General features: G+C 40.9%; 1 protein-coding gene across 1 annotated transcript; it reads right to left on the bottom strand.

The window, feature by feature from the left end:
- Positions 1-75,399: 75,399 nt before the first annotated feature.
- Positions 75,400-142,508, bottom strand: WAPL (WAPL cohesin release factor). The gene is made up of 19 exons (XM_060768971.2): positions 142,031-142,508; positions 130,866-131,386; positions 120,021-121,058; positions 112,631-112,749; positions 111,242-111,337; positions 109,303-109,455; positions 108,390-108,526; positions 104,254-104,365; positions 101,439-101,663; positions 100,803-100,914; positions 94,689-94,786; positions 92,812-92,888; positions 91,329-91,504; positions 89,643-89,758; positions 86,336-86,497; positions 83,927-84,134; positions 82,423-82,511; positions 81,957-82,052; positions 75,400-77,869 (listed from the first exon to the last, which is right to left on the bottom strand). Exons 2-19 carry the CDS (start codon positions 131,362-131,364, stop codon positions 77,804-77,806), a joined length of 3,579 nt encoding a protein of 1,192 aa, XP_060624954.2. The 5' UTR covers positions 131,365-131,386; positions 142,031-142,508; the 3' UTR covers positions 75,400-77,803.
- Between the last annotated feature and the right edge of the window lie 1,671 nt (positions 142,509-144,179).

The following is a 144,179-nucleotide window of genomic DNA, read 5'->3' as shown; positions in this document are numbered from 1 at the left end:
GGAGACTATTGATTTCTGATGGGAATTTCAAATGTGCAATTAATGAACACTAGGAAGCAGCATGCTTGGAAATAGGAAATTACTCACCATTACTAGTAAGTAATGGTGTTATCTTTATAATTATTACTTTTGAAAATATTAAGAACACAAGAACATATCTACGGCAAAATAACATAATGTGTTGTAATATGGCCAGAAGTTAAAGTGATCAATGAAAGTCTGATTCCCTGTTGCATGGGAGGCCGCCTTTCTATTCACCTTCCAGAAGTGATCGCCAGGGCCCTTCCACACAGCCCTATATCTCAGAATATTAAGGGGCAAAAGTATGATAGCTGGGACCCTACACATAGCTGGAACCATACACTGGTTGCACAACGCACATCAGAATTAATGAAGGGAGGTCTGCTTGGACTGCTCCCAGCTGCTGGGGCTGCTTTCTCCGAAGGGTGGAAAGTGTGCTGGCGGCTCAGGAAGGTTTTTGAAGGCCCTAGTGCAAATAGAGTAGAAGGAACCGGATTCCCCCCCCCCCCCCACCTCTTCTTGTGCTTTTCCCCACTCGCTTTCTGACAGTGGAGGAACCGGAGCTCTGGGAGGGTGGGACGTGTAATCCGTAGACCCCCTCCTCCCTCCTTCCTTTGCAGCTGCATCTCTCACTCATTGTGCTGTCTTGTGCATGTGTTCCCTTCATGAATTCTGACCCTTGGTGCACAACCAGTGTAGGGTCCCAGCTATCATACTTTTTCCTATCAAGGCAGAAAATCCCGCAAAATCTGTTTGAATTGGGTTATCTGAGGGCCCTTCCATGCAGCTCTATATCCCAGAATATCAAGGCACAAAATCCCACATCTGCTTTGAACTTGGTTATCTGAGTCCACACTCAGATAATGTGCAAGGGCCCCCAGTTTGACATGCAGAATTAGGGTCCCAGTTTCAATTTCTCCTTGTGCCAGAGACAGCTTGTGAGATAAGCAGAGTTGAGAACATCAGTCAGACACTTCTTGGGCAACAGATACAGACCTCTGTCAATTCCTGCAGCTGTTGTCCAATTTGCAGAGATTGAGTGACTTGTAGCCCTTGTATAGGGATTGTGAATATGTAACAGTCACAAGTGTGTACCTCCAGGTTAATATGGGTTGAATATCCCTTCTTTGAAAGGCTTGAGACCTGGAAGTATTTGGGATACCCCCCCCCCCAGACTTTGGAATACCTGTATTTGAACATATGTTCATGTGCCCTGGTGGTACAGTGGGTTATATATTAAGGACAGTGGTTGTAAGAGTGTAGGCAGGAGTCACCACTACCATGATCACATATGTGTGCTCACTTACTCTGCCACCAAAGGGAAGGAAAGAGAAGGGAAGGGTGAAAAGGAAAGGGGAGGAATAGGGAAAGGAAAGGGAAGGGAAGGGGATGGAGCTTTTTGGGCTGTTTCCTTTCACACAAGGAGTGGTAACACCTCTCAGGCGATGACCTAGATGACAACTGAAATATGGGATAAGAAGGGGAAAGGAAAGAGGCCACCAACTAAACAACCTGCATCCCTCCCTCCTTCTTCCACCGACCTCTGGCCTGTGCCCCCCAGAGCCCCTCAGTCTTCTCCCAGGCATAGAGAAGGCAGGGGTGGGGAAAAGACCCAGGTGGAGAGGTCATACGGTACCTGTGTGCCCTCTTATCTTGGCCTGCCTTCCCCAACAACCATTGGAGCACTTCAGAGCATGCACATGTGATGAGAGAGGAAAGGAAAGGATGCAAACAAGGGAAGGTAATGAGAACTGTGTACTTGGGCAGCGTTAGTATCCAACCCCATGCTTGGTGCACATGCATATCTTCTAGCCACTCCCCCCCCCCCTTTATTTATTTATTTATTTATTTATTTATTTCGAGTTTTTATACCCCGGTCTTCTCACCTCCGGGGAGGGACTCAGGCCGGCTTAACTACATAAAAAGCAATACAATAAGAAAAACATTCTAGGTCATCAATATAAAAATACATTAAAATTCACTTCATACAATTCATACAAATTACAGTTCGTCCAAAAGAATCATAAATTCATCGCCATCCGCCAGAAAGGTCAGCATTTATTGATTCTATCATCATTCTGTGAATGCAGTATCCCAAAGCCATGTTTTTACCTGCTTTATAAACATCAGGAGGGAAGAGGCAGATCTAATCTCCATCGGGAGGGAGTTCCAAAGCCGAGGGGCCACCACCGAAAAGGCCCTGTCCCTCGTCCCCACCAAACGCGATTGCGAAGGCGGTGGGACCGAGAGCAGGGCCCTTCCAGAAGATCTTAACAACCTTGATGGTTCATACGGGAGAATCCATTCGGACAGGTAAATAGGGCCAGAGCTGTTTAGGGATTTATAGGTCAACACCAGCACTTTGAATTGTGCTCGGAAGCTGATTGGCAGCCAGTGGAGCTGGCGCAACAGAGGAGTAGTATGCTCCCTGTACCCCGCTCCCGTTAGTAATCTGGCTGCCGCTCGTTGTACTAGTTGTAGCTTCCAGGCAGTCTTCAGAGGCAACCCCACATAGAGAGCATTGCAGTAGTCTATATGGGATGTAACCAGAGCGTGGACTACTGTGGCCAAGTCAGACTTCCCAAGGTACGGGTGCAGCTGGCGCACAAGTTTTAATTGTGCAAAAGCTCCCTTGACCACCACCGAGACCTGGGGTTCCAGGCTCAGCAATGAATCCAGGATCACTCCCAAGCTGTGAACCTGCGCCTTCAGGGGGAGTGTAACCCCGTCAAGCACAGGCTGTAACCCTATGCCCTGTTCGGCCTTTTGACTGACCAGGAGGACCTCTGTCTTGTCTGGATTCAATTTCAATTTGTTCGCCCTCATCCAGACCATTACAGCGGCCAAGCACCGGTTCAGGACTTGAACAGCCTCCTTAGTAGCAGGTGGGAAGGAGTAACAGAGTTGGACATCATCTGCATACAGATGACACCGCACCCCGAAACTCCGGATGATCTCTCCCAACGGCTTCATGTATATGTTGAACAACATAAGGGACAGTACTGAGCCCTGCGGGACCCCACAGTACAATGGCCGCAGGGTCCTTTGTTTAGGAAAGAGCTTCCTGCTGGCACCATGAATAGGCAGAAGGGAAGTAATGAGAGGTGGGGAAGCAACCAACTGACTAGTGCCTCCCTCCTTGCCTTTGCTTGCTCTTGAAGCAGAAGGGGGGGGGGGGGAGGAAAGCATGGAGCCCTAAGGGCTCCATGGAGTGCAGTTTGAGAACCACTGGGTATGAGAATTGTACTAGGCTCTGGAAGAACAGGAATCAAATCATTGCTGAACCATGACATCTCACTGGGTGGCCTTGAGCAAGTCACATTCTCTCAAGCTTACAGGAAGGCAATGGCAGACTGCTTTGAATAAATCTTTCAAAGTACCCCTAGAATAAAGGCATTGTAAATTGCCTTGAATGCACACAATAGCAACAAATTCTCATAGTTACCATTTAGCAGATTTTCATTTAGCTATATACAAATGTGTGATATTTTCCCCTCCTGTTCTTGCATTTCATATAGGTTGATTCTCCCTTATCTGGAAATTTGAAACCTAAAATACTTCAAAAACTCAAACTTGTTGCCACAGCCACCCACTTTCCCATTTGGAGAAAGGAGGCTAGTCACACATCTAGCATTCACCAGTGGCAGTGTGCACCATGGAAACAGGTTTTGAGGGCAAGTGTGGAATGACTTCAGTTATTCCAAAATCTGTAATAATCCAAAATCCCAAATACTTCTGGTTCCTAAACATTTTGTATAAAGGAGACTTAACCTATATGCACATTTGTTATGTGTACTTTATATTTATTTATTTATTTATTTATTTATTTATTTATTTATTTCACAGTTTTCTATACAGAGCTTCTCAACCTCATTGAGGGACTCAGCCCGGTTTCCAGCCATAAAAAACATATACACTCATTAAAATATCATATATCACAATTACAAAAACAACTTTAAAAACACTATATATAAAACTACAGTGGTCAGTCGTCCTATTAAGATGGATCTACATCAACTTCCATCCAGGGTCCTATGGTGTTGTCTCATTCATCGAAGGCCTGACTCCACAGCCACGTCTTCACCCGTTTCCTAAATGTTAGGATGGATGGGGCGGTTCTGGCCTCCAGAGGGAGAGAGTTCCAGAGTCGCGGGGCCACCACCGAGAAGGCCCTGTCCCTCGTCCCCACCAGCCGTGCTTGTGAGGCCGGTGGGACCGAGAGCAGGGCCTCTCCAGATGATCTTAATAATCTTGATGGTTCGTAGGGGAGAATACGTTTGGAGAGGTAAACAGGGCCGGAGTCGTTTAGGGCTTTATAGGTCAACACTAGCACTTTGAATTGTGCTCGGAAGCTAATTGGCAGCCAGTGGAGCTGGCGTAACAGCGGAGTGGTGTGCTCCCTGTACCCAGCCCCCGTTAGTAATCTGGCTGCCGCGCGTTGGACTTGCTGCAGCTTCCGGGCAGTCTTCAAAGGCAACCCCACATAGAGAGCGTTGCAGTAGTCTAAGCGGGATGTAACCAAAGCGTGTACCACCATGGCCAAGTCAGCCCTCCCAAGGTATGGACGCAGCTGGCGCACAAGTTTTAATTGTGCGAATGCTCCCCTGACCACCGCTGAGACCTGGGGTTCCAGGCTCAGCGATAAATCCAGGAGAACTCCCAGACTGCATACCTGACCTTTCAGGGGGAGTGTGACCCCGTCCAGCACAGGCTGTAACCCCGTACCCTGTTCGGTCTTACGACTGACCAGGAGTACCTCTGTCTTGTCTGGATTTAGTTTCAATCTGTTATAGCATTTTTGCTGGTGGTTTATACAACCACTCCCTTCCAAGTGTGGTTTCTGACTTTCAGCATCATACATCACAGACTCACTATTATCTCTACTGTTATTTTGTGTGCATAATTACTCAGTGTGGCTTGACATCTCAGTTCAAGGTAAACTGCATAAAGTCGGAGCTTATATCTGTCAATATTTCATCGAGGAAGCTATTAAGTCTAAGCAGAAAATGGATAAATGAAGCATCCAGGAGTTTGCATTACTTCAAACTGTGCTGTTATCATAGAAAACAATCATATTAACCTAATTGATTCTATTAAGACAGAGCTAAGAGTGGGCACAACTGATCCTAAGGTAGCTCACGTGAATCCGCTCATGAAAAAACAGTTCTATTGCCAAAACTTCTGTTTGATTTTTAATCTATACTAATGACGATCCCCAGGAAATTAATTAAAAATTGGCAGATGCTGTTGAATGACTTCATAGGGAATAATAAGAGGTCTCAGATAGTATCAGATATGCTTCAAAGGCCTATTTGCCCTAGTCTTCCTAATCTCCATTTGTATAGCAATTGAACCCAGCTACAATTGTTTCTTAGAGAAATTGTGGGTTTTAGGGGGAAAATTACCTAGCGCAGTGCTTTTTGAGCTATATAATATGGGGGACTAGCAATTTCTCTCGTTATATATTGAGGAACAATACAGGGATGCAGTGAGAAAATTTTGTATATTTATTATTAATTTATTATTTTAAAGTTTTCTATACCAAGCTTCTCACCTCATAAGAGGGACTCAGCCCTGTTTCCAACCATAAAAACACATACAATTGGTAAAATATCAAAATACACATTACAATAAAACATTAAAAAAACACATATATTTAAAACTACAGTGGTCAGTCATCATACTAAAATCGAATATACACCTTCTTACATCCAGATCATTGTCTCATTCTTTGAAAGCCTGTCTCCATAACCACGACTTCACCTGTTTCCTGAATGTCAGGATTGTTGGGGCGGTTCTAACCTCTGGCGGGAGAGAGTTCCAGAGTCGCGGGGTCACTACCGAGAAGGCCCTGTCCCTCGTCCCCACCAGACGCGCTTGTGAGGCCAGCGGGACCGAGAGCAGGGCCCCTCCAGATGATCTTAGTAATCTTGATGGTTCGTAGGGGAGAATACATTCGGAGAGGTAAACCGGGCCCGAGTCGTTTAGGGCTTTATAGGTTAACACCAGCACTTTGAATTCTGCTCGGAAGCTAATTGGTAGCCAGTGGAGCTGGTGTAACAGCGGAGTGGTGTGCTCCCTGTACCCAGCACCCGTTACTAATCTGGCTGCCGCACGTTGTACTTGCTGCAGCTTCCGGGCAGTCTTCAGAGGCAACCCCACGTAGAGAGCGTTGCAGTAGTCTAAACGGGATATAACCAAAGCGTGGACTACCGTGGCCAAGTCAGCCTATATGAAGCTGAAATAAAAGTTAGGGAAACAGATAGTTTGGGCACCAGTCAGTATAAAAAGTTTTCTGTGTAATAATAAAAAATAATCCACAATGAAAGCATCAGAAAGTATGTTGTGAGACTTTGGACATGAAGTTGGCAAATCGACATTGAAACCTATCACATGACATTGCATACACTTGATGCTGTGATGCCACCTCCACACAATAAACTGGTTCCCTGTTATTGATGGAAAAACCTGTCCATTGTCTCATTTTGTCTCATAGTTCTATCACTTAACCTCGTGTGATGAGCCATATCCATTTCTGTGCCGGCATACTGACACAGGAGTGATATCAGCCAAATAGGATGTTTAGCCTCACAACTCTGTGTGTTTTATGAGTTCCATATAAATGCCCGGAGTGTCAGCTGCATTAAGATAACTCTGATCAAAAAGGTCATGAGTTCGAAGTCAGCCCGGGTTGGAGTGGGTCAAGTAGGAAAATAAGGTACCACGTTAAAGTGTGGGGAGGCTAAATTAACTGATTTATGAGGCCATAAAGAAGACTCCAGCAAAGCATTCCAGCGGGGAAGCATGCGGGGAATGCGGAAGTGCTTCATCAACGTCGCATATGGACGATGAAAGCGACAGCTCCCCTGGCGGCCAGAAAAAAGTTAAATAGCCTCTGTGTATGTCTGTATATGTTTGTATGTCAAAAATTGGCATGGAATGTTTGCCATATTTGTGTACACTGTAATCCGCCCTGAGTCTCCTGCGGGGTGAGAAAGGCAGAATATAAAAGCTGTAAATAAATAATTAAATAAACTGTTTTTATCCTGAATATGTGGCCCGCCCATTGTCATCCTTACTGTGATTGTGTTTACTGGAATGTTTATTTTATGGTTTTTTCTTTCTCTTTTAATGTTATTTTGATAATGTTGTTGTTGTTTGCTGTATATGTTTTGATTTTATTGCTGTATTATGTTGTCCCCATGTAAGCCACTCCGAGTCCCCATCAGGGAGATGGTGGCAGGGTAGAAATTAAGATTATTATTATTATTATTATTATTATTATTATTATTATTATTTCCAAGCAATAAGAGTTAATCCAAACAGCAACCTTGATATCTTGAGGGGCGGGAGAGAGAGAGAGAGAACAAGCAGCAAACCTCACAGTGAATTCAGATGATGTAAGTGTGAGAAGAAATAACCACAGAGCCTGGGTGCAATCAATCAGTTTATATCAACATACAGAAACACTTTTAAGTGAATTCAGCTGGGGAATGGATGCTCATAATTTAAAACGGTGACAACCACAATGTGTGCGCATATTATCCTCCTGACAGTGGGATATTAATAGTGTTTGAGATGTAGTCAATATGTCATAAGGAGTGGAAGACTATTGTCCTATTAATTGTAAAATCAGTGATGCAAAATGTTTACTAATTGGGACAGGCTGGATGTTGGGCTCAATGTGTCCTCAGAGAAGGACTTTCATTACTTAGGATGAGCATAAACAGGAGGGAAGGTGAGATTCAGGGCAGGTGAATAGCTTGATGTTAGAATACCTTCTGCTCAAGAAAGCTCTGGTGTATAAGATGCCATAACAAATGAATGCTTTACAGCTAATGTGATTAAACAGTAGGCCTGGGTAACAACGGAAAAATTTGTTTCTAAAATTGATTTGTATTTGGGTTTTTTTTTTGTTTCGATATTTAAAATGATTACAAAATTTTCCTTTTAAAAAGTTCGATATTTACGAAATTTCGTAAATGGTAAAAAATTAACGAATCGATTTCCGAAACAATAACGAATCGATTCATTAATGGCGGACGTGACCGTGAAATACACTAAAAAACCTCCAAAAACTTCTGAAGCTTCCCTCTCCCTCTGTTGTTGACTGTTGGTGTGATATTACAATTTGTTTTCACTAATTAAACCATAAAACTGGCCCAGACATGCGGAAATAATAACGAAACGACCTCAGAACAATAACGAAACGAATTCAATAACGAAATACGAAGCATTTACAAAACGTGTTTAAAAATTCGTTTTTTTAAATAATTGCTCCAGAATGGTTCGTTATCGTTTTGTAATTGGAAAAATTAACGAATTATTAACGAATTACGAATTAACGAAACGAAACCGCCCAGGCCTATTAAACAGTTCTTCTTGCTTCTTCAGTAGTCCAAATCCAGGCTCTTTGCAAAACAAGGTTCTTAAGTTATCATTACCTGCTTTAAATATAAGTCTTCTTCTCTTCTCTTGGGGGGTGGAGTGGAGGCATTTTTTGAAGCAATGTTCACATTATTGCTCCCCCACCCCCCGCCCCATGTATGTGTCTTCAGCATTGAGATACAGGTCAGAATGCTATCCTTTTGCCCCTGCCAGTTTCACAGGCTTGTCTTGTGGGTACTAGGGTTGGGCGGTTTCGTTCGTTAATTTCGTAATTCGTTATTAATTCGTATTTAAATTAGCTTATGATCCGATATTGAGCCATGCAGGAGTAATTAAAAATCGAAACAATTTTTTTCAATTTATTTCATAATTGTTTCAAAATCGTTTCGTAATTGTTTCGTAATTATTTCCATATGTCTGGCGCAAGTTTTAGGGTTGTTGTTTGTTTTATCAGTGATAAAAAAATAAATTATCACACCAACAGTCAACAACAGAGGGAGAGGGAAGCTTCAGGAGTTCCCCCTGTCCCATTTGGAGGGTTTTTTAGCATATTGCGCAATCGCATCCGCCATTAACGAATCGATTCGTAATTGTTTCGAAATCGTTTCGTAATTGTTTCGTAATTTTATGAAATTTCGTATATTTCGAACTTTTTTAAAGGAAAATTTCGGAATTCTTTTAAAAAACGAAACACAAACCCCTAAAAATGAATCGAGTTTAGAAACAAATTTTTCCGTGGTTACCCAGCCATAGTGGGTACAAGGGAGAGAGCCTTCTCCTCTGTGGCCCCCCGACTCTGGAACTAATTGCCCAGAGAGATTAGGAAAGCCCCTACCTTAGAAAGCTTTAAAAATAATCTCAAGACCTGGCTCTGCCGTTGAGCTTTTGGAGAGTAGCCATACAACCTTATGCTATTGCTCCCCTCAACGCTTTTGTCCTTATAGAATCATATAATCAAAGAGTTGGAAGAGACCTCATGGGCCATCCAGTCCAACCCCCTGTCAAGAAGCAGGAATATTGCATTCAAATCAACCCTGACAGATGGCCATCCAGCCTTAAAAGCTTCCAAAGAAGGAGCCTCCACCACACTCTGGGGCAGAGAGTTCCACTGCTGAATGGCTCTCACAGTCAGGAAGTTCTTCCTCATGTTCAGATGGAATCTCCTCTCTTGTAGTTTGAAGCCATTGTTTTGCATCCTAGTCTCCAGGGAAGCAGAAAACAAGCTTGCTCCCTCCTCCCTGTGGCTTCCTCTCACATATTTATACATGGCTATCACATCTCCTCTCAGCCTTCTCTTCTTCAGGCTAAACATGCCCAGCTCCTTAAGCCACTCCTCATAGGGCTTGTTCTAATCTCTCTGGGCAATGAGTTCCAGAGTTGGGGGGCCACAGAGGAGAAGGCTCTCTCCCTTGTACCCACAAGACGAGCCTGTGAAACTGGCAGGAGCGAAAGGATAGCATTCTGACCTGTATCTCAATGCTGAAGACACATAATAATAATAAACCTTTATTTGTACCCCGCTACCATCTCCCGAAGGACTCGGTGCGGCTTACAAGAGCCTGTGCCCAAAATACAACAATAAACAACGATAATACAGCAAAATAAAACAAAAACAAGCAATAACATTAACAACACGCAGTGACACAGTTAAAAACAATAGCCGGCCCAAATGTAATAATTAAAATTAAAATTAAAGGTGATGGGCATGACAGGTGGGGTGTTTGGAGGAGGGTGGGCATGCAGATATCCTAAATCTCTGATAAAGTGCGTTGGGAGTTTCCATATTCTGGAAAGGCACACTGGAACATCCATGTTTTCGAGCTCCTCCTAAAGAGTGCTAGCGACGGGGCCTGCCTGATGTCCTTAGGGAGAGAGTTCTAGAGTTGAGGGGCCACTACCGAGAAAGCCCTATCCCTCGTCCCCACCAATCGCGCTTGTGATGCCGGTGGGATTGTAAGCAGGGCCTCTCCAGATGAATGGGACAAATGCAAGATACTCCACTTAGGCAAGAGATCAAACTTTCACAAAAAGTGTGTGGAAGAAAGCCCTTAATGTGGCACAATGCTCTGTGATTTGTGTCATCTCCATCTGGGATTGGAACTGGTTCCAGGGTTTCATTTATAATAATCTGCACTGTAAAACTCATTTCTTCTATACCAGTTTGACACTGCATTTCATGATCATGATGGCCCCTAAGCCAGTTATAGTCATTCCAATCTATCCTTAAACTCTACTTTCAAAATCATTCCATGTTCCAAGTGATAGTAGCATTCCTCCTATTAACCAAAAGCTCCACTGTTTACTATTCATAGCAGAGGAAACTTTTACTGAAAAAGCAGAATTCCCATCCAGACCAGCAGGTTTACAGCACATGGGGTTATATTTCATCCACAGCAATCTGATACTCTTGCTGCCACTATTATTACCAATCTATGACAAGTGCAGTGCAAATAGCTCTCCACATGAAGCAAACAATGGCTGCAATTATACCACTGAGAACTTGGTCATACTGATACACACATATACCCCATTTCTGAGCATTGAGAAGTTTCTGGGGTTCCTCTAATTCGCTCAGGGTTCAATTTCATGGCAGGAGATCACAGAAGGCTTATTTAATTATATATACAGACAGAGTGCAGAGATGATAGTTCACAGCACTGACTCCTTTTCAGACCCAGTTCTAGGAGAGAGACACAGATCTCCTTCCTTCCCCTATTGGAGGGGGGAGCTGTGATCTCTGACCTTCCCTTCTATAGCCCGAAAAAACCCACAAGAACCTAGTCACAGGAATTGTCTCTAATTCACTCCAATTTTCCTAATACTATGTAATACTATTTTATTTTATTACCTTTTCTTCAAGAAGATGGACCTGTGTTGCATATGCACAAGTATAATGTGTTGATTTCTTTCTCTGTGTATGGAGGAAGTGGGCTGATGCACTTCTACCCAGTGCATCAGAGCCTCCACTAGGGAAATCCAATAGTTAGGACCTTTGCTGTTGAAGATCCATGTTCCATATACACAGTAAATGTTCTGGTACAGCTGTACCAGGAGCTCCAATTTTGTTTGCTTTGCACTGAATGTTTGTTTGCAGTCCTAAGTTTCAGGGACTCTGCAGATAGGTGGCTTCTTTTGGTTGCAGTTATAGGGCAAGCCACCTGTCCATCATCATTAAGTTTTGGTCCCGCCTCTTGCTCAGGGCAATTGGGAAGGGAAGGGAGCCATTTTTTAGTTAGTCTCAGCAAGGTTAACCAATGTACAGGAGGTGTGTAAACTTCCCCTGTACAAACGCTTCAACTTTTAAGAATTTCCAGGGAAGCATCCCCACAGCTTTGAGAATTTCCAGGAAAACAGCCCTAAAGACTAAAAGAACTTCAGCTGGAGAACATCTACTGCCTTGCTGGTAGGTCCACTCGGTGTTCGAGACACAATTCGACCCGGTAGCGGAGCCCACATCAGTAAGGGCAGAGGTGGCCATAGGTAATTTTCAACGGTAAGCAAACAGTATTTTGCCCCCCCCCCAACCAATCATTGATATATATTTTCTGTTTGTCGTGGGAGTTCTGTGTGCCATATTGGGTTCAATTCCATCATTGGTGGAGTTCAGAATGCTCTTTGATTGTAGGTGAACTATACATCCCAGTAACTACACTTGTCGCACTTGCTCCCTTGCCTGGCCCGCTTTGGGTCCGGAGGCGTGCCTGAAGACCCCGGCGTGTGCTCCAAAAGTCACCGCTTCTCCTGACTTTCTCCTCAGCCATTGGGACCAAGAGAGAGAGAGAGAGAGAGGTGGAGATGCCCACCGTTCCTGAAGGTAGGCGCAAAAACAAAGGAGAGAGCGGAGGTGGGAGATACCTCCAGCTGGAAGGGCTCGCTCTCTCGCTCTCTCTCTCTTGGTCCAAATGGCTGAAGAGAAAGTCAGGAGAAGAGGCGACTTTTGGTGCGCACACTGAGGTCTTCAGACACGCCTCCGGACCCGAAGCGGGCCAGGCGCGGCAGCTCTGCCCCTTGGCCCACCCGCAGATTGGGGAGAGGAGAGGAGGCAGGTGGAGCACTGGGGGATCAGGAAAGGGAGCCGGTCATGGGGAAGGGATCGAACGCAGAGAACGATTGAGTGCCGGCTATGCTCGCACACCCGGTGGCCAGGTGGAGCAGGAAAGAGAGGGGCTAGGCGAGGCTCAAGGACCCGGCCCCTTTGGGAAGAGGATTGCCTGGCAGCAAGGCAAGAAAGCTGAGGCTCCCCCCGGACTGCTAGGGCTGTTGTGAGCTGAGGGGGCACTCTTCAAGTGGCAGTCGAGGGGCATTTACAGAGGCGCCTCTGCGCCCCTGGCAAAAAAAGTGTTCTGCGACCGCTTACTTCGCGTAATGGACGAGCTGCCCCTGAGTAAGGGTTAGGTTATAGTCAGCCTGAGAGAAGTTTAAAAGGGGATTTTCCTTTAAAGAAGTTATTGAAGACAGTTGCCTGTCCTTCATGGGCAAGATTAGGAATTCACCAGTTACCTAAAAGCTTGGAATCATTTGCTTAACTTTACTGAAGACAAGAGAAGTTTCTGTTTGATTGTTCACTAATAAAAGACTTTGTTGTACTTCTCAAGCCATCTAAAGACTGTTTGTGGTGGAAACCTCTGAAAACTTCTCTTTGGGCCCTCTGGCTTCCCGTTGGGCAAAGGTTGCATGTCCTGTTTTAAAGACAACTATTTACAGGCCCAGCGCGTGACAGAACAGTAAATAATGTGAGAGTTTGCTTCACATTGATAAGGCTATTGGCAAGGATTTTTATAAAACCTCATGACTGCTCTCCCTTTTCATCTCATCAACTGTCTGTTCTGGCCAACTGCCAACAGTTCTTAGTTCCAAGTGGGAACTTTCAGATTTGAATCAAACAACCGGAGTAGAATTGTCATATTCTAAGCCTTTGGGGCCAGGCTTATTGTGGTGTGTTTATTAAAGTTACAGAACAGCAAATTTCTATGGGAAAGAGACAGAAAAAGGAGACGTGCCAAGACACCATAATATAAATATGCAGCAAAGTCATGCAACTGAGTGTAAAATAGCTGCCAAGATCTTGAGCTCAGCCACTGCACAACGTTTAAGCAGCCAAGTGAAAGTGAGAGGGAAAGCAATATGTATGTCCTACCTGAATGACTGGCTGCTCTATAGAACTGCTCTTACCTATCTTCTGAGTAAGAGTAACTAGATTTTCAGCAAAATTGTTGCCTTCATCAGCTCTCATATTAGCAGAGGGGTAAACCATTTACCCACTCTCAAAGACGAATGAATTGTTCTCTAGACAGCCATGGAAGAGAAACTTGAATCGAACATATGAAAATTCAGTTTCCCCATTCTTTAGTTCCCCACTTTGAGGGACCTTCTTTGCAACTATTTCAAAGTATGGAGGGCCAACATCGGCAGGAAGAATGTTATTAATTTCACCTAATGTTATTATTTATAGTTAATTATGTTATTATTAGCTGTGGAAACATCATCTACATTCTCAATCCATTGGCACTGTACCACCCTTAAATATGAAGATTTTTACAAATACAATGTGTACTTAGAAGTTAGAAATGTACCAAGAAGGTGTGCATAGAATAGACTTCAGACAATATTTATTGAGGTCTCAATGACAATAGCTGTCCTACTATTTCTGAGTGCTTGAGCATTTAGTACACTTCTGCCTGATGCTTCAAGAGGAGGCTCAACAACACAAGAGTCTTTGTGGTCCAATTTTGCCAGATCATCTGAAAGGACTCTGACCTCCACCTCAATCTTAGTGGGAACTCAAGTCCTCTTACCCTCTGCCCTGAAGTCTACTTCCATTTTTTGAACCATTTGTTTGGTTGTTTGTAATCATTATCATTACCACCACTGCCCCCCTTATGAAGTAGGAGCATCCTTTCTTTACTGGACTGCAATTCTCCTAATCTCTTACATCACCTACTTTGCCCCAGAGCTGATATGAGTTACTGGTTAATATCTGGTCTGCCATACATTCACTGCCTGTTTTAAAAGCTAATGGACCCATATTTAGCTCATATTCCTGATAGCTACTCTGAGTCTTCAGGCTCTAAGCTGAAAATTCAAACTATTTGTTTATAAGAGCTGAAGAAGCCTTTGTATGCATTGTGTACTTTTGAAGAATGCAGGAAAGGCAAGCAAAAAAGGCAAGCTGCTAAATCCATGGCTAACTTTGGATTTAGCAGCACAGAATACTATGTCTAAGGCAGGAACTGAAATTTGGATAGTGCCCCAGATGTTTTCAAACTACAAATTCCTGCATTCTTTACCATTGGCTATGCCATCTAGCAGTGACAGTCTTTGTATTTCTAGGTGCAAAGATTACTGCAGACGCAGACTGCAGCCAGGAAAACAGGAGATGCTTACTTCTTGGGAGGAGAGCAATGTCCAATCTCGATAAAATAGTGAAGAGTCGAGACATCACATTGGCAACGAAGATCCGCATAGTAAAAGCAATGGTATTCCCTGTAGTCATCTACGGATGTAAGAGCCGGACAATAGGAAAGGCTGAGCGAAGGAAGATAGATGCTTTTGAACTGTGGTGTTGGAGGAAAGTGCCTTGGACTGCGAGAAGATCCAACCAGTCCATACTTCAGGAAATAAAGCCCGACTGCTCATTGGAGGGAAGAATAGTAGAGGCCAAGATGAAGTACTTTGGCCACAACATGAGAAGAAAGGAAAGCTTAGAGAAGAGTATGATGCTGGGGAAAATGGAAGGAAAAAGGAAGAGGGGTTGAGCAAGGGCAAGATGAATGGATGGCATCCTTGAAGTGACTGGATTGACCTTGAAGGAGCTGGGGGTGGTGATGGCCGACAGGGAGCTCGGGCGTGGGCTGGTCCATGAGGTCACGAAGAGTCAGAAATGACTGAATGAATGAACAACAACAACAGCAATGCTATCTAGGGTTATTACCTGCTGGAATCACCCTATATCATTTGGGGGCCTGGGGAACCTGGTGCCTCCAGTTTTTGGTGATCCCATGGGGGGAAGCATGGACCATGTGGTTTCCCCCATTGCTTCTAAAGACAAGATGGGAAGCCTCCCGTATTGCCACAATGGTGACATGTGCCAGCTCTACCCTACATCACCCACGAAGCCCCACCAGCATTGTTTGATGGGACCAGAGAGTTCCATGAGTGAAGTAGGGTAGAGCCAACATACACCGTCGAAATGTGCCCTATGTGATGAGATCTTAAGCTTGCAGTTCAACAACAGCTGGAATGTTGCATGATTCCCAGTCCTGGTTCAAGGTGTGCACTTGCTTTGCTAGACCAAATTTTGATTTGGTCTGGCCATCAGAAAGCCATAGGTCAGATACCATATCTCAGCTTTACATAATGCTGCGATCCTGAGCTACCAGAAGAATTTTTGTTAAATATGAGAAAGGGAACATATGAACTCTAGATGTTATTGGAATGCTACACTCATAATTCCCCAATATTAACTATCCTGAATACATATGATGGGGCTGTAGTCCAGCAATATCTGGAGACAGGCATGTAGCCGGGGGGGGGGGGGGGGGGGGTTGAGGGGCTTCAGCCTCCCCCCCCTGAAATTCTCATGGTGGTCCACGAGAAGGCCTTACTGGTGCATTATTTTAACTGTTCTGTTTATTCATATCATGATCTGATCACCATACTCAATATATCCCATATGCATGGGGGTATTGAGGTAACAATACAAAAGGTTTGCTAGTGTAGACCCTCTTTCACTCAGACTCAGTCCCGTCCCCGTGCCCCCGAATCATACTCATCCCCCCCCCCCCCCCCCGAATCAAAATCCTGGCTATGGGCCTGTCTGGAGAGATGTATTTTTTTTTTTTTGAAAACTCACTTAAAATGTGGTGGATATCTGGAGGGCTGTCATTGTCAGATGCATGTGAACTTTTGTGAATGCTCATAAACAGCTATATAAATATTACACAGTATTTTCTGGAGAGTCTCCAAAGGTAATCTATTTTCTAGAAGCAATCCAACACTTACAATAACCAGGCAGCTGTTGATTAATGAATTTTAAAAATAGCAGAATATTGCTTTAGTTACTACTCACCTAAACAGTAGGAAAAAGGCGAAAGTTGATTGAAATATAAAACCTGAAGTGCAGTCAGCGGAGTAGCAAGCCCCGCTGTTGAAGACCAGCGTTCAAATTCTTATTCAACCCTGAAATGAACTGGGAGAAGAGCTCAAGCCAGCATCGAGTTTACATGCCTCATAAGACCAGCATCACTGGGCATTATGATGTCATTAACTACTTTTCCACCATAGCAACTGCTTTCAACACAGGGAGAAAGCAGCAAAAGTAGACAAAACATACTCAGCCCACTAAACCATAACCAAGAATTTAATTATCTCCTCTTTATATCTTGGGCTTAATCTTCCCACCTATTAAGGAATCTTTTCAAAATAAAGTGTCTGAATTTCCACAACACAATTTCTTACTCTATTGAAGCACCTCAACTAAAAAGAGCACAAAGATGTTCACAAAATCAATGGGAAACTCTTGTTCAGCCCCACTGTCATTAATCTGTGGAGTATTCCAGGGTTTTATTGAGGGTTCTCATTGAGATTGAATTCCTCTGGCGGACCTAGAAAAAACCTAAAGAGTATGGTATATATTTTGTCAGACGTGGATAAATGAAATCATGGATATGGCGGTCACACTGTATTTCCAAATTTTCATATCTATATTTTTTGTTGTGTCAGGAGCGACTTGAGAAACTGCAAGTCACTTCTGGTGTGAGAGAATTGGCCGTCTGCAAGGACGTTGCCCAAGGAATGCCTGGATGTTTTGATGTTTTACCACCCTTGTGGGAGGCTTCTCTCATGTCCCCGCATGGAGAGCTGGAGCTGATAGAGGGAGCTCAACCGCGCTCTCCCCGGATTCAAACCTGCGACCTACACACACACTTGATCTTAGCCAAAAGGCTGAGAAGCTAAGATCAAGTGAACCTTTTGGCTAAGATCAAGTGAACCTGCGACCTGTCGGTCTTCAGTTCTGCCAGCACACGAGTTTAACCCACTGCGCCACCGGGGGCTCCTCAAATTTTCATTGATATAAATTGTTGTTGTTGTCATTCATTCAGTCGTCTCCGACTCTTCGTGACCTCATGGACCAGCCCACGCCAGAGCTCCCTGTCGGCCTTCGCCACCACCAGCTCCTTCAAGGTCAGTCCAGTCACTTCAAGGATGCCATCCATCCATCTTGCTCTTGGTCAGCCCCTCTTCCTTTTACCGTCCACTTTCCCCAGCATAATTGTCTTCTCTAGGCTTTGCTGTCTCCTCATGATGTGGCCAAAGTACTTCAACTTTGTCTCTAGTATCCTTCCCTCCAATGAGCAGTCGGGCTTTATTTCCCGGAGGATGGACTGGTTGGATCTTCTCGCAATTCAAGGCACTCTCAGAACTTTCCTCCAACACCACAGTTCAAAAGCATCTATCTTCCTTCGCTCAGCCTTCCCTAAGGTCCAGCTCTCACATCCATAGGTTACTACAGGGAATACCATGGCTTTGACTAGGCGGATCTTTGTTGCCAGTGTGATGTCTCTACTCTTTACTATTTTATCGAGACTGGACATTGCTCTCCTCCCAAGAAGTAAGCATCTTCTGATTTCCTGGCCACAGTCTGCATCTGCAGTAATCTTTGCACCAAGAAATACAAAGTCTGTCACAGCCTCCACGTTTTCTCCCTCTATTTTCCAGTTGTCAGTCATTCTTGTTGTCATGATCTTGGTTTTTTTGATGTTTAGCTGCAACCCAGCTTTTGCGCTTTCTTCTTTCACCTTGATTAGAAGGCTCCTCAGCTCCTCCTCGCTTTTGAGATATAAATTAGTATATGTAATTCTGGATATGCACACACACACCTACAAACACACACTTTTGTTCTCTTTTGGTAAAAACACACTGTCTGTCTTAGCCATAGTCCTCTATCCAGATTTCATAGAATATTGAAATGGCAATTAAAGTGGAACCATAGCACAATAATTGTGTAATATAAAAGGACCCATGCTTGTATCTAATGCTAAACTAAAACGGTATTATTTTATTTCTACCCTCCTTTTCCACCTCTTTAGCAAATACCCACTGACCCTATTTTTGTGTGAAAACAACAACAACAACAATAATAATAATAATAATAATAATAATAATACTTTATTTGTACCCCGCTACCATCTCCCCAAGGGACTCTGTGCGGCTTACATGAGGCCAAGCCCAACAACACATCAATAAACAAGAGCAATAACAATAGTCAATAGAAAACAGTTAAAATAAACTAAAAAAATACACAATAATTAATAAACAATAACAATATTGAAATATACAACATTTAAAACCTATGGCCGGGCCAAATGTAATAATTAAAATTTAAAATTTAAAATGCTGGGCATGAACAAGGTAGAGTAAACTAGGATGGGGTTTTCAGAGAAAGATGAGGGCGTGCAGAAAAACTTAAATCAATATTAAAGTGCATTTGAGGACATTAACAAATATGACAATAAATTTGAAAAGTGAATGTTTGTAGACTTGGAGCTCGAGAAACCCCGTCTGGATGAGGGCGAACAAACTGAAATTAAATCCAGACAAGACAGAGGTACTCCTGGTCAGTCGCAAGGCCGAACGGGGTATAGGGTTACAGCCTGTGCTGGACGGGGTCGCACTCCCCTTGAAGGCGCAGGTTCGCAGCTTGGGTGTGACCCTGGATTCATCGTTGAGCCTGGACCCCCAGGTTTCAGCGGTGACCAGGGGAGCATTTGCACAGCTTAGGCTCGTGCGCCAGCTGCGCCCGTATCTTGGGAAGTCTGACTTGGCCATGGTGGTACACGCTCTTGTCACATCCCGCCTGGATTACTGCAACGCTCTCTACATGGGGCTGCCCTTGAAGACGGCCCGGAAGCTTCAGCTGGTTCAGCGCGCGGCAGCCATGTTACTAACTGGAGCGGGTGGCAGGGAGCACACAACGCCCTTGTTGTCCCAGCTCCACTGGCTGCCGATTTGCTACCGGACCCAATTCAAGGTGCTGGTTTTGGCCTACAAAGCCCTAAACGGTTCCGGCCCAAAATACCTTTCCGACCGCATCTTGGCCTACGAGCCCACGAGGACCTTGAGATCGTCTGGGGAGGCCCTTCTCTCGATCCCGCCTGCATCACAGGCACGGCTGGCGGGGACGAGGGAGAGGGCCTTCTCGGTGGTGGCCCCCCGGCTGTGGAACACTCTCCCTGTTCACATCAGACAGGCGCCCTCCCTCATGTCCTTTCGAAAAAGCCTTAAGACATGGCTGTTCGAGAGGGCATTTAATTAAGTGCTAAACAACAAACAATACGGTAATGGGAACTGGAATGGAACAAGGAATATGAGACTGGCTATGATTCCACTAAGAGACGAAGCGGATTTTTAGTGTAGACTGTAAGTTGTTGTATTGTTTATATGTTGTTGAAAATGGCTTTTGTAATTGTCTTTTATGTGTACTGTACACCGCCATGAGTCGCCCTTATGGGCTGAGAATGGCGGTTAATAAGTGCATCAAATAAATAAATAAATAAATCTAGTAGGAACACTGTCCATGAAAGCTATGGGATTCTCAGAGTTGTAGTCCAAAATATCTTTTCCATGCTCTGAATATGGGAATTGGTAAAATAAGTTATAATGTAATTGATATCTATATAGATATCCTTTGTTTTTTATGACCTGCTATTTTGACTGTTTTGAATTACTGTATAGTGGAACATTTATTTATTTATTTATTTACAGCTTTTATATTCCCCCCTTCTCACTCCGCAGGGGACTCAGGGTACACATATATGGCAAACATTCAATGCCAATTTTTGACATACAACGTATACAGACATACACAGAGGCTATTTAACTTTTCTGGCCGCTGGGGAGCTGTCGCTTTCATTGTCCATCTGCGATGCTGATGAAGCACTTCCGCATTCCCCACATGCTTCCCCGCTGGAATGTTTGCTGGAGTCTTCTTTATGGCCTCATAAATCATCTACTTAAGAGCCTCCCAACTTAAGAGCATTTTTTTTTAAAAAAAGACATCTTTATTGAAAATTTTTGGTGTACATTAAAAAGGGGGGGGTTGGGCTAGGGGGGAGGGGTAGGAAGAAATGATGGTAAGGAGGAGTATGGGAAAGAGGTGTGAAGAGAGGTATGGGGATAAGATAAAAAAGGAAGATTATAGGGTAGAATGGGAAGGGATAAGTTGTTGGCTTCCCCTCTTCTCATTACTGGGTCCATTCACTTTGTTTTTGTCTCTTCTTTTTATATTTAGTCCTCTTTTCCTTCTTAAATTGAAGGAAAATTGAAGGTAGTTCTTATCAGGCCCATAGCCAGGATTTTGTTTCGGGGGGGGGGGGGGCTGAGTTTGGTTCGGGGAGGGGCTGAGTCTGAGTGAAAGAGGGTCTACCCCAGCAAACCTTTTGTATCGTTACCCCAATACCCCCATGCATATGGGATATATTGAGTATAGTGATCAGATCATGATATGAATAAACATAGCAGTTTAAATAATGCACCAGTAAGGCCTTCTCGCGGACCGCCATCAGAATTTCGGGGGAGGGGGGCTGAAGCCCCTCAAGCCCCCCCCCCCCCCCCAGGCTACATGCCTGGCTCTTATCTTCCGCATAGTCACCTACGGATGTGAGAGCTGGACCATAGGGAAGGCTGAGCGAAGGAAGATAGATGCTTTCGAACTGTGGTGTTGGAGGAAAGTTCTGAGAGTGCCTTGGACCACCAGAAGATCCAACCAGTCCATACTTCAGGAAATAAAGCCCGACAGCTCACTGGAGGAAGGATAGTAGAGGCAAAGATGAAGTACTTTGGCCACATCATGAGAAGAAAGGAAAGCTTGGAGAAGACAATGATGCTGGGGAAAATGGAAGAAAAAAGGAAGAGGGGCCGACCAAGGGCAAGATGGATGGATGGCATCCTTGAAGTGACTGGATTGACCTTGAAGGAGCTGGAGGTGGTGATGGCTGACAGGGAGCTCTGGCGTGGGCTGCTCCATGAGGTCACAAAGAGTCGGAAACGACTGAACGAATGAGCAACAAATCTTCTTAGTACTTATGTCCAAATTTCCATTTTTCCTTTTTCCATAAACCTTGCTAATAGACTCTGCTTTTGTTTTAGATTGTTTGTTTCGTAATTGATGGGTCAGATTATCTATGTTTCTAATTTCCGACAATTTCCGACATTCTTTAGTACTTGGGATTTACTTCCCTCTCCAAAAGCGGGCATAGACTATTCTGGCTGCAGATATTATATAGTTGAATAGGACATCCCTATTCCTATCTGAAGAGGGAGCCCCCGGTGACGCAGTGAGTTAAAGCACTGAGCTGCTGAGCTTGTTGATCGAAAGGTCGCAGGTTCGATTCTGGGGAGCGGCGTGAGCTTCCGCTGTCAGCCCTAGCTTCTGCCAACCTAGCAGTTCGAAAACATGCAAATGTGAGTAGATCAATAGGTACCCCTCCGGCGGGAAGGTCACGGCGCTCCATGCAGTCATGCTGGCCACATGACCTTGGAGGTGTCTACGGACAACACTGGCTCTTCGGCTTAGAAATGAAGATGAGCACCACACCCCAGAGTCAGACATGACTGGACTTAATGTCAGGGGACTACCTTTACCTTTACCTTTTTACTCCTATCTGAAGAGCATTTTGAGTTAAGAGCGGTCACTCGACCTAGGTTTCACTTTGGCATAAGACTAGCATTTTGAGTTAAGAGCTAGCACCAGAGGGAGCACCAGCGTGGGAGTATGGGGCTTTAGGCCTTCAAGGGAGCAGCCTCTGTGCCTCATTCGCTTTGAGAGAAGAGCATTTTGAATTAAGAGCTGTCTCACGGAATGAATTAAATTCTTAAGTCAAGGTATCACTATATATCCAGAACTCATATATTCAATGTATGGCCCATGCTTTTGTTGTTTATTAAAATAAAACCGAATTAAAATTCAGCTGATTTAAAGTAAAACCGAATGACAGTGAAAACAGACATACGGTTCCACAATTTGATGATTTCCAGTTTTGACAGAGCTCTGGTCCCTAACCTATCAAATAAATGAGGGACTATTGTATATGTATATGTTAATAAAAGATTTAAATAATTTGGAGTAACATTTTGTAAATATCCAGAGGCATTGAAAGGCCTCTGGAATTTTAAAGAAGTTAAAGGATTTTGACAGCAGAGTTCAAAAATAACATATTTGCTTTATGTATGTGAATCATCTTAGATATCTTTCTTGATGAACACTGATAAAATATTGTGTCACACCTGGAATATTGTGTCCAGTTCTGGGCACCACAATTCAAAAGAGATATTGACAAGCTGGAATGTGTCCAGAGGAAGGCGACTAAAATGATCAAGGGTCTGGAGAACAAGCCCTATGAGGAGCGGCTTAAGGAGCTGGACATGTTTAGCCTAAAGAAGAGAAGGCTGAGAGGAGATATGATAGCCATGTATAAATATGTGAGAGGAAGCCACGGGGAGGAGGGAGTAAGCTTGTTTTCTGCTTCCCTGGAGAGTAGGACGCGAAACAATGGCTTCAAACTACAAGAAAGAAGATTCCATCTGAACATGAGGAAGAACTTACTGACTGTGAGAGCCGTTCAGCAGTGGAACTCTCTGCCCCGGAGTGTGGTGGAGGCTCCTTCTTTGGAAGCTTTTAAACAGAGGCTGGATGGACATCTGTCAGGGTTGATTTGAATGCAATATTCCTGCTTCTTGGCAGGGGGTTGGACTGGATGGCCCATGAGGTCTCTTCCAACTCTTTGATTCTTTGATTCTATGAGTCTAAACACCTGACCTTTCTCGTCCATCAAAGCTTTTCTGATCTTCACACAAAAGTAGAGTTGGTTCTGGAGTCTGTCTTGCAGTTCACCGCTGGAACATTATACAGTGGATTATTATTTGTTTGGCACTGAATACCAATGGAAAACACTCCATGGAAAAATCATAGCTTTTACTTGTGGGACCTTGAGGAACAACTTTTAGATCAATGTCTGACAAGCATGCTGAAACAGATTGCTCCCGAGTATTTGACTTGTTAAATCGTGTAAGCATCAATTACTCACAGCAGCACAAGCCTCGTGATTTATCACTGCTCAAATGGCATCCTCCTTGAACTTCACTGAAGCACATACATAACACAAGAAGGGGAGAAATGCTCTTGCAGTATATTATTTCCCTGCTATAACAGCACTTCCAGAAACAAGTGACCTACAATGATCACAGTTTCCCTCCCTCCCCACATATCATTGGTAGTTTCACAGCAATGTCCTGAAATGACATTACGGTTGACCCTCCATATTTATCAGTCTAACATTTGTAGATTTGATTATTCATATTAATATTGTCTCTCAAAGAATCTCTAGGTTCTCCATTTCAATTCTAGGATCAACTTTTGGCCGTACCTTGGGAAGTCTGACTTGGCCACGGTAGTCCACGCTCTGGTTACATCCCGTTTAGACTACTTCAACGCTCTCTATGTGGGGTTGCCTTTGAAGACGGCCCAGAAGCTCCAACTGGTCCACGTGCGGCAGCCATGATACTAACAGGAGCGGGACGCAGGGAGCATACAACCCCCCTGTTGTACCAGCTCTACTGGCTGCCGATCTGCTACCGGGCTCAATTCAAGGTGCTGGCATTGGCCTATAAAGCCCTAAACGGTTCCGGCCCAAGATACCTAACTGACCGCCTCTCAGCCTATGAGCCCACGAGGACTTTGAGATCTTCCGGGGAGGCTCTGCTCTCGATCCCGCCTGCTTCACAGGCACGGCTGGCGGGGACGAGAGATAGGGCCTTCTCGGTGGTGGCTCCTCGGCTGTGGAACACCCTTCCCGTGGACATCAGACTGGCTCCTTCCCTGATGATATTCCGCAGGAAATTAAAGACCTGGCTGTTTAAGAAGGCGTTCGAACAAGAAGTGCAATGATTGGTAATTGACTATAGGAATGGAACAACGGATAATGATACTGGATTGTGGTTTTGGCGATGAGACGACGCGGAATGGCTTTTGTAGTAATGATGATGTTTTTTGATGATAATGTTTTTTGTTAATGATGGATTGTGGATTATTTTATATTGTGTCTTGTATTCTGAACCTTGTTCTTTCTATGTTGTGAGTCGCCCCTGGGCTGAGAACAGCGGTATATAAGCAAAGTAAATAAATAAATAAATAAATAAATAAATAAATAAATAAGTTCACTATAGAGTCATCTTTTCATTTTCCTGAGACCTTAACTCCAATTAATGTGGAGGGATGACTGTACTTAACCATTTTTACAAGAGAAAATAGGCATGTCAATACTCAACTATTTTCACAGCAGAGGTGAGGACTAATTTCCACAGGTTTTACCTCATTGTGAGAAAAAACAACTATTTCCACACAGTTCTGATCAAATAGATGCACATCTCAAAATATTTCATTAAATTATTGTGAACAGAAATACACACAGGGATGTTTTTCATCCAAAAATGACAGGCTTTGGTTCAACCCCCCACCCCCAATTCTTCTTGTCAGTCCCCCCCCCCCGCCCATATTTCTATATAGCCAGGGTTACCTCTGTTTACCTCTCCGAACGTATTCTCCCCTATGAACCATCAAGACAATTAAGATCGTCTGGAGGGGCCCTGCTCTCGGTCCCACCGCCTGCACAGTCACGGCTGGTGGGGACGAGGGACAGGGCCTTCTCGATGGTGGCTCCCCGGCTTTGGAACTCCCTCCCATTAGAGATCAGAACTGCCCCCTCCCTCATGACATTCAGGAAATTAACAAAGACCTGGTTGTGGAACGTGGTATTTGACAAATGATTTAATTCTTTGCCCACATGAAAGGAGGATGATGAACAGTAGTTTGGGATTGTGATTGTGTGGACGATTTGGCTCTTATAACTGTGATTATAATGTTTTTAATGTTTATGGTGCTTATATTTTAATCGTGTAATGATGTTGCATTGTGTTGTTATTGTATATTTTTGTATGTTAACACATGTTGTGAACCGGTCCGAATTCCTCTTTAAAGGTGAGAGGGTCGGTATATAAAACCTCGAAATAAATAAATAAATAATAAAACCTTGTGTCAGCAGGACTGAAGACCAACAGGTCGGAGGTTTGATTCTGGGGAGAGCGAGGACAAGCTCCCTCTTTTAGCTCAGGCTCCCCATATGTGGACATGAAAGAAGCCTCCCACAAGGATGGTAAAACATCAAAACATCTGGGCATCCCCTGCGCAGTGTCCTTGCAGATAGCCAATTCTCTCACACCAGAAGTGATCTGCAATTTTTCAAGTTGTTTGTGACATGAAAAAAACTCCAAAATTACCATTCATCTGACAAACACATTTTTCACATAAAATATGTATTTTCTAAAATTTCTCATGGATTTTTGGGCAAAAAATGCTCTGCCTGACTTACGGGGTGGAGATGTTGTGGCAGCAGAACACCCTCCCGGCCACCATGGTGCCAGAGGTGGCTTCTTCCCAGAAGCCCCCTTGGTGGAGGGAGATGTTCCTGCCGGCTGGGGTAGCCAGCCAATCAGCGATGGTCCCTGCTCACTCCCTGATTGTGAGCCCCAAGAGCTTCAGGCAGTCTTAAAAGACTGTGAAAGCATGCCTTCCTGTGTCCCAGCCCACCTGCCCTCTATAAATTTTGTTCAGTTTTATGGTTTTTGTTGAGCATTGTTACTTAGTCACAACTTTATGGCATGTGGCATGGGCCCTGGCTCTGGCTTGCTAACCACCACCATCCCCCCCCCCCCCCAATTGGAGGGGGGATATCCAGTGGTTCTCCAATTGGAGGGGGGATCCCAGGATTATGCCAGTCAGCAGCACCCCCTGGAGTATTAAGCAGTGTCGGACAGTAACGGGCTGCCCAATCCCCAGATCCAGGACCTATGCAGGGCTGCTAATCCTGGGTCTCTTCTAAAAGCAATAAACAAGTTGTTGCCGGGTTGTTGTAGGTTTTTTCGGGCTATATGGCCATGTTCTAGAGGCATTCTCTCCTGACGTTTCGCCTGCATCTATGGCAAGCATCGTCAGAGGTAGTGAGGTCTGTTGGAACTAGGAAAAAGGGTTTATATATCTGTGGAAAGTTGTGGCCATTTGTTAGCCCACCCCAGTGTGTCTCTGTTGACATTAACTTCACAATTCAGCAGCAGAGAAGTTGCACAACTTCAGTGCTTTCCAGTAGCTTCCTCCTGCACAGTTCTTTTCAGTCAACTGCTCCCACAGCCTGTAGTCACTCTGGAACCTTTTACAGACACTTGAGCACATGCCCGGCCATTGTCAGATTTACCATTGTCTTTCCCCCAGTCTAGATGATATTACAAACTTACCACAGCACACAGTTATATCTTGTCTTAGCAAACAGGTTTTTTAATTACATATAGCCTTCGACAAACAACATTACAGCACAAGGAGAAATATACATGTACATGACTTCCTTATATACAACTCTATACAATTACACATAGCAATCTCTGATTGGTTCCCAACTCACTAGCCCAACTCAGACCCAGGATTGCATCATTCACAATCACCTGGACTAGGCCAGAACACATTCCTCAAATGATTCCCTATATACAGTTAATGCATGACTCAGCATTTCCAATAGAAGCCCATTAGCAGTGCATGACTCAGCTATATTATATTACAATACATTGTAAAACCTGAAAGACTCATAATTGGATTTGCTTGCGGGAGGCTCTATTTACACATGACCGTGCAAAGGAAGGTGCAGAGGTTTTGTACCAAAACCCCAAAGAAATCATTCTTTTGAACTCTATGTGGAATGTTCTATCTTACAAGAAGTGTCCCCATGCAGAAAAAGTGTTGGCTATTGTTCAGTGTGAGTATATAGTACTTTGGACCTAGCATGATTTGACATAACTCCATGGAAAAGGCAATAATCCTGGTATAAGTGGAAAGCAGAAGGAAAAGAGAGAAACTATATTACATGGGGATAGACCTAATCAAGGAAGCCATGGCCTTGAGTTTATAAGACCTCAGTGAAACTGTTAGTTATAGGGCCCTTTGAAAGTGTCTCATTCATAGGGGCACCTTTAAATTGAAACTAACTTGATGGCACATAACAATTCTTTAACATTTATATCAGTACATTGGTATTATTGCATGCATATTTTATCTAAATCTATGCTCTCTTTTGAATGATGCATCCGTACCCTTTGAGAGTAGAATAAATGACATAATGGAAACATAACAGCTTGCTATTCACTACAATACTACTTTCTTACATGGCATGCTATGCATTGAAATATTCTGACATTCGGTAACGCCACAAAGTGAGATCACAAATGAGCACAGTGTTCCGTGTACCTTACAATAGTCCCAAGCTCATGACTTGATAGGCTATAGAAGTTACTATACTGAAATAAAAATACATATGTCTCAGTATTTGCAGCCAGTTTTTCTCTCTCTTTCAAATGTACGAAACATTCTCAAAAGGGAAATTTTAGATTAGGAATTAGTTTCCACCTAGGAGTCATCATCTATAAAACCTGTATAAATGAAGGCTTAATGCTTTGAACATCTGTGATTTTATTAGTTTGATTTGTTCTCTCCACTGATGAAGATTGCTTCTCTTTCAAACCACTGTTGTGTACTTGGTTCTGTGTCTGCAGAAGAAATAACAGCAAGATTTTTTTATTGAAAAAAGGGTAAACTATACCCAGTACAATTAAAAACAATACGATTTCAAAAACCCACATAGTAATCCAATTTTACATTTGTCACCAAAGTATTCAATTGTTGTTCATTGTGCCTATGTCAGAAAATCCAATGGACCCCAAAGCACCCCATAGCTTCCCTTTCTTGCAGTATTTTCTCAATTTCTTTTTACTGAGCATAAATAAGAGCTGGTCCTTCCCTTTGGCAGAGTGAGGCAGCTGTGTCGGATAGTGGTGAGAGAGTGTGGCTGCAAAATATAGGAAGACAAGCTATTCATGCCCCAACTTTATTTTCCATTTTCATCTCTATGAAACTTCACCTTGTCACAGCCTTTTTCAGAATGAAGCAGATTGAGGACCGGGACATCCGTAGGGATACCAAGGTGCTTGTTTATAAAGCTATTGTCCTCCCAACCCTGCTATATGCTTGTGAGACGCGGACAGTCTACAGGCGTCACATGCAACTCCTGGAATGATTCCATTAGCGCTGCCTCTGGAAAATCCTGTAAATCTCAGGAAGACAAGCAGACAAATGTCAGTGTGCTGGAAGAAGCAAAGACCACCAGCATTGAAGTGATGGTCCTCCGCCATCAACTCCACTGGACCGGCCATGTTGTCTGGATGCCTGACCACTGTCTCCCAAAGCAGTTGCTCTACTCCGAACTCAAAAATGGAAAACAGAATGTTGCTGGACAAGAAAAGAGATTTAAAGATGGGCTTAAAGCCAACCTTAAAAACTCTGGCATAGACACTGAGAACTGGGAAGCCCTGGCCCTTGAGCGCTCCAGCTGGAGGTCAGCTGTGACCAGCAGTGCTATAGAATTTGAAGAGGCATGAATGGAGGGCGAAAGAGAGAAATGGGCGAAGAGGAAGGAGTGTCAAGCCAACCCCAACCAGGTCTGCCTTCCACCTGGAAATCAAAACTGTGGGAGAAGATGCAGATCAAGAATAGGGCTCCACAGTCACCTACGGACCCACCGCCAGTACGCTGATCTTGGAAGATTATCCTACTTGGACAATGAGGGATCACCTAAGTGTATGAATATGGACAAACTATTGCAAATATTGAAGAACGCAAACAAAAAGAATCAAATTAACTGGGATCCACTTAGAAGATATTTGCAGAATGAAGTGAAACTCCAAAGTAAATAAAATAAGAAGAAGAGGGGGAAAATGAACCAGAAATATTTAGTGAAGGAATACAAAGAAGGAAAACTCAATTCAAAATTGTCCCTCTGCAGATCAAACTGGAAGAAATCTCAATCCTTTATCTCTTCCCTTTTCCCCTACTCCCCCACACTCTTCTCCCCAAAACCCCTCTTCGCCTCAACCTACCCATCCTTTCCCCCAGTTATTGCTTCCCCCAATTCTTCTCTAGATTTTCTTACTTCTTTCCCCCCAACCTTGTTCCCTCTCTTTCATTGTAATTTGAAAAAGTCTATAATAAAGATGATTAATATAAAAAAACATATATAAGGCAAACATTCAATGCTGGGACATAAAACCACAAATATTAAAATCACTTATATCGACTTTAAAATCTGTTGCTTAAAAACCATCTCAGAACATCATAACTTAAAAGTATAAATGTGGTTGCAATGAACATGTGCTTGCTAAATATCTATCACATATAAGTACCCTTTTATCCTATAGGTACTGTATTCATAGCACCATGATGGGCAGGATATGCTTGACTAGCTTCCGTGTAATGTATGATATTATTCTTATTTGTATCACAAAGCAAGGAAGCATATGCATGAAATTGTGGGAGTGAACCTTCATGTTTAGCTGCACTGCATTTTATACAAATGTCTAGATGTCACTAGAAACCAGAAAATAAAATAATAGAAAGTAAACATCACATTTAAATTATTATTTATTATTATTTCAATTACTTCTACCCCGCCCTTCTCACCCCCGAGGGGGGACTTAGGGCGGCTTACAAACGAAGGCACAAGTCTATGCCTAAATTAATAAACAAACAATACATAAAAGCAATTTAAATGATTAACAAGTTAAAAACATTAATACATAGTAAAATAGCAAAACAATCTCATGCTCAGTGTTCAGAGTCCGTTTATCCATTCCATTCCGTTCGCCCTTGTTTATCGTCAGATCTTTCCTTAGCTGCCAGAATATCCAAAAGCTTGGTCCCATATCCAGGTCTTCAATTTTTTTCTGAACGCCAAAAGGGAAGTCGCTGTTCTAATCTTCCCGGGGAGTGAGTTCCACAGGTGAGGGGCCACCACTGAGAAGGGGTGTGGCTTCTAAATGATACATTCCCTATAATATGTTTCATCTTCAGCTATTCATTGCAAAAGTCCCAGAAGCCTAAAGGTATCAGGATTATATAAATTTATACTGTAACGCAAGAAAAAAGATAATCATATAGCCTTTGCTCAAGGCAAAAGATGATAAACGACTGTAGCAAAATACTTTTGTGGCACAGTCTTTTTTAAAAAAAAATACTATTGAGGTTTAAATTCTGCAAGAAACACAAGAGATTGTCAGAATAGAAAGCCTAATGAATGACTGCACTTGAGGCAGCCTTACATGACATCGGAGTTTCCTTCCCATTTTGAAAACTACAGACACAGAACTTGCTTGTGGATTTCAATGTCTTCTCTGTGTAGTCTGACATGGTGATTGTTGGAGTGGTCCAGAATTTCTGTGAAATCCACAAGCATGTGGACAATTTCAACAGAAAGGAGGAAATCATGAAAATGAAGAAAATCTGGCTACCAGTATTAAAAAACTCTAAAATTAGAACAGCACAACAACAGAGAAGAAACAAACAAGGACATCTAATCACCTCTCAACAAAAGATTGCTCCAGGCACTGCCAGACAATCAAATGCTAATCAAGGTGGTCAGTTGAAACATTCACACCTAGCTCCAGCAGACAAGAGTCCTTTGTCCCATCCTGGTCATTCCACAGATATATAAACCCTTTTTCCTAGTTCCAACAGACCTCACTACCTCTGAGGATGCTTGCCATAGATGCAAGTGAAACATCAGGAAAAAATGCCTCTAGAACATGGCCATATAGCCCGAAAAAAACCTACAACAACCCACTGCTTTTGGAGTCTTGCAATTTCTCCAAATTTCTCTCCTGTCGTTCTTTTGAAGGAAAGGCCTGAACAATCTGACTTTCTTATCTCTAAGGGCAGTTTTTGCTATATCTTATTGAGCAGCACATGTGCAAAGAGGAGAAACTCTACTATTGAAAAAAATATCTTTGTACTAAATGTAATTTACTGTTAGTTCCAACTGTGTTCTTTTTATTTTAGCCTGAAACTATGCCGTAAGAGCTTCCTTTAGAACACTCATAATCTGATTTTAAAGAAGAGGTTTTTCATCCAAGACTTCAATGCCCACAGTAAGTATGGCATAATTATTTTTTAAAAGTATATATTTCATTTCAAAGGAGGATATTCTTGCCCGCTCCAGGCAAATGGATATAAGATAATGAGGCTAATAGAAAAGATGCAAGATAAAGACTGGCGAGATAATACAAAGTTTTGCAACAAACACCTTGATCCATCGGTGCTCACATATTTTTCACACCCACTACAATTGTAGTAACATTATATCAAAAATCATGGTTATCACAGAACAGTTTAAATGCACTTAAAATAACCACTCTAATTGTGATTCTTCTACTCTTAGTCTTACTTGATATACAGTTAGCCCTCTGTATTCATGGACTTCACATTTACAGATCCAACCACCCACAACTTGAAAATATATTTTAAATAGTTCAAAAAGCCAACCTTGATCTTGCCATTTTATACAAGGTATGCACATGTATATAATGGGACATGAGCATCAATACTCCAGAGGACAGGAGCAGGATTCAAAACGATCTTGACAAATTAGAGAGATGGGCCAAAACTAACAAAATGAAGTTCAACAGTGACAAATGCAAGATACTCCACTTTGGCAGGAAAAACGAAATGCAAAGATACAGAATAGGGGACAATGCCTGGCTCGAGAGCAGTACGTGTGAAAAAGATCTTGGAGTCTTCATGGACAACAAGTTAAACATGAGCCAACAATGTGATGTGGCAGCAAAAAAAGCCAATGGGATTTTGGCCTGCATCAATAGCAGCATAGTGTCTAGATCTAGGGAAGTCATGCTACCCCTCTATTCTGCTTTGGTTAGACCACACCTGGAATATTGTGTCCAATTCTGGGCACCACAATTCAAGAGAGATATTGACAAGCTGGAATGTGTCCAGAGGAGGGCGACTAAAATGATCAAGGGTCTGGAGAACAAGCCCTATGAGGAGCGGCTTAAGGAGCTGGGCATGTTTAGCCTGAAGAATAGAAGGCTGAGAGGAGATATGATAGCCATTAGGCCTGGGTAACAACGCAAAAATTTGTTTCTAAAATCGATTTGTAATTGGGGTTTTTTTTTTTTTTGTTTCGATATTTAAAATAATTACAAAATTTTCCAAAAAAAAAGTTCGGTATTTACGAAATTTCGTAAATATTTACAAAACATTTTGTAAAGATGGCGCCCTTTTTTTTTCAATATTTTTAAAATATTTTTTAAATTTAATTATTAATTTAGTAGAATAGGGAGGAGAAATTAAAATTATTATTAAGGAGGGAAGGCAGGCACTCACTCTGGCGGGCCCTCTCGCTCGCCGCTCGCTCACCGCTCGCTCGCCGCTCGCTCGCCCCTCTCGCTCGCCGCTCGCTTGCCCCTCTATGCTTAGGAGAGACGGAAAGCGTCCCAAATCCTCCTCCAGCCCCCTCTCCACCTCCCCTGACTTGGGACTGAACGGCTTCTGATCCCAGGACAAACTCCCTTCCAAGGAAAAGTAAAAGCTCACCCTCAGTCCATCCATCCAGCGTGCTTTTCTCCCACTCTTCCCCGGCTTGGAAGAGGGGGAGGAAAGAAGTCATTCAAACACCCCTGCCTGCCGTAGGTATGTGCTTTAAAGCTCTTTCTGTGTATTGGGGGGGGGGGGAGGAGATGAGAGATGAACAACACCAAAAGGACTCCTTCTCTACCACCAAAGATAGACTAATGCAATGAAAATGTCTCTGGTTAATCGCCCCTCTCGCTCGCCGCTCGCTCGCCCCTCTATGCTTAGGAGAGACGGAAAGCGTCCCAAATCCTCCTCCAGCCCCCTCTCCACCTCCCCTGACTTGGGACTGAACGGCTTCTGAACCCAAGGAAAAGTAAAAGCGCACCCTCAGTCCATCCATCCAGCGTGCTCGTCGCTCGCTCGCCCCTCTCGCTCGCCCTCTCGCTCGCTTGCTCAGCCGGCGCCGAGAGAGGAGAGCTCCCAGCAAGCATCGGCAGGCGGCCATCTTACGTATTTTCGAAATGGACGGAAATACAAAAAATTTTGGCGCCTGCCGTTTCGATATTTAAAAACACTTCCAGGTTAAAAAAAAGTTTTGTAATCATTTCGTAATTCAAAAATTAACGAATTTTTTAACGAATTACGAATTAACGAAACGAATTGCCCAGCCCTAATAGCCATGTATAAATATGTGAGAGGAAGACACAGGGAGGAGGGAGCAAGCTTGTTTTCTGCTTCCATGGAGATTAGGACAAGGAACAATGGGTTTAAACTATAAGAAAGGAGATTCCATCTGAACATGAGGAAGAACTTCCTGACTGTGAGAGCCGTTCAGCAGTGGAGCTCTCTGCCCTGGAGAGTGGTGGAGGCTCCTTCTTTGGAAGCTTTTAAACAGAGGCTGGACGGTCTTCTGTCAGGGGTGATTTGAATTTAATGTTCCTACTTCTTGGCAGGAGGTTGGACTGGATGGCCCATGAGGTGTCTTCCAACTCTTTGATTCTATGATTCTATGATTCTATGATCCATGTATTTTGACAATCTTGGGAGCTCCTGGATTCAATCCCCAGTGGATACTAAGGGTGCATTGTACTTTTTTTTTTGCCTTGCAAATGTCTCTTTCTGATACCTGTTGACTAGATTGCGAGTTGTATTAAACCTGAAGACTGAAAGTTCTGATCTGATACTGAATTTAGAAGCATATTCATCATGAAGTTGGAGGCTCCATCATGGCCAACAGTTCTCTTATCGTCGAAGGCTTTCATGGCTGGAATCACTAGGTTCTTGTGGGTTTTTTCGGGCTATAGGGCCATGTTCTAGAGGCATCTATGGCAAGCATCCTCAGAGGTAGTGAGGTCTGTTGGAATTAGAACAATGGGTTTATATATCTGTCTAATTCCAACAGACCTCACTACCTCTGAGGATGCTTGCCATAGATGCAGGCAAAACATCAGGATAAAATGCCTCTAGGACATGGCCATATAGCCCGAAAAAACCCACAAGAACCTAGTTCTCTTATCACCAGGTGTTTCAGCACTCTACCAACAGCAATATATTCTTCTGGCTCCATGAGATTTGAAAATATCTATCTACAAATGTTACCTAAATAATAGGGGAAAGGTGACATTTAGATGAAGGATAACACAATGATGATGATCCATCTTCATCTAAAATATCATTATACTCAGCAGGGATCCACTAAGTATTGCGCTTCACATTTCCAGAGCAGTTCCAAACAATCCTTGTTGCTTGAACTGGATGAAAAACTCCTTTTCCTTTCTCAACATTTTTTTAAAATAAAATAGCAATTGTTTTCCATCCAAAAGCAACTCTTGGATATCAATAGCTGGTTATATTTTTAATAAATTTGCACACATTATGTTGTTTGAGACCTGGAATCTAGGGAACGTTTTAAAATGAACCAACAAATTGTGGTTTATCCATTTCACATTCGATGACTAATAGCTTGCATGAATATAATTGCTGCAAACTAATACCGTAGCAACTGGGGAGAAATGGTAAATCATTGGTTTGACATTTCTGCCCATGAAACAACTTATCTATAATTAAGCCTCTGTGAGCTTCGGTTCCTCAGTCAGTAACTAAATATCCAGAGAGACCAGCACTTTCTCAGTAAAAGAACAAGAACCGATTAGAATTTTTCATCTACTGCAAATTGCAAATTATTACAGGGAGGAGGGGAGCGGGACTCAGAGCCAAGGAAGCATCATCAGTTGTTTGCTATCCTGTGATATACAGCTGAAACTTCCCACAAAATGTTACAGTGTAGTGTTCTAGTCAATGTTCCAGGCAGCCATACTTTCTTTCCAGATATTCCAACTCCACTCCCCATCATTCAGTATCATTCAGGGTTGCCATTAGTTGGAAATGGGTTGAAGGCACATGACAATACAATAGTGTATTGCACAGGCAGGGAACTTTGGGGGTTTAAACCAAATCCAGACTTCCTGGGCTCAAGGAAGCTGTTCTCTGAACCTTTGTGCCTCATCCAAAACCCTAGAAGCACCACATCTGGTGCTACTGCTTACTCGGGGGAGTGGATGGGAAGGTAATGTAGATGTTGAAAATGATGCTACTCTACCCTGGGCAATGAAGGAAAGAAAAAAAGTTTGCATCTATCTATGAGTGCACTTTGGTTACTTCTAGACTTGTGCATGTCATGAATGACTTTTCAATTACTTTAAGGCATATTTATTTTTATTATTATTATTATTATTATTATTATTATTATTATTATTAACTTTATTTATACCCCTCAAAATCTCCTGAAGGACGATGCAGCTTACAAAGGCCGAGGCTGCCGACAACAACAATATACAATACACAGTAAAACTCATAAGCAAATAATAAAACATCAAGCAAAACAATAGAACAGTAAAACAATGACACCGTGACGCAATTAAAAACCTAGGGGCCAGGCCAAATGGACAAAAATTAAAAGTACTGAATCTGACAGGTAATATATAGAGGTATTTGGCAGTAGGTGCAATGTGCAGATAATCCTGAATCTCTAACAAGGTGTGTTTGGGACTTGAAGCCAGGAGTTTCCTCTTCTGGGAAGGCACACTGGAACAGCCAGGTCTTCAGGCTCTTCCTAAAGACAGCCAATGTTGGGGCCTGTCTTATGTCCTTAGGGAGAGAGTTCCAGAGTCGGGGGGCCACTATAGAGAAGGCCCTGTCCCTCGTCCCCACCAAACGTGCCTGCGACGCAGGTGGGATCGTGAGCAGGACCTTTCCAGATGATCGGAGGGAGCATGCAGGTTCGTAGACGGAGATGCAGTCATGCAGGTAGGCAGGTCCCAAACCATTTAGGGCTTTGTAAGTGAGTACCGGCACCTTGAATTGGGACCGGAAAATGAACGGCAGCCAATGAAACTCCTTGAACAGGAGGGTTGACCTCTTGACTTGACATCTCTCTAGCACTTAACTTTTTTTTAATTCTTTTATTTTCCTTTATTTTCTTGATTATTTAGTGGGAATAGGAGTTGGAAAGTGCAGGTTGCACAGTGTTTGGAGACTTGTGGGTGGGTGTGCTTTTCTTTTAGGGTGCTTCTGAGCTTTGAGTCACCCTTTAGCCCAGTGGTTCTCAACCTTCCTAATGCCGTGACCCCTTAACACAGTTCCTTATGTTGTGCTAATCCACCACAACATTATTTGTGTTGCTACTTCATAAGTATAATTTTGCTACTGTTATGAATCGTAATGTAAATATCTGATTTGCAGGATGTATTTTCCTTCATTGGACCAAATTTGGCAAAAATACCCAGTACGCTCCAATTTGAATACTGGTGGGGTTGGGGTGGATTGATTTTGTCATTTGAGAGTTGTAGTTGCTGGGATTTATAGTTCACCTACACTCAAAGAGCATTCTGAACTCCACCAGCAATGGAATGGAACCCAATTTGGCACACACAACTGCCATGACCCACTGAAAATATTGCAAGGGTTTGGTGGGTATTGGCCTTCAGTTTTGGGGTTGTAGTTCAACTACATCCAGAGAGCAACAATGATGGATCTGAACCAAACTTGGCACGAATACTCAGGATGCCCAAATGTGGACACTGGTGGGGTTTGGGGAAAATAGACCTTCACATTTGGAGTTGGAGTTGCCCAGATTTATAGTTCACCTACAATCAAAGAGCATTTGGATACCAACAATAGAATTGGACCAAACTTTCCACACAGAACCCCCATAACCAACAGAAAATACTGTTTTTCTGATGGTCTTTGGAGACCCCTATGAGACCCCCTCGTGACCCACCCAGGGGTCCCGACCCCCAGGTTGAGAACCACTGCTTTAGCCTCTACTATAGCCTTTAGTTTCTTCTCTTATTTCTCCTCCTTCCTTTCTTTCAGAATGTACTTTCAAAAGATCATTGTTATTAATAATTACAGGAATTATTAATCACAGCAAACAGCAAAGCTTCATTCTCAAGAAAATTACCTACGTACCTACCTAAACTTACCACCAATACCTAATAATTTCTGGATCATACAGGAGTGTTTTCTAATAAAGGGACATGCTGTTTGCTTGTTTGCTTGCTTGTAGATGGTGGGCTGCTGGCCACTTCCAGTATATTGTGAGAACAAGAAATGAAAAAAGCTTTTAAAGAAGTTGCTGTTATTTTTTTATTTAGAAAAGGAAGTGTAATAGTGGGCTGTGTGATGTGGAAATGCATGTTTAACATTTGGCAGGAAGGAATTGTGTCCTGCAGCTGCTCCTGGAGAAGTTACAGGGCGAGGGCAGTGGAGGTTACCATTTTGGGATTTTTAAAGGAGATTTTATTTCTAGAAACCTGTTTGGGTTTTTTAAAATGAGATTTTATTTGTAGAAACTTTAAGAATTTCCTAAAATTCAAGGGATGATCCAAACATTATGAAACCTGCCAGAAGTGGAAGATGCGTCCTCCAAGTGTGGCCATTTTCATCCTGATAGCCCTAAAAATTATGGGAAGGGGAGCCCGTGAAGTCCCCCATTATCACCAATGGGTTGGAGCCCCCGGTGGCGCAATGGGTTAAAGCCCTGTGCCAGCAGGACTGAAGACTGACAGGTCGCAGGTTCGAATCCGGGGAGAGGCGGATGAGCTCGCTCTATTGATTCCAGCTCCTCATGCGGGGACATGAGAGAAGCCTCCCACAAGGATGATAAAACATCAAAAATCATCCGGGCATCCCCTGGGCAACGTCCTTGCAGACGGCCAATTCTCTCACAACAGGATGCTCCTGACACGACAAAAAAAAAAACAATGGGTTGTATCTAGCCACATTTTCTGATTGCTGACCAAATAGGTCCTTTTGGACACCTGCCCATTCTTGGGAGGTGTGTGATAATGGATATGCATGTCCACTGTAATCCAGATAGCAGCAATGGCTCAAGGTTCAGCCAAAACGCACAAGCTGAGTCCCCCCACCCCACCCCAAACTGAGACCAGCTGTTCCTACATTGTCTGAATTGCCATCCCAGGATGAAATAAAATAAGTGTCTCCTTCTCTCATAAAGCATGCCCAGTGAGAGTTCCTTCCAACCTGTTGCTACCATTTTGTTTTAACAAGAAAATAAAATGCATCCAGTGAACATCAGATTATGCTCTCAGTACCCAATAATGAGCATATTCGTATGTCATGCTAAGCCATGGTTTGTGTTCATCATGGTTTGTGGCTTAAGTCAGGGATTTTACTTGAACAACCAGACATGCTTTGCTTTGTCTTCCTCATTTCTTGTGTGTTTCTCTTTCACTCATTTTGATAATCAGAATGGGAGAACATTTTTTTTGTTTCACAGGTTCTCTTCTGGTACAGATGTATCAGGAGCTATTTGTTGAGTGTTGCATGTTTTTTAAAGTTCTGTGCATTTGCAGTTAGATGGCTTTCCTTACTTTGCAGTTAAACCCCTGTGCCGGCAGGACTGAAGACCTACAGGTCGCAGGTTCAAATCCGGAGAGAGGCGGATGAGCTCCCTCAATCAACTCCAGCTCCTCATGCGGGGACATGAGAGAAGCCTCCCACAAGGATGATAAAAACATCAAATCATCCTGGGCAACGTCCTTGCAGACGGCCAATTCTCTCACACCAGTTGCTCCTGACACAAAAAAAAAACTTTGCAGTTATTGGGTCAATGACCTGTCAATTATCATTAGGTCCCCTAGTTCCACCCCATTTTGGGGTTTTGGAGGGAATAGGAGCCATTTTAAGTCAGTCCACACAGAGAAGTCTTTCTTACAGGACTTAAACCAGGACCTCCTGTAAAAGGCTTCATCATTTACAGCTTGGCCGGGGAGAAATAGCCCCATAGCTTGGCCAGGGATGTACAGTCTCAGCACAGCTTTTGCTGGGGGCTTTACAGTTTGCTGAGGAACTTACAGCCTCTCAGCTCTCTTGCTAGGAATCCAGTCCCACAGTGCTTCAGCCAGCCATCACTGGCAAGTGAACATCTTCCTCCTCCTGGAAGTTCTGCAAAGGTCTCTGTTCGGTAAGGGCCCTTCGCGGCAACCATAAAGCAGATTGGACCGGGTGTAGGGGCCCCACTCCAAGAGAAGAGAAGACAGATTGCCCAGGGTAGAGGTCAGGGATTTTCCCAACAGTGAAGGAACAGTTGCCTGCCCTTGGGGACAAGATCGAGAAATCCAACAGTTTATTAAGAAAACTTTGAATCCAATTGTTGAAGCCTTGTTATTTGTTCAGTAATAAAGATTTTGTTGCATCTTTAAAGACTTTGAAGGCCATCTTTTCAGGAAAATCCCAAAAACCTCTCTCTGAGGCAACTCCAGCGTCCCGTTGGGCTCACAGAAATTCAGTCCTGGAAGGCTGAACGAAGGAAAATAGATGCTTTTGGACTGTGGTGTTGGAGGAAAGTTCTGAGAGTGCCTTGGACTGCGAGAAGATCCAACCAGTCCATCCTCCAGGAAATAAAGCCCGACTGCTCATTGGAGGGAAGGATACTAGAGACAAAGTTGAAGTACTTTGGCCACATCATGAGGAGACAGCAAAGCCTAGAGAAGACAGTTATGCTGGGGAAAGTGGAAGGTAAAAGGAAGAGGGGCCGACCAAGGGCAAGATGGATGGATGGCATCCTTGAAGTGACTGGATTGACCTTGAAGGAGCTGGGGGTGGTGACGGCCGACAGGGAGCTCTGGCGTGGGCTGGTCCATGAGGTCACGAAGAGTCGGAGATGACTGAACGAATGAACAACAACAACAATAGTCTTTTATAGAAGCCCAGCATGCGACATCACAGGTTCAGCCATTTCATTGTGCATATTTTTCAGTGTTTAGCATCTGGTAAATATGTGATTCATTTGTTCAACCACAGAATCATAGAATCATAGAATCAAAGAGTTGGAAGAGACCTCATGGGCCATCCAGTCCAACCCCCTGCCAAGAAGCAGGAATATTGCATTCAAATCACCCCTGACAGATGGCCATTCAGCCTCTGTTTAAAAGCTTCCAAAGAAGGAGCCTCCACCACACTCCGGGGCAGAGAGTTCCACTGCTGAACGGCTCTCACAGTCAGGAAGTTCTTCCTCATGTTCAGATGGAATCTCCTCTCTTGTAGTTTGAAGCCATTGTTCCGCGTCCTAGTCTCCAGGGAAGCAGAAAACAAGCTTGCTCCCTCCTCCCTGTGGCTTCCTCTCACATATTTACACATGCCTATCATATCCCCTGTCAGCCTTCTCTTCTTCAGGCTAAACATGCCCAGCTCCTTAAGCCGCTCCTCATAGGGCTTGTTCTCCAGACCTTTTATCATTTTAGTCGCTCTCCTCTGGACACATTCCAGCTTGTCAATATCTCTCTTGAATTGTGGTGCCCAGAACTGGACACAATATTCCAGATGTGGTCTAACCAAAACAGAATAGAGGGGTAGCATTACTTCCCTAGATCTAGACACTATGCTCCTATTGATGCAGGCCAAAATCCCATTGGCTTTTTTTGTCGCCACATCACATTGTTGGTTCATGTTTAACTTGTTGTCCACGAGGACTCCAAGATCTTTTTCACACGTACTGCTCTCGAGCAAGGCATCCCCCATTCTGTATCTTTGCATTTCAATTTTCCTGCCAAAGTGGAGTATCTTGCATTTGTCACTGTTGAACTTCATTTTGTTAGTTTTGGCCCATCTCTCTAATCTGTCAAGATGGGGGAAGAATTGGTGGCATCCTCTATTTTGCCACCTCTTTAAGCAAGGAGCCTGCTGGTTACTTTTCAACACTGTCTAAATACCTCAAAGATACAAGAATTAGTCTGATCTTGGAAGCAGGGTTAGCACTAGTTAGCATTTGAATGGGAGATCATCAATTCCAGAGGAAGTAACTGGCAAAATAATCTCTGAATAATCCTTGCCTAAGAAAACCCAATGAAAAATTCATGGGGTCGCCATAAGACCACAGGAAACTTATTTAAAATGTTGCCTGTGTTTCTTATGTGCCTTTTCATTACCAACAGTTTTAATTTAGCAAAATGCAAATGAAATTCAGCTGATTCAAATCTTTCAGGACTATTTGTGACAACAGTCTGCTTTGAAAAAGTGTCTGTTATTTTGTGTTGGGCTTTGTCATGCCTTTTATAGTCATCATAGGGTGGGGGAAGCTTTTCATCTCCTCCTCTTAATTGCCACAAAGAATTTGGGTGCAATTTGCCTTCTCTGATGTGCCAATTTATAAACCTCATCCATGGAAATGAGCAACAATCGACTCAAGGAAATTATATTTAACAATGGAAATCAACAAGTTAAGCATCTAAAATGAGTGTCAGCTTCTCTGCGGTCAGCTGGCCATGTTCAAAGAAGGATTAGATCAATTGTAAGGTCGTTAAAGGACAAGAGAAGACACAATGGATATATTGATGTCAAAGAAAACAAATCTAATTGGCAACAATGCACTTTAAATGAAAGAGCTGTTCAAGTGGGACATGGTCCACCTCATGCCCTTGGACACGGAAGTTGGCCAATACATAAGCATCCATGCCTGATTAACCACTTACTCGCCTGCCAGGTTTCAAATAGCTAACAGTTCACAATTGATCCCAGTGGGACCACTGACTTCGTTTAATTCTACACAATTACTGAACATTTCTGGTATTTCCTTATCTTTTTACAGCTAGCAGAATGTATGCTGTGCAATGGTGGCATGATTTCAGGAAGAGGGACAAAGGTCTCCTCTTGGATCTGTTCTGGATTAAAGTAACACATGAGATCCAAAGAGCTAATAAAAATGCTCCAATCATTCTGGACAATGTTGCTTTTGACACCCTAGCACCTATTTGAAAAACAGGCTTCTGTGATCTATTGCAAACTATCTTGGGAACTTTACTCTTTTTAAAAAGAGGATGGTCATTTGAGACAGACAAAAAATTTAAACTTCACTTGGACTTGTGCATCCATCTGAGAGTTAGGGGGAAAAACACTTTTGGACTTTTACTACCCGAATCCTTCAGCCCAGGCCCGTAGCCAGGATTTTGTTTTCTGTTTTTTTTTTTTTTTGGGGGGGGGGGTGAGTCTGAGTGAAAGAGGGTCTACCCTAGCAAACCTTTTGTATCGTTACCCCAATACCCCCATGCATATGGGATATATTGAGCAGGGTGATCAGATCATGATATGAATAAACATAACCGTTTAAATAATGTACCAGTAAGGCTTTCTCACGGACCACCATGAGAATTTGGGGGGGGGGGGGCTGAAGCCCCCAAAGCCCTCCCCCACCTGGCTACATGACTGCTTCAGCCAGTATGTCCACTGGAGCTATAGGTCACTCTTATGCTGAGTACTATTGATGTTTGCCAGAAATACAGCTAAATGGTGTAACATTAGAAAATGTTGATCATTTCCACTACCTTGGCAGCCACCTCTCCACAAAAGTCAACATTGACACTGAAATACCACCCTGCCTGAGCTCTGCAAGCACAGCTTTTTTCCAAATGAAGCAGAGAGTGTTTGAGGACTGGGACATCCGTAGGGATACTAAGGTGCTTGCTTAAAAAGCTATTGTCCTCCCAACCCTGCTATATGCCTGCGAGACAGGGACTATCTACACACATCACATGCAACTCCTGGAACGATTCCATCAGCGCTGCCTCTGGAAAATCCTGCAAATCGCTTGGGAAGACAAGCGGACAAATGTCAGTGTGCTGGAAGAAGCAAAGACCACCAGCATTGAAGCGATGGCCCTCCGCCATCAACTCCGCCGGACTGGCCATATTGTCCGGATGCCCGACCACCGTCTCCCAAAGCAGTTGCTCTACTCTGAACTCAAGAATGGAAAACAGAATGTTGGTGGGCAGGAAAAGAGATTTAAAGATGAGCTTAAAGCCAACCTTAAAAACTCTGGCATAGACACTGAGAATTGGGAAGCCCTGGTCCTTGAGCGCTCCAGCTGGAGGTCAGCTGTGACCAACAGTGCTATAGAATTTGAAGAAGGTAAAAGAGAGAAATGTGCCAAGAGGAAGGCGTGTCAAGCCAACCCCAAGCCCTTCGATGAATAGGAACCTCTAAGTTTGTTAAATATGCCATAGGGGAGGCAAGATATCTGCTGTCTTCATTGATAAGGAAGGTTGGAACGGAGGCCAGATCTAGTTGTCATTCTGTGTCTGTGATACATTGTTTAATAAGTGCTTTAGCTTGATTGTAATCCATAGAGAATATTAGACCTGGAGAAAATCCCAATGAGGAGATTTTTGATGCTACCGCCTGCTTCCATGTGGATTGGAAGTCATCCTTCATGGTTAGTGGGGCAAGACCAAAGGGTGCATGGGATAGTCTGAGCAGAGGTTGAGTATGGTCACCCACACCCTGGCCTCCACTCTCATAAAGCCCGTCTCTAGTCGCAGGGTGGCATTAGAAACGCAAACCTGCAAGGCCGATCTCAGAAACTTTGACTGAACCAGCTCTAATGGGGCAAAACTGGGGAAGGGGCCCAGCTGAACACCATACAAGCCATTCCTGCATGCTCCCAATTTGCCTTAATAGATATATACCATAGTTTTTCCCCAACCATACCTAAAGTCTTTCCTTTGGACCTTACCTTTTCCCCAAACACACATCCCTTCCCCAAGTTTTTATCTCTGTAAACACTGAAATGCATTCAATAGATATATATTTAATGCATTTCAGTGTGTGTGTGTGTGTGTGTGTGTGTGTGTGTGTATATATATATATATATATATATATATATATATATATATATAATAATTCCGGGGAATATTATAAATATGATAAACATAAAAAATCATTCAGGCAATCAATACAACAAACCTCTTTTTAAACCTGAGTTCAAAGGAGGCTGAATTTTAACTATTTCAATTGGTTGGTAGTCATTGTGAGCACAAAACTAACTTCACTAGGAGAACTCTTCCTCAATTCAGTTTTCAACATGTACAAGAGGGAAGCATGGGGAGAGAATACCAAAAGAAAATGTATTTGAAATTACTTTATTATTTACCTAATTGCTCTGTAAATGAGAAGGCCTGGAACAATTTGTCTTCAGCCAAATGTATCGTGTGGGAAATATATGAGACAATTTGTAACGGATCCATTTGTTCTGTAAAACTCTCCTTTTAATGCCTATGTCTCTCTCTTCGTACTATAGGCAGATGGAATTGATGGAGACTGTGAAATACAATTTACTAGTCAATTTATCAGATCGCGTTTGCTTTGTGATGTAAAGGTCTGTCTGAATAGCTTTCACTAGATACTTGGATGTTCAACACCCAGTAGTTTTTTATTTAAATTTTGCAATTTCTTAGATCAGAGGCTTAAACAGTGAAGCAAATGTTTCTTTGCAATGGGACTGGCAATGTAGGAAAGATGCATGAAGATTCAGTTTAGATATGCGTTAACATGCTTTTTGTAGGTTACTTTGTTGATACCAGTCTAAAAACGCCAATTTTAACCTTTGTGCTTGCAATCCAAATTATTTCAAAACTTTCTCTTCGCTAAGTGAAAGTTTGTGTGCTTTTCTGCACTTAACATTACAGGAAGTTCTCCAGTTACACACGTCGACATTACAAACAATGCATAGTTAATAGGGTTGGATAGAGTCGTCTGGAAGATCCCAGAAGTCGTAAAAAACTTCAGACTTTTGCCTTCCGAAGCAGTTTTGAACCATGCAAGAAAGGTGGGAGGGGCAAATCCGAAATTGAACCACTTGCCTTTTTTGGGGGGGGGGGGGATATTCCATAATGTTCAGATTTCTCCCAATGTTATTTTATTCCTTCCTCTTCCGGTTTTGCCCTTCTTCTTGTCCCTCTCGCTCGGCTTAAGCCCTGCGACCAGAGAAGGAAGGAATTAACTCCTCCGCTTCCCACCCCCTTCTTCTCTCTCATGAGTGAGAGAAACAAGAAAGAGGCCAAAATCGGAGAAGGATGGATTTAACTCCTCTGGTTTTGCCCTCCTTCTTGTCCCTCTCGCTTGCAAGGGAGAAGAAGAGGGAGGGAAACTGGAGGAGTTAATTCCTTCCTTCTCCAATGTTGCCCTTCTTCTTGTCCCTCTAGCTCAGTTTGAGCCTTGCGAGGGAGAAGAAGAAGGGGAAAAACGGAGAAGGAAGGAATTAACTCCTCCAGTTTTCCTGCCTCTTCTTGTCCCTCACGAGCAAGAGGGTCAAGAAGAAGGGCAAAACTGGAGAAGGAAGGAATTAACTCCTATGGTTTTGCTCTTCTTCTTGTCCCTCGTGAGCGAGAGGGACAAGAAGAAGTGCAAAACTGGAGAAGGAAGGAATTAACTCCTCTGGTTTTGCCCTTCTTCTTGTCCCTCTCGCTCACGAGGTAGAAGTAGAGGGGATAAAACTGGAGGAGTTGATTCCTTCCTTCTCCGGTTTTGCCCTTCTTAACTACAGGGTGAAACAACAGGAAGTGAGAGAAATCTACCCTTAGGAAGGGAAATTCACTCCTGAATGGCTGATCATGGGGGAAAGGTGTTTCCACTGAAGCATTTCCACCAATTTTTGTTTCCACAACAAGCCATTTTTTTCAAAATACAGTGATCACTGTGACAGAAAGTGGGGTGAAATCTTCTAAATATTTTGCTGCTAAGTAAACAGCAAAACAAGCACTACAGGGTGTTAACTTTTCTATATAGTATCCAAAGTTTACATGACAGAAGAAGGTGTCCCCGCAAAGGAGATACATCAGAGAATGCAAGCTGGTGATTGTGTTGATGTGAGTACTGTGTGTTGTTGGGTGAGTAAGTTTAAAGATGTTGAGGTGGGAACATCTGACTTGCATGACAAACAAAGAGTTGGACATCCTGTGACAGCAACCAGCAAGTTTCAGAAGCAAAAGGTTGACAGATTGATTTTGGACGATCATTGTATCACTCAGAGAGAAATTTGAAGCATAATCGGCATTTCACAAGAACGTGTGGGTCACATTATTGCTTTGCTTGGCTATTGGAAGATCTGTGCATGATGGGTACCCAGGATGCTGACGCCTGAAATAAAAGCGCACAGACTTGAAACTTCAGAGACTGGATCTCACCACCGTACGACATCCTCCATACAGTCCAGATTTAGCACCGTCTGACTTCCATCTGTTCCTGATAATGAAAAAAGATTTGCGGGGACATAATTATGCTTCTGATGAAGCCCTGAGAGAACTGCGAGAAGCTGGTTGTGCAATCAGTGTTGACTTCTTCTGTGATGGCTTCAGAAAACTTGTTCATCGTTGGCAGAAATGCATCCAATTGTCTGGTTATTATGTGAAAAAGTGCATAGTGGTAGACTGGGCCTTTCTAGAACAACGCTGACGGCAGCAGTAAGGGCTGAGCTAGGAATACTCCCAGTAAAAGCTCAAATCTTAATTAGACAGTTTAATTACTGGTCAAAAGTAAACTCTATGGATCCCAGTAGACTTCCTTGCCTATGTCTAGAGGATCAAGTCCAGCATGACCAGAAGTCATAGTGGATGGTGACTCTGAATAATGAGGTGGCTGGATTTAGTCTGCCTTTGCAATTTCTGGATGTTTTGGGTCCGGAGGCAGGGCAAGTGCTCAAGCGGCGCATTCGGGATGTCTATGCACAGCTGGACCTAGAGAGCATAGGTAGGTCTTCAGCCACAAGGTTTTTAGCTTCCCACAAAAGGAATACTCATTTAGAGCACTACCTAACTATTCCACTTCCTCTACCCTTAAGAAGAATATATACTAGGGCTAGGTTTGAACAACTCGGTATTATGGTGCAAACCGGGTGCTACTGTAACATCCCAAGAAGTGAGAGATTCTGCATCTGGGGAGAACAAACAGTGGAAGGCATTGAACATTTCTTAATTGACTGTCCAGCATATACTGAATTGCGAGACAGATATTTACATCCAATATTATCCAACTGCAGGTCCCCCAACAGAAATGATATTCTGACATCCCTCTTGCAAGGGCAGGAAAGATCCAGCATAATCAGAATAAGCTTTTTTATTCTGAAAGCTATTAAGAAAAGAGCAGATTTCCTGAAAGACGAACCAGGAAAATAAGATCCTGACTATACATAGAAGATCAGCTGATGTCCTCACTTTTTTGCCTTGTTTTTTACTCATGTTCTATTTTGAAATGGTCATATGACTGATCAAATAAATTATTATTATTATTATTATTATTATTATTATTATTATTAAAAATGAATAGTGGTAGTTAAAGAGCACATTGTAAGGATTATTTCGGCATTTGATTTTTTAAAAATATTCCTATCCAAACCCAAGTAACGAAGGTGGAGGCATTACTTTTCACTCAACCCTTGTATATTCCAGACATCAGTAGAATTTTAAGGAAAGGTTGCAATGGAAGTTAAGAAGCAAAGAAAGAAGTGGGGCTAGGGAGATACTAATTCCTATGAAGAGTATATGAGATTTTATTCTGAGACTTGGCCTTATGTAATTTATATGATTGTATTCCCTGTAGTAACCTACGGATGTGAAAGCTGGACCTTAGGGAAGGCTGAGCAAAGGAAGATAGATGCTTTTGAACTGTGGTGTTGGAGGAAGGTTCTGAGAGTGCCTTGGACTGCGAGAAGATCCAACCAGTCCATCCTCCAGGAAATAAAGCACGACTGCTCATTGGAGGGAAGGATACTAGAGACAAAGTTGAAGTACTTTGGCCACATCATGAGGAGACAGCAAAGCCTAGAGAAGACAATTATGCTGCGGAAAGTGGAAGGCAAAAGGAAGTGGAGGCGACCAAGGGCAAGATGGATGGATGGCATCCTTGAAGTGACTGGACTGACCTTGAAGGAGCTGGGGGTGGTGATGGCCAACAGGGAGCTCTGGTGTGGGCTGGTCCATGAGGTCACGAAGAGTCGGAGACGACTGAACGAATGAACAACAACAACATTTTAATGTATTTTATGTATTATGTATTATATATTAGTGTATTATGGGATGTGATGTTTTAAGCTATTGTTTATGAATCTTTTGTTGTGAACCGGCCTGAGTCCCTCTTTAGAGGTCGAGAAGACCAGTATATAAAAGTTCTAAATAATAATAATAATAATAATAATAATAATAATAATAATAATATATGGGAAAGAAGAGGACAATGCCTCCAATAAAGAGTAGTCTGATGACTAAAAGTGACCAGGAAATGAGCAGCAATAGACTTGTTCACATTGTCTTTGGCTCAAGCCCCAAAACAATATATCTTTCTGGAAAGACAAATTGCATCTAGTCACCCCCCCCCCCCACCCCCAAAAAAGATGGGTCATTGAAGGTGATTCAAGGTCAACATCAATTTATCTGTCTCCCTGTCTGGCATTAGAATGACACGTTTTATCAGCCTGCTCTCTTAATGATGTGACATGATGGATAATGCTATTTCCCTGTGCACTTCTGCTTGTTTCTCTTCCTCAGAATAGCAAGAGGTAGGCTCAATATAGTTCCTTTCTTGTTAGAGGTGTTGAAAACAAAAATGCAAAAGGAATCCATTGCCTACGCAAACAAAAGAGGGAATGTTCTAGCCTTTAAAAAAAACAAACCAGCCAGCTTTATCATAATTTGCTTCTGGAAATACACTTTGTTTTTATTCAAGCCGAGAGAAGAATCCAGAGGAAACAGATTTATGAGGACTCAAAGCTGTTGTGATTACACACTCATTGTAGCATGTGCTTTAAATTAGGGGTGTTTTTCTCAGATGAATCAAAAGCCTTCTAGCAATCTTTGCCCCGTATATCCTGGACATAGGTGGGAATGGGTGGCTTTACTTTGAAAATTGGTTCCTTGTGTGCCAGCTGCGCCCATTCCTTGGGAAGTCTGACTTGGCCATGGTGATCCATGCTCCGGTTACATCCTGAATAGACTACTGCAATGCTATCTACATGGGGCTGCCTTTATCGGAAGCTCCAGTTAGTCCAGCGGTCGGCGGCCAGGTTGTGTGTTTTTTTAAAAAAAATATTTTTTTATTGTTTCATAGTGTATCTAGAAAACAAAACAAATGAACAAAAGGGAAAAAAACAAAGAAAACATATGCAAAAAAATTACAAAAATTACAGTGCTCATTAAACATACTGCTTAGCCGGTATTGCACCACCTGAAATCCGCCAGGAAGTAGCAGCCAATAGTGAAAGGACCAAGGCAGAGACATCTCCAGCTCATCCCCTGTTTGGGTATCAGCCAGCACGTCAACGACTTAAATCTAGAAATAGTTTTCTAAGATCTACAGAGACACTTGCTGGAACACCTCAGCAAGCGAGAGTCCAAAAGTGGCAGGCTCAAACCCAGAACCTCAACCAATGGCTGATACCAGATGAGAGACTCCCCCTTGGGCACACAGAAGACTGGGTGACTTGGAAGGCGCTGAACAGACTGTGCTCTGGCACCATGAGATGCAGAGTCAACCTTAAGAAATGGGGCTACAGGGTGGAATCCACGACATGCGAGTGTGGAGAAGAGCAAACCACTGACCACCTGCTGCAATGCAACCTGAGCCCTGCCACACGCACAATGGAGGACCTTCTTGCAGCAACACCAGAAGCACTCCAAGTGGCCAGCTACTGGTCAAAGAACATTTAATCAACTACCAAACTCATAAATTTTGCATTCTGTATTTTGTATTTTTGTATCTTGTCTGTTTGTTTGCTTTGTTCTGTTAGAAATGTAATATAAATGACTGGTTGCTGATGACTCGATAAATAAATTAAACATATGTACATTCAGATTTGGTTGTACAATTATTTATACCTTAACATTACATAACCCTCTATCTCCCACCCGTAAACCCCACCCCCTGACCTCCGAAACCCCTCAAAACAGGATCGCATTACTAAATAACAACTACCCAAATATCTTCTTTCACTGAATCCCCTTTATGGCAATCTTCAAGTTTACCTTTGTCTTCTTTTCCAAATACCCAAGTGCCAGCCTCCATTTGTTTACAAATTCTTCATTATTTCCTCCTCTGCTGCTATTTGTCAGCTTGGCCATTTGGATATAGTCTGCTAACTTATCTCTCAAATCTTTAATAGATAACTCTTTTTCCCCTTTCCAAGTTTTGGCTATTATTAGTCTTGCTGCAACAAAGCAATATTGACACATTTCTTCAGCTCCTGCACTGATACGCATTCTAAATAATCCTAAAAGGCACATTTCCAGGTTTTTCTTAACTTTTTTGTTAATCATATTGTTTGTTTCCTTCACTACGTTTTCCCAAAATTCTTTAACTATATTACACATCCACCATACATGGAAAAATGAACCCTTTGCCTTCTTACATCTCCAGCAAGTTCCTTGTCCTGTTTTCTCTATTTTAGCCAATAATTCTGGAGTTATGTCGGTTCTATAAAACATTTTAAACATATTTTCTCTAATTGAGTGGCCAGGTTGTTAACTGGAGCGTACCACTCCTCTGTTGCGCCAGCTCCACTGGCTGCCGATTAGCTTCCGGGCACAATTCAAAGTGCTGGTTTTAACTTTGAATGGCTTTGTCCCAGATTACCTATCTAAACGTATCTCCTGCTATGAGCCATCACGAAGCTTAAGATCATCAGGAGAGGCCCTTCTCTCGATCCCACCACTCTTACAAACACAGTTGATGGGGATGAGAGACAGGGCCTTCTTAGCAGTGCCCCCCCCCCCCCCGTCTGTGGAACTCTCCCTAAGGATATCAGGTTGGCCACCTCCCTCCTGTCCTTTAGAAGACAACTGAAGACTTGGCTCTGGGGCCAGGCATTCGATTAGAGGCCAGCGGCAATAGGAAAAGGAAATTTGGATTCACTTTATGGTCCATGCAAGTAGGCTTGGTGAAGTCCTTTTGTTAGGGGATTATCAACTCAGGAAACATGAGGGGCTTCCAGAGTCGAGTTGCTGGTTTATGAGAGAAAAAGGTTGCTTTCCTTCATATTTTCATATAAACATACATACACATAGGGGATGGGGAATGGGGCAAGGGAACATACAAGGAATTCATAGGAAGAGAGGGGGAATCATGCAGGGTCTAAGGGAAAGTCACATCAGCCCCCCAAAGTACATAAAAGTGCATAAAGTTTGTCGAGAGTTTATAAAAGTTCCCATAAAGTTCATGAAAGTTAATGGAAAGTCCATAAGAGTTGGGCCATGGGGCAATGGACCTTAGGTTTCCACATGGGGGAGAGATAGGGGATTAGGGGATCATTCCAGCCTGGTGTCCTTCGCAAAACTATGAATTCCCTGATTTCAAACTATCTTTTACAGAGTCATGGGGGCGGGGAGGAGCCCCCGGTGGCGCAGTGGGTTAAACCCCTGTGCCAGCAGGACTGAAGATTGACAGGTCGCAGGTTTGAATCCAGGGAGAGGTGGATGAGCTCCCTCTATCAGCTCCAGCTCCTCATGCAGGGACACGAGAGAATTTATTTATTTATTTATTTATTTACAGCTTTTATATTCCATCCTTCTCACCCCTCAGGGGACTCAGGGCGGATTACAGTGTACACATATATGGCAAACATTCAATGCCAATTTTGACATACAGCATATAAAGCCATAGACAGAGGCTATTTAACTTTTTCTGGCCAACAGGGGAGCTGTCGCTTTCATCATCCATCTGTGACACTGATGAAGTACTTGCTCATTCCCCGCATGCTTTTTGCTGGAGTGCTTGCTTGAGTCTTTTTTTTTTATGGCCTCATAAATTAGTTAATTTAGCCTCCCCACACTTTAAGGTGGTACCTTATTTTCCTACTTGACAGATGCAACTGTCTTTCAGGTTGCAAAGGTCGACAACAGGCTACACACAATTGGTTGGCTGGCTTCGAACTCATGACCTTTTTGGTCAGAGTGATCTTAATGCAGCTGACACTCAGCCAGCTGCGCCACAATCCTGAAGCCTCCTACAAGGATGTTTTTACAAGGATGATAAAAACATCAAATCATCCAGGAGTCCCCTGGGCAATGTCCTTGCAGACGGCCAATTCTCTCACACCAGAAGCGACTTGCAGTTTCTCAAGTCGCTCCTGACACGACCAAAAAACAAATGGGGACGGGGGTCACCTCCGATCACAGTTCCCAGAGATCAGGATGTTATAGAGCTAAAATTTAGGGGTCTTTGCCAGGAGGCAGAGACCAATTAGACTCCTCAAAGAGTTCTTTTTTCCCTGGCGAGACAGAGAAGCATCCCATATGTTTCCCTGATTTCCCAATGAAAAGTCTCACCAGTTGAAGAAAGGCCATCAAAGTTTATTGCGATTCAGCTGAAACGGATGCAAAGCTGCAATCATTCGCCAGCAGAGCATAAAGAAATACATTTGATACAGCCATTTATATAGAGTTTTCAAAGTTGCAGAGTTCAAACTCCCTGCCCCGGCTTCCCTGTTGTTCCCTGCCATGATTGGGCGATGGGCTCCAGTGGCCCGTAGGAACCAATGGGGAGACCTCTGCCACCTAGTGGCGACAGCCAATCAGGAGAGATGGAGGCGGGATGAGGGAGCACAAAGGAATCTGGGAAAGGGGTAAACAAAAGAAATGCCATGCCATGCGGCCGGCAAGACAAAGGCCAGCTGATCTATTGTGCTTTAAGTGGAATGAATAATCAGAGCGAACGCAAAAGGTTTTTTTTTTTTTCGAGGACCTTTTGTTCTTCAGGAGGAAATATGATTAAGATTTTTGCCAAAGGGGCAAGCTGAGGGCTGGGCAATTCCTCCGAGGGCCACCAGCTGCCCAGGCTATTGTTCATGCAAAAGGAAATTGTGGATTAAAAATTCCTGGAATGTTTGGGGCTTTGTAGTCCCTTTGGTGGAGTTTCTTCATGTATATAGGGGAAACAAAGGGCAGAGGAAAAGGGGAAAGGCTTCTGCCACACAAAGAAATCAGAAAACACATTTCATATATCCAGGCCTGTAGCGAGAGGGTGGTTTTAGGGGTTCAACCCCCCCAAAAAAATGTTTCAGATTTTTTTAAAAAAACTGGTTTACTCATGAATTTTAACTGGTTAACCAAATCCCCATGCTAAGTCTATGAGATGCAAAAAATTAAGAGTCCCTCCAGAACTGTAAGCACTATCTCAGGCAAATATTGACAATTTATTCACACTGTCATTACTTGCAGCAATAGCTGATGTAGTGAAGCAACCAAGTTGGGTGTGTGTGTGTTGAATGCTCTCATTAAGGAGGCCAGACTTGGTGGAGGTGGTTGACAGGGGCAAAGCGGCAGGCTATTGAAGGTTGCTGTGCTCTTTGCTTCAGTGTGAGCTAGGAGGCAGGTTTCAACCCCACCCACCCAAAAAATTTCAACCCTCCCCGAAATTTTCAAACCCCCCCCCCAAATTGTCAACCCTCCCCGAAATTTTTTTCTGGCTACGGCCCTGCATATATCTAAAGTTCATTAAAGGCAAGATTTCATAAGGTTTGTCCATGTGGGGGGGAAGAGTGTCCATAGGGGATGGCTAAAACGCAAGGGTGTTGCACAAAAGTCCTGGCAGGAGTTCTTGAGTGGCCCAAATGGACCTGGTGTCTCTGGAAGCAAGCTTTGCTCCCCGTCCTTGGAGAACTACAGCTCCCGAGAGAGGTAGAGACCCCAAGGTCTAGCTATTCCCAAAGTTTCATGAGGTCCTCGTTGTGGTTAAGGCCTTGGCAAATTGACCAAGACTTAACCCCTATTGTGCAGTCTGGTACCTTTGTCCTTTGCAGAACTATGTCACCATCCCTTGTTTTTTTTTTGGGGGGGGGGGTCATGCTCGGCTTCAAGGACTGGAATCCCCTCTCAGCCTTGCAATTCATCGGGTGACTATGAGGATGTTACATCATCTCAGCCTCAGATAAAGACAATGGCAAACCTCCTCTGAATAAATCTTGCCAAGAAAACCCTGTGATTGAGATAACCCTGTATCTGAGTCAGCGTGAAGGAAAGAGCAAACAGCAAATGGAAGCGCAAAGATCAAATGCTCAACTCAAACAGAAATGCCACTCATGAAGTGCATGATTAGAAAGGAAGGCCAGAAATCTATTCCTGATTTGCGTAGCCTATCGAAATGCAGCAGAACAAATTGTGCTATCAAGCCAACTTTCTATTCATGCATACCCGTTAACAAGCTATAAATATATCAAGACAAATGAATAATTCATTTTATTAGCTTGTCAACTTTGCCAGATAGTTCTTGTGCAAAATATTTGGTGCCTTCTTTAGGAGTTGAATTAATTTTTGCCTTTCAAGTGCTGGGCTTCCTTTTCAAAATGGGCCCAATGATATTATCTGCACCTTATGTCCTCTAGAGGGCACTGCTGAGCATGGATGTGCTGCTAGCTGGCTGAAAAATCTATCACAAAACCCACTGTTAATCTCTGTTAAAAGGGATAGCAAATGAAGACAGCTGTCTACTCTAAACTTAGCAGTGAAGTGCAAAAAAATAATTCTTAATTATTATTTTCCAAGATGCAAATAAATATGAGAAAATGTAGAGCTCGTAGTTAGAGGCGGCCCTAGGTAATTTTCAACGGTAAGCAAACAGTATTTTAGCGCCCCACCCCCCAACCAATCATTGATATATATTTTCTGTTCGTCGTGGGAGTTCTGTGTGCCATATTTGGTTCAATTCCATCATTGGTGGAATTCAGAATGCTCTTTGATTGTAGGTGAACTATACATCCCAGTAACTACACTTGCCGTACTTGCTCCCTTGCCTGGCCCGCTTTGGGTCCAGAGGCATGTCTGAAGACCCCGGCGTGTGCACCAAAAGTCACCTCTTCTCCTGACTTTCTCCTCAGCCATTGAGACCAAGAGAGAGAGAGAGGGAGAGGTGGAGATGGCCACCTTTCCTGAAGGTAGGCGCAAAAACAAAGGAGGGAGCGGAGGTGGGAGATACCTCCAGCCGGAGGGGCTCTCTCTCTCTCTCTCTCTCTCTCTATTGGTCCCAATGGCTGAAGAGAAATTCAGGAGAAGAGGCGACTTTTGGTGCGCATGCTGGGGTCTTCAGACACGCCTTCGGACCCGAAGAGGGCCAGGTGCGATGGCTCTGCCCTTTGACCCACCCGTGGACTGGGGAGAGGAGAGGAGGCAGGTGGAGCTCCGGGGATCGGGAAAGGGAGCCGGTTATGGGGAAGGGTTCAAACGCAAAGAATGATTGAGCGCCGGCTCTGCTCGCGCACCCCGTGGCCGGGTGGAGCAGGAACGAGAGGGGCTGGGCTAGGCGAGGCTCAAGGGCCCGGTCCCTTTGGGAAGAGGATCGCCCGGCAGCAAGGCAAGAAAGCCGAGCCCCCCTTCCCCCAGACTGCTAGGGCTGTTGTGAGCTGAGAGAGCGCTCCTCAAGTGGAAGTCGAGGGGCATTTACAGAGGCGCCTCTGTGCCCCTGGCAAAAAAAAAGTGTTCTGCAACCGCTTACTTCGCGTAATGGACGAGCCGCCCCTGCTCGTAGTCTTCTCTGTCTGTTTCACTTTCTGGATATCTGGATGGCGGAGATCGTCTTGAGTTTCAGGGTACGGTGTCATCTGTACGCGGATGATGTCCAACTCTGTCACTCCTTTACACCTGCTACTAAGGAGGCTGTTCAGGTCCTGAACTGGTGCTTGGCCGCTGTAACGGTCTGGATGAGGGTGAACAAATTGAAATTGAATCCAGAAAAACAGAGGTTCTCCTGGTCAGTCAAAAAGCCAAACAGGGCATAGGGTTACAGCCTGTGTTGGATGGGGTTACACTTCCCCTGAAGATGCAGGTTCGCAGCTTGGGTGTGATCTTGGACTTGTTGCTGAGCCTGGCTTTATAGGGCTTTATAGGTCAAAACCAACACTTTGAATTGAGCTCAGAAGTTGACCGGCAGCCAGTGGAGCTGACACAACAAGGGGGTGGTATGCTCCCTGTATGTCGCTCCAGTTAGCAATCTGGCTGCCACTCATTGGACTAGTTGTAATTTCCGAACAATCTTCAAAGGCAGCCCCACGTAGAGTGTGTTGCAGTAATCTATTAAGGATGTAACAAGAGCGTGAACCACTGTAGCCAGATCAGACTTCCTATGGTACGGGGCAGCTGGCACACAAGCTTTAACTGTGCAAAAGCTCCTCCGGCCACCGCCGAGACCTGTGGTTCCAGGCTCAGCGATGAATCCAGAATCACTCCCAAGCTGCAAACCTGTGTCTTCAGGAGGAGTGTAACCCCATCCAACACAGAGGTCTGTTCCTAGTGAGCTTTTGCTAAACCAGATCAACTAATACGGATTGCTCCAGGTTAAAAGCAAACTACAGACATTTATTACAATGCAACCAAAAAGGATGCAAGTACCAGCAATATGCTCCAAAAGTTACAAGAATAAACTCACAGAAAGACACATGACATCTTATACTCTTCTGACTACTGTCAGACTTCCTGCTCCCTTCCCTGATTGGCTGAAAAGAGAGGATGGCTAGGATCCAACTCATCCACTCTGTCATGGTATTTCTCTCCATTGGAGCACCAAGCTGTGTATGCTACGTGACCTGTATATCCCACTCCCACTTACCTGTGTAGTGGAAAATGCATCATCTTGTCAGGATTGAATGATCTAATTGCAATTTTGTTGGCATCTGTACACGAAATGGAAGGAAAGTACAATTTTATACTTTGCCCTAGACAGCAAAATTTCTTACATCAGCCCTGCTCAGCCAACAAATCTCATATTGTTCCTCATATTCTGTCAGTGTGGGATTAAAAAAAGAATGACAGACAGAAGGCAAGGGACTCAATGCCAGAAAGCTAATATCCATTGAGTATCCCTTAAAAAAAATCTGTTGTGTCTTGACAACATCTAATTCACTTAGTTGAAAGAAGATATTTGGAAGGGAATTGACATTTGGACAGATAACAGTTGGGGGAAGTTCAGCTATGTGAAAAGAAACTTTGCCAGTTCATTCACATGATGCCTGAGGACACAATGGGGGGTTTTCCCACCCCTGTGACAACTCCTTCTTTCCTGAACACCAATGAATTGACTGCAAGGTAGCTAGGTTTTACCCCCAGCCTCCTTTGTTCTCTCCAGGGTCCCATCTCTACAAAGCTGGAGATGGTGCCATCTTTCCTTCCCTATCTGTACGCTCGTATACTTTCAAGAAGTCGGGGAGCCATGAAATTGTACTCTCTTGGCAAATGGTTCTGGTTGAGACAATCAGCTGAAGTCTAACCCTGCCAAGACACAAGTATGTGTCTTCCACCTACGCAACCGTGAAACCAACAGGAAACTGAAAGTCATCTGAGTAGGTCAAGAGCTTGAACACTGTTTCCATCCTAAATATCTCGTTGTCACCTTAGATCGAACACTAACATATAGGAAACATTGCTTGAACACCAAGCACAAAGTAGCTGCATGCAATAATATCCTGCAGAAACTTACTGGCAGCACATGGGGTGCAGACCCAAAATTAGTAAGAACATCAGCCCTAGTCTTGTCTTACTCAACTGACGAGTATGACTGCCCTGTTTGGCATAGGTCTGCCCATGCAAAGCAGGTGAACATAGCATTGAATGAAACATGCAGAATAATCACAGGATGTCTTAAACCTATACCTGTTGATAAACTCTTCAAGCTAGCTGGCATTGCCCCCTCCCCAATGTGTGATGGGAAGTTGCTTCTAAATGTGAGAGAAATAAGGTTGAACACTGTGAAAGCCACCAATTACATGGCTACCAGCCTCCTCCCAGCAGACTCAAATCAAGGAAAAGCTTTAGGAGAACTACCACTCTTCTTGGCATCCCCCCAGCAACAGCAAGGGTATCCCTCTGGGCAGCTAAACTAGGAAACCCCAACTGGATGGCTCCCCACAAGGGTCTTCCTCCAAAAGCAAACCAAGAATGGTGTCAGGTTTTACAATGTATTGTAATGTAATATAGCTGAGTCATGCACTGCTAATGGGCTTCTATTGGAAATGCTGAGTCATGCATTAACTGTATATAGAACTTCATTTGGGGAATGTGTTCTGGCCTAGTCCAGGTGATTGTGAATGATGTAATCCTGGGTCTGAGTTAAGTTAATGAGTTGGGAACCAATCAGAGATTGCTATGTGTAATTGTATAGAATTGTATATAAGGAAGTCATGTACAGTGTATATCTCTCCTTGTGCTGTGATGTTGTTCGTCGAAGGCTGTATGTAATTAAAAGAACCTGTCTGCTAAGACAAGATATAACTGTATGCTGTGGTAAGTTTGTAATATCATCCAGACTGGGGGAAAAGACAATGGTAAAACTGACAATGGCTGGGCATGTGCTCAAGTGTCTGTAAAAGGTTCCAGAGTGACTGCAGGCTGTGGAAGCAGTTGACTGAAAATACTGTGCAGGAAGAAGCTACTGGAAAGCACTGAAGTTGTGCAACTGATCTGCTGCTGAATTGTGAAGTTAATCTCAACAAATGGGCAACTTGGAAGTCCCTGAACAGACTCAGAAGTGGAGTGGGCAAATCAAATAACAACCTGGCAAAATGGCACTACCTAAAAGAATCCCACACCTTATGTGACTGTGGAGCAGAACAGACAACTCCGCATCTGCATGCTTGTCCACTATGCCCTGCTCATGCACAGAGGAAGAATTGTTGGAGGCTACAGACAATGCCATTGCTGTTGTTTGTTTTTGGTCAAAATATATTTAGCCACCTTCACTCCTATTTTTATCGGTTTTATACTAATTTCTGCAACGCTTTTGATACGAAATAAAAATAAATCAATCAAAAGGGTCACTGGCTGCCTCTGGCTCATGTCTTGTAGGGTGCCTAGTAAGATTAATCTGATGCCTCACTATCTTATCGTTGACCTGAAGCAGCTAGTTCTGCTTCATTCATCTCCAGCAATTACACCTTGCAAAAAACAGCTTTAAAAATATTTTACCCCAAAAAAATCTTCTTAAAATCTGTACTGGATAGCCCATCAACTTGGTTCATAGACTGCCCCTTAGCTTGTCACCCAATTTGATGCTTTCTGGTTCTGGCATAGTAGGAAGAGTAGTGGTATCCTGCATTTCTAAATGGTTTACAGTTTAAAAGAACAGTACAGTTAGAAATATACAGAAAGTGAACATAGAAATAGACTCAAACTAATCACATAGTAAAACAATTCAAACCTCAAGTTAAAACAGTAAAATGCAGTTACTAAGGACAAAATGCTATTTAAAACTGTTCTGTCACCGCTGGGCTTAAAATGAATTGATGTTAAAACAGGACGTGCAACTTGAGCCCAACAGGAAGCCAGGGCCCCCGAAGAGAAGCTTTTAGAGATTTTCCCCCCATAAACAGTCTTTAGAGGGCTTGAGCTTAAATACAACAGTCTTTATTGATGAACAATCAAACAGGAACTTCTTTTGTCTTCAAAGGTTAAACAAATGCTTCCAGGCTTCAAGCAACTGGTGGCTTCTAACTGTATCTTTGCTTTACTTTAAAGGAAAATCCCTTTAAACTTCTCCCAGGCTAACTGTGAACCTAAACCTAACTGATGTGGATCCACTACCGGGCTGAACTGCGTCTCAAAACCGAGTGGACCTACCAGTAGGCCTGTAGTCACTTAGCTGGAGTTCTTGATGTTTAAAGCTGTTATTCCCTCCAAAAATCCTCAGGGCTGTAAAGCTGTATTCCTGGAACCTTTGGGAATCTTTAGATGCTCTTAAGACTGTTCTCCCCTGGGAAGTCTTAAGGGTTGAAGCCTTTGTACAGGAGAAAGTCTGTACACGTCCTGTACATTGACTTCCTTTACTGAGACTGGCTGAAAATGGGTCCCTTCCCTTCTCAATTGTCCTGAACAGGGGCGGAACTAAACTTAACGATGATAGACAGGGGGCCTGCCCTATAACTGCAAACTTTAACAGGAAGCCACCCTTCTGCAGAATCCCAAGCCTTGGGCTGCAAGCAAACACTTAATACAAGGCAAATAAAGTGGGAGCGTCTTGTACAGTTGTACCAGCACAAAAACAATATGGTGCCTGCAAGGAACACCAACGAACATCCAAGATAAATTGAAAATCTGCTCAGCATCACAACAATTCAGTCGTGAAGTGAAAGTGTGTGTATAGTGGGAGATGTTTTGAGCTTTTCCATGGATATTAATACTGTTCCAATGTCTTGCTGAATTCTTCTTCTACCTGCTGTGCTTTAGTTTAGACTTTGTGGCTCTCATTCAAAAGTGTCTGGGTCCCCTCCGCAATGCACACGGTGCTGCAAAAGAAGTGGCAAAGTTTTCGTTGAGGAAATACTTTCTACCACTTCCAAGAACTTCAAAATGTCTGGCCTTTGACACCTGTCATAACATCGATGGCACATTCATCTTTGAGAGACTGCCTCGTGCCACACGCTGTGTCAGACAAGAGCAGAAGAAGACTGAGGGAAGATGAATATTACAATATAACCATTGATTTTTTCCGAGCATGTCCCACAGATCTCTGCATTTTGAGTCACACAATTGTTGCACCTCTGATCCCTTCCCCAAACTCACCTTATTCATAAAGCTTTTGTAGGAGCCCCTTATTCTATCTCCTCTACTGAAATGAAGCCTAAATGTGTGACACTATCCTTGTTCCCAAGCATCCCCAATGGATTACAACTCTTGACTATAAAATGGTTATTCATGTTTGCTCTGCCTACATGTCAGTCTAAAGCAGTGGTTCTCAACCTTTCTAATGCTGTGACCCCTAAATCAAATTCCTCATGTTGTGGTGACCCCCAACCATATTTTTGTTGTTACTTCATTACAGTAATTTTGCTACTGTTAGGAATTGTAATGTAAATATCTTGATATGCAGGATGTATTTTCATTGTTACAAACTGAACATAATTAAAGCATGGCGATTACTCACAAACACAATACGTTTGGGGGAATATGGACAATAGATGATGGGATCTGCAGTACCTTCAACTGATGCAACTCTGAATTCCAGAGACCACTGAGACCCCCACGAATTACACACCTGGACCAAACTTGGCACACAGAACCCCAATGATGAATAGAAAATACTGAAGGGGATTGGGAAGAATTTACGGGACTATGGATCTGGACAGAACTTGGCACAAATACTAAATATGCTCAAATTTGAATACTGGTGGAGTTTGGGAAAAATAGATCTTGACATTTGGGAGTTGCTGTGATGTATAGTTCCCCTGCCAACCAAGAGCATTCTGAACTCCAACAAGAATGGAATTGAATCAAACTTGACATACAGAACTCCCATGACAAACAGAAAATACTGGAGAGGTTTGGGGAAAATAGACCTAGGCATTTGGGAGTTGCTGGGGTATATAGCTCCCCTGCCAAACAAGAACATTTTGAACTTAAACAACAATTAAAGTGGATGAAACTTGGCACACATACCTGATATACTGATATTTGGTTACTGGAGGTATTGGGAGGGGTGGACCTGCCCTTTGTTTCTGGGAGTTGTAGTTCGTTCACAACTAGAGAAACCAACCTCAATCAATGATGGACCTGGATCAAACTTGTGTGGCGAGAGCCAGGCTATGCAGGGAGCCTTGTGCTCAACCCTCGCCCCTTCCAAGCTCAGCAGAGGCGAGGGGCGAGCAGCATACTTTCTACCGTGTGCGCCTTTGCCTCCAAGCTCCTCCTCCTGACTCCCTGCAACCCTGTGGGAAGAGGAGGAGAAGCCAACCAGGAGCGCCTGACTAGACCTATTGATCTAATCACATTTGCATGTTTTCGAACTGCTAGATTGGCAGAAGCTGGGGATAACGATGGGAGCTCACGCCACTTTGTGAATTGGAGCCATTGGTCTTTTGGACTGCAAGTTTCTCAGCTCAACCGTTTAACCTGCTGTGCCCCCATGACCCCTAAAAGGTGTGTGTGTGTATGAGTGTGTGTGTATATATCTATATAAATAAAAATGTAAAGTTCATTTGTGGGATTAACATAACTCAAAAACCACTGAACGAATTGACACCAAATTTGGACACAATACACATATCAGACCAACAAGTGACCATTACTCATAAAAAAATTGAAAAGCACAGTAGAAGAGACTTAAAAAGCCATAAAACAAAAAATACATTACAACGTATCTACAAAACCACATATAAATACTAGGCCTGGGTAACAACGCAAAAATTTGTTTCTAAAATCGATTTGTATTTGGGGGGGTTTTTTGTTTCGATATTTAAAATAATTACAAAATTTTCCTTTTAAAAAGTTCGATATTTACGAAATTTCGTAAATGGTAAAAAAATAACGAATCGATTTTTGAAACAATAACGAATTGATTCGTTAATGGCGGACGCGACCGCGAAATATGCTAAAAAACCTCCAAAAACTTCTGAAGCTTCCCTTTCCCTCTGTTCTTGACTGTTGGTGTGATATTATAATTTTTTTTCACTAATTAAACCATAAAACTGGCCCAGACTTGCGGAAATAATAACGAAACGACCTCTGAACAATAACGAAACGAATGCAATAACGAAATACGAAGCATTTACAAAACGTGTTTAAAAATTCGTTTTTTTAATGATTGCTCCAGAATGGTTCGTTATCGTTTTGTAATTGGAAAAATTAATGAATTATTAACGAATTACGAATTAACGAAACAAAACCGCCCAGGCCTAATAAATATGCAAACACACATATACACAAATGCATATACACACAAAACACATACACACAGACTGGGCCATAGCAACGCATGGCAGGGGATGGCCAATATGTGTGTGTGTGTATGTGTGTATATATATTAGGCTTGGGTAACCACGGAAAAATTTGGTTCTAAACTCGTTTCGTTTTTAGGGGAGCCCTTGCGTTTCGTTTTTTTAAAGAATTCCGAAATTTTCCTTTAAAAAAGTTCGAAATATACGAAATTTCGTAAAATTACGAATCGATTTCTTAATGGCGGACGCGATTGCGCAATATGCTAAAAAACCCTCTAAATGGGACAGGGGGAACTTCTGAAGCTTCCCTCTCCCTCTGTTGTTGACTGTTGGTGTGATAACTTATTTTTTTATCACTGATAAAACAAACAACTATAAAACTTGCACCAGACATACGGAAATAATTACGAAACAATTACGAAGCAATTTCGAAACAATTTTGAACCAATTACGAAACAATATGAAATAAATTGGAAAAATTGTTTCGATTTTTAATTACTCCTCACAGTAGTCCTGCATGGCTCAATATTGGATCGTAAGCTAATTTAAATACGAATTAATAACGAATTATGAAATTAACGAACGAAACCGCCCAAGTCTAATATATATATATATATATATATATATATATATATATGTATGGCGTACAGAGAGTATACACTTGAATCACCAGGTGCTGGAGTCAAGCAAAAGGAAGGAGCATGGCATGCTGATATTGACCATTGTTGGGGGCATTGAACAAAATAAGCATGAATGTAAGCAGCAAAGGTATTATTGTGTTATTTTGTTGTTGTTGTTCATTCGTTCACTCGTTTCTGACTTTTCGTGACTTCATGGACCAGCCCACACCAGAGCTCCCTGTCGGTCGTCACCACCCCCAGCTCCTTCAAGGTCAGTCCAGTCACTTCAAGGATCCCATCCATCCATCTTGCCCTTGGTCAGCCCCTCTTCCTTTTTCCTTCCATTTCCCCAGCATAATTGTCTTCTCTAAGCTTTCCTTTCTTTTCATGATGTGGCCAAAGTATTTCATCTTGGTCTCTACTACTCTTCCCTCCAATGAGCAGTCAGGCTTTATTTCATGGACTTGTTGGATCTTCTCGCAGTCCAAGGCTCAGAACTTTCCTCCAGCACCACAGTTCAAAAGCATCTATCTTCCTTTGCTCAGCCTTCGCTCAGCCTTATTGTGTTATAAGATACAGAAAATTTATCACACCATCCATCCTCTTGTCCCATGGGTAATCCAATGATCAAAAGGAGTCTCTAGACCTCAGAGAAGTTCTGTTGGGGTTCAGCCTGAATTTGAACTTGAACCTGATTCTCTGTTTGTTCCTCCTGATGCTAATGAAAATATATTTACTGATGCTAATGAAAATGTACCTCTGGATGCCAATGCTCCTAAAATTAGTGAGGAAGAAACTTCTGTAGGTTTGGAAAATGTCAATGTTCCTAAAATTAGTGAGAAAGGAACTTTTAAAGATTTGGAAAATGAAAGTACCAGTGTTCATGAGAATGTTTCAGAGGGAAGCCATGACCTTTCACTCCCTTCTGCATCTGGTAACTTTAATGAGAACAGAAGGGGCCAGATTTGGCAAGACAGAAGTAAATCACTCAGCTTGCGTAGGTCTTCCCGATTAAAAGAAATACAAACAATGGCTTCAAAGCAGAGGGGCGGTTCATGGAACCAATTCTTTGGCTTGAAGTGCCTTCCGCCGGGCTGACTTTCTCAGGTCAGGCATCGTTTCAGATTGATGAAGACCTTGGCAGTTCTCTCGGTTTCCCTGGCCATGGTCTTGAAAGATTTCTAGGATATCAAGCACGGTTAGTGGATTGCTAACAGGTTCCAGTATTTTACAGTGTGGCTTTGGGTTTTGTTTTGTTCATTTAAATTCATGTTTGCTGATTTTGCTGTGGCTTTTGACTTGCATTTTTCCTTTATTTTGTAACCATTTTTCTTCAATAAAAAAGGATTGTTTTTCACAGTCAAGTGTGGTGGATAGTTATCTTAGGGCCTCGTTCCCTGCTCTGGATTGCAACAAGTTCCTTTTTTGGGACAACTTCTAGAACATCCCCCAGGTGTTAAATTCTGGTCGTCGTAGTCCGACAGAGTAACTTGTGTGAGCACTGGGACCTAGCATTTTCTACCATCAGTCTTTTCCTAATGGAAGCTTTTGGAGAGGCTGACACTTTATCCTGCTGAGCTCTTAATTTTTAATAGACATTTGAAAGCGTTCCAAAAAAGTGCAAAAGCCTTTCAAAGTGGCTAATATGGAATCAGATCCTGGGATGACCTTTCATTAATGCTGGCTTCCTGCAGAGATGCCTGATTTCTGTGTCATGATAGTCTTAACAAACCACAGGGGAAAGAACACTTCCCCACACAAGGTTTTCCCTTTGCGTTGCTCTTTTATGTTTCTCTGCTGTTGCTGGGACAAATCGGACAAACATCAACAAGTTTGTGTTAAAAATAAAAATGTGGAAAGACGGCTGAAGAAGCATCACATTTAAAGAGGGGGAAAGGGAGCTGGAACAAGTCTGATGCCTCCCATTGTAAGCTAAGCAGCTCTGGGAATGCAACCAGCCATGGTCAGATTCCCAGTGTAATAGTTGCCTCTAACAATGCTGATCCATTGCTCTCATGTCCCCAACTTTTGTCCCCTTTCTGGGATACACTTTAGTCCAGACTAGAAACATTATCACTTTAGACAGGACCACCAACATTGCATTTGGGCCATCTCTTTGAGTGGCTGTCCCTATTGTATATACCATGCACATCCTGTTGCTGGTATGCCTTCTCCCCATGGTCTACCTCTTACCTCAGTATTGATGGGAGGAACCATCAATAGTTCACAGTCATGCAATGTTCCCATCACCTACCTTGGTGTTATGGGTCTCTTCCACTTCTGTGCATACTGGCAGTAACGTGATATCAGGGATGGTGATTCTCCACTCCCCTCTCCCTCTCACTAATTATATTTTTAATTTATTTTATATTTTGTAATTATAGTTACTTCTTTTGCTTTTCAACACTGAGATTCCAAACTTGTTCTAAAATAAAATAATTGTGGGGCAACAAAAGTGTGGGAAAGTGGGATTACAAAGGTACATTCAGTTGTGGGACCACAAACTGTCAAATTATAGAATCATAGAGTTGGAAGAGACCTCGTGGGCCATCCAGTCTAACACCCTGCCAAGAAGCAGGAAAATTGCATTCAAATCACCCCAACAGATGGCCATCCAGTCTCTCTTTAAAAACTTCCAAAGAAGGAGCCTCTACCACTGTTGAACGGCCCTCAGTCAGGAAGTTCTTCCTAATGTTCAGCTGGAATCTCCTTTCTTGGAGTTTGAAGCTATTGTTCTGCCTCCTAGTCTCCAGGGCAGCAGAAAACAAGCTTGCTCCCTCCTCCCTGTGACTTACTTCTCACATATTTATTTATTTTAATATAATTTTTATTAAGTATTTTATATAGTTACAGGGAAAGAGGGAGAATATTTGCAAGAAGATAGGAAAATAGGAAAAGGGTAAAAATAAAGAGAAAAATAATATATATACGTTAAAATATATATATTCTCATCAACAAAAAAGGTGAAGATCCTCTGGACTTCCTGGGTGTTGTGATGAAGGTGTCTTCCTTTTCTCTTTCTTCTATTTTTCTTTCTTTAAATCTTTTTCTCCTTCTATCATATCACATATTCATTCATGGCTATCATGTCTGCTCTCAGCCTTCTCTTCTTCAGGCTAAACATGCCGAGCTCATTAAGCTGCTCCTCATAGAGCTTGTTCTCCAGACCCTTGATTATTTTAGTCATCCTCTTCTGGACACAGCTTGTCAATATCTCTCTTCAATTGTGGTGCCCAGAATTGGGCACAATATTCCAGGTGTGGTCTAACCAAGGCAGAATAGAGGGGTAGCATGACTTCTCTGGATCTAGACACTAGACTCCTATTGATACAAGCCAAAATCCCATTGGCTTTTTTTGCCGCTGCATCACATTGTTGGCTCATGTTTAACTTGCTGTCCACAAGGACCCCAAGATCTTTTTCACACGTACTGCTCTTGAGCCATGCGTCCCCGCTTCTGTATCTCTGCATTTCATTTTTTCTGCCTAAGAGGAGTATCTTGCATTTGTCACTGTTGAACTTCATTTTGTTAGTTTTGGCTATCTCATTTTGAATTCTGCTCCTGTCCTCTGGAGTATTGGCTATTCCTCCCAAATTGGTGTCATCTGCTGTCCTGCTTCTTGGCAGGGGGTTGGACTGGATGGCCCAAGAGGTCTCTTCCAACTCTATGATTCTATGTGATTGAAGAGAAGTGTGATATCAAGGATATTCAACTCTTTATGTATCTATTATACTGTGTAACAGAATCTTTGTTCCTGTGTTGTAAATGTTATTTCCTATTTGGTTCTATCATAAAAACACGAAAAAGTTAGGTTCTTGTGGGTTTTTTCGGGCTATAGGGCCATGTTCTAGAGGCATTTCTCCTGACGTTTCGCCTGCATCTATGGCAAGCATCCTCAGAGGTAGCGAGGTCTATTGGAAATAGGACAATGGGTTTATACGGGGTGGGGCAAAGAGCTCTCTGCTGAAGAATGTTTCAGCTGACCACCTTCATTAGCATTTGAAGGCCTGCCTGAGCCTGGGAAAATCTCCTGTTGAGAGGTGTTAAGCGGTGCCTGGTTGTTTCCTCTCTGCTGTTTTTGCTGTTGTAATTTTAGAGTTTTTTTAATACTGGTAGCCAGATTTTGTTCATTTTCATGGTCTCTTCCTTTCTGTTGAAATTGTCCACATGCTTGTGGATTTCAATGGCTTCTCTGTGTAGTCTGACATGGTGGTTGTTGGTGTGGTCCAGCATTTCTGTGTTGTCAAATAAAAAAAGTTTATTGCACTGCAAATAACATAGTTTATGCGGGGCATCCTGCAGCACATTATGCTATAGTTTTTTCAATGAATTGAATCTCAACCAATTCAACATAGTTTGTGGCAGCCACAAAAATGAAGTTCCTGGAGTAGAACAACTGCTTTCAAATTAAGTACCACATAATTAAACAGGAATAACACTTTCAAACCAGGAACTGATTTTTTTTCCAAATTTTGTTACAGTGTTATCATTGATAGTGTGACTGCAGTGGAATAGGAGATTCATCAGTGATATCAACTTCCATCGACATGTAACAAAGAAGTCCATCTGTTGGAATTCTTTGTAACGGAAAAGTTACAGAGAATTCCATCAGATCCAGTGCTCCATCTGACCACCGTGTGCCAGGCCCGTAGCCAGGATTTCATTTCGGGGGGGGGGGGGGGGGGGGCTAAAAAATTTTCAGGGGGGGGGTTTGGGGGGGCTGAGTTTCGGGGGGGGGGGGCTGAGTCTGAGTGAAAGAGGGTCTACCCTAGCAAACCTTTTGTATCATTACCCCAATACCCCCATGCATATGGGATATATTGAGTATGGTGATCAGATCATGATATGAATAAACATAACAGTTTAAATAATGCACCAGTAAGGCCTTTTCGCGAACCACCATGAGAATTTGGGGGGGGGGGTGAAGCCCCCCGAGCCCCCCCCCCTGGCTACATGCCTGCCGTGTGCATACCCTCAACTGTCATTTCCTTTTCCAAATCTCCATTAAAGACCCTGGAAACATTGTTCATCTTATCAAACCCTTCCAGGTAACCAACCATTATTAACCTTGGTTGACCAGAGCATGTCTGCTGGAAAAGATAGGCAAGCATAGAGCAGATAGTTGAGTCCTCTGTTAAGTTATGGCAACCTCATGAATTTCCTGTTTCTTAGACGAGGTATACTCATCTAAGCAATTTTGCCAGTTTAGGGTGCTTTGATTGTGCTTTTCCTGCATGATAAGGGGCTGGACTAGTTGGCCGATATGGTCCCCATCCACAGCTCCCATCAGCCCTAACCAGCACACTCAACGAAGAAGTATTATGGGAATTGTGGTCTAAACACAAATGTTGTTGTTGTTCATTCGTTCAGTCGTCTCCGACTCTTCATGACCTCATGGACCAGCCCACGCCAGAGCTCCCTGTCGGCCGTCACCACCCCCAGCTCCTTCAAGGTCAGTCCAGTCACTTCAAGGATGCCATCCATCCATCTTGCCCTTGGTCGGCCCCTCTTCCTTTTACCTTCCACTTTCCCCAGCATAATTGTCTTCTCTAGGCTTTGCTGTCTCCTCATGATGTGGCCAAAGTACTTCAACTTTGTCTCTAGTATCCTTCCCTCCAGTGAGCAGTCGGGCTTTATTTCCTGGAGGATGGACTGGTTGGATCTTCGCGCAGTCCAAGGCACTCTCAGAACTTTCCTCCAACACCACAGTTCAAAAGCATCTATCTTCCTTCGCTCAGATACCGTATCCTATTATCCGGATTGACACAGATACCATATCCTATTATCCGGATTGACTCTTCAGAAAGCCTTCCCGTAGATATACTGCTCTAAAACAGGAATGGGCAATGTATCATATCTAGTTGTTTATTGGACTGCAGCTCCCTTGTTGTAATTTTGCTTGCTACAGGTTGAGAACCGCTGCCCTACGGTTATTGAAACTGCTAGTTAAGAGCAGATGGCAATATCTCTGCATGATACTAACCCTGTTTTTCTTTGGAGATGCTACAGTAACGTGCTGTATTGATATTGTCAGATCACAACCTCTAGCATCACTATGCTGGTTATGATGGCTAGGTTAGTTGCACACTCCAGTCTAACAACTGGAACGCCAGTGTTGGACTCTAGTCCTAAACGATGACGAATGCAAACCATTGGCTCTGCCTATGAACTATGCCTCCCTCACTTAAGTGGAGACATAAGCACATGAATGTATGTCTGCTTGGAAGAATACTTTGTTAAATTAAAGCCGGGACATTACAAGGCTGGCAGAAAGACGTGTGCATTTTTCTCTCTAAGAGTACAAAATTGCTCTTCCCATTTTATCCGAATCATCTCTGAACTCTTTTTGATTATCCCTGAATGACTTATTACATTAGAGAGACATTGTCCAAATGTTAGGCCGTTACAACATTGAGCTTTAGCCTTCTAGAAATTTGGGATAGCCAGCATGTGCATTCTGTAAGTAAATCAGAGTTGAATTATTGGAGCTATTTGCTTTTGTTCTCCTATTGAAATAATAAAAGGTCCCTCATAACTGCTGAAGGTGGCACTTCTCAGCAATGTTCCAGTTAAGTGGATTTGTTGGAAGCACTTATAACTTGCCTTTCCACCATTGCACAGATGTCAGCATATTTTTCAGAAATAATCATTTTGTGGATCAGAGAGGAAGGAACAGAGCCTGTGAAAACTCCTCAGTGCCCAAGTGGAACTCCTCGAAGGGGAGTTGAAAATATAGTTCAGAGCCAAACTTTCACTGCTTAAGGAAAAAAAATTCCATATAATATTTAACCCCAATATTTCCATTATGGGGTATGAGGTATGAGCTTGGAAAATCAATGTGTGGATTTTGTATTTGCTTAACTTACCAAGTGGTTCTGAACACCACTATCATTCCCAGGCCTACGCCTGATGCATAATACGAAGACAGCATTGTTGTAACTATCTAGGTGCTCTTACTGCCTATTACAGGGAAAACCAACTGATTCCTAATCCATCTAAAACACAGACATGTGCCTTTCACCTTAAGAACAGACAAGCATCCCGAGCTCTGAGGGTCACCTGGGAAGGAATCCCACTGGAGCACTGCAGCACACCCAAATACCTGGTAGTCACTCTGGACCGTGCTCTGACCTACAAGAAGCACTGCCTGAACATCAAGCAAAAAGTGGGCGCTAGAAACAATATCATACGAAAGCTGACTGGCACAACCTGGGGATCACAACCAGACACAGTGAAGACATCTGCCCTTGCGCTATGCTACTCCGCTGCTGAGTACGCATGCCCAGTGTGGAACACATCTCACCACACTAAAACAGTGGATGTGGCTCTTAATGAGACATGCCGCATTATCACAGGGTGTCTGCGCCCTACACCATTGGAGAAATTACACTGCTTAGCCGGTATTGCACCAACTGACATCCGCTGGGAAGTAGCAGCCAATAGTGAAAGGACCAAGGCAGTGACATCTCCAGCTCATCCCTTGTTTGGGTATCAGCCAGCATGTCCGCGACTTAAATCAAGAAATAGTTTTCTTAGATCTACAGAGACACTCACTGGAATACCTCAGCAAGCGAGAGTCCAAAAGTGGCAGGCTCAAACCCAGCACCCCAATCCGTGGGTGATACCAGATGAGAGACTCCCTCCTGGGGACACATAAGACTGGGCGACTTGGAAGACGCTGAACAGATTGCGCTCTGGCACCACGAGATGCAGAGCCAATCTTAAGAAATGGGGCTACAAAGCTGAATCCATGACATGCGAGTGCAGAGAAGAGCAAACCACAGTCCACCTGCTGCAATGCAACCTGAGCCCTGCCACATGCACAATGGAGGACCTTCTTGCGGCAACACCAGAGGCACTCCAAGTGGCCAGATACTGGTCAAAGGACATTTAATCAACTACCAAGTTTGCAAAATCCGTGTTTTTTTATCTGTTTGTTTGTTTTGTTCTGTTAGAAATGTAATACAATGGTATGGTTGCTGATGATACGATAAATAAATATTACTAAATTGCACTATCAGACTCTAGAAAAAGCAGAGATGATCTTCCCAAACATGTTAGGAACTGAATATATGATTGCAAATGTGGCACAGGAACTATTCTTCCTATCTTAAAAAAAAACCCTCCACATTATCAGGCTAGAGAACGTCTGCAAGTTACTGTACTAGTTTGTATTGTAGCAGAAGTGCAGCTGATCAGCACCCAACTAGTAGCCCAGAGCTTTCCAAACTGTGTATTGTGACACGTTACTGTGTCAGTAGCAGTGTGCTGTGTGGACAGAAAGAAAAACGACAAAATCTTGACAATGTATGTTATTTTCTTACTAATCAAAGAGCTTTAAATATATAAATGAAACATTTTCATGAGATGTTGTGTCCCCATACATTTCGCTATTACAATCTGTGTTCCTATCTCTTGAAAGTTGGTTTAATTTCCTGTTTGCTAGAAAAAATGAATTACTGTGTTGCAAAATGATGCATGTCTAAAAAAGTATCACCAATGTGAAATGTTTGGAAAGTTCTGAAATTACCTGTAGTAGCAATGCTATTCTTTTATTAAATAGTTTTATCTACCACTTACACATTTGCCACTGGGGTATTTGCAACACAGTAATTCAGTCAAAGTCATGGTATTCCCTGTAGTAACCTATGGATGTGAGAGCTGGACCTTAGGGAAGGCTGAGCGAAGGAAGATCGATGCTTTTGAACTGTGGTGTTGGAGGAAAGTTTTGGGAGTGCCTTGGACTGCGAGAAGATCCAACCAGTCCATCCTCCAGGAAATAAAGCCTGACTGCTCATTGGAAGGAAGGATTCAAGAGACAAAGCTGAAGTACTTTGGCCACATCATGAGACAGCAAAGCCTAGAGAAGACAATTATGCTGGGGAAAGTGGAAGGTAAAAGGAAGAGGGGCCGACCAAGGGCAAGATGGATGGATGGCATCCTTGAAGTGACTGGACTGACCTTGAAGGACCTGGGGGTGGTGACGGCCGACAGGGAGCTCTGGCGTGGGCTGGTCCATGAGGTCACGAAGAGTCGGAGACGACTGAATGAATGAACAACAACAACATTTTAATGTATTTTATGTATTATGTATTATCAGGGGCGGCTCGTCCATTACGCTAAGTAAGCGGTCGCAGAACACTTTTTTTTTTTGCCAGGGGCGCAGAGGCACCTCTGTAAATGCCCCTCAACCGCCACTTGAAGAGCGCCCCCTCAGCTCACAACAGCCTTAGCAGTCTGAGGGGAGCCTCGGCTTTCTTGCCTCGCTGGACTGACCTTGAAGGAGCTGGGGGTGGTGACGGCCGACAGGGAGCTCTGGCGTGGGCTGGTCCATGAGGTCACGAAGAGTCAGAACGACTGAACGAATGAACAATTCAGTTTTACTAACAAACAGAAAAACAGAAGGTACTGGGTGAGGCAGCATAACTTTTTTAAAATGAGCGCCAGTCGGTTGAAGATGTAGCGAAGTGCTAGTGGTCTCGTTCGAGAGGCGGGAGTATAAAGTTTCGTCCTGACACAGTTCAGTCGCCATCATCCTTTGGAACAGTGAGGAACGTGCTTTTGCTGTTAAGGCCTACTTTTCGAGCGGATTTGGAGTGGCCGGCCTGCTCTCCAGATTTGGCCCCTTGTGATTTTTTTTCTATGGGTTTTTTTGAAATCCCGTATTTATGTGAACCGTCCAAGGACCCTACAAGATTTGAAGACCAACATCCAGGAAGAAATTGCCAACATAACGCCTGCTATGCTGGCAAGAGTCATAACAAACGTGAGAAATCGGTTTACTCAGGGTATGGAGAATGGAGGACGTCACCTACATAATTTGATCTTCAAAACTACATAAAACAAAACCCTACATTATATAAAAAAAATCTGATTCATACAATGGGTTTTATTAAGTTTTGAAAAAAAGGAAGTTGCTTGTTTGAATAGTTGTGCTGATTGCCAACAGGGCAGGGACATCCTGACTGATGGTAATGAAGAGTAGTGAAGATCTGGAAGCCAAAAGGATGTGCCAAGTAATTTAAAGGCAATGCATCTACAACACAACCTACGGAGAAACTACAGCTGCACTCTGAAGTCCCTTTATAGCATAAAGGGACTCCATTATGTGCTGGAACTAGAGCTTGAACACCGGGAGGAAAATAGACAAACAAACCAAAACAGAAGCAGAATAGAAATGAAAAGAATTTGATTATGGGATATTTTCTTTTAGAAGAACAAATGAAAAGTTTACAAGTGTTCATATATACTTATTGCTCTAAAATCTATGCAAAATGAAGACATTTTCATGGCTATGTACTGCATCAGATAACTATAGTGCCTGGTTTCTTTGTGGAGTTTGGAAAGAAAAAAACCCTAAAAATCAGCAGATAAATGAATCTTTCTGAAACTTTGCAGGATTGATGTGCAGAGTGCAGCTGTGCAGGAATGGAAGGGGATACCTCTCGTAGGTTTTTTTTAAATTAAAATTATTTGTACACACTTTAAAATTTCCTTAAAATCAGTGGATGAACAAAACATTCTGAAACTTGGCAGGCTTAAAGTTGTAAATGTTGGCTACAAGTGTACCAAGTTTCATCCTGATATCCATAAAATGACAGAGAAATAGATCTCTAAATTTTCCCTATTGCTGCTAATGGAACAAATCTTAATGAAACAATTATGAAGCTTTGAAGAATGAAAATGGGACCCCTCCGAATCTTTACGAAACAGCCCCCCCCCCAGGGGGAGGTTCGAATCTCTGAAATGAGAGATTATAGTATATACTCTATAAAATTATTGAGCATGGGTTTAATGCACAGAACTCAGGTCTCAATCAAATCTTCAGTGGCATCTGTTTCCACAGGTTAGACATATTTTAAATACAAACATATACGTGACATTTCAACAAAGCTAGATGCAAGATGGATGGATGGTATCCTTGAAGTGATTGGATTGACCTTGAAGGAGCTGGGGGTGGTGATGGCCGACAGGGAGCTCTGGCGTGGAGTAGTCCATGAAGTCACGAAGAGTTGGAAACGACTGAATGAATGAACAACACCACCACATGCTTTTATCATTCAAATTGTCCGTAATGAGTCAGTATTGTGTTGTCATGTTTCTTTGATTTTACTTCCAGGAAAGTATGCCCTATTCATGTATCTGGGCTCTAAAATTATGTTAATTATTGAAAGAGAAATGCAATGGAGGAAGTGGTCCCATATTTAATCCTGAACATCCTAATGTGAGATCCTCTTTTACCAAATACAGACAAATTAAATGAAGGAGGACAAGTGTTGTCTCAAGAGCAGGTTGAAGTCATAATCTTGATGTTAACTGTGACCACTAAATATACCAACATTTAAACTGACCTCTTTTGTTGACTCTTTGAGAAGAGTTTGATACAATGCAGCTGACAACATTTTGAGTTTTTTCTGCTACAGGAATAGAGGCAAAGTAAAAGTATTGTCGAAGGCTTTCATGGCCGGAATCACTGAGTTGTTGTAGGTTTTGTCAGGCTGTATGGCCATGGTCTCAGGAGAGAATGCCTCTAGACCATGGCCATACAGCCCAAAAAAACCTACAACAACCCAGCAAAGTAAAAGGTTGTCTCTTTCCATTTTCTGACCATAAACAAGTAGTGATCCTTTAAAAAAAAAAAACAAGCAGTGATCCTTGCTCAGGTTTGTACATACTCCTTCCAATTGTCCCCTTCACTTTCCCAATTCCCTGCATTACCTGATGGAAAGCTTCATAGCAAGAGTGCTCTTTAATATTGTAGGCCAATGCTGGATCACTTCTTGATACATTGAGCAGTAGGAGAACTAAGAGACAATGTCACCTAACAGAACAATCTTAAAGTGGCAGCCATACTTTTGAAGTATCAATAAACTATGCTCATTACATGTATGTTATGTATTGAAAGTAGCAATTTTTATTCGAGTTAAAATTATTTACAAAAACCAAAAGACATACTTCATGAAACTGGTACAAACTATTATTCCTGCCGTTGGCTTTTGCTCCAAAGATCACAGCTGAGAAATACTGTATAAAATAAAAATAGGATTGGATTCAGAAAAGTACTCTACTATTCTAGTCTCCAATTGCGCTTATATACACATATTTACAGTGGAAAAAAAGTTACTTTAAAACTTTCAATAGGACAGTTGGCCTCAAGTACCCATTCAAATGCAGTGTTTGATGAGGGTTTACCAAGACCGCAGGGTGAAGGTCTCCAGACCCCCCTCCCCACAAAAAATCCAAACAGTCTGCATGTTTCAGTGCTTGTTAATTGAAAACTAAGTCAACACATGAGTTCTATTCATTCTCATTCAGATCATTACCAGTGTAACAGAGAGGTATTATTCCTTCCTGATCCCCCCATCATTGCATCAAATTGAAATCATCCCTTGCCACTGTGCATAAACACAGCAAAAGCCTAACTTAAATCTATGTGAAATCCAACTAAAAATGGAAGCCATTGCTCTAAATCATTAAAACTAAAACGCCAAAAATACATCCAGTAAATCTTGCATCGCAAAAATAATTTACAAGTATAGGTTTAGTAAGTTTATCTACCTTTTCATATGGAAGGTTTTCCATCCAAGGGCAAACACAGCCTCGGCATCTTTCTCAGTTACACTGGTAGGTTTATTGGATGTGTGAAAATGCCATTTAGGTGATGAGAAACATTAAATTAAATTTTAAAAAAGTAGAACCAAATACGATTTTTGCGTCTAATCATTTACTTCCTTACTGAATTCCCAGCAATCTGCATTATCAAAAATAGGAAGACATAGAAGGCAGCCACTGTATGTAAAAAAATTTACAGCTGGCACTGATACAAAAGCACAAGTCTGTAATTTTATACATGGAGATAACACAAGATCTAAAAAGCAGGTTAGATTTCCTGTTATTTCTCCCACCCCTCATTATACACAGAACTAATATTTATATGGCTTCAAGTTTTACAAATTCAATGAAGTAACATGATGCAACTACCTACACAGGAAATGTGAAGTGTCTGTTACACAAATGTTCCAAGAAGGTTTGTGAATATTAAAGACCAGCTTAATAAAAATCATGAACGATTCCATTAGTTGAAAGAATGAGTGCGAGAGAGAAGTCACGAATGCTCAAAACCTCCAAAGAAAGAAAGAAAAGAAAGGTATTTGCAGCGATTTTTGTTCCGATAAAGTCTCAAACACAATCCTTTGCTGTGAACTAGACCCCACACTGAACAAAATCTTCGCTATATTCAGCTATTTAAGGCTTTGTATTGTATGCATTTACCTGCGCAACACTAAAGAAGAAATAGAAAGATTATGTCAACTGGAAACATTAATCCCCATTGGTGTTTTAGCTCCACATTTATTTCTTGAAACAAAACTGATAGCTTTTAAATGTTTTTGCTTATTATGAAGTGTAAACTACCCTGGCATTGAACTTTTGTTTCTTATTCCTCTTTAAACAGGGCATCTTTTACAGTTACTGCATTCTTAAAAAAATATAGATACAGCCATTAGCTGGGAGGAGTATTATTTTTTTTTCCTGCATGCCTCTCTTAAGAGCAATGAAGTGTTATGGTCAATCAGTTTTACAGTACATAGGCCTCGACAATTTAAAAAACTGAGAAGTAGTTTCCAACAACCCAATTTTTTTTCTCAATCAAAACAGTATAAAAAATAAACTATCCAAGCCTCAACCTCTTTGGATTCCAACACATTTTAAATATAGACAGTAGTTAAAATCACAAAAAGTATTTAAAAACTTTCTATTATTTTTTTTTATGATTTGGAATAATCTCTTTAAAAAGCAAGAGCAAATTAAACTCAAATCAGAGCAATGCTGCTGCCCAGAGCATCTTTATTAGAAGATCGGATACCTCAGTAGCTAAAGCTGCCTTTGCACCTGGCTGGCATGAAAAACAGTGGCTCAACAGTAAAACAGCAGTTGCACTACCAGCAGCAAAGTGTGTCCCCATTAAAGTTGTCCCAAACAAAGCCAGAAAAATAAAGATGGAGAGTAACCCCTGCCAAACGTATTTTAAATACTGCACTGCATTATTGTAAGCATCATAAATTCTTGCTCTACTTTCCTCAGGTGTTTCCCCTCCCCTCATTTTTGATAGTTGCAGATTGGTGTGGTAACTTGTCTTTCATAACATGCTGAGTGTACAGTTAAGAGACCAGGTCGCCTGAAAAATCCAAACACGAATGAGACCGATAAATGCTCCCGGTGCTTCCTCAACAACGTCTTTCTTTATCTAAAGGGTCGAGCTCCAGCATCCAAGGGCCAGTTGCAGGACTCGTGTATCTAGCAGTGTTCCAAGTAGTCAATCACTCTCGAGATAGACTTCTGGCCTGTTGTTCCAACAGCACACTGTTTGGGCGACAAGAAAGAACAACAGGGAAAGTTTAACAACAACAAAAAAGGTCCCCCCTGATGACATAAGATTTACTTTATAGAGCAGGCATGGGCAAACTTTGGCCCTCCAGTTGTTTTGGACTTGAACTCCCACAATTCCTAACAGCTGGTAGGCTGTTAATAATTGTGGGAGTTGTTGTTGTTCATTCATTCCGACTCTTCATGACTTCGTGGACCAGTCCACGCCAGAGCTTCCTGTCGGTTGTCACCACCCCCAGCTCCTTCAAGGTCAATCCAGTCACTTCAAGGATACCATCCATCCATCTTGCCCTTGGTCGGCCCCTCTTCCTTTTTCCCCAGCATCATTGTCTTCTCTAAGCTTTCCTTTCTTCTCATGATGTGGCCAAAGTACTTAGAATCATAGAATCATAGAGTTGGAAGAGACCTCATGGGCCATCCAGTCCAACCCCCTGCCAAGAAGCAGGAATATGGCATCCAAATCACCCTTGACAGATGGCCATCCAGCCTCTGTTTAAATCCTTCCAAAGAAGGAGCCTCCAACACACTCCGGGGCAGAGAGTTCCACTGCTGAACGGCTCTCACAGTCAGGAAGTTCTTCCTCATGTTCAGATGGAATCTCCTCTCTTGTAGTTTGAAGCCATTGCTCCCATGTCCTAGTCTCCAAGGAAGCAGAAAACAAGCTTGTTCCCTCCTCCCTGTGGCTTCCTCTCACATGGGTGTCATATCTCCTCTCAGCCTTCTCTTCTTCAGGCTAAACATGCCCAGCTCCTTAAGCCACTCCTCATAGGGCTTGTTCTCCAGACCCTTGATCATTTTAGTCACCCTCCTCTGGACACATTCCAGCTTGTCAATATCTCTCTTGAATTGTGGTGCCCAGAATTGGACACAATATTCCACGTGTGGTCTAACCAAAGCAGAATAGAGGGGTAGCATTACTTCCCTAGATCTAGACACTATGTTCCTATTGATGCAGGCCAAAATCCCATTGGCTTTTTTTGCCGCCACATCACATTGTTGGCTCATGTTTAACTTCATCTTGGCTTCTACTATTCTTGTTTGTTTCCTCTACTATTCTTCCCTCCAATGAGCAGCCAGGCTTTATTTCTTGAAGTATTCATTGATTGATTTATTATTCAAACGTATATGCCGCCACTCCCCTGGGGCTCAGAGCGGCTTACAAGAACAGGCTAAAATCTAATACAATTTAAAAACAATTTAAAACCATTTAAAAACAGCCGTTGTAGTCCAAAACAATTGGACTTTATTTCTTGTAGTATGGGAGTTGTAGTCCAAAACAATTGGAGGGCAAAAGTTTGCCTATACCTGCTATAGTGTGAATTATAGTTGAAACATTTCCCAGTTAACAAAAAAAAGGAAGAAACCAGTTCTTCTTTCTACATTTGCAACACATTTATCTATGTACAAATAGGAAGTCAACATTTGATAACCATCAACTGCATATAACTATGAGACAACTGTCTTACAACACATTATTTTTTTGTAGCCGGTGCCTAAATATCAGCTAGCAGTTTGGAGAACATGCAATTTTGACAAAAGCAGGTACGATATCAGCCTCACCCTGCTCACTCCATGAACTCTGGAGGGTGAGCGGCAGAGGAAAGATTACCCAGCACTGTCCCATCATGAAAAGAGGTGGCAATACTAAAAAAAAAAGAGCTCTCGTGCCAGTGCATCTCCCTAGATCAGTGTTTCTCAACCTCCCTAATGCTGCAACCCCTGAATACAGTTCCCCATGTTGTGGTGACCCCCAACCATAACATTATTTTCGTTGCTACTCCATAACTGTAATTTTGCTACTGTTATGAATCGCCATGTAAATTTCCGATATGCAGGATGTATTTTCATTCCCTGGGTCAAATTTGTCACAAATACCCAATACGCCCAAATTTGTGTGTGTGTGTGTGTGTGTGTATGTATGTATGTACGTACGTGTGTGTGTGTGTGTGTGTGTGTGTGTGTGTGTGTATATATATATATGGGGGGTGTTATTTTGTCATTTGGAAATTGTAGTTGCTGGGATTTATAGTTTATCTAAAATCAAAGAGCACTCTGAACTCCACAAACGATAGAGTTGAACCAAACTTGCCACACGGAACTCCCATGACCAAGAGAAAATACTGGAAGGGTTTGGTGGGCATTGACCTTTTGGGGTTGTACATCCAGAGAGCACTGTGGACTCAATAAATGAGAGAGCTGGACCAAATTTGAAACAGATACTCAATATGCCCAAGTGTGAATACTGGTAGAGTTTGGGGAAAATAGACTTAATATCTGGAAGTTATAGTTCCTGGGATTTATAGTTCACCACCTATCAAGGAGCATTCTGAACCCCACCAATGATAAAATTGGGCCAAACTTCCCACACAGAACCCCCATGACCAACAAAAATACTGTGTTTTCTGATGGTCTTTGGCAACCCCTCTGACACCCCCTCATGACCCCCCCAGGGGTCCCGACCCCCAGGTTGAGAAACCCTGCCCTAGATGGTTAGAAGCAGAAAACTGGGGTACACCTTCTACAGCACCAAATTGGTTCACCTTCTGTAATTAGGACTGCTAAAACAAAAACTGGAGAAAAAGCATGATTGGATCTGATGTGAAACTATGAGCATGTCTCCAATGCTTAAAATACATTGTTTGGCTAGACATATGCTCAAAAGCATTATGTTGCTTTATTCCAAGTCTATATCCAACTGCAGAGCCACTGGTAGATCTCTGGTGCTTTGTGGGAAAGAGCAGGTGATCCCACAACCCTGAAAACTATTTGGGCCCAACATTACACAACACTCTAATTATTTCTAGAAATAACATTCAGTGAAACTGCTGGTTGCTCTTGAACTCTAGAGCCAAAGAGCTGCATGTTCAAGTCTCTACTACTGGCCAATAGGCTGAGGTGGCATCTGTATTGCATCCCAGGTTATCTTGACAGGAAAAACACTAACTTAGCTACAAACACCATAAAGAGAAGTTGCAAGGAATTTGCCTTCCTTCTCACTGCCAAAAAGAAGGCACTGCAAGTAATAGATTAATGTCTGTGTTTTCTGATTGTTATAAGCCACTAGCCATCCCCTGCCATGTGTTGCTGTGGCCCAGTCTGTGTATATGTGTTTTGTGTGTATACATATGTATATATCTATATAAATAAAAATGTAATGTTCGTTTGTGGGATTAACAGAACTCAAAAACCACTGGACAAATTGACACCAAATTTGGACACAAGACATCTAACAACTCAATGTATGTCCTTCACTAAAAAAAATTGATTTTGTCATTTGGGAGTTGTAGTTGCTGGGATTTATAGTACACTTACAATCAAAGAGCATTCTGAACCCCACCAACTATGGAATTGAACCAAACTTGGCATACAGTTCTCCCATGACCAACAGAAAATACTGGAAGGGTTTGTTGGGCAGTGTCCTTTGGCTTTGGAGCTGAAGTTCACCTACATCCAGAGATCACTGTGGACTCAAACAATGATGGATCTGGACCAAACTCTACATGAATACTCAATATGCCCAAATGTGAACACTGGTGGAGTTTGGGGAAAATAGAATCTTGATATTTGGGAGTTGTAGTTACTGGGATTTATAGTTCACCTACAATCACAGAGCATTCTGAACCTCACCAACGATAGAATTGGGCCAAACCTCCCACATAGAACCCCCATGTGGGCCACAGCAACGCATGGCAGGGGATGGCTAGTGTGTATATATTTATGTATATATGTGGTTTTGTGGATATGTTGTAATGGTTTTTTTTTTTAATTTTTTTGGCTTTTAAACCTCTTCTGCTGTGTTCTTCTGTGTTTTTATGAGTGATGATCACTTGTTGGCCTGATAGGTGTATTGCATCCAAATTTGGTGTCAATTTGTCCAGTGGTTTTTGAGTTATGTTAATCCCACAAACGAACATTACATTTTAATTTATATGGATTGTAGGGTAAAAATAACATCAGAAGGTGGAAGTAGTCGTAACTGCAGTTTTTTTAAGGGAATCTAATAAAGCTTATCAGAGAAAATTGCAATATTTGATATACTAATAATAATTGATATAATACTTACAGTAAGGTTCATAAAACTGAGAAACTTTTTGAGCATTTCTGTCATAATTGAAAAGTCCCCTTCTGGTAAGTATGTCCTCACTGAAGTCACATTGATCTAAGAAAGTAAGATTTGAATTAGACAATTTCCATTGTGGTACACTGTGACCAATTTTACAGTGCTAAACAGACAAATAACATTTTGATTAGAATATATAGTAGACATTTTTGCAATTCAAGTAATAGAAAGCTTTCCAATGCACATCCTGTTTTTATGGAAATTGCAAAACGAAACCATTTGTAACTGCAGAAAAGAAAAAAGCCAACATTTGAGGAAAGAGCATAACCTGACATTCTTCTATTAAATAAATGTACGAACACTGTTTTTTTAAAATTGCAAACTGTTAGCTTAAATGCTATGTATGACAAATCTATTTATTTAGTATTACGAATCTATGGAATAGGTATGCAATTATTGGTTTTCTTACTGGACTCTCCTGGCAGAGGCATCCCAGAAGCAATGCTGTGTATGAGGCTACAATGCAATCTTCCATGTGTTTCCCAGCATGTTGAAGGGCTGCAAGAAAACAACATTGTTAATGTATGACATTTAACACTGCTTTTCTGATTATTTCCATTACTAATCACTCTGACCAAAAGGTCATGAGTTCGAAGCCAGCCCGGGTTGGAGTGGGTTTCCAACCAATTGTGTGTAGCCTGTTGTCGACCTTTGCAACCCAAAAGAAAGTTGCATCTGTCAAGTAGGAAAATTAGGTACCACCTTAAAAGTGTGAGGAGGCTAAATTAACTGATTTATGAGGCCATAAAGAAGACTCCAGCAAAGCATTCCAGCGGGGAAGCAAGCGGAGAATGCGGAAGTGCTTCATCAGCATCGCAGATGGACGATGAAAGCGACAGCTCCCCTGACAGCCAGAAAAAAGTTAAATGGCCTCTGTATATGTCTATATATGTTTGTATGTCGAAAATTGGCATTGAATGTTTGCCGTATATGTGTACACTGTAATCCGCCCTGAGTCCCCTGCGGGGTGAGAAGGGCAGAATATAAAAGCTGTAAATAAATAATAAATAAATAACCAAAATTTAGTGTATTTTCCTGAATTACTTACAGAACAATTATTTGCATGTATACACCTATGGGCACCCATCATAGCCAAATCCAACATAAGTAAAATTTCACCTTTTTGTAACCTCACAGGTACATAAGACAGCAAAACAAGTTGGAGTTGGGCCGAGGTCAGAAGGAAGTAAAAGAAAGGACCAATGTAAAAGAAGGAATTATTCCGAAGCAGTAAGAGGACAAGATGACTGATGGAAAAACAATGCTCCCAAAAGCAACATTCTGACACAAGATTTGAGTGAAGAGCACAAAATACAGGCAAAATGGAATGAAACAGCAAGGTTAAGCTTGACTTTATTTAACACAGTGTTTCTCAAACTGTGTTCCCTCCAGGTATTTTGGACTTCAGCTCCCGGAAATCCCAGTCAGCTTACCAGATGTTAGGAACTGTGGGAGTTGAAGTCCAAAACATCTGGAGGGGCACAGTTAGAGAAACTTTAACTTGACACAAAGAAATATGAAGGTGCAACTACAAGAAGCAGTTTTCTTTGGTTCATAATGGGAACGTTTAGAGGACCAAAGCAATGAACTGGAACCAACTGCAGTTGAAGAAATGAAATACTCTGAAATATAATTTTATTTTTGGCAAAGCAGAGCCTGTGGCAATCGCCATTAAGAACATGCAGTTTCTGTTTGCACAACCAGTCCTGGAGCCTTTCTCAGCAAGCAGCAAATATGTCAATTATTTTATGGTCCAAGGTGCAAGCTGCATGCATGACGCCTGGCCTAAGAAGCTGTAGTCAGAAAGAGCCCACAATTTTATTAATTAAGTCAAACAGTGCTGATTGAGGCCCCTATTTTCTCTATTGCCATCAGCTCCACTCCTTGTTCCTTTTTCAAAAGCACATGCCTACCTTTATTCAGATCAAGCTCTTCTTCCTCTTCTTCTTTCTTCTCTTTTTCCTCTGCATTCTCTGGCTTTTCCGTCGAAACCCACTGGATTTCTCCACTGGTCTCCTGCCACTCCCCACTCTTGTCGTGTTGTGCTGTCGGGACTTCTTTAATCAGCTCATCCGTCTGGCTCTCTGCCAGCTGGGCTGCTCGCTCGCGCTCCAGGAACAACTGAGAGGGAAAATGTCACCGATGCTGAATCATGAGCCCAAATTATACACTTCCCAAATGACGCTAGGGAACAGCTCCTTTGCCCTACGCACCTCCCTGTCTTTCTGCAATCATTCCCCTTTCTACTAAACCTTTCATAAAAGAAATCAGGATTACTTCTATGCTTGCATACCGCATAAAAATTACAATTCAGACTGAACGCGCCAAACCTATGCAGGAACAATAGTGCACAAAACGTATCATATACCTTACTCAATAAATCAATATACAAACATCCCATTCATGTCACGCACAGCATAAATGATGAATGTTACAGAACAGTACTAAAAACTATTAGGCTGCCAAAGTTTGGATCAATATTCAACTCAAATGCTACCCAAATGCTAAAATTCAGACCTATCCTCTGCAAATGTGCCCATTAAATATTGTAAACAATGGCAGCTGGAAAAAAAATCCTCATATATTCAGAAGTAAAAGCCAAGCTCTTCTTACGCTCTACCACAATTCTTTTTTTTTTTTTAAGGTAACCACAAAAATGGCTATTTGTACAATGATGCAATTTACCAAGCCCCAGCAGCCCCATCTGTCATGCATAACCACTGTTTAGCACAACCTACCCACCCCTTCCTTCTAAGCTGGGAGCAATTCGAAAGATTTTGCTTAACCAGAGCTTGTTAAGTTGTCTGGAGCTGCAACTGTGGTTAATTAGTCAAGACAGTTTCAGGCATTACATAACTTGGCTTGTTTGAAACTAATCATAATGTATGCCAACCAGTGTAGTGGTATAGATGGCACAGTAATTATATTGTATTATCACTGATCATAATAATTAAGCAGAGAGGAGGATTCGCTGCTGCTTGTTAGCTATTATACAAATCAATGGCTTAGCATTATATATTAGCTAGTAGTTGGGAAAAGGTGCAGCCCTAAGAGCAAATGTGATCTCAACACTTTCGGGGGGAACATTCAATAACGCTCAAGACTTCCCAAAACTCCCTTTTCTAGCAAAAAGAGGGAGGGAGGGAGGGAGGGAGGGAGGGAGGGAGGGAGAAGGCATATATATCTGCCTATAAGACTTGTGCACCAGCTGCGACCGTACCTCGAGAAGTCTGATTTGACCATGGTGCTCCATGCCTTAATTACCTCAAGATTAGACTACTGTAATGGACTCTACATAGGGTTGCCCTTGAAGACGGTTTGGAAACTACAGCTGGTGCAAAGATTGGCGGCCAGATTATTAACTGGAGCAAGTTACAGAGAGCGGACAACCCTCCTGTTTAAACAGCTTCACTGGCTGCCGATAAGTTTCCGGTCCCAATACAAGGTGCAGGTTATCACCTATAAAGCTCTAAATGGTTCAGGACCTGCCTATCTGCGTGACCGCCTCCTCCCTTACGAGACCACATGGTCCTTAAGATCCTTAAGAGAGAAGGGGATGCTCTTCTCTCGCTCCCGCCCCTGTCTCAGGCACGGTTGGTGGGGACGAGAGAGGGGGCATTCTCAGTGGTGGCCCCCCGTCTCTGGAACGCCCTCCCCAGGGAGATTAGGCTGGCACCCTCCCTAGCCACATTCTGTAAGGAATTAAAGACATGGATGTTTCGTCGTGCTTTTGATTGACGACTCCTATGACAAATGGCCTGTATCATGACTTGAATTGTCATTTAATCTGATGTCCTATATTATATTAACTGGTCCTGTTAATTTGCTCTGTTTCCATGATTTTTCCTATGCTGTTATACATTGTCATCTACCTTACTAAACCACTTTATCCTTTTACTAGTTCACGTAGTGGTTTTCCTCCCCCCCCCCCTCCAAAATTAGTCTGCTGTTACTGTTGTTGCTAGCAATTTTTGTTATGTTGTTTTATGCTGTTTTAATTGTTATTGCTTTATTTTAATTGTATTCTGCGTGGGCTTGGGACCCATGTAAGCCGCTCCGAGTCCCTTCGGGGAGATGGAAGCAGGGTAGAAAAATAAAGTTCTTCTTCTTCTTCTATCTCAAGGCTATTCTGCCAAGACAAGTTATTTGCATGCTGACTTGAGCTCTTGGTAGTACATCACCAACCATTACTTACACGCATAAGAGAGATGAAAGCAGAAAACAAAATTGCATACATATATTTTCTTTGAGGGATAGCTTTCAATGAAATGACTTAATTGTTGTTACACTGCACATCTTTTGGACTAAAAGACATGATTTACCTGTACCAAAGCTTGAACAGCAGCCATCTGTCCAGAAATGAATATGCTATCTTCGGCTTCTCCCAAACAGAATGAATCAAAGGAACATGATGTTTCCATATTGACAAGACAGTGTCTATTTCTTGCACTGTATTCTACCAGATTGATCAGGAGGCCCAAACCCTGTAAAAAAACAAATGTGTTCCAAGGAATACATGGTTTTCTCTCTAACGTAAAACAGCCCACAGGTGTGGGCTTTTTGGCATGTCTGAGCAACTATGAGCTTTAGTAATTCCCGTTCTTTAAAATTTAAAAAGCTTCATAAGCAAATTTAAACTAGCCACTGACGCTATACAGGCAGTACTCAAGTTACAAACATCCGACGTACAAACAAATTATAGTTAAGAATAGGGGTGACACAACAGGAAGTGAGATAAATATATCCCTCGGAAGGGAAATTCACTCCTGAAAGAGTTATCAGGGGAAAAGTTGTCAGTGAAGATTTAGCAACAATCCTTGTTTCCGCAAAAAGCCAAATTTTCCAAAATCCAATTATCAGAGGGACAGAAAGTGATGTAAAATCTTCTGAACAGGGGTCCATACAGCAAAGCAAAGCAAAGCCCACAGGGGACTTCACCCTCCCCTGTGCTATCCAAAGCTAAAACATATATATTTTTGGCTGGTTAACACTTAAAAATATACTTATTCCAACTAACACACAAATTCAATTTAAGAATAATTCTACAGAACCTATCTTGTTTGTAACTTCGGGACTGCCAGTACATCAATATCACAACTTATGTAATAAGACTACTTGCTAAAATGTGGTTTTGTTCTCTTGCATTACAAAAGGATGTTTTATTCCCTCGGAATGAGTTCTTGCTTCGAAGTTCACAAATAATTAAACCTATAATAGAGGCATACTATAATATTTGCAATGCCTCCAAATTTCAGCTGAGATATTTCATGTCCTTTCAGTGAAAAATATTGGGACAATATTGAGTGAGAGAAAGAACTCTTGTCTGTTGGAGGCAAGTGTGAATGTTGCAATTAATTACCTTGATTAGCATTGCATAGCCCGGAAAACTCATGGCAACCCAGTGATTCCAGCTATGAAAGCCTTCGACAATATATAAATGACATGGTTGTGAGGAGTTTAACTCCACTGGAATTTTTCCTGGGGGATGGAGACACTGGAATATCTCGCAATACAAGAGGTGTTTTGTTTTAACTCCTCTACCCTTTCTCTTTTATTTTTTAAAAACTCCTTTGCTCTTTAGCTTATTTTTTTCTGGTTTTAAATTCCTGCCCGAACATACTAGAATCTAGATAGACAAACAGATTTGTTGACTGATTAGTCCAATGCCCTTGTCAACAATAAAAACAAAAACAAAAATACGGACACTATTAACTATGCTAAAACTCCTGTAATAGTTAACTACTGGTCCACACTTGTTTTACACCAAGGATAGGCTACTGCAATGCGCTCTAAATGGGGTTGCCTTTGAAGACTGTTCGGAAACTTGAAGTGGTCCAACAGGCGGCAGCCAGATTTCTAACTGGGGCCACATACAGGGAATACACAACTCCCTTGTTATGCCAGCTCCACCAGCTACTAAGCACAATTCAAAGCGCTGGTTTTAGCCTATAAAGCCCTAAACAGTTCCGGCCCACCTTACTTGTCCGAACGTATCTCCTTGTATGATCCGCCTCGGAGATTAAGATCTTCTGGGGAGGCCCTGCTCGCAATTCCACCTCACAAGTGTGACTGGTGGGGACGAGAAACAAGGCCTTCTCAGTGGTGGCCCCTCGACTATGGAACTCCCTCCCTAGTGAAATTAGAACAGCCCCTCCATCCTGACATTCAGGAAGAAAGTAGAAATGTGTTTATCTGACCAAGGTTTTGGACAGCAAAGTGCAACAAGGAATAGTGAACGGAGCAATGGAATGATTGCAGACTTGATTTTGGATGGCGTGATTTTAATAACTGTTTTTAAATCATGTTGTTTATTGGTGGGTTTTAATGCACATGTTATTATATTATCGATGTTTAATTTTAATGCTTTATGTCTAAAGGTTCTATTATGTTTATGTTTTAATTCGGTTAGGTTAATTTATAGTTATATGTTAATGTTTTGCAATTATCTTTTGATTTTCACATGTATGTATTGCATTGAATTTTGCCTTTATAATGTTGGAAACCACTTTGAGTTCCCTTAGGGGGAGAAAAGCGGTACATAAATGTAGTCAATAAATAAATAAATTAAAAATAAAAACATGATAAAACTTGATAAAATAATACATTTGGTAAAATGGGATTAAATTACAAGATTAAAGCAAGGGGGAGTAGAGTGACGAGTGTAAAAGTTCATCACATAATCAGAACCTAGATTATGTATGTGCACAGACAATCTTTTAGCCAAACAATCTTTTTTAAAAATAGTATATAATAGAATTTCCACTGAGGCAAGAAAAATGTCCAGAGTTCAAACTTTTTTTAAAAAAATCCTACTACAAGAGGACTGGAATCACAAGAAAGCTTTCTGGAATCCCTAATAGTGTTTTAGCAAAGGAACTTCCAGGTTGTCATTGAATTTCATTTTAGCACAATTCTGTGGTAGCCCTCTCTTGCAGTATTTCCAAAAAATGCTCCACCAAGCCTGTACAACATGTGGCCCCCCAGATATTTTGGACTTCAGCTCCCAGAATTCCCAACAAGCTGGCTAAGGCTTCTGGAAGTCCTAAATACCTCGAGGGTCACAGGTTGCGGAGGCCTGCACTATACAGTTGGTGCTTACAAATAGTTACTAGTACTTAGGATCAGATGTTGTGCTTCAACTATGGAATAACGTCTCTGAAAAGCTTTATCCTTTTTTTTTGCTTTTAAACAAGCTTTTGACACTGAGCTAAAGCCTCTAAATCACCATTAGTTGTGATTAGAAATGGGAAGGCCTGGAAAAAAAAACTTGGAAACATGGAGGGGGGGAGACGGAAAAAATGGGGGGAAAACCCGTTTCCCCTCAAAAAAAAAATCAGTTTTTTTCATGCCTTCCCATCTCTGGTTGTGATGATTCATTTGGTGGGCTGTAAACTGGGGAAGTCAGCATGCCCTGATATGTTGCCTACCATGACAGCAGCATTGATGACTATGCATCTGTCTGTGGAGGGCATTCCACAAAATAAATTATGTCATGTAAAAGGTTCCTTTCAGAAGCCACCATCTACTTAGCTTCTGGAAGGCACTTAGAAAAGGGCAACTGACAACATTCATGTGCAAAAATGAAATACATAAAATATGGCCTTTTACATTCTGGACTGCTTTACTCACCAGAACCCGAATGTCAAATCTCTGTTCTTGAGGTAGGAACTTTGGAACCTGAAGTACACAATTGAGAGCTGTGCTGATAAGGCCATCTTGCTCACCAGTTTTAGTGCTACCCCACTCTGAAAAGAGAAACAGAAAAGCTAATCAGATATTTCAAGGCGTTGTATCTGCAACGTTAACAAAAATGTGTTTCAATTGCCATCATCACATTATAGACTGAAATTTGGTCCCAGAAATCACTTTGGCCTGAATTCAATTGGCAATCTCAATTAAGATAGATGCACTGAATCAGTTGCTGAATGGTGAGTCAATATGTATGTAAACTCCATCAGTTCTACAGGCTTAATTAATTGGGACTACATCAGGATTCAGGCTTCTCATCACATTTATTCTTCTTTGGGACCGACACTTTAATCTGTTATAGAAAACACTAAATTCAGACTTTTGCCAAGAAGTTTGCAACTGAAAACAATGCAACTGACAGACAAAACAATGTATTTGCAATTCTTTCTTTTTATTTCTTACATCAGTGACATTTACCAGATTAATCCAAAGTTTCCAAGCCTGCTCTAATGATTTACAACTGCATCATGTTCAAAGGAAACAACATTCATTTGTGTTCCATTTTCCACTATTTTTCCTTAGCTGCCACTCTGCCCTACGGGCTTTTGTAACATAGGCTGGTCTGTCCTTATCTAGAAATCCTAAATCTGAGGTACCCCAAAACTGTCCACATTGGTGGCTGAGATAGTGACATATTTTCTTTCTGATGTACCCAAACTGTGTTGCATGCACAAAATTATTGAAAATACAGTTTATAAAATTAACCTTCAAGCTATGCCCTATATTGCATATGACCTATATCAGGAGTCCTCAAACTTTTTAAATAGAGGGCCAGGTCACAGTCCCTCAAACTGTTGGAGGGCCGGATTATACTTTGAAAAAAGCATGAATGAATTCCTACACACAATACACATATCTTATTTGTAGTGCAAAAAACAATACAATAATTAAAATGAAGAACAATTTTAACAAATATATAAACCCATTTTCCTACTTCCAACAGACCTCACTACCTCTGAGGATGCTTGCCATAGATGCAGGCAAAATGTCAGGAGAAAATGCCTCAAGAACACGGCCATATAGCCCGGAAAAACCTACAACAACCCAGTGATTTCGGCCATGAAAGCCTTCGACAATACAATTTTAACAAATATAAACATTAGTATTTCAATGGGAAGTGTGGGCCTGCTTTTGGCTGATGAGATAGGATTGTTGTTGTTGTTGTTATGTGCTTTCAAGTCATTTCAGACTCAGGTTGACCCTGAACGAGGGCCAGGTAAATGACCTTGGAGGGCCGTATTCGGCCCCCGGGCCTTAGCTTGAGGACCCCTGGCCTATATGGAAGACAAATGAATTTTACGTTCAGACGTTGGTCCTATCTCCAAGGGGGGGGGATAATCCAGAATTCAAAACACTTCTGGTCTCAAACATTTTAGATAAGAGATACATAACCTGTGCCTTCACTACAAACCCCATTCCTGTCAAATAAATTCATTTTGTTGAACCTCTGATTATTCTAGCTTGCTTTTTACTACTTATTACCAACCTCATGACATGGGCATCAACAGAGAAATGCTTTACATGTGTTTCATTGTGTAGACCTTGTTATGAGGAAGAGATACTTACCATTATCGTTTGTTAAATTGAGTAAGACGCCAATGATAGCTCTCATACAGTCTTCCACTGCCTTACCCACATGATTTGTTACATTCTGCAGAGGCAGCGGCTTACTGTCCGGAAGACAGATGGTGTCTTCAGCACGGTTGTATCTCTGGATCAGCTCCTCACAATGCTGCAATGCTCTGAAGTGAAAAATGTAAGAACACATTACACAAATCATTTCCATATCACAATAAACATGTTTTTCTACTGAGAAACAGACTGTCAGTTCTGAAGAGAAAGCTTAGTTTTTATGCTATCTCATGAATAACCTCCGACATTTATCTTAGAGAATATCATCTCATATGCCTTTTAATTGAATCAGATTTGCAGAGTGGGTGAGCAGATAGGTCTGAGAAATTGCTAGTGTTAGCTCTTGCTTGTGAACAAAATGTCCTATCCATTTTTAATATATGTGAACAGATGTTAATTTTCACTCAACATAGTTTGTGTGTATACGTTTTCCCCCCATAGACACACTGAAGACTTGTAAAAACGATGCCTCACTCTTATGTATCCCATATAATTAACCCCCACAGCTATGATCCAAACAGAAGCATATATTCATGGAGCCCCCGGTGGCACAGTGGGTTAAACCCCTGTGCCGGCAGGACTGAAGACCAACAGGTCGCAGGTTCGAATCCTGGGAGAGGTGGATGAGCTCCCTCTGTCAGCTCCAGCTCCCCAAGCAGGGACATGAGAGAAGCCTCCCACAAGAATGATAAAAACATCAAATCATCCAGGCGTCCCCTGGGCAACGTCCTTGCAGATGGCCAATTCTCTCACACCAGAAGCGACTTGCAGTTTCTCAAGTCGCTCCTGACATGACCAAAAAAAATGGAGTTACTTTAAAAAAAATGTCCCTCGGTGGAAACAAGTTTACATTTATAAGCTGTATAATTTTCAAAACAGCAGAGGTGATGGTGGGGCAGGTTCAATATTTTTACTCCCAACAAAGACATCAGATTATGGAAATTCTGTATAGTAACTAATATCCAAAAATTGGGCTGCAGACAAAAGGTAACATTCTTCACCAAGTCAACTGATATATGTTTATCATATAAACACCACTGTCAGAGAATAGCTATGATAAACACATATACAATGAAACGTAATACTGAATGGAAGCAAAACACTTTACTAGTTTATCTCCCATGTGGAAATACTAGTTGCACTGCACGCACTTTGAGGGAGGCTCAGACAGAGAATATTTACTGTATTTGTGTACCTCCTTTCTCAGCCAATTGGCGACTCAAGGCGGTTTCCAACAAATTAGTATACATAAAACATAATAGTTAAAAAAATTAACAGCACAAAACATCACAAAGACAATAAAAGAATATTGAAAATTACTGTTATGTCAAATTAGAACCATTCAGTTATTAGAATCTAGAAATATTCTGAAAAGTGTACCATTGCCATATTAAAACAAGCATTGCTTTTAACTTACTTAGCTGAAGAGACTATGAGCTGTGAATCCTTATATGCTATCAAGTAACTTTGATTCTCTGGATTATGAACTGTTACCTAAATTTTAAAACAACAACACATAGATATATCAGAAAATCATCTTTTCAGATACGTTACATTTCTATAATCTTTCTGATGCCTGTATCCTGAGATTTCACACGCCCGGACCATGCTGCAGTTAATATTTTACTAGGAGTAAAGAATGACTTTGCATGAATGGAAACCACAAAGACAAGGAAAATACAAATTGCAGTTGTATACTATTGCTGACCCGAAACTGCTCAAGTCACACCCACCAAGACTGTACTTCATTATTCTCTTTATGAATGTCATTGATGGATATATAAATCGCTTTTCTACAGCAGCATTTAAGGCAGCTTGAGATAATCCAAGAATGAAACAGCAAAATTGGAGCACAGAACAATCTAGCAAGTGCTGCACTACTTTGCTTTACATGGCATGGATAAACCCACTTAAGGTTATGTAATTGCAGCAGAGATTGAGAAAGGAATCAGGGTTATTTCACTGGCTCTGTAGACAAACCAGCTGCCTTCCTCTCCTCCTCTCCCTCATCATCACAATTCAGTCAGGCTACCTGAACTATTTTTTTCCTAGTGGGTTGACAATAGTTTGTGGCTATAAGCCATGTTGCTTTTTCAGTCCTCCAGCCATCCTTTTGCTTGCACTGTGGGTTTTTAGATTGAAAACTTGTGGATGAAGTATTGCATAGAAAAGCTTTTCATAAATAAATATGCGAGTTCCTTTTCAGCCAAAGGATGAAGTTACAAAGAAAGAAATGCACTACCAAAAAAATGAACCAAGAAAGCTTTCCAGTCCACATTTCTCTCTACAGTCAACAGTAGCTTCCCAAGACTTTAAAGCCATTTGGGAAAGAACAAGTCTGTCAATGGAGCAAAACCTTGTCATTTGACTTAAGAAGCCCTTTGACTGTGACTCACTGAAATTAAGATCTGATTGAGAAACAAAGTAGTAGTCAATTCACAGAAATCATGTAAAAATTGTAAGCTGAAGTGGCCCATAAACTCTACTTTCCTCATTCCTGCTTCTGAACCACTAAAAAATCCAATGCCTTTAGATCAGTGGTTCTCAACCTTCCTCATGCTGCGACCCCTTAAGACAATTCCACATGTTGTGGTGACCCCCAACCATAAAATTATTTTCCTTCCTACTTCATAACTGTCATTTTGCTACTGCTATCAGTTGTAAATATCTGATATGCAGGATGTATTTTAATTCACTGGACCAAATTTGCCACAAATACCCTATACACCCAGATTTGAATACTGGTGGGGCTGGGGGGAGTTGTTTTTGTCATTTGGGAGTTGTGGTTGCTGGGATTTATAGTTCACCTACAATCAAGGAACATTCTGAACCCCACCAACTATGGAACTGAACCAGTCTTGGCACACAGAACTCCCATGATCAAGGGAAAATACTGGAAGGGTTTGGTGGGCATTGACCTTGAGTTTTAGAGTTGCAGTTTGCCTACATCCAGAGAGCATTGTGGACTCAAACAATGATGGATCTGGACCAAACTTGGCACGGATACTCAATATGCCCAAATGTGAACACTGGTGGAGTTTGGGGAAAAAAGACCTTGATATTTTGGGAGTTGTAGTTACTGTGATTTATAGTTCACCTACAATCAAAGAGCATTCTGAACCCCACAAATGACAAAATTGGGCCAAACTTCCCACATAGAACCCCCATGAACAACAGAAACTGCTGTGTTTTCTGATGGTCTTTAGTGACCCCTCTGACACTCCTTCGTGACCACTCCAGGGGTCCCGACCCCCAGGTTGAGAACCACTGCTTTAGATAGATGGTTATACTTACACTTTCTAAAACCCGTAAACATCTTTCTGCTCCCCATAATGAAGCAACCAATTTCTCTTCATTTTCATCACTGCTCAAGTGATCCACACATTCTTTAACTAAGAAATAAAGAAAGAGAACACGGTTATTAAAATGTTTAAACCAGTGACCTAGTGATGAATTTTGAGGTACAGGCCCTTGTTACAGCACTCCTGAAGTGCACTCCAAAAATGTACACAGCTGTGTTGAATTCTATCAACAAACCAGTTCTAGCCATTTTCACCAATGTCAGGAGCAGGTTGTTTTGAAAGCTAATGAATCTTATTCATTCAATCCTTTGCAGTATATTGCAGTTGAGAATCTCAACTACTTTGAAGACTATAGCTAATAGGCATGGATAGAGCCGTGTCGGATAACTCGTTACTGGTAATAATTTTGTTAAAATTACCCTTTTGAAGCGACTACAAAGCATTTTTAAAAAACGGACGTCTATTTGCCCTTCCGAAGCTTTTTCCATCATTTCTGTAACGACTCAGGAAGTGAGTCAGAAATTATCCAGCGTATTTTCAGCCCTCTAGCCTGCTGAGAAGTATTGGGGAGGGGAGGGGTTTCGGCACTGGCAGCCATTGCTGTATATAAGGGGAGCACATGGCTCAGAGGCTCATTTGGAGCCAGGAAGGGAGAAGGGATGGGAGGTTGTGTTAAAGGGAGCAAGCAGAGAAGAGCTGTTGCCTGTTGTGCCTGGCTGCCTGTCTTGCTGCTTGTGTGTTGTTACTGTTGGGGCAACTGTCCCTACTAACTCAAAAGTTCCATTAAAAAAAACCCTCTATAAATCCCGAGCCCCTGTACCCTAATACTCCAATTATGGGTTTTTTTTTCCAATTCTGATCAACAAAAGGCAAGCTAGGGCATGGTAGGGCATCCCATTCTGGGATGGCGACAGAAACAAACTACCCATTAATGGGTTCATCTGCACGCCAACCAACAATGAATGAGACAAAGTTCTTTTTTGGTTGGATTCACTGTGACTCCTTCCCTTCCCAATCAATTTTCTAATCTGGTCTTATGGTGCCTAATCTGAATCTCAGGGATGGCACCAAGGACGAATCCATTTTCTAATGGGACCTACCAAGACCCTCATTTGGGTAGGTTCTAATAAACTTCACGCCACCATTTTTAGCATAGTTCAGCCAAATGTTGAATTTCTTAACCTGTATCTGTTTAATTTGTAATGCCTGCTAAATGTGGCTTATTCCCCCAATAAGCTGCATTACATATACTCAACATATTACATGAAACTGCAAACGCTGTGCTATTGAACACTGACCTAGTTGAAGGTGACCAAACATTTTGCAGCCTTGGTTTTTGTGTGTAATTGTAGCACAAAAATACAAGTTTTTATCTAGCTCACTAGCACAGCTTTAAATGCCTTTTGTCCCAAAGTTATGGGATGATAAGAGACAAACAATGTCTCGATATGTTCATTATTCTCTTTAAGCATTACTCTGCAGTCATCTAAAGTGTACCATTTGAATTCTGAAGAGATGAATTAATCAAGGACAAAACATCTGTAAACAACCTCAGTGGAACTCTGATTTGAAATGCACTATGGCAGAAAAATAGGTTCAAAATCAGAGTCAACCTGTTATGCTTGAATTTATATAAGTTTGGGTTGACTGAGAGTGCCATTAGTTTGGATACTCTACAGGCCAACATAACTATTACCAAAAACACCACTCTAAAGTACCTAAATGAGACAATCTTCCTTAGTTCAAAGGGGAAATTTGGAAGAATATTTAATACTAAAATTCCCATTCTATGTAGGAAAACTGCAAACTATTTTAATGTTGCATCTCTCAAAAACTTATTTATGTGTGGATGAGCAAACTTCAAAAATCTTGATCAGGTTGCAACCTGCCCCTTTAAGGAGTTTTGGTCTCATTCCCTTGCAGAAACTACCGTGAAAAAAAATTACAGTGTGAGTCTTATCTGTACCTCCTCCAGCACTAACAATTGAGCTCTATATCATTTTTGGCAACCCAAATCATATACAGTATGAACCTGATTCGAAATTGCTATATCTCTGCAAATGAGCTCCAGTTTCGAAATGGCAATCACAACTTACTAGGAGAGATATCATTGCTAATGCAATGATCTTCTCTACTTTGGAGCCATTGCCTTAGAGCTTCAGCTTTCAAATGGCACTTGCAGCTTATCAGGAGGGATATCATTGCTTATGCAATGTTTCTTTCTGCTTTTGAGCCATTACCTTTTAAATTTCTGTTTACACTCATCCTCAGTGACTGGCTGGCTTGTTTTTCAGGCTTCTGCCATCCCTCAATCTGTTTTTCAGCCATCACTGGGACTAGAAACCAACAAACTAATTTCTCTATTATTTATCCTTGCTAATATCCTTGCCTTATAAATTTGTCAAGAAGGGAAAACATAACCAGTTGGTTAGGCAGGATAGACAAAACTGTTGAGCAGGAGCTTAACGGCTCAACTGAAAAAGAACCTTGGATCCTATCATTCTGGTTGGAACATGGAGGGTTGAAGACAATCATAGTGGATTGCTTCTTTTTGCCATCTTGAGAACGACATTCTTATCACTTGAAAGAGTGAGGCATAGAGTTTCAAATGATTACTGCTCAATGCTTCTCCCCACACAGAAACAGTCCCTAGCCTCAGTCATTCTCAAGATGGTGACCCCTAATGAAATACTCTCCATTTGCAATTATCTTTTAGATTTGTTTCTGACTTAAAATGGTTAATAAAACCTGATAACTCATTAAGCTGTAACTTTCTTTGTGACACGTTTCCATCATGAAATATCCTACTTTGAAACTGGGTCCATTGTTTTGAAACACCCTGTATTTTTGAGTGGGGCTTCTTTTTGAAACTTATAATTTCTACTTCCTCATTAAATATCCATGAACCTCAAAATATCTCCTCTCAAAGTTCACACAGTCAGGTACAATCAACCCAGATTGGAGAGTAATACCCAATTTTCACTGAGCAGATCCATGCTCCGTGGAAGAGACACCTTCAGTAACAAAAGTAAGCATGGACACCTCGATCCTCATAGAGCTATCCATATTACTAATACTTTCTCCTGCTTTTTCTGAAAGGATTATCCAAATAATATGAATTGATAGGAATGCAAAGCACTGTCCCTTTGGACACGACACTGACAGCATATGCACTTCTGCTTCCAGCTGAGGAATAAAATCCACATCTTCCTTCTCCATTCTTTGTGGATGAGTTATGATCTACTTTGCTAATTTCTTCCCTTTTTTCTTCTTTGTAGCTATTTTTATCAAATCAATCTCCTTAACTGTTGCTTCCTTTCTCTGTTCTCACTCTGGCAACCATATTTTCCTGTCCTTTTTATCTCTTCTGTCTCATTCTAGGTTAGAAATACTCTCTGTAAATTGATTTTAAATGTTTTCTTTCCACTGAAAGAGATGTGCTAAGCAGTGGTAACCTGAACAGTATCTGTAATTGCCCTCCCTGTTATGTTTTTCAAATATCAGGACGGAATTTTATTTTTAGATGCATCTTATTTCTTTATTCCCTCAGGAATGATCAGCAGTAGTACACTCTTCTGTTTTCTCCTCTGAAATCTTTAACTTCTTTCCCCATATTTCCTAATTCAACTGACTTGCAGAGGAGGGAATATATATCTGGCTAGGAGGCAGGAGATTTTAAAACTGACTGGGAAGGAAAGAAGTCATAACAAATCCAACTGAAAAATAACTTTGCCTCCTCTATTGTCAGCTGACATGGATGGATTAACCCATTAATGGGTGGATTGCCCCTCTGGGTCATCCCCTTGCAAAATATAGTGATCTGAAAATGGGATTATCATCTGCTGTCACCAGAAGGAAAAACCCTAGCTCCAGTCAAGTCTTTAAGAACACCTCATTTGAGACAATTTAGTATGCTTCTGCATTAATTTATCATATCAGCAAATTGAATTAGTTTATTTCAGTCTTAATTTTTTCCTAGTTTAGAAAATGAGATAAAGTATCAAAAGTGAAATTTCTGCACCAAAGTCCTGGGCAAATGGGCAGAGTAGTTCTATGGCAGCAGCTGCCACATCAATAATATGCAATAGCTTCCTTAGAGACAAAAACACAGCACCACTATTAGAAACAAATGCTAAGAATGCACCAATATCTCTGTCACCCCTTTCGATATTCTCTAAGCCATTTTCTCACTTTAGTGGCACATGAAAGCCACAAGAAAAACCATGGAAGAAAAGAAAACCAGAAGTGTTCAGGAAAGCAATTCTTTCCACAAACAATGCATATAGATGTTCCCAAGAAGAGCCTACAACAGCTTCATCATTACAGATCTCATAGAAAGAAGCCTGCAGTTACCAACCAATATCTACAACTCCAAAGTCAGGCTTTCAATCCTATGGAGGATGAATCCTAGCCACTGCTCACATTATCTTTGAAAGATAAACTAGAATTACACAAGCTACATTACATAGTAGTTACATAAGTCTATTGCTTCTACCCCCAAGACACAAATCTCATTACAAACCACTGTCCCATTCAATGAGACCTTCTAACCCACTGAAGCTTTCACAAGTACTACATAAACAAAGTGGGTGGGGTTTTTCGCTCCCTAAATCATGTGTTGTAGTTGAGTGCTGCTGTGTGTTATTCTGCATTGATTCTTTTGCTCTGTTTTTGATCAGAGAGCATCACTGATACTAGCATGTAACACGCCATACCATTAAGCTAATTCTACAGAACCAAGTATCAGTAGGCCTTTGCTAAGATATGAAGAAGAGATTAATTACACTATGTCAAGGGTCCTCAAACTATGGCCCGGGGGCCAGATATGGCCCTCCAAAGTAATTTACACGGCCCTCACTCAGGGTCACCCTAAGTTTGAAATGACTTGAAAGCACACAACAACAACAACAGGGGTTTGTGGACCCCTGTACTTCAAGTCTCAACCAATTCAACATAGTTTGTGGCAGCACCAAAAATGAAGCTTCTGGAACATAACAACAACTTTCAAAGTAAGTACCACACAATTAAATTGGAAATAACACATTCAAACCAGGAACAGATTTGTTTTTCAAATGTTGTTACATAATATTATTATAAGAATTACAATTCTGACATCTACAATTAAGTTATTAATTTATGAAACAAACATAGCCACTCTATTATTTTACTGAATATCCTATTTTCTAAGAGGTGACAAAGATTATAATATCACAATTACATATAAAACTGATAATCTTCAAAAGCCAAAATCAGCTACAGGTGAAAAGCGTGATGAAAACACATCAAGTATCCAGAGTCATCCTGCCTTTGCTATATAATTACTCGGGTCATTGGAACAATTTTACACCACCCTGCTGCTCTCAGATACCAACTCAGTTATAACCTATAATGCTGTCAAGATTTGTGCAGCAGCACTTAAAATCCACTGGTTCCAAAAGTTAGCAATCAAACAAACTACATTTCAACTAACTGAAATGTAAGTGCTCCCACCCCCAGTCCCCTAGACTTGTGTCCTGAATGCTCCTGTCCCTCCATCAATCTCCCTCCCTTTCTAATCTGCTCCCTTTTCTAAATAGTTTTTTGTGCTAGATTTCAACATACCTCTGTTTTCTGGCCTTTTAGATTTTAATATACAATGCTTTTATGAGACTGTACCCCACTCTCCTTATGCTGGTCTATGATCGCAATAAAGATTTTTGATTTTGACACATCAAGCATTGTCTCCCTGAAACCTACATGCATTATAACAGCCCTTTCATTCTACCCCATTTGTTGTTCATTTGTTCAGCTGCTTCTGACTCTTCATCAGAAGACCAGCCCACGCCAGAGCTCCCTGTTGTCCATCACCACCCCCAACTCCTTCAGAGTCAAGCCAGTCACTTCAAGGATGCCATCCATCCATCTTGCCCTTTGTCGGCCCCTCTTCCTTTTTCCTTCCATTTACCCCAGCATCATTCTCTTCTCCAAGCTTTCCTGTCTCCTCATTATGTGGCCAAAGTACTTCAACTTTGTCTCTAATATCCTTCCCTCCAATGAGCAGTCGGTAACATACAAATCACCCTCCAATTATAAAATCTATTAATTCACTTCAAGGCAAAATTAATACCTTTATCTACAATATGATCAAGACCACCAAGAAGTCGTAGCTCTTCTTTAAACCAGTCTCCTGCCCGTTTTGAAGTAAGAGAGAGCAGCGTCTCCATTGCTAGATGACCAGTCTAGAAAAAAAACACACACAAAATTACTGCATACAACACAACATTTTATCAGTTACTTTTTTCCATCAGTGCTGTAACTTGGACATTATATGCAATTTAATATTGTAGGTTTAAAGGTGCAGGTCAGGTAGCTACAAAAGTGTTTAGCTGCACCTTTTCTTCCCAGGTTGTTATTGCAAAATACTTCATTCTGTATATCTTGTCACTCACATAAAGAAAATGAAAGGCAAAATTTATTTATTTATTTACGTTATTACAATTCACTTTTAATAATGTTAGCATCTAATTATTGTCTTTCTCAGTCTGTTCCACTATAAATATTAGATATAGCAAAACACCATGGCCACTATAAATACTGTATTAGTTATAGGAAAACACCATGACTCAAGAAAAACCTACAGGAAAGTCTACAAATACTACTTCCAAGGCATGTTTTAAATGCTCACAAGTTTCATAAATGGAGAAGCAATGGTTCTCGTGGTATTTCTAATTATAGGAATATCAGGTAAAATCCCACAACTCACCGTTATATTTTCTAGATCAAGGTGTTTATTGTGAACAGTTTCACAGAGTCTTCTGATTTTTTCTTTAATTTTGTTCATGTCCTTTTCATTGAACAACCTGGATGAAGAATCTTGCTCTAGTTCCAGAAGACGGATCATTAGATCTAAGCTGGCTCTATCTAGATCCATGTTCAAGCGGTCTCTACTCAAAATGTACATTAAAGCTGCTGTACATAGTGACAAGTTCTTCAACCAAAAAGAAAAAGAAAGGTAATCAATATTTCTGAAAAACAGGAATCTAGCAAGTCTTAAAATTATATTTAGACGTTTGTATGTATGGTGGAAATGTCTTTATTATTCAATTATTATTCAAAACAAGTGCTACACAATTTCAGCTTTGATCAAGGGTTCCCCAAATGCTATAAACACTGCTAACTGCAGATGATTTATGGAAACAAAAAAAAGTTGTCATGCCATACTTAAAGATTTCATAACCTCTTGTGAACTGTTCAGCTGCAATCAATGTCAAAACTTCAGTGTAAAACTTCAAGTTTTCACTCCAAGAATAATGACATTACTTTTTTCAGTTAAGTGATGAAACCTGATGCTGTTTTTAATCATTTTAATCTAGACTATGTACTGGAAGTAGTTTATGTTGGAAATCTAACTATGGGAATTTGAAGAAAAATCGACATATTTTGTATGTCTCTTTAAAAAAAAAAAAAAAAAAGCTCGATAACATATTGGTTCAAAACAAAATTGTCATCAGTGAACTATGTGAAATTACCAGCTTTAAAAAAATGAAAGTAACACCAATGCAGTAGCTTTCAACTAAGGAAAAGGATGTTTCACTGTATCCAATAAGAGAAATAGTCAACTTCAATTGAATTTTTCACATTCAGGACATTTTTGCCAAACACCCCAAATAAAGAAACACGTTTTATGCACAGAATAAAATCTTTTGTGCAAAAAAAAAATGTTTTGCATTTTAACAAATCAGCAACATTTTTGCACAAATAAATCGTTCACAAATATTCTTTAAAAGAATGGTCAAAATTCTCGCCACAGGGAGAAAGAAAAAATAAAATGTAAACCCTTACTTTTAATGCAAGTAGCACAGTGGCTTTTGAAATCACATCCCCAAGTTCTAGTTTGCTCAAAGCTGTGCCAGAGGTCATAACTGTATCTCCCTCTTAAACATATTTAACTCATGGGTTAACCCTCTTGACTTTGATGGGACAAAATCTAATCAATTTTTTAAACTACAGCTTTATTTAAAATCAAAGCAAACAACAGGAAGATGTTAGGTTAAAAAGAATACGATCTATAATAATTTGGAGACAACAAATCAGGAATTCACAATTCAATAAAAATCAAAGGCAACTAGAAAACGACACTATAACTCTATAGTAATTCATTTCTCTTCACAAAGAAGAGGAGTTAGGGAGAGAGGTTCCAGCTCTATCAGCAGAGAAGGTCTCAAAAGGAAATATAGTGTGATTTCATGTGGTTGAATGTGATTATAGAACACCCTCTGATAAAGCTATCAACTGCATAGAGCTCTGTAGCTGTGTATGTCAACATGTGGCTACAGCTCCGTTCCAGATCATAGTAGACAAGAAGGGCAGGTCAGGAGCGAAGGGTACAGGATTGGAACATGTGTGCAATACCTCCCCTTATGCAGGAAGATAAATGAACCTCAAGATACGGTTTATTTAAAATATGGGAAAAAAAAACACTTTTCTTATCACTTCAGCTTAGCCTTTTATACAAAAATGTGCTTTTAATCCCCTTTATCTCGTAAAAGCTATATCCTCTGAATCCTTATCAATGCTTTTTGTCTTTCTACGCCTGAGAGAACACATTTCTTTACATCTCCAAAATAAAGACACACGTTCTATTTTATTTAACCACCTCTATGACTTATTTGCCCTGCAATGCCCCCCAATTCAATTAATGAAATGATATGAATAAATGTTAAACAATGTTTATGCAGTATTTTGTATCCCCGCTTCCTGCCTTTTTTACTTGGTATAAAAATGTTGCAGACTTTCATTCTGCCAGTAAAACACATGAAAATATAGCTGTTCTACGTGGCATCGTGTGCTCAATTGGGAAAGAGACAGTGGTTCCATGTCCAATCCCACTACTTTGAATGAAGACAAGAAGCCGCAATGAAAGCATTTTTCCCTCATCATATTTATGAAAGTTCTGGAGCAGTCAGTATGTTAATATAAAATATGAGACAGCACTGAACAAAATTAGTATTATTGAATCGCCAAGAGGCTAGAATCATCAAGCAGAATGTTGTACAAATCTAAACCAATGGCATATAAAATCTATAGTTTTTTGAATTCTCAAGCTAGTACTAGTATTAGAAGTGTGGAACACACATTAAGATAATATCAGAATAAGGTGGCATTTACATTTCCCTTCTACCAATTCTGAATATATATAGTATATATATAGAAATATGTGGGCAGTCTTGTTATCTACCAAATTCTATTATGACAGGAGATAGAAAAATAGGCAACAATGTACAAAAAGGACCCCAGTTATTGCAGAAATCACATATATTTTTCTGGACGAAAATACAAAGACAAAGAACAGTTTTATTTCTATCAGAACAATTATTTTATTTTACTTCCAAAATGTTCTAAGTATGTGATATCAAAATTAAAAAAACACAACAAAAGGAAACATCAAGAAGTATATTTATAACAATTCCCATTACACCAATTATAATCTCAAAAATATTTGCAAAAAATATATTGCTCCAAGAACAACTGAGATGATACAATTTTAAAATATAATCCAAAACGTAAGTGGTACAAACCTGATGATGCTGTGAGTCATCCAGAGTTTTGAAAACCATAGCTACCATTCCATGTGCTCTCAAATGCATCCGGAAGCTAGGCATGGCGCACTTTGTCGCCAGGCTGATAACACTGAAACAAGCAAACAAACACGAAAGTCTGATAAATCACAAACAGAAACACGCAAACCTCAGTGGAAAGAAAGACTAAGTTGGCTGTCTCCCACCCGCACAACCAGAATGGAGCAAAGGACCATCAATCAAAAGTGTCTTTGATAAAGACTATTGCAAGTGTATAAAAATGTCAGCCAGGTAAACTCATATGAGATGATCTATCTTTACCTCATTCTCAAGAGAAATCTAATAATATATGTCAAAATTTGGTGGAGAAAAACAGGAAAAAATGGTGTGGAACTAGACTGGCAAAGATATTCCCTGCTAACAGTAGAATGCAGAAAGCTAGAGCCTTATAACATATCAAAAAGCCATACTGACACAAACCATTCCTCAACATACACATCTCATTCATACTGTGTCTATGTAAAAATAAGATGTTATTGGTGAATGGTGGCCCTGTACTCTTGACATCATGGAGCTTCTAAGGCACAACTGATGGAACAATGGAAGTGCCACCTAAGCAAGTAGGAGTGGTAATGGGGCTGCTCAAACTAGATCACTGATGCTCTGTTGAAGATTCAGAGTCATCAAATATACTAGGCAATTATACTGTAGAGCACTCTAATCCTGACCAACCTCAAAAGATTGTTGTGAGTAAAAAGTAGAACAGCAGCCATGGATACTACCCTGAGCTCATTGGAGGAAATGCAGAATATAAACATAGGAAATAAATATAATACATTTGTTTGTGTCACAAACAATTTAAGGTTTTGCTTTACATGGTTGTTTATAACTTATCTTCAGTACATTTGGAGTTAGACTCTTAACAAGGGCCCCACCACCCTAAAAGTTTTAGATCTACATCTTCTATACCTTGAGTTTCAATAAGAATAACCTACATTCTCATCTCATTCTCAATCTTTTCAGTTGCCACAGGTATGATCAACACATCTGGGCTATAGGGCACATTGGGTGGAAGTAAGAAGAAGCTTAACAAGTTTTGCAGGTTCAAGAAGCAACAAGTAAGAGTAATCAACCAAGTGGAGGGTGGTATGATTGCATAAAAGAAGCTGTCAAAATAAACATGTTCTAAATCAAGACAACTAGCTACTTCAGTGGCATCCTTTCCCCTCCCTCCTCTCTCACTTCAATTGTACACTGTGATGTGTCTCCAATTTATCTTTAAAGGGTTTTACCCACTGTAGATTGCCTCAAGCATCCTGACAGACCAAGAAGTGATAAATAAAATTCTGCAAAATTAAATAAATAGAAGCAAACAGGCCTAGAGATTATCTTTGCATGGTTTCTTTGTTCTGCAGTGTCTGTAGAACTAAGTAACAACTGTGACTGGAATGACATCCATTTCATATGTGTAGAATCTGCACTTACTTTCACAAAAAGGTATGTTGCTCTTTTGCTGGGAAAGTGATTTCATTAAATCCTGGTAGAAACAACCTAGAGATATTTATTATTTGATGTATTTCTGGAAATACTGTGAACTCTGGCAGAATGCTTGTGCCTTGCTTATATAAGAGTGTATCTTTGTTGGAACAGGTCAAGAGATCATGAAACCATTGCTATAGTCACTGCCAACTGGTGGTCTTCTGGATGAAAGGGGTTGGACTAGATGCCCTTTGAAGTCTCTTTGGACTCATCCTCACTTTCCTCCTCCCCTGTTATGTCTGAAACCGCTGTTTGGGTGCATCCATTATTTGGGTGCCGGGGAGGGGGGGGGGCAGAGATCAGCCCGGGCACCACAGCTAAGGATGACAAGGAGGAGATTCATGGCTTGCTCCCACTACCATGTCCTCCTCCAGGAGTGACCAACACACTTTATCCAAGTGGCTGCTGAGTCTATTCAAGGGAGGATAACTAGCCGTTCTGGCCAGACATCCTTTGTTTGTGGGGGCGATTCTGTATCTAGTGTAGCAAGGCCATTTTTGTGGCCCAAAAGAGTAAACAAATTAACCCAAAGGGGTTTAAAAATTCTAGCCACTGTTCAATCATCTAGGGAGCTGGTTTTGATGTATGTACTGTGTAAAAAAGGATGCTTAGGAGCAACCATGTCAATTCTCAAACAATTTCTCTACATGAGATCAACTAGGGAATTGACAGTATCACCTGATGAGGCAACATGAAACTCCCCAAGAACCATCAGAAACATATTTGAATTCAACAGACTTAATCAATCGACCTCATCTATATAAATAAAAATGTAATGTTCGTTTGTGGGATTAACATAACTCAAAAACCACTTGACGAATTGCCGCCAAATTTGGACAGCATACACCTAACAACCCAATGTATGTACTTCACTAAAAAAAAGATTTTGTCATTTGGGAGTTGTAGTTGCTGGGATTTATAGTTCACCAGAATCAAAGAGCATTCTGAACTCCACCAATTATGGAATTGAACCAAACGTGGCACACAAGACTCCCATGACCAACAGAAAACACTATAAGGATTTGGTGGGCATTGACTTTGAGTGTGGGAGTTGTAGTTCACCTACATCCAGAGAGCACTGTGGACTCAAACAATGATGAATCTGGACCAAACTGGGCACGAATATTCCATTTGCCCAAACATGAACACAGATGGAGTTTAGGGAAAATAGACCTTGACATTTGGATTTGTAGTTACTGGGATTTATAATTCACCTACAATCAAAGAGCATTCTGAACCCCACAAACGACAGAATTGGGGCAAATTTCCCACACAGAAGCCCCATGACCAACAGAAAATACTTAAGGCCATCCAGTCCAACTCTCTTCACCAAGGCAAGAAAATGTAATCAAAGCCCTCCTGACAAAGAGTCATCCAGTAATATAGATAGATATATATGATTCACACACACACACAGATATAGTATCATAGATTTGAAAGGGACCCCTAAAGAAGGACAATTGTATGTTTGAGTAGGCAAACCAGACAATCTCCACATCAGCACTGACACAGAAACTATACTGTTTACCCAGCATAAACCAGTACTTTCTCATTACTTTATTTTCCAGATCACCAGACTGGGCCACAGCAACGCGTGGCAGGGAACAGCTAGCAAATATTCTAAATCCAAGTAAGTTCAACAACAGTTAGTAGTGATCCACTTATGAAAATAAAAATATAGAATGTTCTTTCAAGTCCTAGATCACAGGCAGCAGTTTCTCCATCCAGTACACACTATCCATCAGAAATTATGCTGCTTCTTGTGACTGAGCAGATTTGCTGCAAATGTAATTACTAAGATGATGAAATATTAATTCTTGAAGGCGGTCTATGCAATGTCTGGACATTTTCATCTACTTCAAAAATTATATATCAATATTGGTCAGCAGTTGTGAGGCCATTATTGCTCTTTGATTTGAATAATTGTAATGTCTTGAGAGTTTTGCCCAAAAATACAGCTAGGCCACGTTGAGCAATCCCTGCAGAACAAGCTGCGGTAAAATTCAATAAACAAGATACCTCTTTCAAAACTATGTGAAGAGAGCTAACAAAACCAATAATGCCATTTCCCCAACAATATATGAACAATCCAGCCCATGCTACAAATCAAGTACAAGTAAACTATGGGATAGCCTCTTGCATAAATATACCCCAAGAAGACCATGTACTTTTGAACAATAGAAATTACTTCATTGATCTTTCACTATTTAATTGTTTTTGTACCATCGAGTACAAGCTCATATGGTCTCTTGAAAATTCCCAACCTCAGGGTGAATGAACAGCTTTGTTTATTATAAAGAATGTATCAAGATAAAAGAATATTTTTAGGGCCCAGACTGAAAATGTCTTTATAGTACATACAGAAATAGTTTTATACAAGGACAGTCACAGAAGAAAATAAATTGCTAGATGTTAATTAGCAAGCATGCTATCCCCACTTCTAACATGCTGGACAGATGTATTTTTTTTCACTTCCACATGGTTCCATGTCTTACCAGTGTGTATGTACAGAACATACCTAAGTAGGCAAGTATGCAGAATGGGTAAGTATGCAATATGGTCAAGGGGATTATTATGCCATAACAGAAATAGTTTACCTAAGGCAACGGGTGTTTAGGGGCTGATTGCTCTTCAGTCCACTTAACAAGTATTCAATATCATCTGTGAATTCTTGGTTCTCTCCAAATTCTACTACGTCATTGAAGTGCTTCACATGTTGAACAACAGTGTATAACTGAAAGGCAAGCATACAAAAACATCTTTATATATAAAAGTCAAAGTATGTCAGTCTGTACCACAAAGACCGTTACTAGGTGACCATTCAGTGGCCCTTTGTGATGTCACTAGATTGTCTGTGGCTAGATTAAGGATTGGCTGTGGTGAGGTGATGTCACTAGGGAAAAAAGGTGACATGTGCATGAGGAGAAGCAAGGAAAGAGGAAGAGAGCCATAAAAAGAACCATATTCCCCTGGAGCAGTGGTTCTCACCCTGTGGGTCCTCATGTGTTTTGGTCTACAGCTCCCAGAAATCCCAGCCAGTTTACCAGCTGTTACGATTTCTGGGAGTTGAAAGCCAAAACATCTGGGGGCCCATGGTTGCAGAGACATTTTAAGATAGGCCTTTTTGGAGCCAGAGAAAGGAGGGGGAGAAAGAAAAGGGAGGGAGGGAGGGAAAGGGGAAATGTATAAGGACAGGGAAAGTAAAAGAAGGGATGAAGCAGAGGGGCAGGGGCTCCTCTGATACCTGGGCGAAGCCACGTAGCTACAACAGTATTCTTTTATACCTGAAAATTAGGCCACGTAGCTACAACAGTATTCTTTTATACCTGAAAATTAATGGACAATACTTTTTCTGAAAGCATGAAACATGCTTTCAGAAAAAGCTCAGATTTTCAAGTTAGCCATTACAAACAGAGAACTTACTCAACTTTGATTCTAGCTCTTAACTTTGTAATTTAATTTATCTATCATGAAATGTATTTTTGGAAAAGTTTCAGGCATCTCACTTACTTCTTTGTCTTCTTTCCTGCATTTCAAGGCAGTTACTATCTCTTGATAGGGTTGAGTGGGTAAAGTCACAGTTTTTATCACTTTGGGAGGTGGTGCTGGAGCTTTAAACACTCCATCATCTTTATGAACTGCCTCTTTAGAAGATAGCCTTACCTATTAACAGAAAGTATAACAATGAGTAGCTGTTTTGAAGCAGAAAACAGGAAACCATGTACATGGAGGACAACTGGGATTCACAAAAGCATTGTTTCAAACAGTACAAAGCCCAAATGAATGGTTTTCATGCAAAATAATTAAATGTCAGTTTTACAACATTGCACTTTAACACAAAGATTAAAGGAAAGTACAGTAACGTTCTCTCATCTCTGCTTAAGAATCAGGCTGATAGACTACATTTTTAAACATCTGCAGCTGTTAGCTACTGTCCCCTTTTATTTCCCCAATATTCGCATTCATGCCAAGATCGTCAAAGAATCAAGCCATTCAAAACATTCTTCCTCTAACAGAGTTTTCTTGTATTTTCTATCTTGGCTGTGGGATGGAAACATTTTTCACGTACACTTCTCACCTCTATCAGGCCATTATACCAACAGATGCAGATTTTAGGAGATGTTTTTCAGAGGATATGTGATCATCCAAAGTTTTGATTTAATACACTGTACAATTTAATAATTTTCATTACATTTAGTATCTTTAGCGGCTGTATTAAACTCTCTATGAGCTAATATTTTTCACTTCCCTTAATTTGCTACACATATTTATACACAACAGACTTCCCTTAAATTATCAACATGCCATATGACCATTAATGTAAGTCTATGGCATGTCCTGTTTTGAAAAATTTGCACAGCTCTCCAGTTTAAGGAGAATCGCCTGTAAAACTTCTGGAGTCTGCTAAACAGCATACTGATTCCTGAAGAAACCACAGGCAAGTGTGTAAAGACCTACTTATTTGCTGATCTCAGATTCAAAATGTAAGCCGGACAAAAAACTTTTAGGGAAAGAGCCCTGAAGAAACATTTTAAAGTAATTTTTGAAGTTACAAATCAGGATAATAATTCTGAAGATTTGTTCAAACATCTGCTGTAATTAAGACTTTAACCATGTAGACATAAACAATAATAGACATATTTGGGATTATACTATTATTTCTTTTACTGCGATTCTTTTGTAAAGGTTGAATGACTAACACACACATCAGTTGTGTTAGAATACTTGTTCTAGGATGCTACAGTCAGCATGTTGACATTAACCTTTGACCTTGAACATTTCAGCAAACTTTATATAATAGGGTTCAGTCCAAAGAGCCCTTTAAAAGCTCTTCTGTCATAACTGTGATGAAATAGATCAGTAAAGGTATGTGAGGGCTATCTGTTCCATAACAGCTTTCACTCCAGAATAATTTACTTCATGTGAACAATTTCATGACAGTACTATGGACTGAGAGGAAAGTCTTGATGGGCATAATGTATAAGGCTTATAATGTTCACTGCGCCCGGGCCAAGAATGCTGCTTGACTGAATTACGAAAATAGCTGCCACAGAAGAAAAACATACTTAAACAACACAAAATTCTTCCATAAGCCTTAAGATTAAGACAAAGAACCATCCTGTAGGCTAAGTTTTATACAAAAACACCATAACGTATATCTGACAGCAGCTATATAAATACAGAACAGTAGCAAACAAACAATCCACATACACAAATAAACAATGACTTTTAAACATTCCCTTTGCAATCGGGAGAAATTTCAAATCTTGTTCCTGGGCAACTTCAGGACTTATAATCATGGTCTTTCTTCATTAGTTTTCTCTTGATAATTTTAACTATCTAAATATACTATCCCTGAAATTTTGATTTTCCCAGATATTTTCTCTAACTGAAGAGTGATCTTAAGCTATTCATTTTAAGTTTTGGGGTGAGAAGATACTGTACTCACTGGGACAGCTGGAGTTTTCAACACTTGTGCTGCTGGAAGAGTTTCGGATTCTGGCTGATTCCAATGTCTAGCATTGTACACAGCCTTTGTTGGCGACTGCAATAAATAATTAGAAACAAAAAGAAACAATTTCATATTACTATCAGGAAAATAAGCAGTTCATTATTTGTAAATAAACTGTTTTCAATTTTTTACTATTACATTATTGTTTCTGTTCATAAAAATGTTTTACATGCATTTTCAGTTTTGATGCTACACTGCAACTTGCAACACTGTGAATATACTGGATTCCATTTGAAGAACGGTCAAGTCATTTCTTCTTATGAACAAATACAAGATGATAAGTATGACAGAAGTGCTCCACCTTGAAGAGCATGGAACAACTTTAAATTCTGAAGGAACTACATCCAAAGGCCAAATAAAGCCGGAGAAATTTCTTACAAGAACATCAAACATTGCCTTAGTAGACGTCCATTCATGAAATGTAACTTTTCTTGTTCTCTCTTTTGTAATCTCTCATGTCACTAGAAGCACCATTTTTCTCTTACTCTACTACCGTATTTCTCAATCTGGGGATCAGAACTCCTGAGGAGGGGTTGCCCAAGACCATCAGAAAACACAGTATTTTCTGTTGGTCATGGGGGTTCTGTGTGGGAAGTTTGGCACAATTCTATCATTAATGGGGTTCAGAATGCTCTTTGATTGTAAGTGAACTGTAAATCCCAGCAACTACAACTCCTAAATATCAAGTCTATTTTCTCCAAACTCCACCAGTGTTCACATTTGGGCATATTGAGTATTCGTGCCAAGTTTCATCCAGATCCATCACTGTTTGAGTCCACAGTGCTCTCTGGATGTAGGTGAACTACAATGCCAAAACTTAAGGTCAATGCCCACTAAACTCTCCCAGTATTTTCTGTTGGTCGTGGGAGTTCTGTGTGCCAAGTTTGGTTCAATTCCATCATTGGTGAAGTTCGGAATGCTCTTTGATTGTAGGTTAACTATAAATAACAGAAACTACAACTCCCAAATAACAAAATCACCCCCACCCCCACCCCCCCACAACCCCACCAGTAATCAAATTTGGGGGCATCAGGTATTTGTGCCAAATTTGGTGCAGTGAATGAAAATACATCCTTCATATCAGATATTTACATTGTGATTCATAATTGTAGCAACATTACAGTTATGAAGTAGCAACGAAAATAATTTTATGGTCGAGGGTCACCACAACATGAGGAACTGTATTAAGGGGTGGCGGCATTATGAAGGTTGAGAACCACTGCTCCAGTAGAAGGTATCAAAGAACAATATTACAAGGTTTTACATGTTATTCTTATTTAAGCACTAATTATTTCATGGCAAGGTAATTTAAGCATGATTACTTACCCTCTTTGGTCCACTAAATATTTTTCGTGTGTTCTCCTTAGATTTATCACCTTGAGAATTTGTGGATTTCTTATTGCTTTCAGGAACACTAGATGGATCTTCTGGGAAGTCCAGTAGCTCTACAAGCATAAGAAATCAAAATGTACTTTCCATGTCTACTTTAAGAGAAACAGTGTAGTAGTGAAAAGAGTAAACATACATTAAAATCTAGTTACTACCTAGATGGAAAAATAATCATTTCCTTGCTTATTACAAACAATATGGAAGGAACAGTTACATATGTGAATACTATGTTAAACACTACAACATGGAAGAAAGAAGACATGATTTTAAGTTAATTAAATAAGTTCTAAAACTGAGTTTCTGATAGTGAAGGTTGATGGAACCAATGGAATATTTCAATGAGGTGGACATCACTAATTTGTAGGTCTATTTCCAATGGTTTAACATACTGCCTTATTCAACTTGGCAATCTCAAAATGTTTTCAATATTAACACTCCTCAACCCGACCGGCAGAAAATGATTACAAGTGCTTGGAGCTGTAGCAAAGCCTTAAGATGACTGCAGCAAAAGGCATTTATTAGATTAAGTGGGTCTTCCTGTAGGTTTCAGCATGGCCACAGACCATAAAAAGTTGAGGTCAGTTGGGACTCATGAACAGATGATACATTACAGAATTCAACGACATTGTTACATCATATAGAAAGGGATTCCCACACGTCTTCTCTGGGCTTTCTAGTCAGATAGGGATTTGTCATTACCACTCACTCTTCCAAATCCTCTGCATAAGATGCACTAAACTAAACAGACGTTATTCAAATAACTAGTTTAAATTAGCAGGAAAATGTCAATTTAAATTAAGTTCATAGTAAGATGCTTTCATTTCCTAAACAACTGTGCAAATCTCATAATTAAACTAGGTTAATTAACAACTAAACTGCCATTGCACAGTTTCCCTCTTACAACTCGGTCTTGCATCTCTTTGAATCACTGTATGTATTTTGCATGTTTTTCCCTCATCAGCATACAGACTGTCTTAAACAAATTAACATGTGACATTTTTCTTATTATCAGCACCTATAATAGGTTGAAGTTTATAGCAGAATCTTGTACTAATTTAAATTCATGTCAGATGATACAAAGAATTCATACAATGCAGTAGGCTCCCCAATTTCACGGGAGGAAGGGGTGCAGCTACTATCCCTGCCCCTGAAGTATAAATCATGGTTAACAATAATACTCTTTTTGTTTTTGCTTCACAGAACACCTTTCTAGGAATCCCTAAGTCCTTCAGAGAGACTCTATGGAGAATTTTATCACAAAAAAACACTAAAGGATATAAAGATTCTTCAACAGAATATATTAATCATATCGGTCAACAATCAGATTTGCAAAAGTTCAACATGTAAATATGGAGAGTCAATTGCATTTTTTAAAAAAAATGTTTTCTGATGAAAATTAACTGACCCTTCTGCCTTTCTTGGCACAGTTCCACCTAAAAAAACCCTATCCTTTTTACATATCTAATTACAGTGAGGGGAAGAAGAAAAAAATCCTAAATTTCAAAAAGCAATTTTTTCAAGAATCAAGAACTGACATTATTACTGGAAAAGTCAGGTTCATCTCATGAAACCATAAAATAAATGCCCATGTCTTTCAGTAACGTGTGAATGTAACAAAACCTGAGTTTAGGATACCTACAATGAGGTTAAACTGAACTTTTATTGATGTGTCTTAAGAAATTTTAACTAAATTAAAATTATCCACTCTGCCTCTGCAGAGATAAGGACTGCCTAATCTAGAAGTCAGCACTTTTTGAGAAACTCCACTTTCCTTTCCTCAGTTGATGAAAGTGAGTAGTCTCATTGGAACTAAGAAAGAACCCTTGCCTCTGGCAAGTGGATTTGTATAAAGTTGTACAAAAATGCAAGTAAGCAGTTTGAGTTGCATTTTACAAAATGTACATGGCCCTATATCAACCTACTACATAAAATAATCAGACAGGAAAAAACAGTAAGCTCAGCTGGTAAAGGCTGTAATTAAAACTACAACAACAAGAAAATCAACTCATGCCCTAATGAAAAATGTCTGACGTACTGTAATTAAGCACTCTCATTTCAGTCATTAAATTGGGTAAATCTAAATAATTACATTTATAGCAATATGGAAGTGCTCAGTGGATTTGATCAGTTATGGCCCATCAAAACAACTTCAACATATCAGACACAAAAATATATACAAGCCAGGTTCTTAGTTTTCAAAACTAATGTCATGTGCTTGCTAAAAAAAACCAACCTAACTCCCTTGGTCTTATATCTCTCATACACCACAGGTTTTGGTTATACAGTTTTACAGCAAAACTTTCACATCCAAAACCCAATCCCTACAAACCAATACCTTGCCCACTGTGTACACAAAGTGATTTTCATCTATATTTCCTTTTAATAACACAAACCTCATATTAGAAGATGGGAGGAATCAGGCCTGCTTAAGATTTAACTGAAACACATCAGTGTGAGATCCATACTTGCATAGACATTATATATGACTTGCTCCCATAAGCCTGTAGAAAGAATTACTGTATATACTCGAGTATAAGCCTAGTTTTTCAGCCCTTTTTTTAGGCTGAAAAAGTCCCTCTCGGCTTATACTCGAGTAAATGTTATTTATTATTTTACTGTGTTATTATTATTGTTATTATTTTCATTTCATTTATTATTTTATTCTATTTATTATTACATTTATCATTTTACTCTATTATTACACATTTATTATTTTACTGCATAATTGTTGTTATTGCTACATTATTATTTTACTCTTTTTATTATTATTGTTGTTATTACATTTAAAATGTTACTCTCTTTATTATTATTGGAAGGATATTTAAGCACATTTACATTGAAGAAGATAAATAATGAATTAATCAGAGTCGGACAGTCTTATCTGAAATTACCATTTTTGTAAATATTCAAAAATATATAACCTACTTATTCCTCAATTAATGTTTAATTGGTATCTATTTTTATTTTGCATTTTACCAGTAGCTGCTGCATTTCCCACCCTCGGCTTATACTCTCAGTTTTTTGTGGTAAAATTAGGTACCTCGGCTTATATTCGGGTCGGCTTATACTCGAGTATATACGGTAATAATGCATTTGGCAAGCTACTGCATAGGGTGAGAGGCAATAGCCCTTCAGAAGTCAGCCTACCATGGTTATTAGTGATTCTACAGAAAACTCCCATTTTGGGAGGAAAACTTTCCCAGTACGGCTCTTTTAAGATCAGAAATTTAAAAGTACACATATTACAATAGAAGCAACTGTAGCCAATATGGATTGTGGTCTTTTGTAAATAATTCATAATATATTGGTTTTAAAAAAGCCCACATTAGTGCGAACAATAAAGAGTGCATGGTATGCTAGTGATGAAAAAACATTGGCCTTGTGGAAATCGCTCTTACAGAAACTTGATCATCACACCATGCCACATGGACACTCCTCGCCACCTCAAATGCAATAGATGCTGTGATAATCATTTGTATGTTTGTTTCCTTCTAAACACTATGTTTTTATTAAAAGATGTCTGTAAGTACTGAGCAAAAGCAGTAACAAAAGAGTAAGCCACTTGAAAGTGGGAGAGGAGCCCTCTGGAAAAAGCTATTAAAGCAGGGAATGTTTACCTTGCCAAAACATTAAAGGAATGTGTTTCCCTGACTCCAACTCCTGCCATCAGGAAGCTAGCTGACACAATTGGAGAGGTTGTCACTTACACAAAGTAACAGGATGCCTGGCCACCTAATATGACGAATCAACTGGATCACCTATGCAGCTGACCTGCATTGGGCATCAATTTTTGATTTCCAAGTTTGTTCAAAGATTTATTATTTTAAGGTACTTTGAAGAATCTTTGACTTCCACTGCTTGGAGAATCAAAGGTCCTTTCCAAGCATAAAGAAGAGCCTCACAGCTTTTTCAGCTAATTCTATAAATCATTCCATATGCTTTGTAAAGGTGCTTGTGATACTTTGGCATGGCCTCATGTAAGCCCTTGGGGGAGATGGAGCAGGGTATAAATAAAAAATATTATTATTATTATTATTATTATTATTATTATTATTATTATCATCACAATACTTTGGCCCTCTGTGGTGTGTGTTTTATAACTATTAAAAGTGTATTTCCTTGAAAAGAAATTTAACTAACATGCACTTCCTTCAAATTCTTAATAAAAGTCTCATACACAGATAATAGAGAGAGAGAAAAAAAAATGCATGCAAGTTCAATTTTCACTACAGGAATCAAATTCATTGTATATAGTAAGAGACCACAAGAAAACTCTGCCTTTAACGCAACAGGTTGGTGCAATGTTAACACTAACAAAAATACAAACTGTCTGAGGGATGCTAGGTTCTTATTTTCAGGATATTTTGGAGAACTAATGAAGACACAGAAAACTTCATTCTAAAATGTCTACACAAAATTGAGAAACGCCTTTGTAGTACCTGGTTTTTGCTATCTAGTCTCTATAATGCTCTCCCCCTCTATGATTAATTCATGTATATTTTGACTAAATCACCTTACAATGATTAATCAGTATATCCCGTCTACCTTGCTTTTCAAGTATTTCATTCATTACATTCCATAATCTAGGTTCCCTTGTACTACTGAAAGAGGTTCAAGTTATAGGTACCTGAACTGAAACATTTAAACCCTAAGATTATGGCAACTGCTTCCAACAACACAATTGAATTGTCAAATTATCACAGTAATTCACCACTGCCTATGATGTGGTCCAATTTCATTTGCAAGGCAATACACCCACCTCTTGCTACACAGAATATGTAACTAAAAGAACAGACATTCCATTTTGCAATCTCCTCCTAGGAAGGGGAATTCACTTCTGGAAGTTATCATGGGGGAAAGGTGTCTCCACTGAAGCTTTATCTCTAATTCTTGATTCCACACACAACAAGCCAAAATTTTCAAAAATCAAATCATTACAGGGACAGAAAGTAAGGTGAGATATTCTGAACAGAGTCACAGACAGCATAACAAACACTACAGGGGTGCGAAGACCTAGGCTATCCAAAGCTTTTGTGTGTATGTGTGCGCACACATGTACACACACACACATATATCTGGAGTTACACTTCATAAATGTACATGATCTGACTTACATACAAATTGAACTTAAGAAGAAACCTGCAGAACCTATTTTGTTTGTAAGTTGGGGGCTACCTGTATACTATAAAAAGGTAAAGGTTTCCCCATGACATTAAGTCTAGTCATGTCCGACTCTGGGGGGTGATGCTCATCTCCCTTTCTAAGCCAAAGAGCCAGAGTTGTCCATAGATGCCTCCAATGTCATGTGGCCGGCATGACTGCATGGAGCGCCATTATAGTCCTGTATACAGTACTCAAAACTGTGTCCACTCAAAATTAACACTGTTAACCAGAAAACAGCATATTAACAAGTATAGTAGGGAGACTAAAGTAGATGCTGCTAACCCACTTTTAACACTCCATTTTGTACACTACTTGCTACTAATATAGACATCGATCAACAGCATATATATATATATGCAAACACATGCAAACCCTTCAAATACCATCTTCAGCAAATACAAATAGATCAGCTTAGGATAGGAGTATTTTATCTGCTCAGCAATAGAGGCCATTTCTCTAGCACTTAGCAAGAAAATTGAGGAGGGTGAGATGGAAACTGGACAGAATGTTCCCCATCATTTTCCAATCATTCAATTATTCATTTCTTCATATTTACCACTAGAAACTTTTAAAACCCCTCAGTACCTTGGTGTTTTTCCAGAAATGCAGAGGCAGTTACTAAGACAGAAGATTTTTTTTTCTTTAGATTTCCAAGATAGCCTGAGACACAGTACAATGCAATTACATTGTTGTAATATTATAATAACACTGTATAACAGGCATGGGCTTTTTTTTTTTTGCCTTGTGAGCCTGACAGAGAGGGCCGGGCCAGGAGGGAGAGGGCCTGTGAGAAGGTATGGCAGGAGGGGGTGGAGTATTGGGCGGGTCATCCTCAGGTTGTCCCACTGGCATAAAGATGAGACTGCTCGCTCCATCTTTATGTTGGGAGGAAAACGAGACATGCGGCGACTGCCCAATCCTCCTCCCCCGATCTTCGAGCTGTCCTCTCTGCATTATGCCAGGAGGAAGGCAAGAAAGGCGACATTCAAGAACACTCCGGAGGGCTCTAAGCAGCTATGTGCCTTCCTCGGGCCGTCCTCTCAGCAAAAGGACAGGGCCTCTTGCACTATTCTTATGCTGGGAGAAGAACAAGACATGTGGTGGCTTAACATGCTCTAGAAGACTCTAGCTGCTGTGTGCCTTCCCCTTCCTGCATAAGGATGTAGCAGGCCATTGTGTCCTTAGGCTGAGAGGACAGAGAAAATGAGGAGGGTCTGAAGTAAGCACCCCAGGGCCGAATCTAGCCTCCCGAGCCTTAGTTTGCCCATTCCTGCTGTATATCCTAAATTTGGATCAGATTTTGGTCAGTAAGGAGTTCTCTAACTTACCCAATTTCCTCATTTGAATTTAACAGAAATTACACAAGGCTGCTATGGAATTTAGTCATCTTTTAAAATATTATAACATCTTAAGAACTTGAAACACTTCATATTCCATGCACTCTGCAGTTGTTATTAGGTCGGTGATGTTCCATCTTCTCTGGCCTTTTTCTAAGAGTTTAACTTTTAACTAATTAGGCACTTTTCCTGATATATTCCAAACTGTTCTTGTAGGACATCCTGCAGAACATTTTGCTACAGTCTTTCAATGAATATCTTATAGAGTTTCAACCACTTAAAACATAGTTCGTGGAAGCCACAAAAACTAAGATTCTGGAGTATAACAACTAATTTTAAGTAAGTAATGCACAATTAAACAGGAAATAACTCTTTCAAACCAGGAACAGAATTTTTTAAATTTTTGTTACGTAGTGCAATATGGGATTAAAAGAACTTGTATCACTTCTTACTTGTAATTATCTGGGGGGAGGGCGGATAGAAATCCCATTAGGCTACTGTGATACACAGGCCCCCTTAATATTTTGCTGTCCAATGTGGACAAAATATGTTCTTGGAATGCAGCATCAATAAAATCTGTTTCGCTATTTGTAATGTGAGAATCGTTCTGAAATCAGACTAGTTTCTGCCTGACCAGGGCTTTTAAAACAACCTGAAAAGAAAAACTGCAGTTGACACACAGAGTGCGGATAAGAAAAACATGACACTGTCTACATAATAAATGCGAGTTTCTTAAGCTATATTTCCCAATGATGGGACTACATATTTTATCAACTATCAATGCAACTCTAGTAAGTTATGAAACAGATATATCAAACTAACATTACCTGGATTACTGCTTGATTGGCTATCTTGTGAATAGTTCTCACTTCCATCAGAACTGGACTGAAGTGATGATGAGGGTGGTGCTATTCTGCTTCTTTTCTTATTAACTTTCCTTTCTATTTGCCGGTCTTCATCATCATCCTCACTTTCACTTAAATCATCAAAACCAAAATACTTAATTTTATAGTTTGAACTTCCAGAGGTTCTAGATCCACCTTCACCACCCCCTCCTTCATCACTGTCATCAAACCCAAAGAATTCCAATTTGACATCTTTTTTGGATTTGGTATTGCTAGGTCGAAATCTAGTTGTTGTCTTGGTTGTTGCCATGTCAGCTTTCTTTCTGAGACGTCCTGCTTCTCCCAGATCAGTAGGTGCAGCTGTGGCAAATTCATCAATACGATCCATTGTATCTTGTATTGTAACATTACAAACAGATAAGCATGATGGGTGAAGAACAGTGTAATCTCTAGTCCTTCCAACTGTCCCTCTAAAACTGGTCCCGCTACTTAAAGCAACTTTTCTTACTGGGTTCACGCCATCAGTATTTGAATCACTGTTTGCTTTGGCTAGAGGCTGAAGAGTGCCATCCAGTAGCTTATCAAAATTTGTCATTCCCTGTGATTTTTTGTTTGATCTACAGTATGTCCGACAATTACTTGACCTGAGAACAGTTTGCATCACTTCTTCACTAATGGTTTCCTTTGGAGTCTCAATTTCTTTGACTAGATCTTCATCCTTGTTTTTTACTTCTGAAAGTGGTTCATCATCAAAACCTAGTAAATATTCTCCTCTCCGGGTATCATCATTTTCATCTTCCCATCCATATAAGCCAGCTACGAATGATTCTTTAGTATGTGATGCTTCTGATAGTGAGTCTTTCTTCCCAATATGGGAGTCCCAAGAAACATGAGATTCCTTAACTTCAAAATTGTACCCAGAGATTTCTGCTATTCCAGCATTAATTGTATTATTGTCATCAGCATTCTTGTAGATGAAGTGACTGTTCTCATTATCTTCAGTAAAATTTTGCACTGTATCTATAAAACAAACAAACAACAGAATGAGTACAGAAATATAATACACTGAGATCTCCAGCTTAACAACACTTTTCATCTACAGAAATGAAAGCAGAGGTCTAATAACAGGCTCTGTATGTGTGTCTTAATAAGACACTGATTTGATACTAAAAATGCAATGCTTTTGTACTGCCACTAAAGATAAAGCCACTCTTTAGGACAAAGAATACAACATGCACATGTGCAAAACTATACAGGCAACTAACACATCAGGAAATACAGCCACGACATAGCTCTGGTTTTTCTACAAAAAGTGAAACACGAATTTACATAAAGTAATATACCATATATAGGCTGGTTAATTATTTTTGTTACTGTAACTTTATCCACATTTACTATACTATAATTAATGGCCTGTTAGCTGAATGTACATCAAGATGAAATAAAATATATTGTTGAGATGCATTAGATACAACTTTGCATATGACTGCTCTTAATAAATAAACAAATACATTTGTGTAGTATCACAGTTAATGGTGGTGAAAAATTAACATTCCATATTCCTTTCTTAGGATTGTTGCTACAATTGACTTTAAGAATTATTTTCTTCATACAACAAAGTTTAAGTTGAAGCAATTTAACTGAGGAACTAACAAAATCCAATTTCCTTTCAAACACATGTAAAGCAATTTGAAAAAAAGAGTTGCAATTCAAAGAGAACACCATGTACATTTTATTGCTTAAACATATTTACAAGACACATTGACACGTGACTGCTTCCATATAAATAATATAAAGGTAAAAAGACTAAAAAAGAAGAGGATTATTTTGAAACAATTACTACAAGTGCTGAAATAGAATATGAAACAGAGTTATTATCTCAAATGTCAATGGATGAGGCAATTTACAACAAAGCCAACAAAGTTTATGTATGTGAGCACTCCACTATGTTATGTGGTTTCCAGGCTGTATTGCCATGTTCTAGCTGCATCTTCTGACGTTTCGCCTGCACCTGTGGCTGGCACCCTCAGAGGGTCCTCAGTATCTTCAGCATCAAACTAGAAACTTCAGTATCTAAATGTAAGTGTAAAAGACAATTTCCTATCCAGTTCACATAATCCAATTAGACTGTTACAGGAGTTAACTACAGTAATCCCCCTCCATTTGTGGTTTTGATTTTTATGAATTTGATTATTCACTGATCTGATTTAAGCCATTCTAACTAGGAATTTCCCGGTCAACTTTCTTATCATACTGGAGGACCCAGTGATTTCTATATTCCTCACTACAAATCTCTGAAATCTCCAACGTGATTCTATGTCCAGCTTCCAGTAGAACAGTGGTTCTCAACCTAGGGTCCCCAAATGTTTTTGGCCTACAAATCCCATAAATCCCAACCAGTTTACCAGCTGTTAGGATTCCTGGAAGTTGAGGGCCAAAAACATCTGGGGACCCCAGGTTGAGAACCACTGCAGTAGAAGTTGATCATAGCAGTAAAACTATAGTACTTACACTGGCCCATGAATAAGTCCATCAAAGTTGTTAGGTTGTGCTTTTGACTAAATGTCTAGACTTATAAATGAGTAGATCAGATAGAAAATCATTTTTTCCATAAATCTTTCATCTTCCCAGTTAGGGAAGCTGATGGCAAGTAAAGGAATCTCTGTGAAATAAGGGATTGCGAGAAGCTTGAGGAATAGGCAAGGCCAAGGCATGATTCATAGTAGGCTTTATGGGGAATCCTAGCAGTCTGATTTAAATATGGGGAGCAGAATCCTTCCTCCTCAGTTTACAGCACTTTGAGATGTTTTGCATCAAGGTGAATGGAAGCTTCACGTCTACATCTATCATCACTGATTATCCAATTTATCTCTTTGCATTGCTAGTACTATAAACAGAAATGTCACATTAATACTCAACAATTCAGCTGGTAGAACACTTTGAAAGTATCCATTAAGAATTGCTGCTGCAACTTGATACTATGGTGCGTTTTGGCCACTTCCAGCCACTTTGATCAAATCTGCCCCTTTAGAAACCTTTGCTATGCCTAGCTGCTGCTGTAATCTTCATGTAAACTTTGCATAACCTTCCATCTAGAATCCTCCCAACAGTTATTCTTAACAGTATCCATGCCATAACAAGTTTTTACAAGCATGTTTGCTGGGTATTTCATGGAATGGTCAACAAAAGTAACATTAATATACAGTAGTATATATTTCATTTATACAACTTCCAACCTTCAACTTGCATAAATAGCACATTTCTACTAGCACAACAGGATTCTGTTCTGCTCTATTCTACCTGTTGCCTTCCGTGCTGCCTACAATCTGTTCAAGAGTTTTCTAGCGTACCAGCATACAGTCTAAAGAAATGCCGTGAAGTTCTGGGTGTGGACAAATTATACTTCTCTTGGTTCCTTTGACAGAATGGTTTTAATCAGCAGAATTACTGTCAGGCTTAAGGAAATTGTTGGAAAAGTAAACATGTATGCTTTTATTACATTTATACACCAACAATGACTGGAAAGTCAATGTAAGAATCCAGAACTATTATCTAGATTCAGGGCATAAAAGAAAGTGTAGAGCCTCTCAAAAGTGTTTTGAGCAATTCAAGCCAGAGACTAGAAATAGGACTGAAAATGGTTGATAGGACAAGTGCTTACAGAGCTCTCTCATGTTCAAGGATAACATCCAAGTGCAGGGGTCCTCAAACTTTTTAAACAGAGGCCCAGGTCACATTCCATCAAACTGTTGCAGGGCCAGATTATAATTTGAAAACAAAAATGAATGAATTCCTATGCACAGTGCACATATCTTATTTGTAGTGCAAAACACACTTAAAAACAGTATAATAATTAAAATGAAGAACGATTTTAACAAATATAAACTTATTAGTATTTCAATGGGAAAGTGGACCTGCTTTTGGCTGATGAGATAGGATTGTTGTTGTGTGCTTTCAAGTCGTTTCAGAATTAGGTTGACCCTGAGTGAGGGCCAAGTAAATGACCTTGGAGGGCCATATCCGCCCCCCGGGCCTTAGTTTGAGGACTTCTGTCCAAATGTAAGGCAAACATCTCAGGTGTCAGAGGCTGAAGAACATGAACACATTTCCCTAGCTCTCCCATTTTGAGTACACTGATATTGCTTTATGTCTCTCTGCCCCTTTTAAGCTAAACTATTGACCTCAATTAAGACATAAAATATCCTGAAATTCTGGAGCATTTTGTAGAAGGGATAATCAACCTGTACATCATTACCACAAAAAAAAAAAACCAACAAAAAAAAAACGGAGAGCAAGAAACACTTTTTTTTTCATTTGTTTTCCCTGAGCTTTCACATCTTAAGCAATTAAGATTGCATTACCAGTATTGAGGAAATATTCAAATAATTAATGGCTTCACTTAAGGCAGTAAAACGTCTCAGGCCAGCCCCTCATTCTACAGTTCTAAAAGTCTACCTTAAACAATATCTGATTATAAAAAAAAAACACAACACAATTTATGACAGAACGGAATGTGATGTATCTGCACTCAGAGGAAAGAGGCAAGACATTCATGAATTAAATGTGAGGTTACATAAAGAGAAATATACTAAACACAGAGAGAAGTCTAGTTTGATCACCTTTCATCTTTTGTTTATCATGGTATTTGAAAGCCATACATGGCATTAGAATGAACTGTAAGAGTATACTTGGTCAAATAAAATGTGGTGTGTAGTTATCAATCATGTGGTTATAGGAAGCTCACAAGCAAAACACAAGGCCAACAGCATCTTCTTTCTCTTGTTCCTCAACAACTTGTGCACAGGTGTGTTATCCCTATTAGTGAAAGTAATATATATATATATATATATATATATATATATATATATACACACACACACACACACACACACATACATACATACATACATACACCATGCATAGAAGCTCAATGAATTATACTAATTCCCTTCGAGGTTTACCAAGATAACAGTAATCACTAGACACTCTATGGAAATAAATTCTAAACTTTAACTATATGCTGCATAAAATAGGGCTTTCTTTTTTCTATCCTGAACTGCCCGCCATTCAACATTCAGAGATGGTCTTGCTTTTAGGATTATGACAAAAAACAACAACCACCCAAACTAGTTCTTTTCCATTTTTTTCAACCTGCCTAATTTTTTATCTATACGATTCCTGATCTTTTCTCACTTTTGAAAGCTTCAACTATGTTCATATTTTTCATGTTTCATGTATTATATTATATTTAGTCAGTAGAGTTCAAGGTTTTGTCAGAAGGTAAACATTACATAAACACTTCCCAGCTTCCAATCAGTACTGCACACATCTAAGCCACAAGGCATAATGAAAGTCACCTAGCATTTCTTAAAAACCGAGCCTAGATATTCAGCAAAGCTCCATTTTTTTCCACTGCCAGAAATATTAATGTGAGATACCTTTGAAAAAGAAAACCTACAAGTAATGTTGCTATTCAATCTGAAAATGATAAGCACTAGACAGTGTTGGCTACTGGAGACCAGGGTTCGACTCAATGCTTGGCCGTGAAAACTACTGTGTGGCAAGTCACACTCTTTCAACTTCAAAGGAAGATAAATGCAAACATCTTCTGACCAAATTTTGCAAAGAAAACCCTGCAATAGGTTCACATCAAGCTTGCCATAGGTTGAGAAGTCTAGACACACAATAACATGGCAACAGTCTATTCATAACTCACACGAAAAGTATTCACATAGAGCCATTATTACATACATGCAGACCCCAAGTTAGAAACAAGATGGGTACTGGAGGTGTGCTCTTAAATTGAATTTGTTTATAAGGTAAATTTTTGAACTTCAGATAGCATAGGGGTTAGCACTCCTATGATGTTTGTTTTGCTGTCTGTGCCCCTATTTCGATGATTTTTACCTCACTTTCTGTTCCTGTGATATTTAGATTTTGAAAAATGTAGCTTGTTGTGGAAGCAAGAATTAGTGATAAAACGTCAGTAGAGACACCTTTTCCCCATAACTCTTCCAGGAGTGAAATTCCTTTCCTAGGGGCAGATTTCTCTCCTTCCTGTTGTCTCAATCCCATTCTTAACTAGGAGTTGTCTGTAGGTTGGGAAGTTTGTAACTCAGGGACTGCCTGTATGGTCTAAGCCACAGTGTAGTACAACATAAATGAACATAATAAAACTCACGGCCACTCTTCCTGAATTCAGTTCTGAAGAATCTATTTCTGCTTTGCATCTATAGTTTAAAGGTGTCTGAACTGACAGTTTTGTACAACAGTAAAATTTTCTGAATTACTCCTGAATTACTCCTCACTGTTTAGGAGGAAGAGTATATATACTTAAGGGACTGAAATTATGCAGACTGCTAGATGCTGCTGGAAGTCCCAACATTCCTGAATATTGGCCAAGTTGGTTAAGAGTTGCGTCGAACTGGAATTTAACTGGATTAGAGACGTCATGATTCCCAATGCAAAGCTAGATACTTATTTGGTACGATGTGTAAATGGACTTAAGCTGTAATTTAGTGTGTCAGGCAAATGCAACTCTTAATGGGCAAAATGTCCTTCTTTTTCATTATAATTCATCACTACTGGTTAGAAAGAGAGTAGAACAGTACTAAGAACGCCAAAAGTTACCCTAGATGTGTGAAATGTAAATCGCCGAGGGTATTAATATCTGAAGTCAAGGTCCACAGATATCCAACCATCCATTTAAGAAAAAATTAAGGTAACAATTTCCTAAATTACAACTACAAAATGCCAGCGCCAGAAATACCACTTAATTATATAAACTTACATGTACAATTAATTTTATTATTTATGAAGACACATGTCTAATGATAGTACACTTGTTATGTCATGAAGAATTCCAGGAATTGAAATGAGCATTGCTGTGTGGGATTTCATCTGAATACACCAGAAATTTGATTGACTTTTCTTCCATTCACAAACAGATGGATTTTGCTAATGAATATTATTACTGCCTATGATGTGCATCTGTAGTTTTCTTCCATTGTAACTAAATCTATTGTTCATCTTTTGCACACAAGAGTCTCAGAAATATATGATATTAAACAAAAAGATATGTAAGTCAGAAGATCAATATAACACCTATAAGTTGCATATCACACCACTAAGCAAAACTACAGAATCATATGAAAGCAAAACCTCTATTTTCTCTGCTTCTGCATGAACAAGAACTATGGGGAATCCTAGAATTCATTCACAGTTAAAATATAGAGGTTTCAAGTGACCCTTAGAGCTATAAAAAAAAACCCAGGAAGTATGAGTTTGCATGTTATACGAATTAAATTGTATTTCTGAATGCATTGCTTCTTCTATATCAGTGTTTCTCAACCTGGAGGTCGGGACCCCTGGAGGGGTCGTGAGGGGTGTTATAGGGGTCGCCAAAGACCATCAGAAAACACAGTATGGGAAGTTTGGTGGGGTTCAGAATGCTCTTCGATTGTAGGTGAACTATACATCCCAGTAACTACAACGAAGAAATGTCAATGCTTATCTTGCCCAAACTCCACCAGTGTCCACATTTGGGCAGATTAAGTATCTGTGCCAAGTTTGGTCCAGACCCATCACTGTTTGAGTCCACAGTGCTTTCTGGATGGAGGTGAACTACAACTCCAAAACTCAAGGTCAATGCCCACCAAACCCTCCAGCGTTTTCTGTTGGTCATGGAAGTTCTGTGTGCCAAGTTTGGTTCAATTCCATCATTGGTGGAGTTCAGAAGGTTCTTTGATTGTAAATGAACTATAAATCCCAGCAACTACAACTCCCAAATGACAAAATCAATCCCCCCCCCTCAACCCCACCAGTATTCAAACTTGGGTGTATTGAATATTTGTGCCAAATTTGGTCCAGTAAATGAAAATACATCAGATATTTACATTACAATTGATATCAGTAGCAAAATGACAGTTATGAAGTAGCAATGAAAATGACTTTGTGGTTGGGGGTCACCACAACATGAGGAACTCTATTAAGGGGTCGTGGCAATAGGAAGGTTGAGAACCACTGTTCTATATGCAGAATGGTTCTTCAAATTTCTAAAGGTCTATACAGGTGTTATCATAAGAAAGAAACTAGTTGTAACTCAAAACCATATTGTACTACTCAAAAAATTTATGTATAAAAATAATAAACTAAATGCATTACATTTATCATAATTAAGTAGGAAGTGTTTTTAAACTATTCTAGGAATAGATTATATTTTGGAAAGTTGACTTAAATTTTTCCAACAATTTACTAAGTTTTAACTTTTACATTGAGTGTGCAAACGTTCAATATTCTTATAAAGACTGCTATAATAAAACTGTAACACAATTTTCGTTTCTGGGTTCTAAATATCATTTCCTAATTAGATATATCATAAAACATGGAAAAAGTTTATTAAACTGCAAAACCTTTACCTTTGTAGGACATTTTGCTCTAGTTTTTCAATAAATATCTCATTGAGTCTCAACCGATTCAACATAGTTTGGGGGCAGCCACAAAAAGAGCTTCTGGAGTATAACTACTTTCAAAGTAAGTGCTGCACAATTTAAACATAAATGGCACTTTCAAACTAGGATCATAATTATTTTCAAATTTTGTTACATAGTATAGTGCATTTAAAATGCTTTATACAAGCATTATATATAAATGCCAGATATTTAAATGTATGTTGTGTTCTATGCTGCAAATGAAACAAACTCATATTTGCAAATATACAGTAATCAAGAGCAAAGGACTGACTACCCTGTGGTAAAGATAACGCTCTTAACATCATATCATTTCTGAAATATTTTCCAAACATTTCAAATAAGAAGAAAAGGCTTATATCAGATTTACTAGTAATACATTTTTTTTCAAAGCATGTGCCTTTGTGTTGCTAAAACAGCACTATCCACATATGAGGGAAGTGCCAGAAGGCTTAAAGAAGGGATCCCCAAAGTAAGGCCCATGGGCCAGGTGCGGCCTTCCAAGGATATTTACCCAGCCCCAGGCCTAAACTTTATACTTTGGTTTGCCCTAAGTCTGAAATGATTTGAATGCACACATCAACAACAATCCTAATTAACTTATCTCATGACCCAAAAGTAGGCCCACACTTTTCCCATTGGAATACTTGTAAGTTTATGTTGGTTAAAATTCTTCTTCATTTGAAATATTGTATTGTTCTTTCGGGGGGTTTTTGTGTGTGTGTGTGTGTGTTTTGTTTTGTTTTGCTTTTTTGCACTACAAATAAGATATGTGCAGCGTACATAAGAATTCGTTCAGGCTTTTCTCATGAACGTGAACCAGCCCTCTGCTGAAAAAGTTTGAGGACCCCTGGCTTAGAATAACCCAAAGGTCTGCAGCAGTTTTAATAAAAAGTAAAGACAGTGGGAGACAACTTATGAAACAAACAAAAGCTGAGTTTTCTGGATGTAGTGGGGAGAGAGAACTAGAAAACTATATAGGAAGATGGTGTTTTCTTGAGAATCACAATATTGTTTAGAAAATTCTACATATTGGTTGAGCACTCCTTTTCTTGAATTCCAAAAACTGAAATACTCCAAAATCCAAAATTGTTCATACGGGTTGGTGAGTCAGTGACACCTTTACTTTTTGATAGTTGAATGCTTAATTTGGCAACCAAAATGTATTCCCATCCATCTCCAAAATGATGATGGAGACACAACTTTATTCCATAGCTTCAGAAGTCCACAAATGTTAGATCTCAAATTAATCATGGCTTTTCATTACTATGGGAATTATCTTATATTTATAAAACTGTGTGTTGTCTTATCTTTTCTTCAATGTCTTAAAGGAATCACCTGATAGTTTGTGACGATTTATAATTTCCAACAAACTATATTAAGAGGATTAGTCTGTTACAGTCAAGTTGTCCATGCAGTTAGATGTCTAGATAATTAGGGATATACTATCTGTATTGCACTATTAGTAATAACACGTTTGAGCAGATTTAAATTTTAAATCATCACAAGAAACGAATTCCCGAAATCATGTTCACGTTGAAAGCAAAGCTCTAATCACCTATAAAGTCTCACAAATATCTGTTCTGAGCAACATACAGTCAGCCCTCCACATTTACAGATTTCATTTTTGTGGGTTTGACTATAACAGATTTAATTAATATATACTCTAGGAATCTCTAAGTCTTCCAGCACAACTCTATAATCAAATTCCAGGCTGAGAAATCATAAAATCATAGAATCAAAGAGTTGGAAGAGACCTCATGGGCCATCCAGTCCAACCCCCTGACAAGCAGGAATATTGCATTCAAATCACCCCTGACAGATGGCCATCCAGCCTCTGTTTAAAAGCTTCCAAAGGAGCCTCCCCCACACTCCGGGGCAGAGAGTTCCACTGCTGAACGGCTCTCACAGTCAGGAAGTTCTTCCTCATGTTCAGATGGAATCTCCTCTCTTGTAGTTTGAAGCCATTGTTCCACGTCCTAGTCTCCCATGTTGGATCTTTTACTCACTAAATAGGATTTATCTATAAAGCACCTAGTTGTTTTAGGTGGTCTATGAACAATAAATCCAAAATATTATGTCCCAACTCAGAAATACTCAATTCTATTTTACCCATAAAACCCTGTTTTATTTTTTTAAAATACTACTTGTTGTTTTAGTATTAAGATGGTCATTAGATTCAGACAAAGTGAAAAGAAATTTGACCAAACAAAAAAATACAAACAGAAGACATTTCCCAAAGTCTCCTCCCTACCCCAAACAACCAGGTCATGGAGAAACATGAGCAGTGGGTCAGAAACAAGTAACTGAATCTAGTTAAGATATTAACTCTCAACATGACTATATTATCCAACCATACCTGCAATTACAGGAAAAGCACTGCTGCTTTTGATTTCACCATCATCCATTTTTCTATTCGAGTTCTTCTCTTTGAAGCTGTGTACTATATTACCCAAAGACACACATTTGATAGACAACACATCTTCATTGATTGGCTGAATAATTTTGCTATTAGATTCAAGTGCAGAAGTGAAGTCTCCAGAGTGAGATGCTTCAACAGACTCCAACTGAGAGGATCCTTTAGCTTGTGACACATTCTTTGAAGATACTGGCAGAGATTCTTCATCGCTGTCAAATCCAAATGGATCTTCTATTATTTCCTCTTCTAATTTGGGTTTTTTAGGAACTTCAGAAATGTCTGGCTTGATGTTGGGCCTCTTCTGTCCTAGCTTGGCCATAAAGGTAGTTTCTCCCCATTTTGTACTAAGAGTGGTCCGTTTGTTGGAAAAAACTTCATCAAACTTTGAACTGCCATTGCCCCCTTTCCTGCTGTATGTCTTCCCAAACCTGGATGTCATTTTGACTCCTGTTTCATATTCTCTGTTGAAAGAAAAAAAAAACATTTTAGAATATATACAAGAAAAGATCAAAATATAACAGCAAGCAGAAATTACTTTCTAATAATGATTACAGTTGTTTGATATCCTCCAAGTTATAAATTGTGCCAAAGCAGGGTAGTTTCTAAAAAGATTGCAAGTTTTACAGCATGCTAACCTATTCTCTCTAAAGAGTGAATGATACCGATGCTGTTCTGTGGCAACACCTTGACCACAGCCTACTTAGGAACGAGGGATCCAAATCATCAACCACACTTCCCTAGTACCAAAAAAGAGAAAAACCAATTCAAACTGACCACAACTGAGGATGCATTTACACTATAGAATTAATGCACTTTGACACCAATTTAACTAACATGGCTCAATGCTATGGAAACCTGGGATTTGTAGTTTGATAAAGCATCAGAGCTTTTTGGCAGAGACAGCTAAAGTTCTTATAAAGTTACAATTCTCCTGATTCCATTGCACTGAGCCATGGTAGTTAAAGTAGTTTTAAACTGCATTAATTCTATAATGTAGATGCACTCTAAGATGACAAGAACTCTCCCAGCACACATACACTGAGAGGAAATAAATGCTTAAAAACTCACAAATAACCTTTACAACAGGGGTCCTCAAACTAAGGCCCGGGGGCCGGATGCGGCCCTCCAAGGTCATTTACCTGGCCCTTGCTCAGGGTCAACCTAAGTCTGAAACGACTTGAACGCACACAACAACGACAAAAATCCTATTTCATGAGCCAAAAGCAGGGCCACACTTACCATTGAGATACTAATAAGTTTATATTTGTTAAAATTCTTTTTCATTTTAATTATTGTATTGTTTTTAAGTGATTTTTGCACTACAAATAAGATATGTAGTATGCATAGGAATTCATTCATGTTTTTTTCAAATTATAATCTGGCCCTCTAACATTTTGAGGAACTGTGACCTGGCTCTCTGTTTAAAAAGTTTGTGGACCCCTGCTTTACAAGATTCAGGCTGACCCCATTAGAACTGAAACAACCTCAGATTCCATGGCAAAAAGAAAGTATGTTTTCCACATACATTGCTATATGAAAGAAACTACTTAAATACTTGGCTTATCAGAAACTGAAATAGAAAAAAAAAACCAATAGCCTTACAAGTTATGATTCCCCATTCCAGATAAGCAGGTTTACTTTGAAAAGCAACACTGACAATATTAAATATTAATACAAAGGATGGGTTTTTTTAAAGAAAAATAAATCAAAGCCATGACAAATGAACAGACTATACTATTACAGGGAAATAATCAGCATATGAAACCTCAGTTAAATCTATAAGCTTTAAAATATGTGATAAAACCATGTAAAGTTGCAAAAACTTTTTTTAAGTATTTAGAATGAATATCTGATTTAGTAATATAACTGCTTATTGCCAGAAAGGACCTAGATGTTGCCATATGCCAAAGTTGCTTTATGCATAGCAAGACATAATTCAATATATATATGTCTATATTTTCACCTGACTTCAAAAAAATCTGAACAATTGAATATACCAACACATATGTATCCAAAAAGAATATATATGTACATAATTTAAGATATTAAAGATAATGAGTTTCATATTGTTTTTAGCATTAACTTTTCTTTTTGCACTCGACTCCGAGAAATATATTTGTTTACATTTATTTCTCATCTTATTTGTGAGGAAAAATAAAATCAAATAACATTTTTACAAAATACAAGTTGAATCAATGATTTGAAATAACCACAAACACTTCAAAGCACTATGTTACAGCGTGTAAAACACACAACTGAATACTGGTGGGTCATGAAGAGGAAGCCAGAAATTTCATTAAGTGGAAACTATGAAAAAAATTCCTTACAAACTAAAAATTCTGCTTTTCTTTGTAGTGTACCTAGCCAAGCATATTTTACTATCAGTGTAGGATAAACCCTCTCAATACATGTCCTGTGCTAAAAATTGAATTAAGTAAACAGTAATCTTTATTAAAAGATTTTTTGGGTCTGGATATTTTTAAAGTTTGTTTTTTAAAATAAGAGCCCCTACCATTTTGCAATTAATATTTGATAGAAAAGCACAAATATTAGCAAACATTGGGTTGTTGTAGGTTTTTTCAGGCTATATGACCATGTTCTAGAGCAGTGGTTCTCAACCTGTGGGTCCCCAGGTGTTTTGGCCTACAATTCCCAGAAATCCCAGCCAGTTTACCAGCTGTTAGGAATTCTGGGAGTTGAAGGTCAAAACATTTGGGGACCCACAGGTTGAGAACCACTGTTCTAGAGGAATTTTCTCCTGACGTTTCACCTCCATCTATGGCAAGCATCCTCAGAGGTAGCGAAGTCTGTTGGAACTAGAAAAATAGGGTTTATATATCTGTGGAATGACCAGGGTGAGACAAAGAACTCTTGTCTGCTGGAGCTAGGTGTGAATGTTTCAACTGACCACCTTGATTAGCATTTGATGGCCTGGCAGTTTTTTGGTGTGGCTTCTTAGTGCAACCCAGTGATTCCGGCCATGAAAGCCTTCGGCAATACATAGTATAAACACTCTTTATATATCTGCAGATTAACTGCAGTATTTAACAAAAGAACAGAAAAAGTTCAGTCTATTAACAGACTACTATGAACACACTTCTTTTCGAACATAACATGTTAATGAAACTGGTAAAGTGTCATCCCACTGACATCAACAATTCTGTACTGATGTAGCTTACCAATATAATTTTGAGATGTGTGTGCATGTATATGCCTTCAAGTTTCCTGCTGACTTATTTTCATAGGCAAGGAATACTCAGGTAGTTTGTCATTTCCTTTCTATCACACTTGGTATTCACTGGTGGTCTCCCACAGTTTGAAAAAATATTACTTGCCAAGGGAAAAAAATTAAATCACTTGGATGCACTCATTTTCAGAGCTTTTTATCTTTGTAAAAATATACAACATTGTTTATTTGAAGATTAGCTTGCTTATAACCCTATATTGCATTCTCCCAACAATCTAGCCTAACTAAGTTTCACGTATGCATATCAGCTTGAGGTTACAAGTGAACATATTCTGAAGATGTTAAAAATACTATTCATTTTGAAATGCAAGGAATATAGCACTTACATGCAGGACTCAATATACAAAGCTTCATGCTAAAAAAAATTCCCCAGAAGTGTTTGTGGGCCTTCTGACAGCTTTGGTTTGCTTCGACATCATATACAGGAAGTTCCCAAGTTACAAACAGCCTAATTACTGACAACTCATAGTTAAGAACAGGTGTGAGACAACAGGAAGTGAGAGAAATCTACCCGTTCGAAGGGAAATTCACTCCTGAAAGAGTGGCCATGGTGAAAAGGTGTCATCTGAAGCTTTCTCACCAATCTGTCTCCACAAAACCCAAAGTTTTCAAAATCGAGTTATCACAGGGACAGAAAGGGAGGAGAAATCTTCTGAACAGGACACAGACAGTAAAACAGGGTATTAACCCTTCCCTCTGCTATCCAAATCTTGTGTGTGTGTATGTGCATAACTTGGGGGCTACCTGTATAGTCAAAACATAGGTTGATTCTCTATTCCCCGTAGTTTAATGCATCCATGAAGCTCTTGGAACATATCCCACATTGATCTTACTGTAACTTTTCATTTGCACTTCTTGTGTAAATGTTTTAAATTTACAGTTTCCTTTTCAATCTAACTCTTCCATGCTGCTGGCCACAGAGGCTACAGCAACATTCTAGAATTAACTCAGTTTGACCCAACTTTTAACTGTTATGGTCCAATAATATAAAATCATGGCAGTTGTAATGGTAAAAGGTGTGTAGCCATCTTTGTGAAATAATGCTGATACGTCACCAAACAACAACTTCCAGGACTGTATTGCATTAAGCCACAGAAGTTTAAATGGTGTCAAACTCCTTTTTTCTTGGTTTTTAGGCCCGTTCCTGGCATTATTTGGGGAGCTGATTCAGAAAATTGCATTGGATAGACCACATCAGCACTAGTTTCTTATACATGGTAATCATGGTTTTCTATGGGCTAGCAAATGGTGACTTATATGGTATATGTATTGTATCTCAAAAATTAGTGTTTATAGGGAATCAGCAGATCAGCCATGCTGAGATGCAGGTCTAACATTTGAGGCACCAAAATTGGCCAGTGTTATCAAGTGAAACTAGGGGGTGAAAGACCATTAAAGTGGTTACACCATGCTTGAATTAATGATATTATACTTAGACGCTTTACTTAAATCCTGTAATGAGAGTTGATTCCACCTGATCAGTCATTTTAAAGTGAGCATGCCTTGGGTATGTTAATAATTTATTTTCTAGCACTGCTCCTACCTAGTGGCCTGTGGGAATACCTGAATCATTGATGGGTTTATAATGGCAGGAAATAGGAGGAATATGAAGCCAATAATCTAGAACAGGGTTGGTCAAAATCATTGTCATTGAGAGCCAGAGCAGGCTTACAGTTGCCTTCAAGGGGCCGTTAAATCCACGATGGAGAATCCGTGCACACAAGAGGGTCATCTATATACAGGGTGTTGGTAAAATATTTTTATCATTTAAAAATGGTAAATGGTAAAGAGAATCTACAGATACCCTGTATATTTTTTTACATAGTGGTCAGTGCTCTTTAGTTCTTACCGACTTTGGGTCCCTGGATGTTATTGAAGGATAATTCACATCACTTTTTATTACCTGCCATGAGGACTAGGGACAATGGAAATTGCAATCCAACAGCACTTGAGGCTGGGAGGTTGGGGAAAGATTAAAGGACATTTTAAAGTCAGATATCACATCCACATGCTTATATCTAAATTCAAAGCCCACTATCCTACTAGAATCATACAATAATACAGTTGGAAGAGACCACGTGGGCCATCTAGTACAACCCCCTTCTCATGAACGAAAAGCACAATCAAATTTCCTCTGTCAGATGGTCATGCAGCCTCTGTTTAAAAGCTTCCAGGGAAGCAGATTCTGGGGCAGAGAGCTGCACTGCTGAATAGCTCTTATGGTTAGGAAGTTCTTCCTAATGTTCAGGTAGAATCTCTGTTCTTGTATTTTGAACCCATTGTCCGAGTCCTTGTTTCCAGGGCAGCAGAAAACAAGTCTGCCCCATCTTCCTTATGGCATCTTTTCACATATTTATACATGGGCATCATGTCTCCTCTCAACCTTCCCTTCTGCAGACTAAACATGCCGAGTTCATAAAGATGGTCTTCATGCCCAGTTCTTTAAGATGTTCCTCATGGGGCATGGTCTCCAGACCTTTCATCATTTCAGTTTCTTCTGGACACCTTCCAGCTTGTCTGTTACTAAACAAAACAAACTGCAGCCTTCCAGATGTTACTGGATCACAACTTTCATCAGCTCTAAACATGTATCTGATGATGATGAATACAGGAGTTGTAGTCCAGCATCTGGAGGGCCAGAGAAAGTGGCATGGCAGGCTGGATTCGGCCCACAATCCATGAGTTTGACACATGTGATCCGGATTTTTAACAAAAAAAGAAAAAAACCTATGCTAATGTTAGATCTGGGCACTTTCCTCCACTGGAACTAGAAAGAGCCAAGAGATAAGCACAGAAACTACATCCGATCTGGGGGGTCTCCCTGAACAATGAGGAAGTGGGGAGAGGCACTTTCCTTTGCTAGACTTCTAAGAACAAAAACAAAACAAAAAGCCCAGGTCAGATTTGAAATGAGTGACTCCAGGAGAAACGTCACATCAAGAGGCGAGAGAGGCCTGGGCTCTTACAAGTCAACGCCTCTTGCCCTAGATTACGATCCCCCTGATCCTGCCGAGCTCCAACCTGGAATCAACTCTTTCCACAAGAGCCCAGTGGAAAAGGAAATGAAGTAAAGAGGAGGGGAGAAAAAGGGGAACAAGGGGGTTCTCTAGGGCCACTTCCACACAGCTGTATAAAATCCACACTGAACTGGGTTATATAGCAGGTCGGACTCAGATAACCCAGTTGAAAGCAGATATTGTGGGATTTTCTGCCTTGATATTCTGTGTTATATGGTTGTATAGAAGGTCCCTAGGAGGGCAAGCAATTACCTCAACCCTTCCCTTCCTTTCAAGTTAACCCCAAGGAAAGTGCACAGCCATCTCTCACAATTCTCTCAGCACGTTCCTTTCAGAAGTCACCAAAAAGGAGGCCCGATCACCAAGGGTCCTTCCACACAACCATATAACTCAGAATATCAAGGCAGATAATCCACAATATCTACCTTGAAGTGGGTTGTCTGAGGCCCCTTTGACACAGCTGAATAAAATCCCACATTTTCTACTTTGAACTGGAATATATGGTAGTGTGGACTAAGCGCTCTTCCAGATAGCCCCTTATCCCAGGATCTGATCCCAGGTATTCTATTTATCCCTAATTATCTGGCAGTGCTGACTCATATATAACAGTTTAAAGCAGAAAACCTGGGATGAGATCCTGGGATATAGGGGCTATCTGGAAGGGCCCTCAGATAACCCGGTTCAAAGACGATATTGTTGGATTTTCTGCCTTGATATTCTGGGTTATACTTACTTACTTAGGGGATCCCTCATTGGACGAGTAGGATAGTCTTCCATGATTAGTATTCTTTTGGATCTGTAGATGGCTGGGTTCTGGGTTATATGGCTGTGTGGAAGGGCCCTGAGTCCACACTGCAATATTTTGGTCGTGTCAGGAGTGGCTCCTGGTGTGAGAGAATTGGCCGTCTGCATGGACGTTGTCCAGGGGACGCCTGGATGATTTGATGTTTTTATCATCCTTGTGGGACGCTTCTCTCATGTCCCCGCATGAGGAGCTGGAGCTGATAGAGGGAGCTTATCCGCTTCTCCCCGGATTTGAACCTGTGACCTGTGGGTCTTCAGTCCTGCCGGCACAGGGGTTTAACCCACTGCACCACCAGGGGCTCCACACTGCAATATAATCCAGTTCAACATGGATTTTAGACAACTGTGTGGAAGGAGCCTAACTAAGTCACCAAGGAGGACACAGAAAGGCCTTGAAATGATCCAATCAGGAAAGGGGGGGGGGGGGGGGGACAAAAGCAACACCCCCTTCAAACTCCCAGCCTCGTGCTCCTGCTTTCTGACATAGTCACATAGGCCCCTTCTACACTGCCACTGTTTTTGCATTACAAATAAGATATGTGTCACCCGACTTTGGAACACCCTCCCCAAGGACATCAGACAAGCCCCTACATTGGCAATCTTTAGGAAGAGTTTGAAGACCTGGCTGTTCCGGTGTGCCTTTCCAGAATAGGAAACCCTAGCATTATGTCCCAGAAGCACTTTATCAGAGATTTAAGATCATCTGCACATCGCACTCACCCTAAATCCTATATTTCACCTGTCATACTCAGCACTTTTAATCTGTACCCATTACATTTGGCCCGGCCCTAGTTTTATTGTGCTATGATGTATTGCTTTTGTTTACTGTTTTGCTTAATTTTTTGATTTGCTTTATAATGTTATGTGTATTATTATTATGTTGTTGTTTTTATTGAGGCCTTGGCCTTTGTAAGCCGCATCGAGTCCTTCAGGAGATGCTAGCAGGGTACAAATAAAGTTAATAATAATAATAATAATAATAAGTCTTGGGTTCACCTTGCTTGCTAAGGGTTAGCTAACCTTTTCATATAATAAATTACTAAATGTTGGTGATAGCAAAGAAAACAGTAAATATCACTGTGCGAACTCTACATCATAAACCAAGATCATACTGTAACACAGTGGTTCTCAACCTTCCTAATGCCACAACCCCTTAATACAGTTCCTTATGTTGTGGTGACCCCCTCAACCATCACATTATTTTTGTTGCGACTTCACAACTGTAATTGTGCTCTTATTATGAATTGTAATGTAAACATCTGATATGCAGGATATATTTGCATTCGCTGGACCAAACTGGGCACAAATATCCAATAATACAACCAAATTTGAATACTGGTGGGGTTGTGGTGAGGATTGATTTTGTCATTTGGGAGTTGTAGTTGCTGGGATTTATAGTTCACCTCCAATCAAAGAGCATTCTGAAATCCACCAACAACGGAATTGAACCAAATTTGGAACACAGACCTCCCTTGACCAACAGAAAATATGGGAAGGGTTTGCTGGGCATTAACCTTGAGTTTTGGAGTTGTAGTTTACCTACATACAGAAAGCACTGTGGACTCAAACAATGATGGATCTGGACCAAACTTGGCACAAATACTCAATATGTCCAAATGTGAACACTGGTGGAGTTTGGGGAATATAGACCTTGACATTTGGGAGTTGTAGTTGTTGGGATTTATAGTTTACCTCCAATCAGAGTATTATGTTCTCCACCAAGAATAGAATTGGGCCAAACTTCCCACACAGAACCCCCATGACCAACAGAAAATACTATGTTTTCTGATGGTCTTTGGCAACCACTCTGATACTCCCTCGTGACCCCCAGGGGGGTCCCGACCCCCAGGTTGAGAAACACTGCTGTAACATATAATTTTCCTTCATGCAATACTCACTACAGTGCCTGTCAATATGTAAACTCGAGGAATTACGTATATTAATAATTACTATGCAATATTATTTTCCAAACTAAAATATATAAATCCTACAGTCAACAAAGTAGTCCTTGGGGTACAAATAAAGTTAATAATAATAATAATGTGCAGTGTGCATAGGAATTCATTCATGTTTTGTTTTTTTCAAATTATAATCTGGCCCTCCAACAGTTTGAGGGACTGTGACCTGGCCCTCTGTTTAAAAAGTTTGCGGACCCCTGATCTAGATTATCAAATCAGATAAAGTGGATTATATGAGTCTACACTGGTAGTTCAAAGCATCCATACATCTGGATATTGTATGGAAGTAGAAGAGGCCGGAGAGGCTTCCTATAATCTAGATCAGGGGTCCCCAAACTAAGGCCCGGGGGCCGAATGCGGCCCTCCAAGGTCATTTACCTGGCCCTTGCTTAGGGTCAAATGAAGTCTGAAATGACTTGAAAGCACACAACAACAACAACAACCCTATCTCATCAGCCAAAAGCAGGCCCACACTTCCCATTGAAATACTAATCAATTTATATTTGTTTAAATTATTCATTTTAATTATTGTATTATTTTTAAGTGGTTTTTGCATTACAAATATGTGCAGTGGGCACAGGAATTCATTCATGTTTTGTTTTTTTCAAATTATAATCCGGCCTTCCAACAATTTGAGGGACTGTGACCTGGCCCTCTGTTTAAAAAGTTTGAGGACCCCTGATCTAGATTATCAAATCAGATAAAGTGGATTATATGAGTCTACACTGGCATACAATAGGCAGTCCAAAGAAGACAATCTGGATATTGTACGGCAGTGTAGAAGAGGCCGGAGAGGTTTCCTATAATCTAGGTCAGGGGTCCCCAAACTAAGGCCCGGGAAAGGTCATTTACCTGGCCCTTGCTTAGGGTCAATCTAAGTCTGAAATGACTTGAAAGCACACAACAACAATCCTATCTCATCAGCCAAAAGCAGGCCCACACATCCATGCAACCTGGCCCTCTGTTTAAAAAGTTTGTGGACCCCTGATCTAGATTATCAAATCAAATAGTGGATTATATGAGTCTACACTGGCATATAATAGGTAGTTCAAAGCAGACAATCTGGATATTGTATAGCAGTGTAGATGACTCCGGAGAGGTTTCCTATAATCTAGATCAGGGTGAATTGTTCTTCATTTTAATTATTGTATTGTTTTTAAGTGGTTTTTGCATTACAAATATGTGCAGTGGGCATAGGAATTCATTCATTTTTTTTCTTTCAAATTATAATCCGGCCCTCCAACAGTTTGAGGGACTGTGACCTGGCCCTCTGTTTAAAAAGTTTGAGGACCCCTGATCTAGATTATCAAATCAGATAAAGTGGATTATATGAGTCTACACTGGCATATAATAGGTAGTTCAAAGCAGACAATCTGGATATTGTATAGCAGTGTAGATGAGTCCGGAGAGGTTTCCTATAATCTAGATCAGGGGTCCCCAAACTAAGGCCCGGGGGTCGAATGCGGCCCTCCAAGGTCATTTACCTGGCCCTCGCTTAGGGTCAAACAAAGTCTGAAATGACTTGAAAGCACACAACAACAACAATCCTATCTCATCAGCCAAAAGCAGGCCCACACATCCCATTAGAATACTAATCAATTTATATTTGTTAAAATTGTTCTTCATTTTAATTATTGTATTGTTTTAAGTGGTTTTTGCATTACAAATATGTGCAGTGGGCATAGGAATTCATTCATGTTTTGTTTTTCAAATTATAATCCGGCCTTCTAACAGTTTGAGGGATTGTGGCCTGGCCCTCTGTTTAAAAAGTTTGAGGACCCCTGATCTAGATTATCAAATCAGATAAAGTGGATTATATGAGTCTACACTGGTAGTTCAAGGCAGACAATCTGGATATTGTATGGCAGTGTAGAAGAGGCCGGAGAGGCGTCCTAGGCCCGAGCCTTTCATAAGACAGTATTTGTTGGGGGGGGGGGGAGTCTGGGCCTCCCTCTGAGGCCGAGAGAGTGTCGTTTGCGTAAGAGCGTGAAAGACAGTCGTCTCTTGCCTCCCAAAGCAAGGCAAGGCCTGAGGAAGTTGGCTGGGCCTCTCCCCGCTCCTCTGCCTCACAGGACTTACCTCAGCAAGGCCCAGTGACGCGAAGGAGGAAATTATGAGGTTTGTTTTTCAAAAAAGGGAAGAAGTGAGCAAGGAAGGCCGCCTTGAGGAGGAAGAGGAGGAGGAGGAGAGGGCCCGGCCTGGCGCGCACGTCACTCTCGGGGCGCCTCCGCCGCCTTCCCCCTTCCTTGCTCGCTCGCCGTCTTCGGGCGACGCCCCCGGGCCTGGGCTGCTCCTTCTCCGCGTGAAGGCGCCGGCGTCGAGGCCTCCCGGCAGAGTCTGCGGCCTCCTCCTTCGCCGCCTCCTTCGCCGCCGCTTCCTGGGAGCCGCCGGGACGGTGTCGACTACTCCTGCAACAGGGCCCTGGACCATCTCTCCGCCATTGGCCCCCCGCTTTCGCCTGCCTGCCTGCTTTCCTGCCTGCCTTCCTTCCGTCACTGCGCCTCACACACTCGGCCTCGCTCGCCGTCGCCGCCGCGGCCAATCGCAGCCCGCCTTACTCAACCGACGAGCCGGGCCGCAGCGCGCATGCGCCGCCGGCCGTTGGGCGCGCATGCGCAGAACGCGCGGCACAGAAAAAAGTTGATCGGATTTGGTTTCTTCTTCCCTTTCGGAGTCTCTTCTGCTTTATGGCCCTAGTCGCCGCCTTGGCAGCTTCCCTGCCTTTGTATTCTTCCATGTGGGACGTATAGCTTTGATTTATTGTCGAAGGTTTTCATGGCCGGAATCACTGGGTTGTTGTAGGTTTTTTCGGGCTATATGGCCATGTGGCATTTTCTCCTGACGTTTCGCCTGCATCTATGGCAAGCATCCTCACAGGTAGTGAGGTCTGTTGGAACTAGGAAAAAGGGTTTATATATCTGTGGAATGAGACAAAGGACTCTTGTCTGCTGGAGCTAGGTGTGAATGTTTCAACTGACCACCTTGATAAGCATATAATGGCCTGACTGTGCCTAGAGCAAACTTTGGTTGAGAGGTGATTAGATGTTCTTGTTTGTTTCCTCTCTGTTGTTGTGCTGTTGTAATTTTAGAGTTTTTTGATACTAGTAGCCAGATTTTGTTCATTTTCATGGTTTCCTCCTTTCTGTTGAAATTGTCCACATGCTTGTGGTTTTCAATGGCTTCTCTGTGTAGTCTGGCATGGTGGTTGTGAGAGTGGTCCAGCATTTCTGTGTTCTCAAATAATATGCTGTCCGAACGGATCTCCCTCTATGTCCCGCCTCGGAGTTTAAGATCTTCTGGGGAGGCCCTGCTCCTCGTCCCCGCCAGCCTCACTTGTGATAGGGGGGGGGGGGGGGTCGAGAGCAGGGCCTCCCCAGAAGATCTTAAACTCCGAGGCGGGACATAGAGGGAGATCCGTTCGGACAGATACACCGGGCCGGAACCATATAGGGTTTTGTAGGTCAAAACCAGCACTTTGAATTGTGCTCGTATGGGTTTATTCGTGGATTAATTTCGTACCTCTGGCTTCTCTGGTGCCACTTCTAGCCCTTTGTAATGCTAAAAATATTGGTGGCAGCAGTAGCTCTTTGGGGGCTTCATGGCTGCATCATAGTAAACAGAGTACATGTGTGTCTCTTTCATGAAATCCCATATATCTTCTTTAAGAGTCAAAGAGTACATACAGCATTTCAGTATGGCAGATAATACAACCAAACTCTATGAAATTCCTTCTTGAATAAGCAAGGAAGCAACATTCAAAGCCTTGGGCTGTTGTAGGGTTTTTTTGGGCTATATGGCCATGGTCTAGTGGCATTTTCTCCTGATGTTTCGCCTGCATCTATGGCAAGCATCCTCAGAGGTAGTGAGGTCTGTTGGAACCAGGAAAAAGGGTTTATATATCTGTGGAATGACCAGGGTGAGACAAAGGACTCTTGTCTGCTGGAGCTAGATGTGAATGTTTCAACTGACCACCTTGATTAGCATTGATTACCTCCAGAGTAGACTTAATGTTGAGAGGAAACCTTTATCTTTACCTATGCCAGGTTTGGTCCTGTCCTGCAAGAAAGGCTGGATAATAATTAATTGATTAATAAAGAAGCAAGACTCTGAACATTTGGAAATCAACCTTTGCCAACCTATCTCTACTGTTGAAACAAGGATTCCATTACAAGGACATACGTTGCACCTAAACCTTAAGAGAAACATCTTTATTGTAAGAACAGTTTCA

Source organism: Anolis sagrei, chromosome 3 (assembly GCF_037176765.1).
Source record: "Anolis sagrei isolate rAnoSag1 chromosome 3, rAnoSag1.mat, whole genome shotgun sequence".
NCBI classification, from domain to species: domain Eukaryota; kingdom Metazoa; phylum Chordata; class Lepidosauria; order Squamata; family Dactyloidae; genus Anolis; species Anolis sagrei.
Note: the sequence above shows the minus strand (reverse complement) of the source record. Positions and strands in the feature narration are given on the sequence as shown.

Coding starts and splice junctions, on each gene's coding strand:
- WAPL (XM_060768971.2), bottom strand. CDS start 131,364: ATGACATCCAGGTTTGGGAAGACATACAGCAGGAAAGGGGGCAATGGC. Junction 121,059..130,865: donor TGCTTTTCCTGTAATTGCAG/GTATGGTTGGAT, acceptor TTTGTTTTATAG/ATACAGTGCAAAATTTTACT. Junction 82,053..82,422: donor GCCTCTGCCAGGAGAGTCCA/GTAAGAAAACCA, acceptor TTACTTTCTTAG/ATCAATGTGACTTCAGTGAG.